Source organism: Lacerta agilis, chromosome 2, assembly GCF_009819535.1.
Source record: "Lacerta agilis isolate rLacAgi1 chromosome 2, rLacAgi1.pri, whole genome shotgun sequence".
In the NCBI taxonomy this organism is placed as follows: Eukaryota; Metazoa; Chordata; class Lepidosauria; order Squamata; family Lacertidae; genus Lacerta; species Lacerta agilis.
This window is the reverse complement of record NC_046313.1, coordinates 16,479,765-16,623,943: the sequence shown is the minus strand read 5'-3', so window position 1 is coordinate 16,623,943 and position 144,179 is coordinate 16,479,765. Positions and strand designations below refer to the sequence as shown.

At 44.5% G+C, this 144,179-nt stretch overlaps 2 protein-coding genes across 4 annotated transcripts; one reads left to right on the top strand and one right to left on the bottom strand.

Moving 5' to 3' along the window:
• Positions 1-11,835: 11,835 nt before the first annotated feature.
• On the top strand, positions 11,836-35,635 carry MMD (monocyte to macrophage differentiation associated). 2 transcript variants are annotated; one of them, XM_033138729.1, is made up of 7 exons: positions 11,836-11,930; positions 24,553-24,634; positions 27,901-28,061; positions 30,309-30,383; positions 31,460-31,561; positions 32,793-32,862; positions 35,398-35,635. In XM_033138729.1, exons 1-7 carry the CDS (start codon positions 11,851-11,853, stop codon positions 35,596-35,598), a joined length of 771 nt encoding a protein of 256 aa, XP_032994620.1. In that variant the 5' UTR covers positions 11,836-11,850; the 3' UTR covers positions 35,599-35,635. The 2 variants fall into 2 exon arrangements, with proteins under 2 accessions (XP_032994620.1, XP_032994621.1); XM_033138730.1 differs by lacking the exon at positions 11,836-11,930 and adding an exon at positions 16,694-16,886.
• A 29,631-nt stretch (positions 35,636-65,266) lies between these two features.
• On the bottom strand, positions 65,267-126,794 carry HLF (HLF transcription factor, PAR bZIP family member). 2 transcript variants are annotated; one of them, XM_033138727.1, is made up of 4 exons: positions 126,312-126,794; positions 121,636-121,971; positions 70,775-70,995; positions 65,267-66,220 (listed from the first exon to the last, which is right to left on the bottom strand). In XM_033138727.1, exons 1-4 carry the CDS (start codon positions 126,415-126,417, stop codon positions 66,002-66,004), a joined length of 882 nt encoding a protein of 293 aa, XP_032994618.1. In that variant the 5' UTR covers positions 126,418-126,794; the 3' UTR covers positions 65,267-66,001. The 2 variants fall into 2 exon arrangements, with proteins under 2 accessions (XP_032994618.1, XP_032994619.1); XM_033138728.1 differs by having other exon boundaries at positions 65,267-66,217; positions 126,312-126,791.
• Positions 126,795-144,179: the final 17,385 nt, after the last annotated feature.

Sequence of the window (144,179 nt, the reverse complement as noted above, 5' to 3'; positions counted from 1 at the left end):
CGTGGCGTAGGTGGCCACTGTGGACTTGCCCTGTTTCAACCGCCGAATTGCCCGATTGGCTTGACTCCCCTTCTGAGGGTTGGCGAACGTGGTTTCCAGATGATTGCAAAACCCCGTATAGTCTGTCAGCAAGGGGGAGTCTTGCCGGAGCAGCGGCAACGCCCACTTGGCCGCCTGGTCCTTCAGCAAGCTGATCAGGAAGTGCACCTTGGTGCGGTCGTCAGGGAAATCCCGAGCTCGCCCCTGAATATACAGCTTGGCCTGGGCGAGAAACATGGGAAAGCTGGCTGGGGACCCATCAAATTTCTCTGGCAGGGCCACTGGGTACTTGCCAGGAGCTGGGGCGGCGGCCCTAGGAGCCGGTAGGGCATCCAAACGCTGCTGAAGCGCCGTAACCGCATTGCTTAGCTGCTGCACGGTGTGGGTCAAGGCCTGGTTCTCCTGGGCCAATGCCACTAGCGCAGCCGCCTGGTCAGCCATGGCTACTAGTTCCTCCCGAACGCACCCCAGCGAAGGGGGAGTGCGGGTGTGGCGTGAGCAAACTGTGCTGGCCCCAAGGGTTTGTCCATGAAGCGAGGTCCAAGTCCAGTCCTGGGTCTAGGGGTCCAAAGGAGGTCAATCCGGCGGGGAGCAAGGCAGGGAGCAGGTCAAGGTCCAAGGCAGGTTCAGGCACAAGGTTGCAGGTTGAGCACACACTTGCAACTAAGTTGCTCACGCAACTTGGGCTGGGTCTGGCTGGCTTTTATCTGGCCCTATGCTTAGGGCGGTCCCGATCCTCCGGAGACTCGCCTCTCCTCCGGGCCTGGAGGCGAGCACTCCTCCTGCAGACACTTAACTCCCTTCGCCTCTCTGCCCTGAGCCTCTGTAGCTCAGGAGAGGCTGGTGGGTTACTGGACCCAGGGGATGCCTCAGCTTCCTCTGAAGAGGCTGGGAGTGGAGCACCTGCAGGCAATGGGTCCTCCCTCCCATCAGGAGCCAGAGCAGACTCTGCTGATGCCTGCACCTGGGGATCCAGCACAGGTGGGGATCCTTCAGGCTCAAGCCCTGGCCCCGGCTCAGCTGGTTCTGGAGGCGGGGAATCCTGTGCAGGCTGGGATCCCTCAGGTTCAGCATCAGAGTCTGACTCCCAGGCCATCACAGGTGCCCTAGGTGAGGAGCATTTTCAGCATCACCTTCTGAATGCCTTATTTTTACTGCATTTGTACCCTCTTTTATGACTTCGATGAACCATGTGTACGCAGGACTTACGCTTGTCATATTGGATAAAACATTTGCATGGTAGAACATGCCATATTTTTAATAGCAAAAAAGAGGATACATTTGCCAACTTCTCCTTTTAACTATGGATCACTATGATGACTCTCATTATAAACACCCCTACAATATGTAGGCTATAGAAGCTGTGAGATATATATGATTATGATACAAACAGGTACCTCGAAATCCAATAAGAGGGCAAGAAAGAGAAACTTGGCTGATTCATGTCCCCTCCCCAACCCACACAGAAAAAATTCTTCTTTTTCTCTCCCCCACCCCCACCCCAATCATATTGACAAAGGAGAAGGAGAAGGTGGCAGCCCGTCAGGAAGGGAGAAACAAAACCCAGACATTTTGGCAATTTTTTAAAATTCGTCTGGACAGAAATTATACCCCTGAAAAAGAGGACATGTCCGGAAAAAGAGGGCATATGGCAACTCTACATATGCACAGTTTGTACTCTGTTTCTGCAGCTGAGACTTAGGAAACCTGATTTTCCTACCCTTGGCATCCTGCTTCAGAGCAATGGGTGTTTAATTAGAGGGTGTCTATATGCTGTTGCGAAAGAAACAGAGAAGCAACTCCTTCACAGGAATCCTTCACTGACCTTTCTTCTTTGGCAGCTTTGCCACGGGAACTGGAATTTTGCCATTTGAACATCCGAGGGACGGTGAAGAGAAGGGGGAATTTCAAGACCAAATTAGGCTTGACTCTGGCTTCTCTCTCAGTTGACTCGGCAAAAGCATGTCTCTGGAGACACTGCCAACTTGCTTGAAGTGGCTTGTGTGCTCTTCCTCTCAGACAGCGGTGGCTGGGGTGGCCATGTGCCCTGTTTTATAGAAGGCAGTTCTCTATTTGAAGGCTGTCCAAGGACAATTCTCTATTTGAAGGTGTCCTCTGTTCAGACCCAATCTGGTTTAAAGATTCTTTTAAAAAAACAGCCTAAAGAAGGTATTACAGTAAATTATAGTAATTGTTTCTACACTTGCATCTATACAAATAAATGAGCATGCACATCTCCCCCCCCCCAGATCTGTTTCCAGTCCACCCTAATAGGTGGCTCCAGTCCCTGAGTCTAGAGAGAGCTGTATCTCTCTTGCTCTGTCCCAATCATATGTATGAGCCACAAGACACCGCCCCTCCTCCCATTCTGCTTCTTTCTTTCCAGTTGGCTTCATATTTGAGTCAGGGATGCATCAGATTTTGGCTCCAGAAACTGGTTTCAATATTGAGGAGTCACACCGAAATACATGAAGGAAAAAGTAAGGACAGGAAGTGCTCCTATGTGCCAAGTGCATTTCCCACATCACTGAGCAACCTTTCCTACATATCTAAGATTAGGAGGCAGGGCTTTCAGTCAAAAGGTGGTGAATAAACTTAAGTTCAATCCAGGGAAGACAGACAAATCAGTGGTGGGAGATTCAGTAGACCAGCTGATTGGGGGAAATGCCTGGAATTTCACTCCTTCCCCTCTTAAGAACCAGATTTGGAAGTTCTCCCAGACCCAGGTTGAATTCCAAATAGCATCTGTGGACATGGTGCCTTTTACCAACTATGGCTGACACACCACCAAAATCTGCTACTGGAAAAATACTTAGCCAGTATCATCCATGTCATGCTTGCATTTACTAGCATTGACTAGCCAGCATTCCTGGTTCTCGTAAGTTGCATTTGTATCCTCTGTGGCTGCAGGATTCTTGTCCTGCAAGCTCAGAACTCCTGTCCCAATCTCCTAACTCCGTGAACCCCTAGGAGCCCTGACCTCCAGCCACTTAAAATGGCACTTCATCAACTATAAGCAGTATGAGCAACACAAATCAAATGTGGAAGATGGAAGTAAATGTGTGCAAAGGTGTACCATTTGCATAATATAGTATGATATACGGTCCACGTCCCAGTAATTGTATGATGCCCCTCTTTACATCAATAATGTTATGAAAGGGGCTACTCTGATAAGTGAGCTTGGATTTCAGAATTGCAAAACTTTGAGTGTTTATCCTCCCCCCCCCCTTGGGGGTGCTGAAATGTAGAGCTTGTTATCCTATTTGATCTATCATATATTAAAGGTACTGAAAATCCTTTCTCCCAGAGTTTGGGATTACACAGAGGTTTTGGACAATCTTTAATTGCAGATGGCAGTGAGGTGGCCATAAGTACAAGTTGTTTTATAAACTTTGTAACTTTGCTCCTTAGCAGAAAGAACATGTTCTCAAGACTCCCCCACCTGAAGTTCCATTCATGTGCAACAAAAGACTCGATAATTAAATATAATTTGGCTTTCATTACAGGATTTCTGCTCCTCCCTCTGTGCCAGAAAATCACTTGCCTTCCTTACTGTAAAAGCAGTGGAGCGTAAGTTCCATTTGTTTGCTATTCTTGTGTGTTTCCCTGTGCAAAATCGCCTTTATTTATTTTTACTTTAAAACATTCTGTGAGAAAACCACTCCTCTTACTATAAAGTGCTGCCCACTGAAACTTAACCCTTTGAAGAATACAAGATGGCAGCTATCATGCCAATTAGCAAGAAAAAGCTAATGCTATTCTAGGCTGAATCAACAGTGGTATCAAGGGAAGTCATAGAGCCACTCTATTCTGGCTTAGTCAGACCACATCTGGAATACTGTGTCCAATTCTGGGCACCACAATTTAAGAAGGAAGTTGACAAACTGGAACATGTACAGAGGAGGGCAACCAAAATGATCAGGGGTCTGGAAACCAAGCCTTTTGAGGAACAGTTGAAGGATCTGGGTATGTTCAGCCTGGAAAAGAGGACACTGAGAGGAGATATGGTAGCCATCTTCAAATATCTTAAGGGCTGTTACATGGAAGAGGGAGCAAGCTTGTTTTCTCCAGCTCCAGAGAGTAGGACTCAAACCAATGGCTTCAAGTTACAGGAAAGGAGATTCCGACTAAACATCAGGAAAAACTTCCTGACAGAAAGAGCTGTTCATCGGTGGAATAGTCCCCCTCTGGAGGTTGTGGACTCTCCTTCCTTGGAGCTTTTAAAACAGAGGTTGGCTGGCCATCTGTCATGGATGCTTTAGCTGAGATTCCTGCATTGCAGGGGGTTGGACTAGATGACCCTTGGGTCCCTTCCAACTCTACAGGTCTATGATTCTTGGCAGAGGGGCATTCAAGGTTTTGAGCAGCACAAAGCCCTTCATTAGACGAAGTGGGAGAATACTAATTCCTGGTTCCAAGTAACAACTCATGTAATGCATGGATCAATGGTTAAAGGCTGATGTTAATGGCCCAAAGGAATTGATCAACAACAAATTTTAGGCTCAGTTTGTTTTGTATCTGAAATACCAGAGGTTTAGTAACTATCAGGTCACAGCTGAGTAAAGCACTGCAGCCAAATTGTCAGTTATGATGTATGAAAAAGCAAGATGAAGAGTCACCAAGACTGCAAATCTCTCTCTCTCTCTCTCTCTCTCTCTCTCTCTCTCTCTCTCTCTGCCTCTCATATTCCAGCTTCTTCCCTGAAACCTCTTGACTTAGCTCTCATAAGAGGCTCTCCGCTCTGCCTTTCTGCCTCTTAGAAATATGGGTTCCTGGAATAAGTGTAGCCAGACTGCCCGGAATCACGCTGCTTTCCACTGTTATGACTCAAGTCACTGACCACAACCCAACCAAGAATTCAATGTGCTTAAGTCCTGTGCACCTGACTGTGGACAGCGAATATACATACAGGTGAAACTCAAAAATTAGAATATCGTGGAAACATTCATTTCTTTCAGTAATTCAACTTAAAAGGTGAAACTAATATATGAGATAGACTCATGACATGCAAAGCGAGATGTGTCAAGCCTGTATTTGTTATAACTGTGATGATTATGGCGTACAGCTGATGAGAACCCCAAATTAACAATTTCAACTTTGGGGTTTTCATCAGCTGTGCGCTATAATCATCACAATTATAACAAGCAAAGGCTCGACATATCTCACTTTGCATGTCATGAGTCTATCTCATATATTAAACTCCAGTAGCTAATGAAAACAATTGCTTACATAAATGGACTTTTCCACGATATTCTAATTTTTCGAGTTCCACCTGTACACTCCTGCTGCTGCTACTGTGGTTAGTTAATTCCTTGTCATCCTTCAACTTCCATTTCTAGTGAGGTTTACAAACTGGTATCATGTGATTTGAGGCCAACATCAATTTCAGTTTCTTCTTCCTTTTCCTGATCTGTTTTTGGGCATCATCTTGCTTCATTCACTTTGCTGGGAACAGCCTATGAAAGATCGTCCTTGAGGAGCAGGAGACCTTTTTCGAGAATTGTTTCCTTGTGCTTAGGTTTGCAGCAACCCACCCACCCCCCTTTTGAACACTTGTTACACATTTCTAGCATTCTAATTGTGATCTAAAGTAAAACTGACAAACCACTTTTTGAGGTTATATTACACCATTGCAAAGTGTTGTTGTTTTTTGTTGGGCAGTAGAGTTTCAAGAGCACTTTGACTCGAGGAAATGTGCAAAATCACTGACAATGGCTCTTTTCTTTTTTTAAAGCAGAGGTAAGCTGGAGATTTAAGAGGATCAGCATCCTTAAATAGCTCTGTCTTGGTGGCAAAGAGCAGCTTTGCCTCCTCAGGACCAAATACACCTGAGGAAATTTCTTTCTGCTTTCAAGCAGAAGTGCTGGGACCAAATTTGCCAACGGCATCATTTTGTACTTCCGTGAAACTGCCTAGATCACATCAGAGTAGAGATGTGAAGGCCCAGAAAAAATTCGGGAAAATTCGGGGGGGGGGGAAACCATTTTTTTCCTGAAGCCTTTTTTGTTTTTTTCCGAAAAATTGGAAAAATTGAAAAAAAAAAAAAGATTATAGAATGTTTTATTTTAACATGATGAATAAAATATTTTAAGATAAGGGGTTCAAATATTTTATAAATCATTTCTAAAAAAATATGTATGGTATCAGATTCTTCTAATATATGTGAGGACAAGCAAGTCCTAGGTTACAAACTGAACTCTCCAATGCAAGAACAAGATACATTTCTTCCTTTAGGAGGTGCAGTTGTCACCAGAAAAGAAAAAGGTTTCAGTTTTGTTTTTGCATGTGTGTGGTATGCATTGGTTCTGTTCCTCTTCACTAGGCCTCAAAGCACTGGAAGAAAGTATAGAGCAACAAAAAGGGCCTGAAAGTATATACTTAATTACAGCTCAGAAAATGTTTCTGATTAAATTTCATGCCCTTTCATTGAAACTTAGTCCCACTTCCTTCTTCAGTTCTTTTTATGAGAATGGTTTTTTTTTTAATACTGTGGAGAGGAAATATGAATAATTGTAACTTCTGGATTTTTAAAAATTGTTTTGTGGAGTTTTTTTTTGTTCCACATAAACTAGTAAACAGTTCAGGAGATTGTTGCTCCATTTGTTACAAATAGAGATAAATATTATTTTAAAAGTAAATTCTGTTTGTAATAATTGTTTGGTTACACTATATTTTTAATATGCTAGTTGTGATAATTTTATGCCCATTAAAATTGTCCATAGTTATATTTTATGTTTCTAAAGTAACAGAATGACTTTCAATCTGGAAAAGAAAAAAGAAGTGCTAATGTAGCATTTTTTTTCAATTTTCCCGAAAATTTCCGTTTCCCCCCCCCCAAAAAACCCAGAAAAAATGGTGTTTTTTCCGAGCTTCAAAATTTCTGGAAATTTTACATCTCTACATCAGAGTAGAAGGAACGTGACATGCTTTGCACATAACTGGACTCAATACCTGGAAGCCTATAAGCTTGGCCACATAGGAGCTTCCTACGGCCCCTAGTACAATTAAAGAGTGCAGCCAGGAGGCAGTTTGGTCTAACTAACTTGAGTAGCAACTTGAGTCTAATAATAGTGTTTGACAAGTGGCTCAAGTAACTAGATGCCATGTACAGTATCTGACCTGCGTTGCGCCCTGGATCTGCAAGGGGCAATGGTATCATAAACAGTAGCATTGACTCTGAAGGATTCAGACATGTTTAGAGAAGAATAAGCTGCAGTAAGTTCAACGGACGTTACTTCCCTTTGTGTGTATACAAATATTTCTGTAAAGCTTTTCCATGCCAAGTGTCTACAAATTATGGTGGTAAAATAGTTAAAGGGACTGTTTACTCTGACTAATTTCTCCTGGGATCATAGCAGCACTAGGAATTGACCTAAAAGGATTGGCTGGTTAATTCAAATCTGCACGTGAAATGCAACACATATTTCACATCTCCTTTGGTCAATGTATCCCCTTTGGATTCTCAGTTGCAGTTCATCACCCCAACCATATATACAACCCCTTTTTGCAAATGCACAACCCCACTTAGAAGCAGATGTGTGCTCTACCACTACAGTCCAAAAAGACAATTAGTGTGGGATCTCCCACCCCCCCCACCCCCGCTCTTTGAATCCTTCCTACAAAAGCCAGGCTAAAATAATCTCTTAGGAAGAAATTGCCTTGGTAAATAAGATAACCAAATGGACAGCTGTGGAAAGCTGAGGAGCAAGTGAGCTATGTCTAACAACCCTTTCTAACAGGCTCCTAAAATGGAAACAAAGTCAAATACATTATTGATGGGGGCTTGCATAAGCAAACAGATACAGTGACACACACCAGGACCTTCTCAACCATTCCTGATAAAGGGGCCCATAAGTTTAGAAGAGGGGAAAATATCATTGGAAGAGAGCTTTTACATCTTAGAAGCCAAACAGCTTATCTTGGAGTCATTCTGAACATTCTTAAAAGAAAGAAAGAAATGGAAATAAGTTCATATCACAGAAGACATGACGGTGATATTCTAAATGCACTTGCAGAGTCTCCCTTGTTTTTAAAGCTAGAGTGATCTGACTGCATACACCAGACGATTCCCAGTGCTTTGTAGACAGGCAGAGGATGGACACAGCTGTAATTCTAAGAACTGTTATGCTTTCCTCAGTTTCTTGAGCAGTGAGGGGTTCATAAAATCATAGAATCGTAGAGTGGGAAGAGACACCAAGGGTCATCCGGTGCTTCCCAAACTTGGGTCTCCAACTGCTTTTGGACTACAATTCCCATCACCTCTGACCACTGGTCTTGCTAACTAGGGATGATGGGAGTTGTAGTCCAAAACAGCTGGAGACCCAACACTGGGAAACACTGTTCTAGTTCAATGCAGGAATATGGGGTACTGCTGTAAGATTAAGTCTGGTTTAGATTATTATTATTATTTATTGACTTTATATACTGCCTTATACTCGGAGGTCTCAGGGCGGTTCACAGAATAAAATCAAAATATAAAACCACAAAATATATTATCAATTTTATAATATTTTATTTGTAAATACAGAAACTGGGGAACAAGGAAAGCAGCATACAAATAACTAGATAATTATAATAATTTATGAAGAGTTACAATACTTAACTCCCTAGCATTATCTACAGCCTGTTCTATACAAACAGACAAATGAGGGGGGTCATGTATGATGTAGTTGAATGGACCATTTTACCCTACACATAAGTGAATCACATTTATAAATGTCCCATACATTAAACACACACACCCCTCTGCAAATAGAAAACCATCACAGTAAGGAATGGGTTGTCCTGAAGAGGCTAGTTCTGCATCATCATGAGATTTTATTGATCCATTCACTCTATTAAATTATTCATTGCCTCAATTTATCTTTCATGTGTAGAACACAGGTCTGCTCTGGTCAGACCTCACCTGGAATACTGTGTCCAGTTCTGGGCACCACAGTTCAAGAAGGATACTGACAAGCTGGAACGTGTCCAGAAGAGGGCAACCAAAATGGTCAAAGGCCTGGAAACAATGCCTTATGAGGAACGGCTTAGGGAGCTGGGTATGTTTAGCCTGGAGAAGAGAAGGTTAAGGGGTGATATGATAGCCATGTTCAAATATATAAAAGGATGTCATATAGAGGAGGGTGAAAGGTTGTTTTCTGCTGCTCCAGAGAAGCGGACACAGAGCAATGGATTCAAACTACAAGAAAGAAGATTCCACCTAAACATTAGGAAGAACTTCCTGACAGTGAGAGCTGTTCGGCAGTGGAATTTGCTACCAAGGAGTGTGGTGGAGTCTCCTTCTTTGGAGGTCTTTAAGCAGAGGCTTGACAGCCATCTGTCAGGAATGCTTTGATGGTGTTTCCTGCTTGGCAGGGGGTTGGACTGGATGGCCCTTGGGGTCTCTTCCAACTCTATGATTCTATGATTCTATAGAATCACAGAATTGTAGAGTTGGAAGGGATGCCAAAGGTCATCTAGTCCAACCCCCTGCAACGCAGGAATCTCAGCTAAAGCATACATGACAGATGGCCAGCCAACCTCTGTTTTAAAAGCTCCAAGGAAGGAGAGTCCACAACCTCCAAAGGGAGACCGTTCCACTGATGAACAGTTCTCACTGTCAGGAAGTTCAAAATAAAACATAAACCTATAAACTCAAAAGCAACATAAATATAGGAAAACAAAACTCATTGCAACCCCAAAGTTAAAACGCAGATTTAAGAACTGGGAGGACAAGTTATTTAAAAGCTTTGGGTGAAGAGGAATCTGGAAAGGCCATAAGGAAAATATATCAAACAGCATTGATCCTCAAGAAACCACAGGATAGATATGGATTGTGTGCATGGCTTCAAATGGCAGCAGTGGGAGCGCACTGGAGCCAGAGTAAATGTTCATGTGTACACAGCCCTAGGTGGTATCCATGGTGGTGGTTGTTCACCTGTGTATGTTCAAATGTATTGTTGACTCTTTGCTTCTACTCCTGCTAAGCCTGGCAAAAGACAATTATTTCACTTAGTTTTGTGTCAGGCCCCGGGATAGATTACTCAATGTCAGTGTCAAACCTTGTGAATTAATCATGAAATGTAAAGCATGTCCCGAAATTGTGACAAGCATTTAAACAATAAATAAACCTGACACATTTTAAAGCTTGATCATTTCAGACAAGCCAAGTCTCTGATACATCTTGTCTTTCCCAGAAACAAATTGGTAATATTACATTAGTCAATGAATTCTGCAATGTCATTGAAATTCAAGCTGACAACAAGCAATACAACAGAAGGTGCCTGAAAAAATTGCTTCCATAGCCAAGCTGTTGTCCTCCCTTCAGTACATCTGTTAGTCTGGAAAAATTGCCAGGAGTTGAGTTTATCAGAACTTGGGCAAGCCAATCAAAAGCCTCTGTAAATCTACTTTAATGCAACAACAGCAAAGAGTAATGTGGCACCTTAAAAATTAACAGATTTAATGCAATGACCTTTCCTTACAAGTTGGCAGAGAGGGGAAGATTTGCTTGTTAAGATGCACAGCATAAAGTATGCAATGGAAACCTTCTCCGGTAATTTTGTTCTGCACAGACTCTGGATGAAGCGTTAAATCATTCTTGATTACTTTGCAATAGGAAAAGAAAAGCAGGATTTGTATGCCTTGGCTTTCTATGGTCATAGCTCTGTAAATTGCTGGCATGTGTAAAAGCAGGGGTGCCAACTCAAATAAAATATGGGGGGCAGGTAAGCCCTACCCCACTTAATCGATCACATGATGTGGTGCATGCACACCATTTGAATGGCAATGCTCATCAGCTTTGGGGGGGCCTGGCCCCCTCAAATATTTTATTGGGGCCCCCAAAGACCCCTTTGCCCCTAGGAGTTGGCTCCTATGTGTAAAAGCATCTAAGGCTGTGTATACAGGTGAAACTCGAAAAATTAGAATATCATGGAAAGGTTCATTTCTTTCAGTAATTCAACTTAAAAGGTGAAACTAATATATGAGATAGACTCATGACATGCAAAGCGAGATGTGTCAAGCCTGTATTTGTTATAATTGTGATGATTATGGCGTACAGCTGATGAGAACCCCAAATTAACAATTTCAACTTTGGGGTTTTCATCAGCTGTGCACTATAATCATCACAATTATAACAAGCAAAGGCTTGACATATCTCACTTTGCATGTCATGAGTCTATCTCGTATATTAAACTCCAGTAGCTAATGAAAACAATTGCTTACATAAATGGACATTTCCATAATATTCTTATTTTTCAAGTTTCACCTGTACACCATACATTTAAAGCACATTTAGAGTAAATATCTCCCAAAATCCTGTAGCTTGTTAAGGGTGCTGGGAATTATAGCGCTGTGAGAGGAAAACTACAGTTTCCAAGATTCTTGGGGGCAGAGTGCTTTAAATGTATGGCTTGTACACAGCCTAATACTTAAAGCAATTCCACTGGCTTCACCTGAAATAAACAACACATTTGTGTGCTTCATTTTGGCAGGTATTTGGGCTTCACATTATTTGGTTGGGGGGAATGGTCAAACTTTGCTCTCTAGGTCATTCTCCATCATACTTTGTAAAGCAAAAGCTCTGTTCTGAAATTCTTCAAGACTACTACTTGCCAAAAGAGTTGCATGAGTAAGACTTGCTATTCTCTTACTCCATACCCATGTGGTGGGCGGACTAGTTTTTAAGTATGCCAATCCCCAAGGTTTGTTTTTTTCATTCTCACTCTTCAAGAGGACTGAACAAACTAAATCAACATACACCAGGAGGAAGCCAGGATTCCTGTCTGATTAATCTTCTGTTACTTAGGAGGGCTTTGGTGTTAAAGAATGTCCAACAGCTCATGGGGCAAAAAAAGGAAATCTTTGACCAACAAGGATTCATTTGAGACTACAAAAAACCCAGAAAAGTGAGTATTCTCTGGGCAACAAGTCAGAACTAGCAGGTAACATCTGCCTCTGAACTTAGCAGCAGCAGTTCCATGCTGTGCTCACTGAAACTAGCGCTCAACATCTGCTACATCAAAAGTTGACTGATCTTGCTTCCATTCTCCACCCCTATCCCAATGTTTGCTCCGAGACTTGTAAATTCCTTATGCATAATTTTATGTCTGACTGATTTCAGTTGAGCCATGTTTCGGTTGAGCCATGAAATGTGTGTGGTCATTATAACAGCATCACTGGGGCTTCTGCATGAACTTGCAGATCTATATTGTTATCAAATGTTTCTGTGCAGGGACTTACTCACTGCTAGTATTAACCTTAAGACTTACCATGTAGTGTTGACTTGCAGCACTGGAAACTTTCAAGTATGTCCTTTTTCGTCTTGGTTGAGATTCTTGTCATTTGGCTTGAGCAATCTGTGGTATGAAGGATTTGATTTGGTTATAAAATGAAGATTGAAAAGGCAGCTGTTAGAAGAACTGCAAGCACCTTGTTTCTGACCTGTCACTCTGCTAGGTTTCTGTCTCTCAAAATGAACGATATGCACATATAATTCAAAGTGACTGTGGTAGGGGGCTGTTGCAAAGGAAACCTTTGTATATCAGAGATTAAAATGACAACTCTGGTGCCTTCTACTTCTTCTAAGAAAATAATCTGTGCTTGTTAAATTCACCCGGGTGAGTTGCTGCTGGGACACATATTGGCAATGATGAGAAGTTGCATTTTGTAATTTGAGTCTCTACCAGGAATGATGCAAGTTTAGTTTTTAATGGCAGTTGCCTAAATTTACTAAGTAGCCTTCAGAAGGCGCCACCTATGATTATAAATACACTATGTTACCACACTATTCAGAAGAAAAATGGCAATCCAACGAGTATATGGGTCTGTTATTCAGTTTGTGCTTTTTGATTTTTGGTGTAATCCAAATATTTAAATACCTAGAAAAGAAATAGTAAAGCCAGGAAGAGATAGCATGGGTTATATTCAACAGACAATTCAAACTGGCATTTCTTGCACTTAAAGCTTCCCATTTACAGTATCTACTATAACCTCCCCTTAGAAGGAAAAGCTGGAACATAATATCAGCAGCCGGATTAGAAGAGATTGCCATAAACACATTCAAGAGTTATTTATATATTGTAATTTTTGAAGATATTTTGTTGTAAGCCACTGATATAAATATAGGTTAGATATAATGAACAACCCACTGATTTCTATGAGTCTACTTTGAGTATGACTTCATTGTTTGTTTGTTATGGGTTGACTCCAGAGATCGACCCTTTATGTTCCTGCAGCAGAAAAGTAGTGAGGATGGCATGCTAGTACTTCACCCATACCAGTGATGATGATGATGTTCTATGCTTTATTTGGCAGCAGGTCCACTGAATGGTAGGTAGAACCCAGGTTACAGTCAAAAGTGGCATACCTATACCTTGTCCCCAAACATCTGTTCCAGCTTTCTGCACAATGCGACATCATGATGTGAGTTTCCTTGCCCCTGCTAGTGGGAGCCAGTGAAATGGAATAGGGCAGGCTTCCTCAAACTCGGCCCTCCAGATGTTTTTGGCCTATAACTCCCATGATCCCTAGCTAGCAGGACCAGTGGTTAGGGATGATGTGAATTGTAGTCTCAAAACATCTGGAGGGCTGAGTTTGAGGAAGCCTGCAATAGGGTCTCGGTGAACTCCACAATTTAATGGGATCTCATTACACAGGGAATTTTTCTTTTTTCTTTAGGTGAACAAGAACTAGGCACAGATATAGCTATCCTCCTGGTGTCTAGTTCTACCCCGAGAAAGGGATCTGCAGCCAATCCTGCCTCACTTACACATGGCCATGATTTGTGTTTCCCAAATACATTTGTCTCATTTGTACTATATTTTTAGGTACACACTTAAAGCTTAGGCGTGTATCTAAAAGTGTAACGTTTGAATCAGTGTTAGTTTGCACTGCTTCAGTGCCTGGCACAGCATTACTCCATTGCAAGTCTCATATTCATAGGATCAAGCTGTCAGTCCGAGTCAAAATAATGAGACAAGATGAACTGTGGCTTTGGGAATGTGGCGCAAGCTGGCTTGAATACATCTAAGTGCTCCTATTTGTTTTTTAAACTGCAGACTTAAAGGATGTTATTCTGATCTATACTTTTGGGGTGCTTGGCAACAATGCGGATTGACAACAATCATTCATGATACTTTCCTAATCAATCATTTCCCTCTTTGCTATCATTTTGCTATTGCTAGCCTTTTTCAACGCAATCCATTTTTGTTCTTGCATTCTTCTTCCCCATAACACCTCTTTGATAACAAAACTTCCCCATCTTTGTTACTTCTTTATGTCCAGCTGCAATTGATGTGTTTTGAATACAGTCTTTGTTTTTAAGCCTGAGTTACACACAAAGGGCCAAGCAGGGGGTGCTGTCTTTCCGCTGTCATATGATGGAAATTCAGTTTTCTTGCCAGCCTGGTAATTCTTTTTCTTTAAAAGGACACTTCTGCTTGGTTTCAACTGCAAGGCTATGTACTTCGTAGGACAAAGTGAACTGTATTTAGCTGTGCCTCACATGGAAAAGAAATTATGAGCATTAAGAGGAAAAGAGAAATAAATGTGTTTCGAAACATTAGTAGTGACGCATAAAACATGATTAGAAGTTGCTACTTTGGCTAACAATTGCAGAGCAGCTCCCTCACAACTGAATGTTTAAATGACTCAGCTAAGAGGGCAGTGTTTGATTCCATGGGTCTTTCAGACATAATGAAAACCGTGAAGGATGCCAGTTATATGATAAAGGTAAAGGGACCCCTGACAATTAAGTCCAGTCGCGAAAGACTCTGGGGTTGCGGTGCTCATCTCACTTTACAGGGAGCCAGCGTTTGTCCGCTTCTGCAGACAGTTTTTCTGGGTCATGTGGCCAGCAAAACCAGAGCAGCGAACAGAAACACCGTTTACCTTCCTGCTGGAGCAGTACCTATATAACTGCTTGCACTTTTTGGGTGTGCTTTCAAACTGCTAGGTTGGCAGGAGCTGGGACCGAACAACGGGCGCTCACCCTGTCACGGGGATTCGAACCGCCGACCTTTCGATCAACAAGCCCAAGCGGCACAGTGGTTTAACCCACAGCGCCACCAACATCCCAGTTATATGACAAAGATCCGTGCAACTGGGTTCTCCTCCTCATGCTGTCAGTTCTTTCAAACATTCTTTCAACTGTTTGCAGATCACTGACTCTCATGCAACTGGAAGAACATCTATTAGTCTTCTGGCTGGTGGTAGAGACCACAGCTTCTGCAGCACCTGACCTGCCAGTTGACCAACATCCTAAACCCCTACCGCTTTCTCCCTCACCGCCTGCAATTCTAGGCTGCAATTCTGTGACCCCTTCTTCAGTAGAGGCTCAAAATAATTTCTATGGTCAGTTTACCAACACACCTATTTCACAAGTCGGGGCAGCTCAGCCATTGTAAATTGTTACAGATAGGCAGAGAAAGGTGTTCAGCAATGCATAACACCGTGTTTCCCATGTTAGTGACAGCTGTGGGTGTCTAAGCTTGAATCCTGATGGAAAAGAGGCAAGTCCAGGTCGGCGACTCATGCAGAGATGCAATACTGAAGCAAGTTTGTGGTCCTGCTTCATCTTCAATTCAAACAACCCAATAGCATGCCAAAACCAGCAAAGTTTGAAGGTCCAGAACAGCAGCTCATGCAGAGCAGCACAGGGCAGCCTCTTCTGTGGAGAAGCGCAAGTGTCTTGCATCACACTGTTCCCTTTTTCTTCAAGCACCCGATGTCAGAATTACCAGTGGAGGATCTCTCTTGAGGGAGAAGCGCTCAGCGGGACGAGAACAGAATTGGCACAGAAAGGCCCTCGAGAGACCGCTTTTGGACTTAATAGTTCTTTCTTTTGGGGGGTCGTTAGAGGTGCTTCTTTGTGTTTGGGGTCAACAAGACTTGAGGCGGCCCTCAAGAACCATCTCCATTTTCAACCATGGAAGGTCAGAAGAGAACAGCTCCCTCCAAGAAGACCCTCTTTTCCAGGGCCAGTCCCAAATTAAGAGAAGCTGTATGTAATGTCTGTTTAATAAATAAACAAAAAAAGATTCTTCTGATTCTGATGTTGAGGCCGATTGCCTAAAAAAAAAGAAGCAACTGACTGAACGACTTTAGAGTTTCCTTTAAAAAAGAAAGAGCTCAACAACTTTGGAGTCCTGAGTTTTACTTCTAGAAAGATGGATGAAAATAAACTCAGGCAGGCAGCCAGAGGACTCCTTCGGCATCTTCCCTTTCTGAGGAGGATTCCCCTTTGAGAGGAGAGGCAGCCGCTGCCTTGACTCATCCTCGCCCCCCCCCCTCTTCTAAACCGCGTTCAAATCGAACCAACCTCCTTTTTTACCTCACCGCCCGCCGCCTCCCTTTTCCCGCCCACCGTGCGCGAGCTCCCCGCCAACCGCCCATTGTTCTCCCGCCGCTTCCCTCCCTCTCCCCCCCACCCTCTTCTTCCTTCCCAACCAATCAGCGTCTCCGGAGGTCGGGCGTGGGCGGGGCTTCCCGACACGGCCTCGGCACCCGACTGAACTGACACCGGCGCGCGCGGGGGGCGGGTCCGAGCCGAGGGCCGGAGCGAGCGGCGAGAGAGTCGACGGCGCCGCTTTAAAAAGCGGGAGCTCCGCGGCCGGCCGGCTTCCTCTGTCGACTCTGCGCGCGACCCCAAGGCAACAGCAGCAGCCCCGGGCCTGGCTTCGCCTCGCCTCACCTCGCCTCGCCACCTCCAGCTACCTCCGCTCGGGGCTGACAAGCCAATGAGGGCCCGGACTCCGGCCCTCGCCGCCTCAGGAGCCGCCAGGAGCCCCCCGTGCCGACCCCCAGCTCGAAGTGAGGCGGCTGCGCTGGACCCCCATGCGGCGACTCCAGGAGAAATTCAGGAGGTGAGGCGCACGCGCGCCTGGGTGTATGTGTGCGAGCGACAGATTTTAGTTCTTGGGATCTATTCAGGGTTCTCTCCCGGGATGATATTTTTCTCCGTTTAGGAACGAGGCGGATTCTTCTAGTGGATTTTCCTCTGAAGCCTTTGATCTCGCCCGGGGACCCCCCCCCCCCCGGGAGATCTTGCACGGGCATCCAGATCACTTAGTGCAGATATGATAACCCCACCACCACCACCTTCCTTGCCTCTAGTGCCAAACATGACCAAACTTGGCCCTCCAGATGTTTCGGAACTACAACTCCCATCCCTAGCTAACAGGACCAGTGGTCAGGGATGATGGGAATTGTACTCCCAAAACATCTGGAGGGCTAAGTTTGGCCATGCCTGCAAGTCTAGTCTATTGAACCCTGTTCTCCTCCCCCCCCCCACACACACCACAGTTTCTCATGTTTTCCCTGCATGCATTTGGGGAGGCTGCCCTGGTGCTTTTGCAGAACCCCAAGATGCTGTCACCTAGGTTAGTTTATCCCTTAGCAAGGGTGCAAACCTGAATAAAATATTGGGGCTGGGGAGGGAGGGGCAGGTAAGACCCGCATCACATAATTGCATGGTACACCATTTGAATGGCAATGCTTAATGGCATTGAATGGCAATGGCAACTTTTTTGGGGGAGTGGCCCCCTCAAATATTTTAGGGGGGGGCGGGCAAAGGGACCTTGGCCTCTAGGAGTTGGCTCCTATGTCCCTTAGCCTGTTGTTATAATGTCACAGGTCTTAATTCCACACAGACCTTGCCTAAACAAAGCAAAGTGTGGTTGTGCGGGTGGTGGAGAGATTGTGACAACAGAATTGAGTGGTGGTAAATATTATGAATGAGTTAAAGCTGAGGGAGTGCTGTGAATGAAGTAATGTGTGTATGTGGCACCAGGGGAGGTGCTGGAAGTAGTTTCCTTTGGTTGATGTGAAGTAAAAGGGTGTAGCATGCAATCCTTTGTTTCCTATTTCTTTGACTCATTTGCTTGGACACCTGGGCCTTGGCTTAATCTCAAGAAATCAGTAGGAAATTCTGTAGTTGATACAGAATTGATAATTGCTTGTCTTGGAAAGTGCTTTGGTCTCCATCTATATAACATTCTCATAACAGTGTTTGTGCAAAAGAGCAGGTGAATAGGACTGTCTGAGTACAAACAGATTTGGGAATACGTGTGCTGTGTGAAAATAGAGATAGAGAGCAGTGGAATTGGGTAATTCAAATACTACTTCTCCAAGATGGTGTAGAAAGGGTTGCATGTTTTGCAGGAACTGTAGAGCTGTTCTTTGGAAAATGAGCTGCTTTTCAGCTAAATTTTCCTTAAGGGAGATCTTATTGTAGTTTATAATGTAGTGGATTTTCTGCTTCATTTTGCATCTCCTTCATGTTCCTGTTGTACCTTCATTGATGGGGTACAGATCCTTTTAACTCTCCCAGGGCTTCTCCCATATTGCACTGTTCAGAAAGTCACACTTAAAATCACATTCTTAATGTGGGGATGCTCTGACATAATTCTTTTATTTTCTAGAGAGGGAAAAACACCTCATACTTACTTGCAAAAGCCAGTGGAATTTGATTGTGCATTCCTGCACTGTAGTAACATGCATTGTTCTTGTATGAGCAAAGCAGGAAGGTTGTTTTCATGCATCTGACCAGAAAGAAGTCAGCTCCAGTATTAACCCCTTGAAGCAACAACACATTTACCCCAGATATAACACTTGCCTTGACCTATTGGGTCATATTCAACTAATATTTGCTCAGAGTAGTCTTATAGTACCTCCTTTACTGCCATTCTTCCTGAGAATGTTAGCACTGATCTTAGGGAGGCAAGTGTTCCTGGCCCAAGGCTGGGTATGAAAGGCATCTGAAATTTAACCCACTGCACTAATTTCACGCTCTTGCTTCTTTCCAATTCTTCCTGTGATTCTGTATGTTCCTGTTCATCTGTGGTTTTCATGACACCCCTTACCGCTTTAGCATAAGTGTAAAGCAAACAGAGTTACGATAAACTTTTTGAGAAGAAGTGCTGGGGTTCTGGGATTTTCAGAGAATGTGGGTATTCAGTACTGCACATTGCTATTGTTTTCTGCGCTCTTAAAACTTTATATGCAAGTACTGTAGAAGTCTTGTTTGCACATTTTTTTCTCTCCGAAAGGTGGGTAGGTATCTGATGACTGAGAGAAGAGGTGAGTACAGTATACTGCTCTGCTTTTAGAAAGGAAATAGATCACAGTGAAAGATGAGGTTTTTCCATCTTCTGGAAGTGGGTGAAAGTTCATATATCCGGTGTTTGTCATACTCATGTTGGTTGAACTAAGCTTCTCTTTCACGTACAGTATGGCTGTTAGAGAGGATTTTCAGCATTTTTCTCCTCTTTTGAATGACTGACTCTGCAGTGAGACAGGATTCATCTGTTTGTTTTGGCTATGTTACATTCTAGAACTGGGAAAGAGGGGCAGCAAAGAATGTAAAAACAATTTGGAAATCATTAAAAAGGGGCAGAAATAGATTGTTGCTCAAATTAGGTCATTTCTGTCCAGCAATGTGTTGGTTCAGAAATGGAATTAAGATGTTAGTAGGAATGTTTGTATTGCATAAAGAGGCTAATATGTGGAATTAAGATGTTTATGATATCTATCTTTTCCATTTGTACAGTATTGCTACTTCAGTGCTTACGAAATACATTTATTTATTTATTAAAAGGAATCAAAAGGAATAATAGAAGCATGGGGAAGGAGGGAGGTGTAGTTTAATGATTGAGCCAGTTTTGTACAAGGTTCATCCCCATATTGATAAGCTTGCCTCCATCTGACCCCAGAGTCGTCCGTGACTGGACCTAACAGTCAAGGGTCCCTTTACCTTTACCTTTAAAGAGGTATGGCAGTGTTGTATTTGATCTATTTCATTTCGCTTTTTGATACAGCCAAATAAGTTCTACTCAAGGGTAGATTCATTGAAATCAATGGAGTTAAGTTAGTCATGCCCATTGAATTCAACTGATACTCTCATGTATAAGTAACAGTGAATTTGACTCTTTGTCAGAATGTTTTTGGCTAAAGCCAGAATCATCTTCCAGGTACAGGCAACAACCATTTTGCACGGGGGTTATTTTCCTGACCCCCACACATGTTGGTGGATCATGCATAAGTCTGCTTTGCCACCACCTCACCCCCTTTTCCAAACACTTCTGGGTTGCAGTGATGTGTGTGTGTGTGTGTGTGTGTGTGTGCAGTTGCGCACATATTGGACAAGCATAAAATGGTCATTGCCTGTATTTATGCTCCAGCACCCAAATTCTTGGGGCCAACATTAATTTTCTTTGTACCAGCCTTGGAGAAAACTAAGTGGTTCTTTAATGTCATTGGCTGCGGTACCTGCTAGAAGCTTTTTACCAACACGACTGCACACTCTAGTCATAATACCTCAAAAAGCTCACAACACAACTTGGGCACCAAGTTATGACTCTACGACCTCTCCAATCTTTTTCAGTTATCCATACAGCTGGACACGAGGGCAACTGAGATTTGTACTTGAAATTGCAAGGCAGTGCAACTGTCAGAAGTTAACTAATCTAACTTCTGAACATTGACCTAGAAAAATAAAAATAAAAATACTATATTTCTATCTAGTAATTATTGGCCATTTTAAAGATAGGCAGGCACTTATCCATACATATTTATAGGTTTAAAGACATGTTTGAATCTGTAAGGAGAAAGATGCAAAGCTGTGCCTTCTGGCAGAAGGATGTTGCCAGGCTGCAATATTGAGTTATTCAGTCCGCACAGCCAAAGACGTCTGTGAACAGCTGTACCTTTGTGGATTGTCAGGCAGCAAAAATCTTGGTGGTGGTGTGGCAATGGTAAAACATTGGCATTCTTCTAATGTTTTGACCCCCACAAAGAATATTAATCACAATGGAGGGAAATGGAAGATAAAGTAGCTTAGAGTGGGGAATATTTTTCTACCTGAGGGCCACATTCGCCAGTGCTGGGTGTGGCCAGATGCATAAGTGAACAAAGTAGTGAATGTAAATTTACCATTGCACAGTCGGCTCGGTTTCTACACACACTTGCATAGCCTGTTGTATCCCCCATCGAAGCAAAAAAGAGGCGTTGCCAAGGACACTTCCAGTCAGGCATGAGTACTCAAGGAGAGGGTGAAACATAGGGTGTGTGGCTGGGGCAGGGGTGTGGCCTGGGTGTGGTGTGGTCTTGAGAGCCACTTCAAAGTCGGGAGTAAGGCTGATCACTCGTCACACTTGCCATTGACAGAACCGTAGAAGCCTGAACATGTGTAATTTAATACAGTACCTGTATCTGGAGCCATATTTGCAGAATGAAGACCCCTTAGTATGGGCTCATCCAGACTTCCACTTTCTCCTGAGAAAACTAGATTTTTACTTCCAAATTGAAGCATACACCAATCGGGTCTTCTCCAGATTGACAATTGCCCAGATTTATCACTAAAGGGAATGTTTTCCAGGGCAAAAACCTCTCAGACCTGTGCACGGGACAAGTGCAAGTCTGAATGAGCCCCTCTATATCCTCAGATGAGGCTTTCAGCATCTGGGTGTAGCCTGGAGAATAAATTCCTGATATATAAGATGCTATGTATTTAGGCCATCAGATTCTTTTTTCCCCCCTCATCAGCTTTCCAAATTAAGAAATAGCAGGCTAAGTGTGTAGCACTGTTGATATTGCCCTCACAACCTGAGGCTGTTACAAAAAGCAATTTAGCAAAACCAGATCTTCCTCTTGCTTCCAAGGCTATTTAAAAATTGACTCCGTTCTTTTTAGCATGTACACTGAGCAATGTGTTATATAAACTCCTGTATGTGACTTTACTGGCGGAACATAAAAAACTTGTATGAATACCCATTTTCCCATCTCTTTTGTGTGTTACTTCTAGATTTTTTTATTTTTTATTTTTGTGTGTCTCTCTTAGATGGTGAGCCTGTGGGCAGAGACTGTCTTTCAAAAAATAAAGTGTGCATAGTTCTTCAAAACAAACTATTGTTATGAGTGGAAATAGGATATTGTCTGTCTCCACAAAGTTCAAAGAGTTTCTTTAAACAAATTAAACAAATTATTTGTTAAGGCTGTAAACACATTAGCTGAATGCAGTGGGACTTAAAGCACAATCCTATACATGTTTATTTGGAGGTAAGATGATAGGCTTTTGATAATTGTTGGTTGTTTGCAGCCATATTAGTTTTGTTTTGATTGATTCTGTAGTCCTCTGCTGAGATAATTGCAGATTTCAGATGGACTAAAACAGTCTGGTGTGTATTATCTACACTGTGACAATATAACTTTTGAAAGCAAACAACTTTAGTGCAAACAGCTATCCATTTACTATTTTAAAATCATCACTTCAGTTATGTGGTTTCTTGCATGAAATTTACCAAGTGGCACTGGCACTATAGTTGTTTATAGAGATTAGCACAAAATTTTATGCATGTTTTGGGAGTAAATAAAAATATATAGACTTTGGCTCATTAGTACGGTATATGCAACTAGTATGTATTATGAAGCTTGTAATTATTTGGTCACCCAGTAAGGTAGGAAAATAGTATTTTCATATTATGCAGACGGGGGCACCGAGAAACAGAAACAAGATAACCTAGAAACAATGGAGAGATCTGCATAAAATTTTATATTCAGATGCAGAGTTATTCCTGTTCATAGCAAATGGTATTTGCATAGCCACAGTAGGACAGGCAACAATACTGAAGTCTGTAGTTAGAAACATTTGTACGAGGCTCATCTAGAAGGTTTGTAGACTGAAATCGTACAAATGTTTCTAACTACATTGCAAATAAGCAAACAGACTTGTTAAACCCCAAATCCTCACTTTGCTTGGAATACTGGGAAATACATCTTGCTTAAGTAGTAGTCCAGGAGAGTGAGGCTTTGGGATTTAACCCTTGTATGGGTTTTGAAGGGCACCATACTGAATGTTCAATGTGGCATCTCCCTTGAAGATTGAGACATCAGGATGGAAGCTGGTGTGCTTTCTACATTTTGTGTCATAGTTTTATCCTATGTCTATTTTTGAAAGGAACAATGACTAAAACAAAATAGATTGTAAGATCATAACGTAATATATGTACTGGGGAGTGAGATAATAGAATTAAAGTTGGTGTGTATGTTCAGGAGATAGTTATAAATTACATGTTAACGTATGAACTTGCCCCCTACCCCCATTTTGAAAAAAGGGGGCAGGAGCAAGCAGGGTGGATTTGATTTAAATCACAGTTTTCTACATAAAGACTAATTCTTGCTGGTATAACTTTAATATGCAAGTAGATGAAGATTTTTAGAGTAACAACTTTTCATATTAGTTTTTTTTAATCCCCAGTTTAATAGGTTAATCATTCATATTTGGACAACTTTTCTGTTGTACTTAGGAAGGAGAAAAATAATCATTACCTTAATAATAGCAATTTAAATAGATTTATTAGATCCATTCCACTCCAAACAATCAGAAAAATATTGTTTCTATTCTATTCACTGAACTTCTTGAAACTTAACACTGAAGGGGTTGGTTCTGTATTCATAGGTTTGTAGAACAATAGGATTAAGGTCTTTTTATCAACTCTGTTCATGTTATAACATTTTTGCTGTGAAGAAGAGGCATGTGAGCTCTGCTGAGTCAAATTCAGTTTTGAGAATGCAAAAGTAAACCAAGCATCTGTGATAATATCTTGTAGGCAGAGAAACTGCCCAATAATCATACAAAAACCTCTGGAAGAGCATAAATGACATTGTGAATGGATTAAAGGAATTTGTTTACCAAAAAAATAAACATATACAGCCTTATTCTACATAATTAAAAAACTAATCTTTATTTCATGATTGAATAACCTTTGGATGGTAATATATTTTCCTCTACTTGCATATTAAAGTTATACCAGCAAGAATTACCGGTAGTCTTTATGTAAAAAACTCTGATTTAAATCAAGCCTTACTGACTAGTGATTTAAATTGTGATTTAAATCAGTTTGATTTAAATCAAATCCATCCTGGTTACTGGTAACTGTAAAAGCTTGTGTTGGTGGTGTGATACCAAGACAACAGATGAAACCAGTTTCTCATATGCTTGTCACAAGGACACCTCTGTATGTGTATCTCTCCCTCCCCATTTGTGGAAACTAAGACAAAGTATCTGCACCTGCATTTAGTCATTGTTCTCTTTCATCCCTTCCAGTTTTGTAAACTCAAATAAGTCCATGGTGGTATATGAATAAATAAAAGCCTCGTGGCAGTCTGTTGAAGTCCTGGGGCTTACAAAAACTTTTTTTTAAAAAAGATGCCTGGGGTTGGAGGATGTGATGTGTATTTTGAGATTTTTATTTTATTTGTAATTCACGTAGGCAGCTAATTGAGAAGTAGGCCCCTTGACGACAAAATCTGACTTACTTTTCTTGTCACGAGTAAAGAAAATACTGCTGCCTTTTGTACTGTAGGAAAAAATGTGGAACACAGTGCTTCCAAAAGATGCATTACATTTCTTCACCTCCAAATTAACCTTGGTCTAGGTCACAAACTGCTATTGCTGAGCATTGTGAGCTTGTTCCTCTACATCCTTTTAAGTTATTGGTTTGCATCAGCGGTATGCCTTGCTTGTCTCAACAGATTCATGAACCACCCAGCTCCAGCGAATAGCCGTTACAAACCTACCTGCTATGAGCATGCTGCTAACTGTTACACTCATGCGGTAAGTAAATTGATTTATTGGCAGCACAATCAAAAGTAATTCTAATTTCCATCTTTGTGAGATTTTGTTTTATTCATAGTTTGAATACAGGCTAGTACTGCTGAACTGTCATTAATACAGGTGAGACTGCTGCAATAAGTAAATGTTCTGGTACAACAGCAGAGTCCACACATTCCATTGATTGCTCATTCATTCATTCATTCACTCGTACATAACACATACAATCTTTTTCCATTGTGCTCCATGTTTAGGAATCAACAGTTCGCTAAAGCCTCATGAGGATCTACTTTCCCTAAACTAATAACTGCTTAAAGATTTTTCTCCCACTTTGGAGGATCTAGAGAGATTTATTTCAAAAATGTTTTGACACTCTTTTTTAAAAATAAGATAGCAGTGTTTTAAATTGAAGCATATGTTCCATCTCAAAGTGGCTTCTAAGGCTGCCTAAGGTATTGTCCAGCAAACAAAATATTTACTAGTTTTGCAGCCCATGCATACTGTTAGTAATCCGTGGCCTAAAAAAGAAAAAGCACACATTTTATAAAGCTTTCCTATCCAGTTCCTAAAATGGAATTATTTATTTCTCTCCAGGCTTTCTGCTGAACAAAACTCTGATTAATCTTTCAAACTCGGCTGCCTTAACTGTTGCGCACAACATATTATACCAGAGATTTTTGCTTATGTTTTGTGGTATGCTATTTAAAAGTTCTAGTTAGTTCTGCTTTCAGGATAATGGTATTGATTAAATTATTGCCAGAAATAACTCTGTCTTTTGATTGTTGTTTCTACTTTGTCTGAGTTTTATGGGGGGGGTTTGGGGGGGTTGTTTCATTTAGTAGCATTGATTCATTCTTTGCCAGCTCATGGTGAAATGTATGGTTTATTCATAATACAGCCTTGATTATGTTTGTCAATAGTTTCCAGTGGAGCCACAGACATCAGTAAAATGCAAATACAGTGGTACCTTAGTTTAAGAACAGCTTAGTTTATGAACAACTTGGATTATGAACGCTGCAAACCCGGAAGTAGGTGTTTTGGTTTGTGAACTGTGCCTTGGAAGCAGAACATGTTCTGATTCCTGTTGAGTGTAAATTGAGTCCCCCGCTACTATGGGAAAGCACGCCTTGGTTTAAGAACGGACCTCCGGGACAGATTAAGTTTGTAAACCAAGGTACCTCTGTACATTTGTATGTTTAAATGTCAGGTTTCATAGAGGCACTACAGCAGAAGTCATTCCATGTGGTATCATAATGTACTCCCAGTATTCACTCTCACAGGAAGTGGGGCTGCTCTGAACCAGCTAATTCTTTTAAACTAGTATCAAGCAGATAATATTTCAATAGCATAATGCATAGCAGCTTTTCTTAAAATTTAAAGGCCTGGGACATTAAGAGATGAATTACTCTTACCCTGCTGTAGAATGGATTGCTTTCCTGCTATGAAGCTGATAGTTTACAACATCTGCAATGTTTGTATATTGGCATTAAGAAGGCATCTGAAATCACCTCCTGGCATCACAGTGTGCAGAAAGTTTTACCTTGGGCGTGTACCATGGATCATTAATTTCTGCAGCTCTTCCTCAGTTTTAGAGTATTTAATAAACTGTTATATTGGTGATGTCAAAAAGCAAAATGATTCATCGGGCTGGAAAACCATCAAGCAGGTACATATTGGGCAAGCTCTCACTTCATAGTTTGAAATCAATGAAACAGTTGCAACAAATGATCATAACGATAGCAATAGTAATACCAATACTTTAGACTTTCAAGTAGTCACACTTCACAGGCAATATCTAGTTGTGATCCTCACAAAAACCCTTTAAGGTAAGCCAATGTTATTGTGCTTAATGCAGGGTGTGAGGGGCTGGATGAGACTGAGAAAGAGGGGCTAGATCAGGCATCGGCAACCTCTGGCCCATGGGCTGGATGCGGCCCACGAAGGCCGTTTAACCAGCCCACGAGCCGCCCAGTCACCAAGCTGCTCGCTTGGCAAGTCCCCCGCACACTGCGCTAAACTGACGCGGCGCGGGGACTCGCCGAGTGGTGCCAGAAATTGCATCTGTGCATTTGCAGACGCCAAAAATTGCATCTGGGCATGCGCAGAAGCAATTTCCGGCACTGGGGACATGTGCAGACGCGATTTCTGGCATCAGACTGCGCATGTCCGGTCCATGGACAATCTCCGTGGTATGGATTCGGCCCATGGCTGGATAACCTTGCCGACGCCTAGGCTAGATGGTCTCAACTAGTGAGCTCACAATAGAGGAGAAATCCAGACAAGGGCTTCCTGATTTATAGCTCAGATTTTTAACACCATATCCATCATTACTTTCCAAGCTCCCGCTTAAACTGAAAACTTGGTGGTCTTTCTGAGGGTCAAGCCTTGGTTCATAATTTTCCTTAAAAGAAATTCCTAGCTGTAATTTTAAAAAGTAGGAACAATTTAAGTACCTAATGAGTGAGTAGGTTTGTCTGGAGAACTTGTAAAAATTCCAGCCTTGAGTAATAAGGCTAGAAAATACTCTTTGATTATTGAAAAGGCTTCTGATTAAAATGAGGCACAAAGAGGTAGCAGAAGAGGAACCCTGATTTCATAATAAAAATATCTTCTGTAAAATCTGCAACTTGAAAGGCACTGGCCTTCCTTATCCCAGTCATGCAGTTTCTCCATTTCCACTTCCTATTTTAGTAGCTTTCATTATTTTGAAATTCAAATTGCTGCAGCTGCTGTTAACCTTGGAAGTAGCATTGAGGTTGACTTGTATAACAAGTTGTTGTTTGAATGTTTTAAAAGGCGGGGGGTAAATCAGGACATTATTTATACATCAGTGTGTCTGCATTTGTGTTAGTCCATCTCTAAGCACTTTGCAGTTTTTGCTTGCACAGTTAACTTTAACAAAGTGTTACTTCCAGCATATTTTAATCCTAGATACAATATACCATCTGACATTTTGGCACAGTGTTGGGATGGGCTGGGTGGGTGACACAGCAGTTCTGTGATCTTCAGCCTAAGCAAATTCTTAAAAGTCTTACTGATGTCTCTGATGCAGAGATGTCTCTCTTTTCCATGATAAAGACAGAAATAACAATGTCTTTTCAACTGTAACAAATTTGGGTATAATGGACGACTTCTAAAACCACTGGTTCTTTTTATTCCTCTTTGAAGCAAAGGGTAGATAGTAGGTGATTGAGGCCTAGGCATAGCAAGTAGAATGTTAAATGAGGATTGGTACACTAGCAAATAAACATGTTCTGTTGTTTCCCTAGTTCCTCATTGTTCCTGCCATTGTGGGTAGTGCCCTGCTCCATAGGCTCTCTGATGACCGATGGGAAAAGATAACAGCGTGGATGTATGGGATTGGTCTCTGTGCACTGTTCATCGTTTCCACAGTGTTTCATATAATTTCCTGGAAAAAGAGTCATTTAAGGTATAAATCAAGTATTCATTTGGGGTTAATTTGTGCTGCTGTGCACACAACTTGCTGCTTCTAAATTAGGTTGTGGTTTATCCGTGTTGCACCCATCACTGTTATTCTGCTCATGCAACAGACATCTGCTTGGGCAGCAGAACTTCCTCTCCCATCCCTTGCAACCCTGCATGCACCCTCAGAAACCACTCCAGAGAGTTGGAGCAGAGGTGAAGGGCACGCAGGGAGAACTCTTGTTGCAGAAATGGAATGCCGCCTCTGTGCCATTGAATACAACCCTCCTTGCCCGAAGGAGGTTGGAATGATTTACCGTAGTCACTCTGGGTAACAAGAGTTTTCCTGCTTGAGGATTCCACTGAATTTTGTCCATTATTGGTCTTAAAAATGTTATGTGTTTAAAGTTTCAGAGTAGAATAGTGAAATACACAAGATGCAAAAGATTTGTCATTGTGCTGCTATAGTGGACCCTCCGGATACGGACTTAATTCATTCCGGGGGTCCGTTCACACCCCCAAAAGTATGTAAATAGAGGCACACTTCAGTGCACGCGTGGCGAAACCCAGAAGCGCATACTTGTTTTCCGTGGCCGTAACCCGAAGATCCCGTATCCAGAGGGATACATAAATAGAGGTACGACTGTGGAAAGGCTTCAGAGCCAGACAGGACGCTTCGGAGCCAGACAGCCAATAACCCTGGTTAACTCCACATTCCAGCGGGCCACCACGGAATCAGCTGAAAGGCCATCAACATGGGATAATATATCCCCTACCACTCTCTGGAAGCCAATTGGATCCATTAAGTAGCGGGGGCGGACCATCCGAATTGGTCCCGCCTCCCTGCAGAGGGGAAGGGTCGCGGAGAAGTCCAGTTGCACCAGGAAGTGATCTGACCATGGCACTTCTTTTGTTTTGCTTTTACTTAGTGTCAGATCACCAACATCCATAGAGGTAAACACCACGTCTAAGGCATGTCCGTGGCTATGAGTTGGACCAGACTTATTCAGGGACAGCCCCATGGAGGCCATGCTTTCCACGAAGTCCCGAGCGGCCCCTTGTAAGGTCGTGTCGGCATGGATGTCTCACCAGAGTGGTACATGCTCTAGTTATCACCCGCTTGGACTACTGCAATGCGCTCTACGTGGGGCTACCCTTGAAAGTGACCCAGAAACTGCAATTAATCCAGAATGAGGCAACTAGACTGGTGGCTGGGAGTGGCCACCGGGACCACATAACACCGGTCCTGAGAGATCTGCATTGGCTCCCAGTACGTTTCTGAGCACAATTCAAAGTGTTGGTGTTGACCTTTAAAGCCCTGAATGGCCTCGGTCCTGTATACCTGAAGGAGCGTCTCCACCCCCACCGTTCAGCCCGGACACAGATCCACACTGAGGGCCTTCTGGTGGTTCCCTCACTGGGAGAAGCAAAGCTACAGGGAACCAGGCAGAGGGCCTTCTCGGTAGTGGCGCACGTCCTGTGGAACACCCTCCCATCAGGGGTCAGAGAGATAAACAACTACCTGTCATTTAGAAAATACCTGAAGGCAGCCCTGTTTAGGGAAGTTTTTAATCTGTGACTTTGTATTGTATTTTAATATTTGTTGGAAGCCGCCCAGAGTGGCTGGGGAGACCCAGCCAGATGAGCTGGGTATAAATAAATTATTATTATTATTATTATTATTATTATTATTATTATTATTATTATTATTATTTTATTACTTTTACAGTATAGCCACAGACCATAAAACATTTATTTAAGGCATCTGTATCCAATTTGCTGCACAGGTACAGGAGAGGAAGGAAGGAAGGGATGTACTACCTGTGCTGCTTCAGCACAGATAATGCAGCAGCAGGTAGTGCATCCCTTCCTTCCTGTCCCACACACTGTTTCTGTACTTCTTCACAAGGTGTAGCTGAACACAAACTGTATCTGACTTTCTAAGTGTCTGTCTGTCTGTCTGTCTGTCTGTTTGTTTGTTTGTTTGTCTGTCTATCTGACTTATCTATCCACATACATATCTATCATGTGATATGTTAGAATTGTGATTGGCTTCGTTAGCCTTAGGTGAACAGCAAAATACCTTCAGTAAAACTAAGATTTAGGGCTACCTGTTCCTGAGGAAAGGAACTCTATGGCGTGCCTACCATCCTGCTTTTAGATTTTTTAGAATAATGTTTCATAATGGGTAATGTTTCTAGTAACATACCGATTTTTTAAAAGTGATTGTTCCCTTGTTTGCCTTTCCATTTAGGACGATGGAGCACTGCTTTCATATGTGTGACAGAGTGATGATCTATATCTTCATTGCAGCATCATATGCACCATGGTAAGGATTAAAAAATGTATACTTACTGATAGGACAAAATGGCGATGGCATATTATCAGTGACAGCTTCCACTTAATGGATTGGTTGACTAATTGCTCATGGCCTAATCTGCTAAGAGTTAGAAGCAGGGCAGTGAAATCCTTTTTCCATTTAATAAATAAGGGCTTTGCATTTTTGACAAAGCTGTTCTGATCCATCAAGGACAACGTGCATACATAAGGAGGCTTCTCCTTAGTCATCAACCGCATTCTTGGTAACTGCATGGAAGACAGTGTGTTGCATATGTACAGGAGCCAGGATGTTTCATATATGACTATAATAACTGATACTGCTTTTCAGTTCTGCTCTCCCAAAACACCAGTGATCTTAATAGGATTTATAGCATGTGGGGAGTTACTCATTTGTATTGCTTACAATAGGGGGCCCCAGCCTTTTGGGGCCTGGGACACATTTGTAAATCAAAGGAATTGTTGTGGGCACCACAAATTACCTCTTTCACACAAGAAAAACTGGCAATACTCAGGACCCAACCCCACTACCATACAAACAAAAAGCCTTTGCACACTCCACAGCAAATCAAGCAAAAAATAAAAAAACAGGCAGTACCCCCCCCCCCAAAAGAGCAACCCAGCTAACAACCCCAAAAGGGACAAAAACACCTAGAAACGGGGGTGCAGGGGAGACACCAGTGGGATATCCGAGGGCAGCATGGTTGCAGTAAATAAAGTTGTTGTAAATTCTTTAATTAGTAAATTCTTTAAAGTTGTTGTAAGTCATCTCAAGTGTAAAATAAGTGTAAAAAATAAAAAATATTGTTTGCTGTCAATCTGATTGTTAAAACGAAATATTTGCTGTAAAATGTAAAAACTCCATAGGTATCATCTTTGCACACATCAATATTTTAAATTTACTGAACTAATTTGGAAAAAAACTTCATAAATTGAATGGTGTAGAAATGAATCTCTGCCTGAGTAGTTTTAATCCTTTTGTTATATCTGCACATGGAATACAGATTGTCTTCAATTTGATCTGCCATCAGTTCTGCATTTCATTTGTCACCTTAATATTTTTTTTAGGTTAAATCTTCGTGAGCTTGGACCTCTGGCCTCCCATATGCGATGGTTTATCTGGTTGATGGCTGCTGGTGGAGCCATTTATGTGTTTCTCTACCATGAGAAGTAAGACAACATTGTGATTCGTATTTGAATTGGTGTTTCATAGACTTGGAGTCTGTGCAGATGTAAATATTAGTCCTGGTTTTTGGAACTGGGACCAGTTCAAGTTAAGGCCAAGGTTGTGAGCTGCAAATCCAGCATTCCCATAAGTGGAGTTAGGATATGTTTAACTGAGTTTAGCAATGATCAGGCATAATGTTGAAGCAGGATAGAAGAGAGTAGGACTTGAACCCTTATCCCCATAAGCCTGCTTCTGATTTCTGATCCATGGTTAAAATGTTGTCTGCACAGAACTCTAATATGTGTACTTAACTTACGATTTTGAAAATAGCAAAAATACATAAATGGAAGGGTATCGTGACTTGTGAAGGAGCATTCTACATTTAGAGTGACACCTCTTCATCGTGTGTATTTATTTTATACGTGGTGTTTCCGTGTAAGAAAAATTGGAACAGATCGTCATCTTGCTTATTTTTATTTAATGAAAAACAAAACAATTTTAACATAAATGTATTCTCTTATCTCTTTTGAGAAACACAGACTGAAAAGGCTGAATTAATAGCCAGGCAGTCTTATTACATGTTGGCACCAGGCACATCACCAGAGTGTAGAAAATTACTCTCTTTCACTTGTGAGATTTCTTTTTGATAAATAATTCAATATGAGTGGGTGAAAAAAGCCTGGATTTCTATCAAAGAAATAGAAGCTCTAGGTGCAATCCATCTTCTATTCCACCGAGTGGAGACAGACTGTCTGCTTCTGATACTTGATATTTATCATTTTCTAGCAAGATTAATAGGTGTAAAAAATCTAGCCACATCAACAAGAGGAAGCCAGATTCTCTTAACACATGTCCCTGCTCCTTTCCACGTCACCCAAATTTCCTTGTCCCACACCCAGCTTTTTTTCTTTCGGCTGCACGAAAGATCTGTGTTTTCTCTGGAGGATATCTTTCCAATGCAGGGACACACTGGGCCGTCAAAAGATAAAGCCTTCCTTTTTGATATCTGTTGTACATTTGTTTTTCCAGATAATGGAATGCTGAACCAAAAGAATTATTTCCATTCTGTGGAAGCCCAATGTAGTAGAGGGTATAACAAAAGATGTGCCACTAAAATTGGCAATGTATTGCTGAGGGAGATAAATGTATGCAAGTGAAAACTGCGGTCTTGTTGATGTGGGAATGCATGTTTCTTTTGCTTGGTTGTAGGCTTACTTTACTTTATTTTTGTAGGTATAAAATTGTGGAGCTCTTCTTCTATCTAGCAATGGGCTTTTCTCCTGCCCTAGTTGTGACCTCCATGGTAAGTATGCTTGCTAAATTTTAAAATCTAAACCTTAGGAGCTATTATTAATACCTATTATAAGTTTGTTTTTAAAAAGACTACTGTAGTCATTTGGATCTTTGCTGTTTTCTGTTGCTTAACCTTTTCTTTCCTCCTCCATTTTTTAAAATCTCTAAAAACAACACCAGTAGCAGCACCCACTGTGGTGGAAGTGGAACTGCCATCCCAACCCCATATCTCGACAACTTACCTGGATGGAGCCAACTAGCAGCAGTGAGGTTGGGGTTGCATGGATGCCCTGGCAGAACCAATCAGATGCTGATGCGTTCGTGCAGCCCCAACCTTGCCCCAGACCCTCCTAGGTAAGCTTCAGCAACATTGGTGTAGGGAGGATAACACCATGGCTCCATCCCACCGCTGCTGGCAAATATATACTCCAGTGAAGCAGGCACCAACTTAAAGCATCCTGTTTAACATAGCAGAATGATTACCGGTATATATGGCACCATCCAAATGTCTATAGATTAACAGTGTTGGCCCGCATATGCAGTATTGTCAGTAAAGTCAATGGAATTTGGGATATACAGTCGTACCTTAGAAGTCAAACGAAATCCGCTCTGGAATTCCGTTCAGCTTCCAAAGTGTTTGAAAACCAGAGCGTGACTTCTGATTGGCTGCAGCAAGCTCCTGCAGCCAATTGGAAACTGCAGAAGCCCCGTCGGACGTTCGGCTTCTAAAAGAATGTTCGAAAACTGGAACACTCACTTCTGGGTTTGCGGCGTTCAGGAGCCAAAACGTACGAGTTCCAGGGCGTTCGACAACCAAGGTACGACTGTACTGCTAGAGCATAGATAAACCAGCAAAGCCACGCTTGTGCTCTTAGCAGATTGAAATGGTTTCTTGTTTGATGGAGCAGCATGCAATGTTTTTTTCATTGGCTTTTAAGCAGTATATTGATAAATTACTCTTAGTTGGTCAGATAAGTAAAGTGGATGCAATTAATTTCACTTTTGCATATCCATTCAATTAAACTGCCATTACATTTGCGTACGGAATATTATTTGGACTAACGCAGCTACCCTTTTGGAAATGGTTTCAGTTTGGCTCGGCTTATAAGCCTTGAGATAAAAAGGATGTGATTAAGAATAGATGTTGCTGGAACTGCAGCCAAGAAGGGTAGCAAACTGGTGCAATATATATAAATTGTAGACATGAAAAAGGGTTGGAATATTCCATCCCCACCCCCAGCCTGTGGCTTCACACCAAAGATGTTTGCATGTGAAGAGTTGGCACTTGGTCTCTTCAACCTGAGTGAATGGTCAACCAATTGGCAGATGAGATTTGATATAACTAAACGTAAAAAGGTACGCACTAGAACAATATATTCCAACTTCACATATGCACTGATACGATCTGACTTTTTTCTGTGATTTCCCAGAAAAAGAGTCTTGGTACAGTGGTAGATAGTTTAATGATGAGAACAACTGAGTCTATGCTGACAGGGGAAAAGGCCAATTATGTGTCAAGTGGGATTAGTAAGAAAATAGGAAATGAAATTGCCAATATTGCAATGCCTTCCTGTACAGTTGTGATGTAGGTGCTCTGATTGCCCTATATAAAGATGGATATCCAGGTTGGAAAAGATGCGTAAAAGCAAGCAACACTGTCAAAATGTTGGCGCACCTTCTTTTAGAGAAAATGTTAAAGCAATAGAATCTTATTATCTTGACGTGGTGTGGGGGAAGGAAGAGAGAACAAAGACAGGGAACAACATAATAGTTTTTATTAGCCTCAATTAATACAATGGAGACTGGATAAAGTGGTGCTTCTGTCTCCATTGCATTATGACTTTGAGTCACCCAGCAAAATTTGCAATAGATTTAGGAGAGACAAACAAAATTACTTTACACAGTGCAGGATTCATTTGTGGAATTTTCTACTGCTAGGTGAGATGATGGATCCTGGATTAGATGGGTTTTTAAAGTGGGTAAGACCAGTTCTTCTGGAATTTTTCTAAAGGCTATGATAGCTAAATGGAACCTGCATGTTCAGAGCCCGCATGCCAGCAAATACCAGTTTTCTGGTATAGCGGGATAAGCTGTTGTATTCAAGCCCTGCTTGTAGCCTTTCTAGAAGTCTTTTGCCGGCTGCTGTGGGAATGGGATGCAGGACTACATGGCAGCTCCACCTGAACCTGCAGGAACAGCTCTGTGCTAACACTCCTTAATAGTTTGACAGCTAATGTTTAGATTTAATTTTAAATTGTATTTTAATCTGTATTTTAATGAACTGTTTTATGTTTTTGTTGTGATTTTATTGGTGTTAGCCGCCCTGAGCCCGGTTTGGCGGGGAAGGGCGGGGAATAAATAAAAAATTATTATTATTATTATTATTATTATTATTATTATTATTATTATTATTATTACTATGAATACAGTCTCATCAGGCGTGATACTGCTGTACCACTCAGTAGCGGGAGTAGAATGTTATGACCAGCCTCATTCTCTCACAGAGAGTGCTTACAAAATATAAAAAAACTTTATTAATCCACAGAACAACACCGATGGACTTCAAGAACTTGCCTGGGGAGGCTTAATTTACTGTATGGGAGTGATTTTCTTCAAGAGCGATGGGATCATTCCATTTGCCCACGCCATCTGGCATCTGTTTGTCGCCACGGCTGCTGCGGTTCATTACTACGCTATCTGGAAGTACCTTTACAAAAGTCCTGCAGAAATGATCCGTCACTTATGATATTAAATACACAAGACACGCACACCTTCGAGCTGCACTATGCCTCCGACTCAGTATTACGTGGGTAAAAAAAGAAATTCTGGGGAATGGGGGAAATATTGCACGGGGGGGGGGGATGCACTGACTTTGATAGTTTTTCAAACACATTTACTGTGAACTGAAGTGACAAAAATGTGTCCTTGAATCGATGTTCATATATCAAGTGCTGGCACAGTCCCCACAAACATTTTTTCCTGTGGAAGCCCCTACTGGAATGAATGGGAATAGCGCAAAATCACTGTACAAGGCCCATTCGTTTCAGCTGGGGTTTCCACAGAAGCATTTCCCTTTCGCATTGCATCTGCTGTTGGTAAGCAGAAGCTGCACTCCAGCACACAAAGTTTAGTGCACTTAAGCCAATTGGGTGTAAGCATGCCTAACTTTGGTTTGTGGTTTAAAACACCATGCTGCATTATTAATAGTCCATTCTACATTAACAGGGAAAACAGTGTAAAAATGGTTGGTGGCCTGATGTTTACAAAAAAATATTTTTTTAAAAAAGATGTATTTAATGGGTTTAATTTCTTCGGTTTTCAAACTGCATAAACTTTTTGAAATGACTGTTTTGAATTGAAGTAGATGCAACAGCAAATACTTAATTCTTTTTTTTTTCAGTTGCTTTCTACCACTTTTTCACAAACAATTTAATAAAATGCAAATCATAGAGAAATAATTTTAAGCTTTCTCCCCCCCACCACCACCACCACTTGTACTGATACAACTTTTTATATAAAAATGTTTTTTTAAAAATAATTTTAAAAGTATATGCAGCTGCTGTTGTGCAGTTGCAGCTGCAGTGAAACTTTGCAAGGAAACAACTACATTCCACATACTGTCCTGACCTTATATACCTCTTCCAAAGCTTTTTATTAAAAGTGTGTGAATGATCATTATGAAATTTCAAAATTGGCTCTGCCAAGCTTTTACCTAAAAACCTGCTACCGTCCACGGTTAATTTAATTATTTGATTTGGATTTATTTAAAAAAAAATTAGTGCTAACTAATACACAAAACCCATCCCACAGTGCCATTTTTAGACATAGATGCATGTGTTTATGTGAAAGCACTCTGGAAATAATTTGCTCTTGTAATACAGGTGGTTAGCAATTAACAGTAAAAAAAAATGAAATTACTCATAAAGCGTTGGTTATTTTGGGAGGTGCCTAAGAGACTGGTGCTGAAATAATGAGGCAATCCGTGTGCATATTAACCTGGGAGTAAATCTCATTGTGTTCAGTGGGGCTTTCTCCCTAACAAGTGTGTTCGGGATTGCACTCCCAGTGGAAGACTGTGGGAAGCAGATACCTTGCTCTTTCTCTCATTTTCTAAAACATCCTATTAACAGTTGTTTATAAACTTTTGAGTATAAATAGTTAGTGGTCCATCACACACCCAAATGGCCTTTTCAGGGAGGGAAGCTTGAAGAACTAGATAGGTCTCATCGGTCAGGGACTTGGTAGCGAAACTGGGCTTTAAATGTGCTGCTCTTTAGCATCTGGATCAATGAACTGTGGTAGCAATTTGATTGTAGAGCTTGTGTATTAAGTAACAAGATGTTAGAATCTCAGTTGTGATGATTGCTGTCCAGTTACTGTAGCATGTCCCACTGTATTATGAATGTCTTATATTAAGATTGAATTTATTCTTTTTCTAACTTGCTCTTTTTCATATCAGTGTTTTAAAAACTAAAACGGAACATGTTGCCTTTTTCAGATTTTATCTGGATATTTTGTCTGTCGGACCAGTAGATATGTACTCTGGGGACGGGAGTTTCCTCCCCAAGGTAATATGTAATTTCCTTCTAGATCTGCTGGTGCGTTGTTACATATATTAGAATTGGGTGCACTTGTATACAGTTTGCAAGAAGGGGTGAATGCTCAGATTAAAGTGGGGGCGTTGGAAGCTTGGCTTCCACACAGTATTAGTGGATGACTATAAAATTGTCCCACATCAGGGACACTTCCAAAATTCTTCAGGGCTCCAGGATTTGCATCTGGCTCTGGCAAAGTGGTTGTTGTGTGCTTCTCTTGTCAGTATTGTAAGGTTCTGCATCATTGCAAGAGAATGGAGAAGTTGACACAAAGATCTCATGTGAATATTGGAATCCCTGGATTGGAGTACAACACGCTTATCTTCTGAGCAGCATGCAAACGAAACAGCAAAACAGAAAATATTTTCTGTGACGGTCCTGGAACATCTGAATGCCTCAGTTGTCTTTGTTGTCGTCTTATTTTCTTGTTTCAACTGATGTGTCTGACTTTAATACATTCACTTTTTGTGAGTTCTCGTATTCTGTCCAAGTGCAGTACTGTTGAGACCACTGAAATATGTACAAGCTCTGGGTTTTTTTGTCACAAACTATGAAACTAGCTCCAATTAATTCCGCTATCTTCATGATGATTTCTTGCGGTCTTTTTAATGTGTTTGGTTTTTAAGAGTGAAAAGTGTTTTGGCTAAAAAAGAAGAAAAAGAACTGAACTCGCCAAAAAAAACTTTGAATCCAGTCTAGCTCCTACAAGTTTAAATGTAACTAGATGAATGCAAATAAACATTTTGTGCAATTTGGAAATTTGTATTGTCCTTGTTAAATTGGGTCACAAAAGACTTCACTGCTGCTCTTTCCTCATGTTGAATACATTCTGATCAGGATTGTGGCCAGTTTAAACAGCCATGCAACTTCATATACACAGTCTGACTTCAGTTTTGTGCTGAAGATCACAACCACTAGCCTAGCTCTAGAAAGTTCAGAAATATCTATGTAGGTGCAAAGTCTAAATTTTTTGAATGCACAGATAACCCCTCTAAAGGGAAGCAACCTGTTTTCACCAGTACTTCAGTACAATATGGCAAATTGCTGCTCCCCCCTGAAAACATCTTGCAGCTGATTCCCTAATTGCACCCCAAAAATTTCAAAACAGCCTTACCGTATGGTCATTAAGCTAGCCTACATACCCTCTAAATCCCTTCACTAAAAAGATTTATCCATTGTTTGTTCTGGGCCACATTCTTGCCATATTATCTTCAGATCGTGTCAGTTTCTTTTAAAAACCCATTTTCATAGATTTTTTAAGATCCTGGGTTGTGTTGTCTCTGTGTTTATGTTAACCAAAACAGTTCTTTGTTTAACCTGAGGAAAGGATGCTTGCTGCCTTCATTCGATTTAAGTCTCAAGTGCTTATTAAAAGTGTGTGTTTGAATGTCCCTCCTTATTAAACATTCAGCTGCTCCTGCATTAAGACACCCATCCCCTTGTTCTTAACAAAGGCATTATAATTAATCAGTAATTGTATGCTTCGCTTTTGTTCCCCTTTGCCTATATATCCTGTGTTAATAAAAGTGATGCACAGGTTTGGGTGGTGGTATGCAAAGCCCTTGACCTACTGTGACATTACAACCGATAACAATCTTTTTGTAATTTCCTTGGCGTTAGCTGAGTTACCTGGATGTCAATTGCCATCTCTTGAGTCCTACACTGCAGGAAGTTTCTACCAAATCTCAGTGGCAGCAGCAACTGACCGCTAAATCTGTTTGCTGCTATGTTTAACGTAAGCCAGCAGGAGAGGCAACTCTGCTACATTTGGAAATCTGCTTTTGCACTTTACATAGCGTCATGATTTTTTTGAATTGTGCAAGTGGGAGTATACTGTTGCTTGTTCACTTTAATCACTAAAACCTTTCTTTGGTGATGGAAGCAAATTATTTCTGAAATTGCATGCTTGGGAAAGTTGAGAACATTGAAGAAGTGCAATGCTACCACAAGACCGTTAAGAAGAAATGGTCTATTCTTAAATATAGCCTCCCTAATAAAGCTAGTCATTCCTGGTTACTATCATAGAATTTTAGAGTCATTTAAGCCAACCCTACAATGGAGGAATCTTTTGCCCAGTGTAGGACTCGAACCCTCAACTCTGAGATTAAGCGTCTCGTGCTCTAACAGCTCTATCTGATTCATCACACTGCCCCATTTGTAAGGGGTCTTGCATTTAATAGTGTGGAAATCAAAACAAGACAATCATTTGAAACATGCCAGCATCACTTACTTTTTTTCTGATACAGTACGCATATCAAGAGAATCATTTGTCGCATGGTGTTCTGAACATTGTGCAGAGTGCCAATCACACAGTAGTTGACGCAAAACAACCATGCAGCTCACCTCAAATACACTGGAAAGTTAACAAATGTTGCAAGAAGATTTCAGCAAGTTACTAAAATATATTTGCCCTTTTGATATCAGCAAGCCGGGCTGTTATTTTGCTTTACTGGCACTCTGGTTACATGGGTTAGAACAGTTTGGCACAACTTGTTTTTTGTGGCTAGAGCAGAATATGAACCAAACAAACAGCACCCTCGCAGTCACTCTAATGTGTAATCATTTGTTACATACACCAGAGGTTTTCAACCTTTTTGGGTCCACAGCTCCTTTGACCAACTACATTCTTTTTGCAGCACCCCTGTGGGGCTCAGGATCCCAGTTATATCACCCCTTGCCTGCAGAGCTGGCAGCCTCTCACCCTTTTTCAAACGCCCTCCCTTGTGGAGTGTTCCTTCAGCCTCCCCTCTTTCCTAGGGAGTCCCCTGGGCAGCTGCAGCTGCTGCCCCTGGTCCCTGAGCTGCCCCCCTACCCCAAATAGAGGTGCCTCCTCACACTGCCCCACAGGGCCCTGGGAAGCACCCCCTGGCCAGCCCCAGAGGCACCATTCACCCAGGGAGCTTGTAGCCAGGGCTGCTGCAACGAACAGCTGTGGAAGCCTTTGGGAGGAGAGATGCCAGAGGGCATCAAGAGGAAGAGAGGGGAGGGAAGAGGGACAGATGCCAGGGTTACCCCTGGCACCCCTGACCATCATTCAAGGTACCCCAGGGTGCCACAGCGCACTGGTTGAAAATAACTGACATACACACTTCAGCTGTTAACCAGAGCAAAGTTTGTTAGCTTTAATATTGAAGCCCAAGATTATTGATTTCTCTTGACAATAGGTCTCCCCCCTCCTTTTAAATGGCAAGAAATGGGTGCATAATTCTCAGGTGACAAATCAGGCTGCCTTTAAAAATCAAACTACTAGTGGTGTACAGAAGAAGGCTGAGAATTGTCATTACTTCCAGATGGCCCATTTCTTGACCAGAGCACTCATCCTGATTTTGCTTGCATAAAGTTTGCAGGGAGGTTATATGGCATTGGTGGAATGAGCATCCTTTCTGATTTGTTTGCTGGGAGGTTATAAAGTGACTTAGCAAGTGATAGCTATCCCACACTTTTCAGAACACTTTTCTGTCACTTTCCTTCCCACAAAATTGCTAGGGGTGGAAAGAATCCACTTTAGTTGGGAAATCTGATGCAACGATCTCTTATTCTGTGGGTGGGATTCTGTCTCGATGTAGCCTATGTATAAAAAAGGTAAAGGACCCCGGCAGTTAAGTCCAGTCGCAGATGACTCTGGGGTTGCAGCGCTCATCTCGCTTTACAGGCTGAGGGAGCCGGCGTTTGTCCGCAGACAGTTTTTCCGGGTCATGTGGCCAGCATGACTAAGCCACTTCTGGCAAAACCAGAGCAGCGCACGGAAACGCCATTTACCTTCCTGCCAGAGCGGTACCTATTTATCTACTTGCACATGACAAGCTTTCAAACTGCTAGGTTGGCAGGAGCTGGGACCGAGCAATGGGAGCTCACCCCGTCACAGGGATTCAAACCTCCGACCTTCTGATTGGCAAACCCAAGAGGCTAAGTGGTTTAGACCACAGCGCCACCCGCGTTCCTGTATACAGCCTATGTATAGCTGTATTCTAATTACACAGAAAATTTTTTTTTAAAAAAGATAAACTGGACTGGATAAGTACCATTGTACAGTGGTACCTTGGTTTACAACCATAATCTGTTCCAGAGGTCCATTTGTAAACCAAAACAGGTTGTAACCCAAGGTGCGTCTTTGTCAATGGGGCCTCCCAAAAAAATTTGTTCATTAAAAAAAATAAAATGGGTTGTAATCCCAAAAAAGGTTGCAAACCGGGACATGCACTTCCAGGTTTGACGTGTTTGTAATCCAAAATGTATGCAAACCAAGACGTATGCAAACCAAGGTCCCACTGTACTGGGGGTTGGGGGGTTGGGATGAGGCTCCATAGCAGTCTTTCTCAACCTTGAGTCCTCAGATGTTGGGACTACAACTCCCATCATCCCTAGTGAGAAGGGATGATGGGAGTTGTTGTCCCAACATCTCGGGACCCAAGGTTAAGAAAGGCTGCTCTAATCCCTATTAAAGCCATCAAAATCGTTCCATAACAGGAGGGGGCAACCTCTAGTCTTCCAGATGTTGGTGAACTACAACTCCCATCATCCTTGACCAGCAGCCATGTTTGCTGGGGCCTCTGCTTTACAGGTAGTTAGCTTGGGTGGAGGTTTTAAGAGTTGATCTTAATGTACAGTTCATTTTGAAATCATCATGCCACCCTCCAGCAAGGAATTCAGAAAGTGAGAATTCACACATTCCTGCCCTTTCACATCAGTGCTTTTTTCTCTCTCCATAGTATTTGCTTTCCTTCTCTCCCAACAATGAAATGTGCCCGAGACTGTGAATGAATTTGCCGGAGGGATTGAGATAGAGACGATAGATAAAAATGTAGCTCTTGAATGACCCCTTGTGTAGAGGGACAGGACTGCCTTCCTTGCTTAGACGAGGGGAAAGAGCTACGAAGAACATGCGCACAAGACACATCAATGATATGCTATGGTAATAAAGAAAGGGAATAATTATCAGATCGAACCGTTTTCCACAAGAGGGCACCAGCCACTGTAGAAATCTTGAAAAAGAAATACTGTACTGAACATGGACGGAGATCTCAGAAACTTGCCTTCCATACAGCACTTTCCCCATTCATTCTCTTCTTAAATTAGCCTGATACATACTTTTTACAAAGTAAATGCGGAGGTGGGGAACAAGACTGCACAGCGCCATGGCCTCATCCTGTGCCTGCATATGACACTAGGGTTATAACTTTTTTTTTACAACCTCATGTCCCTGTAGCTATGTTAGAAGAACTTTTGCTGAAAAACAAAGGAACAGACTGTCATTTCTAAATCTTGTGAAATAAGGGTCACCCCGAAATCAATAAATTGATTTTTGTATATGTACACGTAACTGTAATGTGCATAATTACGTAATGTGCATAGCATGTACATACAGGAAAAACAGCTTGCAATTTTCCTAATACTTGTACTTGTCGGCTCTACCCTGGAGTCCCGGTCTACTCCAAACGGACGCCGATCATTTTTGCTTCGGGGGCGGGGGGCGGGTAGCTTGCTTCTAGGGGGGGGGCATATGCCCCCCTGCCCCCCCTTGGGTACGCCCATGATTCCCAGTCACCAGTCTAGTTGCTGCATTCTGGATTAGTTGTAGTTTCCGGGTCAGCTTCAAAGGTAGCACCACATGGAGCACATTGCAGTAGTCCAAGTGGGAGATAACCAGAGCATGCACCACTCTGGCGAGACAGTCTGCGGGCAGGTAGGGTCTCAGCCTGCGTACCAGATAAAGTAGGAAAGCCTCAGCAGGGCTGCACCACATGATCGTTCTGGGCATGTATGTTCTCTCATTTTAGAAGGCAAGCAGTGGCATTCCGTTTTCACTCGCATTGGCCCCGAATAATGTGGCAAACACCAAATAAAACACACCTCTCTTAGCTGCACAGGAATCCACAGAATAATGTCACCTGAGCATGTAAATCGGGGAACGGGAAAGCTTTCCCAGCCCAAGGGCAACGTTCTGGGCGGCCTGCCAGTGCTGGGTGGAACCAGAAGAAAATGGAGCAACCATTGTATCTTTGTAGAGCAGACTAATTTCTGCACACACTGAAACATCCCTCTCCTCTATCCAGATAAGCAAAAGGCGTCACCACAATCCAAAAACACATCACAGCTTGGCATAAGCATGTATCCTCCAAGTGTCCCAGTTTTCTAGGGACAGTCCTGAAATTACAAAAGCCATCCCAGCTTCTGGTTTGATCCCAGAATGTCCCTATTTTCCCCGCCAGTGCTCAGGGAGGAGCAGGACGGATTTAGGTTTGGTGAGGCCCTAAGCTACCGAAGGTAATGGGGCCCTTTATATGTCCAGCTGTCCTTTGTCAACAACAAATTGCCGCTGGTTTTCATGTTGAATATATGCTAGATGGTCGTTTATGGACCTAATAGGTATACTAAAGCCATTTGCACATAACAAAGTATGTATTTTATCAAAGTAATTGCTGAACTGAAATACAATTTAGAATAAGCATATTAATAGTGAAATACTGTGTTTCATGAGTTGTTTTTAAAAGTCTGGAATGGATTAATCCGTTTTGCATTACTTTCTATGGCAAAGCGCGCCTTGGTTTTGGAACGCTTTGGCTTTGGAACGGACTTCTGGAAGTTTGAGAACCAAGGTACCACTGTATATAGAAATGAGCAAACCAGTGATATTTTAGGGAACAGGCTAACAGGTGGGGCCCATTATTTACATCACAGGAGCCTACACAACACACAAACACTTGCTGTATGTAGGTTTTATTTTATTTGCTTTTTATCTTATATTTTGGAAATGTACATCCAGGTTTTTTTTCTTTAGGTTTTTTTTGGGGGGGGCAAGAGAGTGGAGCCCTAAGCTATAGTTTGTTTAGCTTATATGTAAATCCAGCACTGGGGAGGAAGATGAGCCGGCGCTTGCCCCAAGCAGCAGTAGTGGTGGTGGAAGTGGGCACAAGGGAGCATCTCGTTGCATCCCCTGGGCCGCTGCAACTGGTCCCTTGTACGGCTCGTAGCAGCTGCTGGAGAGCAGGCAAGTAGGGGGAGAGGGCACCACCACCGCCAAGGCCCAGCCTCTCATAACACGCTGGCTCTGAAAGGCAGGCAAAGCTCAGGGCCACTCTGGGCAGGAAGAAGGGGGAGCAGAGCACAAGGAGTGAAGTCTTGATTTTTTTTTTCTTTTAAAAATATATCTAATCTTGCCCCTTTCTAAAATTCATTTATCGGTGTGTAACAAACCTACCAAAGAATGAAATCAAATCAAAGAGAACTACCTGAAAATGATTTACAGATGGTATTTAACTCCGAGTAGACGTGGGTGGTGCTGTGGGTTAAACCACAGAACCTAGGGCTTGCTGATCAGAAGGTCAGAGGTTCGAATCCCCACGACGGGGTGAGCTCCCGTTGCTCAGTCCCTGCTCCTGCCAACCTAGCAGTTCGAAAGCACGTCAAAGTGCAAATCGATAAATAGGTACCACTTTGGTAGGAAGGCAAACGGCGTTTCCGTGCTGCTCTGGTTCGCCAGAAGCGGCTTAGTAATGCTGGCCACATGACCCGGAAGCTGTACGCCGGCTCCCTCGGCCAATAAAGCGAGATGAGCGCCGCAACCCCAGAGTCGTCCGCAACTGGACCTAATGGTCAGGGGTCCCTTTACCTTTACCTTAAGACCTGTTAAAATGTATAAGGCTGAATCAGTTAAGTGCTGGAGATGCAATGAGGCTGCGGGTATCTTCTTTCATATGTGGTGGACTTGTAAAAGGGTAAAAGAGTATTGGGAAATAATTTATAATGAATTGAAAAAAAATGTTTAAAAGTACTTTTCAAAAACAAAAAACAAAAACTAGAGTCCTTTTTTGTTGGGGATAATTCAGATGGAAATTACCAGGTGCCAATAAAGGCTATTTATGTATGCCACTACTGTGGCCTGTGTTTCATTAGCCCAAAATGGAAAACGATTAAGGTCCCAACTAAAAAAGGGGGGGGGAGGCAACTGAAACTGATGGTATATGCATGGCTGGAAGACTTAGAGAACAAGAAGAATATTCCTTTAAAGAAGATTGGAATTTTTTAAATGAATATATGGGTGAAAATTGTGTACATTTGAAAACGTGGACAGCATTAAGATAAATTCAACAGTGTAAATAAGTTTTGATGGATGTAAAAATGGAATACTAAATGGCTTAGTTTATGTAAAACATGCAGGGGTCTATGGCATGCAAATTGAAGCATGGAAGGAGAAGAAGGGAAGTCATTGATGTTTTAAGGCTGTTCAAATGAATATTCTAAAATGCAAAATAGAAAAACCTAATAAAAATTATACCAAAACAAAAAATCTAATAAAATCATGATTAAGAGGTTTTCTCAGGATGGTGGAGGGCTTGTGTGCTGTGTCCCATTGGTGAAGTGCTGGAGACACTCACCCTTCTTCTGATAGGAAATGCTCTCCAGGAGCAGGAGGACACACAAAAAATGGCGGGTCGAGGAGGGTCAGTTGGGAGCATGGCCTGGGGGAAGCCAAGAGGGCCAGATAGTGAAGCCCAGAGAACCACATTGCCCCTCGCCCCCTGGATCTGAAGTTCCCACCCCCGGTGAAAAACCTCTGCTTCTCTCCCCCAGCCCTCCCTCTGCTTCTCTCTTTTTGCATTTCAAAATCAGTTAGGATTTATGAAACCATTTTACGATGCCAAAGGGAGGCAAACTTCACAAGCCTGGTAATAATCCAGTAGCTAGCTCGTATAAAATATTTTTAGGGGACATTTCCACATCAAAGAAATAACTTTTGTTTTGTCATTACAGTTAGGCTGAACAGTGTTCCAGTAATTAAAACAACAACAAACCCAAGACTAATAAAAATGCCTGAAGGTTATTTATCTCCTCACATGCTCCTAAAACAAGGTATGTTCAAGGTAATGACAAACCTAACGTTGTTCAACAGGCTGATGTTACCCAAGTTCCTTTTCCTTTGCTTATTAATTTCATGTGCTTTCCTTTCTTTCCCCCAGGGCAGGGAAGGATACAAGCATCCTTTGGGTCACAACATACGCATCATGAGTCAAATTTTGCGGGGTTCACATAACACAGGTTTCCTTCGTTCTGTTCCACCAGCACAGAAAGGTAGGAAAAATCCATTTGCTATGCTATTCCCATTCTTGCTATTCCAATGCCTTCTACGAAATTATGGGCTATGTGAGCTGGAGGGGGTGAGCAGAAGATCATGTTCTACACCTGTCTCGCCAAAGTCCTGGAAGTAAGTGTTTTTCGGTGTGCTCCGAATGGCAGGAGGCCAAAGTTCCCTTCTACCAAGCAAGCATTTCCAAAGAGCTTGTCTCCATGGTGATCCAACCTCGATATATTCATTCTATACGCTGAACTTTTCTCCCACTGTTCCTCTCTGGCTATATACCTAGACGCGAAGTACGTGCTCCAACTTATTCCACAAAAATTTCCATATCCTCGCCCAGAGACAACCCAAGACATTTCGCTCCCTAAGGCAAAGAACAAGATGGTTTGGTCATTTCCCACCCCCTGTGTCAGGCGGGTAGAGTCCTCGTCTCCCTTCGGCAACTTCGCAGATAAGAATTAACAAGCAGTTGATATATTTACGGTCCCTTTATTATAGCATCAAATTGCAAGCACAAATACACAGCTCTCCGCACGGAGGGCAGTTGGCTACCCTAAATCCGCCATCCGACTTCTGCAGCGTTTTAGGCACCCACGGGAAGTTCCTTCCTCCCTCCCTCCCTCTGATTCCTTTGCTCTCTGATACATTCGGACCTCCGAGTCCATGGAGAGGGGTAGGTCACCCACACTCTCAAGTGACGTCTCTGCTAGCTGCTCCCTCCCTCCTGCTTCCCTTGTCATTATCTTGAAACTGGGTAACTCCACCCTAAGCTGTTCAGCTTCTGGAGAGCCAGCATGGTGTAGTGGTTAAGAGCGGTAGACTCGTAATCTGGGGAACCGGGTTCGTGTCTCTGCTCCTCCACATGCAGCTGCTGGGTGACCTTGGACTAGTCACACTTCTCTGAAGTCTCTCAGCCCCACTCACCTCACAGAGTGTTTGTTGTGGGGGAGGAAGGGAAAGGGGAATGTTAGCCGCTTTGAGACTCCTTCAGGTAGTGATAAAGCGGGATATCAAATCCAAACTCTTCTTTTTCTTTTTCTTCTTCTCTCTCTCTCTCTGCTTCTGAACATACTGTGGACAAGGGGGGGGGGCGACTCTTCCCCCTCCAGCTTTCCATTGGAGAGAAGCTGGCCTGCCATAGAAGGCATTCCCCAGTCCTCGCCTTCAGACCATCCCCTGAAACCCTGACTCCACCTCCATTCCATTTACAAAATCTAGCTGGACTGGTGTTCGAGTCTTACCTCAATGCTGGCGGTGGAACAACATCCTCCACTGTCCTCAAAAGCAGCAGGCTAGCTTAGGAGGTGCAGAGCAGGCTGACTTAGGGGACTTGAGGGGGATGGTGGGAAGGGCTGCTGCTGCTGCATCCCACCATCTGCCGCCTGAGGTAGCCGCTTCACACTGCCTAATGGTCGGGCCGAGCCTACGCTCAGCTTCTTTCTTCTAAAGTGGGACTGGACAGACAAGCAAGGCAGATTTATTTGTAATTGTGAGTGAGCTCAAAGCAGCAGGCAAGGATCATCAGAATGACTCTACTGCAGAGGTTTCCAAAGCACGGTGGCAAAACGTGACCTCAAGCTGAGAAGGAAGATTTCATCCTTCTCGAAAGCAATGCAATTGTCTTCCTCCCTGGGGACAGATAGTTCTAGCTGACCTCCAGCAACCTGAATTTGGGTACAGCTGCCCATGGCTCCAGCTTGGCCCTGACACCCCGTATATAGAACTAAAGGGATTTCTGAGAATGAGGTTCCATTTTAATTAACGGTTCTTGGTTTGTGTGTTGAGTCCCTGCAACCACCCCCTCAAAGATGAATAAAGACACCAGGACACAGAATATATGGTTAATGTTATTTTGGCCACAACTTTATTGGTTACAGAATGTGAGCGGTAATTGGCTTAGGCATTAGATAGACCAGACTATATCTGACTCCGGCCCGCTGTGCAGGAAGTCTGGTAAGGGTAAAGTACCGGTAGGGGGAGCCCCGTCAATGCAAACCAACTCGAGCTCCCCCTGGGTTCCCGAAGGGGTCGTGGCATGGCCCTAGCCTCGCCCCGGGCTTCAGACAAGACCCACACCCCCGGATTCCTTTAACGGAATACCCTTAAGCTTGGAGGGGCAGGCGATGGTCAGCCTCCCCTCCCCCAACATGAGGTCACCCAGTGCCTAACCGCCACAAGAGCCCAAAGGCTCCCGCCAAATACCCTCACAACTGCAACCAATACCTCACGCCCTCTGTTATGTCGGCCAACCAGATATCATGTTCCCCAATCAGAAAGGGGCACGCCATCATCTCGAAACAATGCCATCTTGCTGTAAACTATAGTGGGATGTGGAATCACCCAGCCACCAAGCATGTGCACCTTCTGTGCCACTGAACGATGCAAGTGTTTTCGGGTATGATCCGTTGCAGCTGGGGAACTACTACCATGCCAAATGCGTCTCTCTAGAAGCTGCGACCAAATTGAGGAAGCGAGCCATGAGTAAGTCCCCTGGCTCGCACCCTCGTTTAAATGGGTCCCGGCCACGCCCCCAGCCAGCTGATGACATGGCCGGGATCCTCTGGGGAACACGGGACAACGTCCCCCACCCCCAGAGGAGAGTGGGTGGCCGCATGCCCGACCGCAACCCCGCCCCACGGTTAAGTGGAGCGGACTTCCCAGTCGAGGCCTGAAACCTCTGTGTCCCTCTTTGAATAAATAACAGTCAAATGTGTGTCTCTGTGTCCTCCTTTAAATCAATAGCAATAAAATTCAGGATCAGCTGGTGTTAATTGAAAACAGGAAGTGATGCAGGGCTTTTAAATATGAGATAAATGGTGTCCTGATTTGAATGACTGGAATCTGGAGAGAGATTGGTGGTGGTAGAGAGAATAGAGAGTGTTTAAGAAGATTATTGACCACATATTGAAGATTATGCGAGAACTGAGGCTTGCTAAGTGAAGGATGGGATGGGGTGAGATAAAATAAAATAAAAATTCACCCAACACACACCATGGCTTGTTAACAGGTGTGACGCTTCTTGCTTACTTCCAGGAAAGCAGCCAGCCAGGTTAATTTCCTCTCCTTTAGAAGATTATGTTCCCTCTTTCCACATTACAGCCAGACAAGAGTAAGCAATTATACACGGGGCTTCTGCATCAGGTGGATTGCCTGGTGTTTATACAGAAAATAAATTTCCAGCTAATAGCAAATGATGAGCAAATGGCAGGAACATTTGGTGTTTGCGATAGGCAGAACTCACCCAGGCTGCTGATCTGAGGTGTTATTCACACAAGGGGGACAGATGTCTCTCTCTCTCTATCTCAGCAAACATCCTCAGGGAAGGCTTCCAACCACTTCTAAACTACAAATGCCCTCGATCAGGGTCGGCCGAAGACATTTTGGCACCTGAGGCGAACCACAAAATGGCATCCACCTCCCTGCCACGGAAGGAGGGGTGAGAGAATGTCTGCATCAGGAACAAGGGGGGGGGGGAATCAAGTTCTACATCAAGATCTGCTACCCCTGTGAATTCTGCTGCATGAGGTGGCCGCCTCACCTTACCTCATGGTTAGGCCTGGGTGATGTATCAATACATAGCCTGAAACTGGTCTGAATTTAAAATTGTGAGAGTGCAGCAGCACCTGCCTGGCCCCGATGAAACTGTATTCACCGTGTTTCTTTGAAATGCATCCCTGTCAGTGCCGGATTTACGTATAAGGTAAACAAGCTATAGCTTAGGGCCCCACTCTCTTGGGGGCCCCCCCAAAAAAATTAAGGGAAAAACCCTGAATATAAGATAAAAAAACAAATAAAATAAAACCTACACACCTATTAGGTCCATAAATGACCATATAGCATATATTCAACACAAAAAACGGTGACAATTTGTTGTTGACAAAGGACAGTTGGACATATAATGGGCGCCATTACCTTCAGTACCTTAGGGCTTCACCAAACCTAAATCTGACCCTGGTCAGGGATTTTAATTTTTGAAATATGGCAACCCTATCTATCTATGAATCTATCTATCATCTATCTATCTAATTTCTTATATAAAAACAATTCAGACAATTCCAATCCAAAAAAATATCCCCTTAGAAGGTTTGTTCCAATGTCTCTCTTCTGCATTTCTAGTGGTTAGAAGGTCACACAAGCCACATGAGGAGGGCTGCAAGGCCATTTTCACGATGGCCACATTTTCACCGCTGAGTGGATTCTGGAACCTTTGTGGATTTATTTATCGTTAAGTGGTCACATGTACATTTCGCTGGGACCCCGGCAAGACCAAACTCAAGCAACAGCAGAATGAAGACTTCCCATGGTGCTTCCACATAGCCCTCTATCAGGCTCTATATGGGATTGGGTCAAGGTGTTTTGCCGAATCGACTTATTTCCGGAGATCCGTACACGCGCAAAGTTGCTGCCGCATAGATGCCACATTAAAGTTGCTCCCTCGGGTATTACGTTCGTTCAGTCATTTTGTTTGCATGTTGCTTTCCAATACACCAAAAAATAATGCTCGTCCAAAATTGCAACTAAGAAACAGGGATCAGGGCCGGGTTTAGGTTTGACGAGGCCATAAGCTACTGAAGGTAATGGGGCCCTTTATATGTCCAGCTGTCCTTTGTCAACAACTAATTGTCACTGGTTTTTGTGTTGAATATATGCTACATGCTAATTTATGGACCTAATAGGTATCTAAAGCCATAATGGGATCAAAATAAACAAATTATGTATTACATGAAATCAGTCAGTAGGCATAAGACTCATACCCTTGGTCTATGCTGCCTGATCATCAGTTTACAAGCACTCTTTAATATTATATAACAGGTACAACAGCTTGACCTACATTCAACTGTGCGGCACTGCAGTCCGCAGCTGCATGCTACATGTTGCCATGCAACCGGTCCATGCAGAATGTAGGAACCCTATATATAGAAATGAGCAAACCAGTGATATTTTAGGGAGCAGGCTAGCAGGCAGGGCCCATTACTTACATCATAGGAGCCTACACAACACAACACACTGTTGCTGTAGGTAGGTTTTATTTTATTTGCTTTTTATCTTATATTTTCGAAATGTACATTCAGGTTTTTTCCCTTCATTTTTTTTTGGGGGGGGCAAGAGAATGGGGCCCTAAGCTATAACTTGTTTAGCTTATACAGTCATACCTCTAGATATGATCGCTGCGGGTTGTGTTCGTCATGGGATACGAATGCACCAAACCCGGAAGTACCAGAATGGGTTACTTCCGGGTTCGGCGGTTCGCGCATCCAGGTTTTTCCCCTTCAATTTTTTGGGGGCCCCCAAGAAAGTGGGGCCCTAAGCTATAGCTTGTTTAGCTTATACGTAAATCCGGCACTGTCCCTGACACCCGTAAAGTTGTTGAGCTATTTTAAGGAAACCACCCAAATTGTTGATCTTCTCTGGTGAAACCTAACCCAAAAATAGGTCGATGGATGGATGCACAAACACACACACATGATTTATTGTGGATGTTTTTAAATGCCCTTGTTCTTTATTGTGAAATACTTGAAGATGCATCATAGGAAGTGATTCATAGGTAATAAAATCATCGGCATCATTATCAATGCAATAAATAAATAATGTTTGCAAATAAGCACCTCTCGTGCATGAAACCGCTCCATTCCCCAGGAGGGGTCAGTGTTCAGATGCAACTCCAGCAACGCTTTCTTTAGCTAACTCAGGATTTTCCCGAGACAACTCCTTGGGATTGCCCTTCATCCTTGGGGCAGCCTTCCGTGTGGAAATGAGTTGTACCTATGCTGTCCCTACGACAGCAAAAGCAGACAACCACTAATGACCTTTGCTTCGGATTATGTCATCTTGCACTTATGATGATGCACGGTCCTTTGCACACCTGCAGATAGTCATGGTTTTAATTCCCCATTCCCGGTTCAGCAACATTCCAGGGCAGAAACAAAAAATCACCTAATCTAATTTGAAGGTGGTGAACAGGAAAACCTGGGACATTTGTAGCTCAGTTACTTGTAGCTCGGCTTTATGTGTTACTTTAAGACTGTGCGTGCAGCATACATTTAAAGCACACCCACCCACCCCGCAAATAACCCTGAGGACTGTAGTTTACCCCTCTATTGAGCCACAATGCTCATCACCAATAACAAACCACAGTTCCCAGGATCCCTTGTCCAGCTGTTGAGAGCCAGTGTGGTGTAGTGGTTAAGAGTGGTGGACTTGTAATCTGGTGAACCGGGTTCACGTCTCCGCTCCTCCACATGCAGCTGCTGGGTGACCTTGGGCTAGTCACACTTCTTTGAAGTCTCTCGGCCCCACTCACCTCGCAGAGTGTTTGTTGTGGGGGGAGGAAGGGAAAGGAGAATGTTAGCCGCTTTGAGACTCCATTGGGTAATGATAAAGCGGGATATCAAATCCAAACTCCTCCTCCTCCTCCTCCTCCTCCTCCTCCTCCTCCTCCTCCTCTTCTTCTTCTTCTTCTTCTTCTTCTTCTTCTTCTTCTTCTTCTTCTTCTTCTGCTATTGGGCTGATGGAACCTGGGCTTGCTCTAAACACATTTCACCATGGTTATGCCCACTATCCACAGAACCTAGGAGACGCTTTCTAAATCCCTTATTTGTCCAGGAAAGCCGTCCTTCTCCGGTGGAGAGGGTTCGATGGCTGCTCAGTGATGTTAATGTCCCAGTGACCCACAATGTGGCCCTCTTTGGATTGGTGGCAAGAAAGATTAGGATGAAGAATCTGGATGAAATTACAGTAAACTGTAAGGGAGATTCAGAGGTTTAAGCAGGAAAATACTGCATGCTGTGTGGAGACCCCCAAATTATGCATGCCCCTGTATTTTATGATTCTGATAGTTTACACAGAGGTTCTGTTTTGATATCTAGATTTTTCTTTCTTTGATAGTGTCTGTATGGTTTTGTCCTGGCCCCTGGCTAGTACAATGGAGCTTATTTACATGCTATGTCCTGGCTATTGTAATCAAGTGCAAGAAAGGGCACATTTCTTCAGAGAGGGAGACAGAATGCAACATCTTCTTCTTTGAACTGCATACCAGATGGGGCTCAGACTGTTCTTAAGGGCATGCCATGGTAGAGATGATCCTTCTGTGACAACATCACTCAGGTCAAGAGGACAAAGATCCAGAGATCACGTTAAAGGTGGCCAAATTCTGTGTGATTGCCATAAAACTTAGGGAACAAGCTGTGATATCATCATGATTAAGGTTTTAAATGACGACTTCAGGTTATATTTTAGTGAGTAAGATCTAACTTATATATTTTAATTGCTGCTATATCTGTACTGTCCCTGTTATACCGAACTGAAAATTTAAATGTATCCCTATTGTGTTATATGACTTCCCTGATTTTGTATGTGAGCTGGAACTGGTCTGTGACTGAAATAATAAATTCATTCATTCACATACCACCTGGGGCTCAGACTGTTCTTAAGGGCATGCCATGATAGAGGCGGTCCTTTTGTGGCAACACCACTCAGGTCAAGACTATTTTTATGTGACATCTAGATGTTTAGTGGAATTGAGATGGCCGCTTTAATCAATGGGAGGTGATTCTTGTTCCTCCTCTTCAAGATGTCATGGCCAACCCTAATGGGGTGAGCATCAGGATAGGCATTGAGGCAAGAGCAACGAGGACAGAAGTTCAGGTCACAAACTGTGGTTAGAAGCAGTCATCCAGTCTGAGTGTCAAATGGACTGTCCCATATTAACCAGTTGACCTCAACCAGTACGCACCAAGTTCCTAATCCTGCTTAATGGCAGTGCTTGTGCTAATTAGAGCAGGCATAGGCAAACTTGGCCCTCCAAATGTTTTAGGACTACAATTCTCATAATCCCTGACCATTGGTCCTGTTAGCTAGGGATCATGGGAGTTGTAGTTCCAAAACATCTGGAGGGCCAAGTTTGCCTGTGCCTGAGTTAGAGGCATATTGATTTGAACAATCACACTCTCTTTTTCTGGAAGATACTAAAGGCAGCTAGTTCACATCTATAATGTGATAGGAATAATCATGGGTGAAGACAGTGCTTTTTTCTGGGGGGACGCAGGGGTATACATACCCCTAACAATTTTGTGAATCTTTGTACTTTTGTCCATTTACAGTGGTACCTCAGGTTACAGACGCTTCAAGTTACAGACGCTTCAGGTTACAGACTCCGCTAACCCAGAAATAGTACCTCTGGTTAAGAACTTTACCTCAGGATGAGAACAGAAATCACGCAGTGGCGGCAGAGGGAGGCCCCATTAGCTATAGTGGTACCTCAGGTTAAGAACAGTTTCAGGTTAAGAACGGACCTCCAGAACAAATTAGGTTCTTAACCCGAGGTACCACTGTACTGTATTTATTTCCCTCGATTTGAACTATAAAATGGTGATTTTCTTGAATCAAAATGAGAGTACCCCTAAATATTTTTTTTAAAGAAAAAAAAGCACTGGGTGAAGGTAGGATTTATGTTATTGGGGGGGGGGCAGGACACTCACCTGTCATCATCCTCTGTCTGGCTCTGTCTATCAGACTCGGAATGAAACGTCTCAACAACAGTTGTTTTACTTTCTTCCCCCCCCCCCTCCCATGTGCTCAGAAAAATTGGTCAATATCTTCAGTCAATTGAAAACCAGGAAGTTAAATAATAAAAAAATAACACCAGGGAGTACCTTACATGCAGTATATTTTGCAAAATTACAAAGGAAACACCTTTTTCGTCTTTTTTTATATATAAAAATCTAAACTAAAACAAGTTTCCTTGGATTTGGCAAAAACCTTTTCAGCACATCTTTCTCAAGTTCCTCCTTTTTCCCCAATGCAGTTTTTTTTTCTGCTCACACAGAAAGCATAGCCCATTTCTGCTTTTAGTTGAGTATTTTTATTTATCGACTTGATGTAGGGGGGGGGGCATCTGTCCCCCTGCCTCCTCAGGGTATTCCCATGGGTACAATATTTTGCAACGTGAGCATATCTTACCAAGAACACTGAGTGCACAGCGAAACGTATGAGTCAATGTCAAGGGCAAAACTGCTATTTCAGGTGCGCTGAGCAAGTGCTTAGACGGTTGGTACTTGAATATGGAAGTGTTGGAGGGAGAGGGGAGGAATTACGGGGATGACGGCAAAAATTAAGGCAAAGAGCTATTTTGGATCTCTGCACAAAATCACCTTCAAAGACAAAGACGGGGGGGGGGGGAGGAAGATGTGCTGTGGTTTGATCAGTTGGGCTTTGTTTCAGTGTTATCACCAGACTTGAGAGCACTTTGTGGAGACACTTTCCATAAGCAGCGCAAAGGTAAAGGGACCCCTGACCATTAGGTCCAGTCCTGTCCGACTCTGGGGTTGCGGTGCTCATCTCACGTTACTGGCCGAGGGAGCCAGCACACAGCATGACTAAGCCGCTTCTGGTGAGCCAGAGCAGTGCACGGAAATGCTGTTTACCTTCCCGCTGGAGCGGTACCTATCTATCTACTTGCACTTTGACGTGCTTTCAAACTGCTAGGTGGGCAGGAGCTGGGACTGAGCAACGGGAGCTCACCCCGTCGCAGGGATTCGAACCGCCGACCTTCTGATCAGCAAGCCCTAGGCTCTGTGGTTTAACCCACAGCACCACCCGCGTCCCTTTTTTCTTCTTCTGGGGGGCGGGGCGGGGAGAGAACAGAGAAGAACACACCTGGAAAAAGTATTGGGCAAGCAACGGAGAATGTCAACAAGTCGAGAATGGGGAAAAAATTGATCACCAAGAAAGATAAAGAAATTAAGTAGCTAGCAGGTTTTATCTGATCCCCAGTGATGACATGTGAAGGTCAAACAAGGTGAGGATGACTTAGAAGTTGTGATTGCTCCCTACCTTGATCCTCTTGTTTGTCATGACTACACAGCTCCCATTTCCACTCCCTAAATTACCGTATTTTCCCGTTTATTAGATGCTATTTTTTCCTTTAGAATTAATAAGCAAAAATTGAGGGTCGTCTTATACACAGATAGGGGGGGTGCATTGGTGGCAGCAGCCAGCAGGAGATTGGCAGCAGCGATTGGTTGCTGTGGCAATGGCTGCTGCTGATTGGCTGCGGCTGTGGCAATTGGGAGGTCGATCTACGGCAACGGTGTGGCGTATGTGCAATCAGCTGTTGTTGCATCTAGTGGGCAGGTGGGCTTTTGGTGGCGAGCGTGCAGACGATTGTTGGCTGTGGCGATGAGTGCGATTTGCTGTGGTGGGCAGTCTGTAGAATGATTGATGGCTGTGCCCCCTCCCCAAAAGTGGAACAACTCTGGGCAATCTCCCCTCCCAAAAAGTGGAAAAACTCTGGGCAATTCCCCCCCAAAAGCTCCACAACTTGCGGCAATTCCCCCCCCCCCTTTGTTTTGTTGCGGTCCCCAAAAACAGGGGTCATCTTATACATGGGGGCATATTATACACGGAAAAATACGGTATACTCCCTCTATGTTGCTCCATAGATAAGCTGTTTTACATATTGCAGGATCCACCTCCTATCTGATTTTGCCATTTCGCTGGTATCACTGTGCTCCTGCCTTGCCTAATGAGTAAGCTTTACCTCAAAGCTTTACCTAAATAAATTCCTCCTTAAGGATTCATTTATTGTTGTAAGGTTAAAGCTCACTGGGAAATGATATACAGTAGTATTTTGGTAGTTGAATGGCTCCCGAACAAATCGGCTCCTGAATGCTGCAAACCCTGAAGCGAGTGTTCCGGTTTGCAAACGTTTTTTGGAAGCCAAACGTCCGACGTGGCTTCCGCTTCCTGCAGCCAATCGGAAGCTGCACCTTGGTTTCCGAACAGTTTCGGGAGTCGAACGGACTCCCAGAACAGATTAAATTCAAGAACCAAGGTGCCACTGTATAATGAATTGAAAAAGATGTTTAAAATAATGTTTGTAAAAAACAACAACTCAGAAGCTTTCCTTTTGGGAATTATAGGGACAGAACTACCCAAACTCTATAGAAATTTATTCACGTATGCAACTAAGGCGGCAAGAATGTTACTTGTCCCAAAATGGAAAGAAGTCCCAGCGAAAGAAGAATGGAAACAAAAACTTATGGAATATGCAGAAATGGCAAAACTTACCGGAAAAATAAGAAATCAAGATCACAAACTTTTTATGAAAGAACGGACATGGTTTATTGAATATTTACAAATAAATGGTAAACAGATAAGAACATTGGCAGGATTATTGTAATAACCTGCAGTTTTATAAGAGTATATATTTAAAGTACAGTCGTACCTCGGAAGTCAAACGGAATCTGTTCCGGAAGTCCGTTTGACTTCCAAAACGTCCAACTTCCAAAGTGCAACTTCAGATTGGCTGCAGGAAGCTCCTGCAGCCAATCAGAAGCCGCGAATGCCCTGTCAGAAATTCAGGTTCCAAAAGAACATTCGAAAACTGGAACATTCACTTTCGGTTTTTGATCGTTCACGAGCTGAAACGTACGAGTTCTGGGGTGTTCGAGAACCAACGTACGACTGTAGATGAATAAATGAGTAAATTAAGTTAATTTGGAATATGCAGAAAATATAAAAAATGAATTTAAGGAACTGCAGAAAGAGGGGGGAAGGAAGTCGAGTTTTGAAATGTTAAAATGATTGTAAAATTATTGAAATGTATAAAATTGAAAATCATAAATAAAATAAAATAAAAAGGATTCATTTCTCTGTGGGGCCTGTTCGCCAGACTGAATGTTGGAAGATTTAGGCCAGATAAAAGAAAGTACGTCGTCACACAATGCTTTGTTAAACTATGAAACAGGCTCTGTAACCACCTGTTGATGGGTAAGTGGAGAGCTGGGCAGGGGATGGTTTGGGAATCCTCATGCTTTGCTGCCCCTATGAATGTCTAGTGAGGCAGAATCCCAGAGTGCTAACACTTCTTTTACTTCAACCATGCAGAAATGTGCCTCAAGCTACATTACAGTGTCAAAACCCTACTGAGGTCAACATTTACACATGACCCAAATAGGAACAGAAAGTCGAGTGCTTTCTCTCTCCTGGTTGCGTAGTAGGAACGGATGAGAAAGGTCACACTTTGGTGGTTGTTTCTTTAAAATAAAAAGTAGATAAAACTTGCAGGTCGTGCGCCTCTGTTTTATCACTGGGACAAGCTGGGTGGTGACAAGTCAGGAATGGGGTGTAACGGGCCCTAAATGGTTACAAGCTTTTGATCACACACTTTTGTTGTACCACGGAGTCTCTAGTGGAATAAACGGGGCAAATATCTAAATCCCCCAAATGCAAAATTCTTACCAAAGTTCAAAACTCATTACACAGTACCCAAGGTTACAAGATCCAGTTCCCAAGTGCAATTGAAGTGATGCATGTGATCAGTTTGGGCTACAGATTTACTAGGTGAGGGGAATTAAAATGCAGCTTGCTAGCTTCGCTGCCAACTCAGCTATGATTAAATAGTTACAGCTCCTATTGCCTGTTGTGTACAGAAGTTGTACCTATTAGTATTAAATACTTGGTGAGATGCCAGAATCAATCCCAGCTGACCTTCCCACATGACGAACTTTCGGGGTGGCAATTTAACTTGCTGCTGTCATCATGAAGGCACCTAACCTTCCCAGTACATACCTGTTCTAGAGTAGTAGGGCTTACTTGAGAGATGTTTTTATTTGTCATATCTTGTATCATAGGAACATCGCCTTGTACCAAGTCAGATCAATGGTCCATTTATATGGTCTACACCAGGCATGTCCAACCAGTCGATTGCGATCTACCGGCTGATCGCGGGGCATCCTTGGTCGACCGCGGGATCCTGATTGATCGCCCCAAAAGGAAAAAAACCTCAACAACTCTGGTCTGTCGTCCCCCCAAAAAGCTCAACAACTTTGGTCAATCCAATGGGTAGATCACTGCCAGTTTTTTAAATAGTAGGATGAGATCACAATCTCTTGGGAGTTTGACGTCACTGGTCTACACTGATTAGCAGCTCTTCAGGGTTTCAGACGGGTTTATTTCCTGGCCCAACCTAGTGATGCCAGGGATTGAACCTGGAACATTTTATATACAATTTCAGCATTCTAGATCTTGGGATATTGCACATGAAATCACCCTATTTTAAGAATCTGCTAGTTTGCCAAGGAGTTGATGAGCTTCATTACTGAGTTATTTGTAGTTTGACAGATCACTCTCCTTCCCAGGCTGAGAGGGGAAATGGCGAAGACAGATTATTTATTGGGACAGAGTGATTTTGCAGCTGTTGTTAAAGTTGCAAAACAACAAAGCACAGCACGGGGCAATGGAGAATTTCTGAAACAACAATGGAACATTAGCTCCGCCCAAGGCATGATGGAGAACAGCAACAACCGGGAAAAGATAAGCATAATACTGTATTTGACAAGGACAGGAAGAAACATCACCGACAGAAAGACTGTCACACACAGGAAGAACAAGGATACAGTTTGAGGGCCTCACTTGTAGATTTATATATTATTTAATGTGTCCATACGACTGGAAGTTGTCTATATTGCAGTTGTTGTATAAGGGATTGTTATTTTGACTGGAGTGTAATTGAAATTTAAAAGATTCTAGAACGCAGAAATGAAGTAAACCATCAAACCATCAATTCTAGCACATGGGTATATATAATTTGGTATTTGAATGATTGGTATTAGTAATTGTATAATAATTTGGCACTGTTATAATGAGGCTATTATTGGAATGTAACTGAAAACTAATAAAAATTATTATATATATTTAAAAAACCCTGCTCTGCAAGGTAGAATAAGTGGAGATAGAAGATGCTCCAAGGACACCCATTGGGCTTCATGGATGGGTGAGAATTTTGATATTGGTCTCGTTGCTCCAAATCTATCACTTTCCAGTACATTACACAGGCTCTTTATAAAGAAACACTGTTACTAACGACTGTGCCAAAATTAAGAATCCCACCAAAACTTTGGGTGCAGGCCACCTCCCCATCCAGATGCATGAAAAGAAATTTGACACCCAAGAGAAGGGAAAAAATTAAATGATTTTATTAAACATTAAAGAATAACAGACAGAAAGATCTGGGGCTGAAAAGCATACAGAACACAATCCATTTCATGACGTACATTAAATTTGATCTTGTTTGTTAAAATCCTGTTAACAAAGGTGGTCTTGTGGTGTTGCCAGAAATACAGTGGTCGATCATGGGAGAGAGCCAGGGGGTGGGGGGAGAACTGGTATTGAATTAATTTCACTGTATTTTGGACACAAATAAATCAGTGGGACACAAGGCCTGTCATGACTTAACTTCTCGCACTGATTTAAGCGGGAAGTTTAACATAGTCCGGATCCAGTATTTTGTTTTATATCCTTTTCCAAGTTAAAAGAATAATAATGCAAACTCACTATTCCTTTTTTCAAAGTACATGCAACCTCACAATCTCTCTCTCTCTCTCTCTCTCTCTCTCTCTCTCTCACACACACACACACACACACACACACACATACACACACACACTCCCGAGTAAAAATAAAGGTCGGTATCGCCGGAGAAGAAACATCAGTTCAAAAGGTAAGGCTAAGTTTTGCTCCTCACTCTCATGGAATGATGTGTGATCTCAAATCCTATGCAGCAGTGGCAGACAGTTCATGGTACCAGGCCAAACTTTGGTTATTGGCTACCGTCAGGTATAGAGAGCCTTTTAGCCATAGCCAGACTTCCATTTACATACTGGTTTCAGGAGAAACCACCAGGAGTGCAGTTTCCCAGCAAATGTGCCAGTCTGGAGATTTTAGAAGGGATCTCTCTTCTTATCCCCACACGGCCATCTATCTTAGATTGGCCCTCCGGCCCGTCGAATTGCTGACCACCAACCAGAACAAAACCCAGCTCTGCCATGGGATCGGGTCAGGGAACTTTTGCCAGCGGGTTCTGTGCCACGGTGCAGTCCAATATAAGCCAGCCGATCTTTGAGATCGTGAATGTTATTTTCCTGACGCCTGGCTTGTCGCTTTCACTCGCTTCGTCCTTCCAAATAAGTTGGCCACCTGTGTGCTTTGGTTGGTCAGCCATGAAGCAGGCCGGCCGGCCAAAGTGGGGATCCTCTCAGAAGCAGAAGGAAATGCGCCTTGAGGGTTTGCAGACCAACAGGGTTAAGAGGTGAAGTGATTGCTTCACCACATGATGTGTAATATGTGAAAGGGCCCCAACTTCCTCTGAATTATTCCACAAGGGTGGTGCACGCAGCTTACAGTGCTGCTCTGAAGAATTGGTGCCCTGTCTCCTTGTTCAATAGAGATGTTCATCAGGAAGTCATAAAGGAGACTCCGCAGCTTGACCTTCTTTACAACTAATCCAGAATGCGGAAGGAGACTGGGAGTAGCCACCGAGACCACATAACACAGGTCCTGAAAGACCTACATTGGCTCCCAGTACGTTTCCGAGCACAATTCAAAGTGTTGGTGCTGACCTTTAAAGCCCTAAACGGCCTCAGCCCCGTATACCTGAAGGAGCATCTTCACCCCCATCGTTCAGCCCAGACACTGAGGTCCAGCTCCGAGAGCCTTCTGACGGTTCCCTCCCTGCGAGAAGTGAAGCTACAGGGAACAAGGCAGAGGGCCTTCTCGGTAGTGGCACCCGCCCTGTGGAACGCCCTCCCATCAGATGTCAAGGAAACAAACAACTATCTGACTTGTAGGAGACATCTGAAGGCTGCCCTGTTTAGGGAAGTTTTTCATGTTTGGAGTTTTATTCTGTTTTTGTCCTCTGCTGGGAGCCACCCACAGTGGATGGGGCAATTAGATGGTGTGTGTGTGTGTGTGTGTGTTTACAAATAAAATAATTGTCGTATTTTTCCGTGTATAAGATGCCCCCATGTACAGTATAAGACGACCCCTATTTTTAAAAAAAACCCAAAATTAAGAAAATGCACTATGCATGATCCGTGTATAAGATGACCCCTTATTTTAAACTTCAGAAATTTAGGAAAAAATATAGTCTTATGCATGGAAAAATATGGTATTATTATTTGGGAAGTCTGCCTCACTCTTAAAGAACCATTGGGTTTGTGAAGTGTATACATGAACAAAAGAAGAAGTCACACAAACAGGATGCTTCTCAGGCCGGTGGCAACACCTTGCCACAGCAGCAAATGTGAAATGTGAAAGAAGGCAGGGAATGTGCAAGCTTTATTACTGCTTTGGGCTAGGTGCTGCTTAACTTAAGCCCTGTGATGAGAGCATCACAGAGTATTTTTTGCTTTTTTCCTTGGCAAATGGGATTCACTGCATTGTTGTTGGGGTGGGAAAAAAACCATCCTCATTACATGAATGGGAAAACAGTTATTTATTTATTTATTAGAAATACAAAGGACCCTGGAGAACCGTTTGTTTTTTGTTTGTTTGTTTTTAAACTTTCATAAAATGTTTAGGGCACAATCCATCCGAATATGGGCAAGGCCAGCTATGCATGGAGAGGTTCCGCAAAGACCCAGTGAGGTACGTTCCCTTTAGTGGCGTTCACACACTGTAGTGCCCTGAACCAAGAAATGGAGGTATTGCACGACTCCCTGTCTCAATCCGGCCCACGGTCGCCCACGTGCGCAGTGTTCGTCCTCCAAACATGTGCCAAGGTGGGCGCATGCTGAGGAGTGCAAGGAACAGCAGTGTCCAATTCAACCCAATGCGATCTCTTCACATGCAAGCAGATGCACCCACATGGCGATGGATAGCGCCCCAACTTAAAGCACAAAACCCTTCCAATATCTCAGTGGTAAGCAAAAAAATAAGATAGATCTCAAGGGGGAAGGGGAAAACAACAATCTAGAAGCGTCTCCTCTCTGTACAATCCTAACAAATATATAGAGATATATATCTTTGCTCTGCCTTTAAACGTGGAATATTTTCTTTTTATTTCTCCTCGCTGCTTAGCCTGTGATATATGCAGTTTCTCTCAAAATACACAATCAGCATTCGTCCTTGAAAAATACTGTACAAAAAAAGCACACTCTAATGATTCTGTAGAAACTTTATACATATTGTAATAATCGTGTTCTTTTGGTCTTCAGAAAACATTTGTATAGATTGGATTCGCCACAGTATGACAACACCATCACCTTTCAATACAGACTTGCATCTCCTACATTCACTTTTTTTTTTTAAATCTCCTGCAGAAAGTCCACTATAATATAACACAAGTTTAGAAAGCAAAATGAGAACAAAAAAAAAAAGAGCGGAAAACAACAGGAGAAAGTTTGAGAACCATCGGTTTTATGATACAACCAGAAACAAAACATCTCAAGGAAAAGTAGGATTTGCAAAAAGTGACTTCTCGCCGAGTCAAAAGAATCTGGAGAAACAGCAAGGAAGAAGTCCACAGAAAGTATTTTACAGAAAAGTTGACTATAGAGCTGAATTTAAAGTCTTTAATCACATAAACAGGACGTTAAGAAATGCAAATGGCAAAGGAAATAACGATCGTAACAGCAATAATAACAATAAACCCTCCAAACTCCAAAAGCGGTGAATATTTGAAAGTTTTCGTTTTTGTTCTCTTGCCAAGGAATTGCCATGTGTCTTTTGCACCCCAATCCAGCAAGGGCAATCACTGCCCTCCTATACCCTATTAACACCAGTGGACTGTTTGAGGAGTGGGGCAGGTAGGACTGTGTGGGGCAGAGTCCAAACACAATCTCATCATCTCCCCATTAATAGGGCATCAAGGTTGCCATAGGTGTCTGGACCAGTTAGTTATACTTTCATTTGGGGGGGGGAGCGGTGGACATCTGCAAGCACAGCAGTATATGTGCAGCAGGCTGGCCCATCTGAGGAGGTAAAACTACACAACCTCTTGTGGTGCCACAATCCGAGAGCTGCCTGCTTCTGCTGTCGCCGCCTTAAGGAACTGTCACAGCAGCCTGCAATTTCGGAGCAGGTCCATAGGGGGCAGCAGAGCAGCTCGACGGCTGGGTTTAACACCCCACGCAGCAGCAATGGAAAAGTTGTAGCCCTCCAGTTGCTACCGGACTCCAACTCCCATGAGCCACAGCAAGTGTGGCCAATGGCCAAGGATGATGGGAGTCGTAGTCCGGCAACATCCAGAGAGCCAAAGGCCTCTCCCCGTTCCTGCAGCCAACAGCCTTTTGATTTCTGCACAGGCACACCCCTCGCCAGTGGGCAGACATAGCTGTATGGAAGTGTAAAAGAAGTTAACGGGCAATTTTTAACAGAACAGTATCCTAAGTCTGCACTTGATAATGTTAACGTTGTGCTTAGCGTATGGCACCAGCAGGGGGAGCAAGACTTTGATTTGTCATAAGGTGGCAAAATGCCTAGACTGGCCCTCTTAAGTGCCGCCTCTGCCGTCACCATCGCTTGACTGCTTTAGAAAACTTATCCCCCACTTTTCTGTTTGAGCATTTGCATCGCTCAGTGGGGACGGCTTCCAGCAATTAAAAACCAAAAACCATGTTTGAGAGGTTCTTGTAGCAGCCTATCAATAAGGTTTTTTTGTTTTTGTTTTTTACAAATTACAAAGAAAAACCCAGTGGAAAATTATCTTATTAGGTAGGGAAGGTGATCCTATGTCCACCTGGAACATTGCAAGTAACATACCAGAGTGCACAAGAGGATTATTGCTTAGGTTCAGGCTGTGCAAAACAAAAATAAAAAAATAAAAAATAACACTCCCTGTGATTTATTTGCAGTTTTTGGGTTTTAGAGCCATGAAAGGAAACTTCAGCTGTTTCTTACGAGATCTACCGAGAAAACTATCAGCAGCGGTGCGAGCCTGAAGATATCTTTTAAAAAAAAAAAAAAATCACCAAAGCTTAAGAACACAACAAAACAAAAGAAGGAGAAAAATCTATAAATTAAATATTTCTGCAGTGTAGCATTAAAATGTCATTTGTGCATTTGCAGTAGCAAGTTAAAAATGTCTGATTAGGCATATTTAAACAATAGATTCGGGGAGGGTAGGGTGGAGAGATTGGCCTCCTTTATTTTCTTCCCTCCTCCATTTATAGCGCGATTCATTCTTTCCGTTCTCGTTTTCGAAATTAAATCAAGAGAATGGCAAAAGGGTAAAATAATAACAATAGTAATAATAATAATATAATAATAATAATAAAACCTAGTTCAAAGCAGCACTGGAAAATATTTAATTATTTAATGAAAAGCTTAACTATGGCAGGTTTAAGCAGTCCCAGTGAAAACGGGTCACCCTTCCATTTCCATAAAAATGGGGAGTGCTGAGGTGAACATGCACACACGCCCACACATACACAGACCCGCGCATGCGTGTACGCACATAGAAAAAAAAAGTTGTACGCTGTTTTTTTTGTTTGTTTGTTTCTGTTTTCCTGGTAAAGTGCTGATGGTGAAAGGTTGGGGGCGTTTGGGTGTGGTGCTATCAAGCAAGAAACACACTGTCCATCGATTCAAATGCCAACCCACCGAAAAGAAAAAAGAAAGAAAGAAAAGGAAAGGAAAAAAGAAAGAAAGAAGAGGGAGGGGGGAAAGAGAGGGCAGAAAGAGGTGGGTGGGAATGCCATTTACAGAGGACCATGCCGGGCTTCATACTTGGCAAGGACATTCTTGCATTTGCCCAGCTCTTTCCGTAGATCGGCCACCTCCTGGCGCAGAGCGGAGTTTTCCTTCTCCAGGAACGAGGCGCGAATGGCAATCTGGTTCTCCTTCAGCCTCCGAGCATCTCTGGACCGCTTGGCAGCCATGTTGTTCTTTCTGCGTCTTGCCCAGTATTTGTCATCCTGCTCATTAATCACAGAGAGGGGGAAAGGCAGCTTTAGACTTCAGCGGATTAACAGAGCTTCTGCTACAAGGCACCAGGGCAGGGTCGGCAGAGCACACTTCTACCGGCAGGGCTACATAAATTCTGCTCAGCCTTGGCTGCATACATGTCATACTGGTGACTGGGAGCGGCCGTCGGTACCATGTAACACCAGTCCCGAAAGACCTACATTGGCTCCCAGTACGTTTCTGAGCACAATTCAAAGTGTTGGTGCTGACATTTAAAGCCCTAAACGACCTCAGCCCAGTATACCTGAAGGAGCATCTCCATCCCCATCATTCAGCCCGGACACTAAGGTCCAGCTCCGAGGGCCTTCTGGCAGTTCCCTCTCTGTGGGAAGTGAAGCTACAGGGAACCAGGCAGAGGGCCTTCTCGGTGGTGGCGCCCTCCCATCAGATGTCAAGGAAGTAAACAACTATCTGACTTTTAGAAGACATTTGAAGGCAGCCCTGTTTAGGGAAGTTTTTGATGTTTTATCGAATTTTTAATATTCTGCTGGGAGCTGTCCAGAGCGGGGTATAAATAATAAATTGTTGTTGTTGTTCTTGTTGTTAACACATAAAGGATCTTCAGCGCTATTGTTAAGGGTGCTGTGGGGGTAAAACTACAGTTCCAATGATTTCTGGTGGGGTTTCTTTAAATGTATGGTCTGTATACAGTCCAAGTCTGAACATCCCAAGTAGTATGGGCTTCTGTTCTTCTTGTTTTAAGTCTCTAACTCTCATGTTTATGCATACTTTTTCTGAACTTTTCATTTCATTTCTGAATGTTTCATTTCTGAAACACACTTTTCTGAATATTTCATTTCATTTCTGAATGTTTCATTTCTGAAGCACACATTTCTGAATGTTTCATTTCTGAAACACACTTTTCTGAATGTTTCATTTCACTTTCAATTAGTATACCGCCTTTCTGTATTATTATACACAGAAGGTAGTTTGCAAGCTGAAGAAACAACAAAATAGCAACGGTCACACACTTAATATCAATCTGATCCAATACAAAAAAAATATCACCATAATTTTTAAATAGACAACTTATATCAAATAAAACCATTTCTAATAATCTGTTGGAATGTATTAAATATTAAATAACAGCAAATAATAATTAAACAATTTACACTTCTCAATTGCAACAAAGAATCACTAAACTGTAATCCGTAAAAATAACAGCAAGTCACATAAAGCGTACAAAACCGTGTAAAGGGATCAAATTGAGAAACAAGGACACACAACTAATAACATTAGTTAAAAAAAAAAATCCCTCAACTCCCTGTTGCCTAGAGAGGAAGACTGGAATAAAATGCAAGCAATTTAGGCTACCCAAAAAGTAACATTTGCATGCTCTGAAACCATCCTTACAATGCAACCCTACACAAGGCTACTCAGAACTAAGTTCCACTGAGTTCAGTGGAGCTTGCTTCCAGGTAAGTGGGTACAAGACTGTAGTATATCTCAGGAGCCTGGCTCCAGAGATATGCCAAAACCCTCTTTCCCCTCCCAGTTTTTCTACACCCCGTAGGCTACATCTTGGCTTCATAATACCCATCTCCGTCATCATCTCTGCAAAAAAACACAAAAACCAGCTTTAACTTCAGTTCATTCCTGGGCTTATCCAGGCCACGTACAACTCTATTTTAACAAATTACAAAGGCAAATCCTTTAATCCGGTCCTGAAAGAAGCAGGGCTGGCATCTAGAATCACATGCAGCCGAGAGACGATTGGCTGGCCTAATCTGCTTACCCCTTTCCAGAACTACTCTTCTGCACCATGGGAAACAGGAGAAAGATGTGACCAAACATCCTGGGAAGAGCCGAGGCCAGCTCTCGCTGCTATCTTAGAAGAAACTAGGACGACGGCCATGAACTCCTCTGAGAAAGCAAGGGGCAAGACAGCACTTTCCTGCTCTTAGTTTTTCCCAGGTTCCATCCTCTAACGGTTCCAATGTTTTCAAAGGTTTATGTTTCTTGAGCCAAGCCAGTAAATGAACACGGTGAATATGCACGCACTGGTTGCACCAGGATGTTATCTGGACTTAATAAGCTGAGATATGAATTAGCCATGTTCTCCTGATACACAGCTACTTCGTTCCTCCCTTGGTGCAACTGGGGAAAGCAGGTCAGGAAGACATAGTTGGCTACAGTTTCTAATATATGCCCAAACTGGGAAACTATGGTTAAGGGCTCCCGAGCAAACTACAGTACTGTCGTACCTTGGAAGTCGAACAGAATCCATTCCGGAAGTTCGTTCGACTTCCAAAATGTTCGAAAACCAAATTGTGGCTTCTGATTGGCTGCAGGAAGCTCCTGTAGTCAATCAGAAACTGTGGAAGCCCTGTTGGATGTTCGGCTTCCAAAAGAATGTTCGCAAACCGGAACACTAACTTCCGGGTTTGGGGCATTCGGGAGCCAAAACGTCCAAGTTCCAGGGCATTCGGGATCCAAGGTACGACTGTACTGAACTTTCAGCTGCAGCTTAACATATCAATATTAAGAATACGTATGATTTGTTAGACATACCCCTCTATCCCTGTTTTACAAACAACAAATCCCATACAGAAGCATTTTAGGCAATTTCCCAAGGACACAATGGTGCAGCTGGGAACTAAATTATCCTGACTATTTATTTTTAGTGTTAGAATTATATCTTTTACTGTTAATTTTATTTATTTTTAAATGTGTTTCTTGATCATTTCAATATTCCTTGCAACTCAAAGGTTTTACATTTGTACCTTGGAAGTTGAACGGACTTGCAGAATAGATTCCAAAATGTTCGAAAACCAAAGCACGGCTTCTGATTGGCTGCAGGAAGCCCCATCGGACGTTCGGCTTCCAAAAGAACATTCGAAAACCGGAACAATCACTTCCAGGTTTCGATCATTCGGGAGCCGATCTGTTCGGGAGCCAAGGCATTCGAGATCCAAATACGACTGCACTACAATTGAGCAATTTATATAGTTTTCTTTGAATAAATACAATAAATAAATTTATATTTATAATTACTGTATATTTATGTCCTGTCTTCCTTCCCAAAGGAACTCAAACCTTTATCTCACGTGGGAACTCAAGGATACCTGCTTGATTTTATTACAGATATTTTATACCACTGCCAGGTCCCTTCCCATATTCATGGTTGCTGACCCAAACATTGACCACACCTAAACCCGCTTAACTTCAGCAAAGTTGCTACATCCTGTGCCTTCAGATCATGCCATGTTACGTTACGGGCAACCATTAAGATGTTTCAACCGCAGACCCATTCTACCCCTTGCTCTGTGAGTTTCGCCATTCATTAACTTTTAATCCACTTGGCTCTCAAAATCTTATGTGCCAACATTATTTTTGGATGATTAAATAGCAGCTTCTTTCATTCCAGAGAATGAGGCAGCCAAGGAAGCACTTGTCTAGGGATAAAAACCTGCCACACACAATTTTTTTTGAAGCAGATTAGACTGGTCAAATGAAAGCAACACAGCTCAGATTTTTTTTTTAAAAAAAAAGGAAGGAAGGAATAGAATAGAATAGAATAGAATAGAATAGAATAATAGAGACCCAAGGTGTGTATTTTCAGGGCCGTCTTAAGGAGATCGGCCGCCGTGGCACAGTGATCCCTCTGGCGCCCCCGGCGTACCGCCTCTCCGCTGCCTCCCTCTCGTGCTTCCCGCCCCTCGGGAGGGGGGGGGTGGGTGAGCAGGGGATGAGGGGCGTGGCACTGGAGCGGTGTGGGGCTCTGCGCGCCCTTCCAGTGCTCCCGGGACGGGAGGCAAGGGCGGCCGGCTCGCAGCCCGCCCGGGACCGTCATGGGCAGCAGTGGTTGCGCCGCTGGCGTGCGAGCGCCCAGCCGACAGCCCGCTCTTGGGGGTGGAGGCGGGTTGGGGAGGGGGGCGGCCGGTATGCCAGTGGGCTTGATCCTTCCGGCGCCCCCATGAGTCCAGGGCGTCCAGGGGAGAGCGCTGGCGGTGCAAGCACCTGGCCGTCCGTGGGGGCAGAAGGGAGGCCGCCAGCAGGGCCGCGCTACTCTAAGATGGGGCTGTGCCACCAGCATGCAAGCGCCTGCCCGCCCACCCGCCCGTGGGGTCAGGTTGGGGAGGGGCGCCCGGTATTCCGGCGGGCTTGCGGGGGCGCCCCTGGGGGCCCGGCGTCCTGGTGCGCCGCGCCACCAGCCCAAATGGACGAGACGGCCCTGTGTATTTTTTATTTTAATGATATTTTAATGTTCCACTTTTAATTGCATTTGACCTATTAGATAGAATGCAGGAAAGGAAAGTTTTGATTTCTGTGTAAGGTTCGTGTGCGCCTGCATTTTACAACCTTGTTGCTCTCTGGGCCATAAACAAGAGACCCAATCTAACCCTGAAAGTGGTACAACTGACCATTCAGGATGTTATTCTACGTTCTAATCCCAGAACATTATAATCCATCTAGAAATCAGCAGAATGGCTATAGGACCATGCCTTAGCCTACTCTCTGGACCTCCAGAACAGTTTCCAGCTGGTTGGACACCAGTCCCAATTTACCTTCAGATCCTCTGGGATGAAGACTTTGCGAGCTTTCTTAATCATTGGCTGCGGCTTAAGTTCCTCCTCGGAGAACTTGCGCTTGCGGGGGTCAAACATCTCCTGGCCAGGAATGCTGGAAAGAGCGAGGTCGGCCGGGTCAGGTTCATACCCCACCGGAACCTGAATGGTCTCTGGATCGATGGGGCTTGGCGTGTTGCGATTTGCAGGCACGATTTGACCTGCAGAAAGCAGAGACACCATGGTAAGGAAACCAAAAGGGAGAGAAGGTTGCAAATTTGTGGTATAACACACACACACACAAACTGCTCCATGACCCACGTAAAAAATGGAGAGACCAAGGACCTCCAAAACTTTTCTGAACCTTGCAATCATGGCAAAACACATCTCAAAAATGAAAACGCTTTATAAAAAAAACCAGAGCATATATGAGTTATAAAGTACAAATAATCCTGGGAAATATATGACATCAATTACAGAGGAATAGTCCATCCTAGAACGATGAGACTTAACTTTAATTATCTTTCCCTGTTCATAAAACCTGCAAGTGGATAAATGAATCAAGTAGAGGCCACTCATGTTCCTCTACGTTTGTAAAAACAATGAAATCATTCCATATTGTGTCCAAACAAATCTACATTGGTCCTCCAGACTGGACTCCAACTCCCATCATGCTTCACCACTGGCTAGCATGGCTGGGGATGATGGGAGTTGGAGTCCAATACATTTCCCAAGCCCTCTGCTCTATGGTCTCGTGCTCCTTGTTCCATGGAACTGCCAATGTTTGCGCCCAAACTGAAACACACACACACACACACACACACACACACACACACCAAAGTGTCATTTCTCTCATCTGAAATTGGTTCTCAGCCTTCCATGTCCAAATTTCCAGAATAACAGGACATTATAAAAAGGTGGCGGTGGGGAATAGTGTGAAGTTAGAGGTGCCACAAAGGACACGAGCCAAGCTGATTGTGTAACACGTTCTACGGATGGTACCAATAACATTTGCTTCCAGGAAGGGCTGGGAAGCACTTGGGAGATGAGAGAGGTGGATCAAAGGGATATTTCTTCCCCAGAATACACAAAAAAAAATTGAAAAAGGGCAGCAAGGAATTCAATTGTTATCCCTCGTACCCACAGCAGAAAGTTTCCTTCTCACACTGTGCGCCATGTCACTCAATGCCAAGATCTGAAGTGCTGAAAACTGGGCATATCCTGCCTGGTTTCATAAACATCATTCCATTGATTAAACAGTCTTGTCGCAGAGAATCAAAAGTTGATGTTGGATGATAAATCGGGCAGTTTTAATATAATTCCATTTGTAGGAAGGGTGGCTAAGGAGCAGTCTCAGAAAATCAGCTGTGAGCCAGAAAGTGCCTGGTGGTCGCCAGATTGTCTCACACATTTTCCTGTTTTCAGAGCACTTTTGAACATGTCCAAAATGTTCTTTCTAGATACCTGGATTCGAGACACCGGAGCCCCTTGGTTCACTTTGCCCACTCTGGGCTGGATTTGGGTCATTTTCATCACCCACCAAGCAATGTATACATTTCTGTTCCATTTAAGCATTCCTATCTTGTGCTGCTATGTGTGACTGACAGTGCTGTCATCTGCATGTTTACTTCGAACCAGTGTTTCCCAAACTTGGCTCTCCAGCTGTTTTTGGACTACAATTCCCATCATGCCTAGCTAGCAAGACCAATGGTCAGGGATGATAGGAATTGTAGTCCCATAACACTGATCACTGATGGAATGGGACACAGTGACAGAAACCAGAGTGCAAGGAAATGCCGTTTACCTTCCCACTGCAGTGGTACCTATTTATCTACTTGCACTGGTGTGCTTTCGAACTGCTAGGTTGGCAGGACCTCAGTATGGATACTTTCCCACAGAACAGGGGCGGCCATACTAAAAGCCCTGCTCTGAGTTACTAAAGAGTGGGTTTCTGATATTGGGGGGGGGGCTTTAAGGGGGGGGGAAACAACTATGATGCAAAATGCAGTGACCTGCTGAGTCTACATATATGAGAAAAGACAGACTCTTCCTATTTTGCTACATAGGAAGAAATAATCCACATGTGAATGAGAGAGATCAATGAGAGAGAGAGAGAGAGAGAGAGAGAGAGAGAGAGAGAAATCAATTCCTCTTTGAAACAAAAGCATTCCAGAACTTTGTGCCGATTCACTCAAACGCTATCAGGTATACTAACCCGGAACATTATCTTTGAGGGACATTCACTGTCTACATGCAATCCTGCCAGGGCCCACTCAACCTAACACAATTCTTATATGTGCACAGGTACTCCTTTTTCACCAGCAGACAATAGCTGACTGCACTTTCCATCCCGTTCCACAGCGGTTCCACAGGTATTTCTGTAGAACCACCCACCAAATCCCGCCTGGGCCTGGTGTGCTATTTTTAGAACGCTTGGGTTCATCCTAATACAAGGTGGGTCAAATGAGGACAGTGTACAAAAGGTCACATGTCTAGCAGAGAGAGCTGGGGACTAATCCTGCCTCAGCAAACTCCGCAGCTGTGACAACATCCAGTACAAGAGGTGGTCAGCAAACCGCAGTCAGCTGAAAGGGAAACCTGCAAGCAAAGGGGAACACTTGGTTCCCTCTTAAAATTGCCCTGCAGTGTTCGTGCTCACCCTTCATCCAAAATAGAGTAAGGAAGAATTCAGTTCCACTGACAAAGGAACACAGGATATCAAGCCAGACCACGGGTTCATCTACAGTAGCTTTCGTTTAGAAAGAAAACACAAGCAGTTCCTGCTGAGGCTGAACACCTTCGCGTAGATGGTGTTCAAAAGCTCGCTTCCAGTTGGTTCATTTATTTTATTTTCTGCAAAAAAGAAAAAAGAAAAAGAAAAAAGAAAAGAGTTCTGCTCGTTCCATGGCACCAACCTGATTTCGACAGGGAACTTTAGAAAGTCCTGTGGAAAACAAAATTGGTGCGTATATGAGTCAGTGCCCAGGTGCCTTTTCTGTTCCCTACAGAACAACCTTCGCAATGTCTCTTCTGCGTTTTGTGCACCACACCCGTGTGGCATAACTCTGCAAGAATCACTGGGCTGCTTGCTGACCTTCCCACTTAACTATGAAGCAACAGTGGTGGTTGTGATACTTAAACTCTGTACACAACCCCAAGCTGAGGTGCATGCCTTCAGTGTAAGCGATGTTGTTGTTGTTCAGTCGTTCAGTCGTGTCCGACTCTTCGTGACCCCATGGACCAGAGCACGCCAGGCACGTCTATCCTTCACTGCCTCTCGCAGTTTGGCCAAACTCATGTTAGTAGCTTCGAGAACACTGTCCAACCATCTCATCCTCTGTCGTCCCCTTCTCCTTGTGCCCTCCATCTTTCCCAACATCAGGGGCTTTTCTAGGGAGTCTTCTCTTCTCATGAGGTAAGCAATGAATACCCTCAAATGAAACCAAGAGGTTTAAGTAAAACATGCCGTGTAATGGGAAACAATTTACAGGTAGGTAGCTGTGTTGGTCTGCCATAGTCAAAACAAAATAAAAAAAAATTCCTTCCAGTAGCACCTTAGAGACAAACTGAGTTTGTTCTTGGTATGAGCTTTTGTGTGCATGCACACTTCTTCAGATAAAGAAATAAGCAGGGGAGACCAGTTCAAAACCCTGCTCAGGCATGAAGCTGGGTAGATGTGCCGAGACAAGTGGTCTCTATCAGCCAACCTGCCTTGCAGGGTTGTTGTGAAGATTAACCAGTGAGGAAGGACGGGATTTGAATGTGATAAAATCAAATGCAAAGCCTTCTTACTGCAGATGAGTAATGGCAGCGTAATTAAGTACAGAAGTGATTTTTATTTTTTGAGCGCCTATTCGTTTCATTGTCCTGTAGGGCGTTTTGTTTTGCTGTCCCTGTTTCTCAGCGTGAACGTAGAGAAGAAACACAAGCTGCGGCGCCTCACCATTTGCAAGTTACCGAGAAATTTGAGAAACATGTATTCTCCAGGAGGGGAACACTTTCCATGCCACATTTCCCCTTCACACCTGAGATATATCATGAAATGAATAGGATTTTTAAAATAACCTTTGTAAAGCAACAACACCAGAAGCTTTTCTTTTGGGAATTATAGGGACAGAACTACCTAAATTGTATAGAAACTTATTCATGTATGCTACTACAGCATACTTGCCCAAAAATGGGAAGGAGGAGGAAGAGGAGGAGGAGTTCCAGCAAAGGAAGAATGGATACAAAAACTTATGGAATAGCAGAAATGGCGAAAACTCACCGGAAGAATAAGAAATCAACTTTTTAAAAAGGAATGGAAATGGTTTATTGAATATTTACAGATCAATTGTAAACAGATAAGAACACTGGCATTGTACTAACCTGCAGTTTCATAAGAGTATATATTTAAAGAGAAGATGAATAAATGAACAAATGAGGTTAATTTGGATATGCAGAAGATATTAAAAAATAAATTTAAGGAACCGCAGAAAGGGGGGGGGGGAAGGAAGTCAAGTTTTGAAATGTCAAAATGATTGTGAAATTAATGAAATGCATAAAATCAGTGAAATGTATAAACTTGAAAAGTACAAATAAAAATTCAATGGAGGCTCTTTACAGCAGAGAAAATCATCCCGGGGCCTTTCATGTGGCGCTGCGCTATAATTCCCACTGCCTCTTACCAGCAGCCATGCTAGCTGGGGCTAATGGCATTGGTTGCCCCTCCTCTACAGTGTTTCCAGGTATCCCCCCCCCCAGCGGTTTGCAAGGCCTGGTGCTTAAAAGGATTGTCAAACACACAGGTGCGTTGAAGGAGCACTCAGCTGTCTCTTCAGTCAAAACGCCTGAAAATCTGGCTTGCAATACAGTGATACCTCGGTTTACGAACTTAATCCATTCCTGAAGTCCATTCTTAAACCAAATCCGTTCTTAAACAGAGGCGCGCTTTCCCTAATGAGACCTCCTGCTGCTGGTGCCCTTCCACCGTTAAATTTCTGTTCGTAGACCGAGGTAAAGTTCGCAACCCGGGACACTACTTCCGGTTTTGCGGAGTTCGTAAACCGAATAGTTTGTAAAAAGGACTGTTCGTAAACCGAGGTACCACTGTACTTAGGAAAGGCCTAGATGTTATGTAGCTGCATATGCAGTGCTATTTTTCTAGAAGAAAATGGCACTGGAACGGCCCGCTCCTCCCTCGCCTCCCTTCCCCCTTGCCCTGGTCCCCCTCGCACCCTGCGAGCTCTTTTGTGGCGGGCTGTGGCTGCACTCGAAGTGACCCATTTCTGATTGCGGCACCAGTGGGTTTCTCAATAGGAGGGAGAGGCGGGCAGGGGACCACCGGGTCGGAGCCAGCCGGCTTCTGAGTGGGGCAGAAAGGGAGCAGGGAGTGAGAGGAAACCAAAAAAGGCAAGGAAAGAAAAGGGGATGGAGAGAAGGGTAAGGGGGTGATAGAACCTAGAGTAGAACATCTCACACACACCTCTCAGGTAGAAACAGTGTTAGAAACTCAGGTCTGTAAGCTAGGTGCCAAATGGCTTCTTAAACCAGGGTGACAGTTGCCTTGTCGCCAGTCGAAAGTTGCATTTTTGATTACGACTTTTGGGTTCCTGAAATTCACACTGATTGTGCGGATAAATTGTTTGGGGTCCACATATAGCTCACGGGCCGGTCGCCTGTGCAACAGATGATCCAGTCTGAAGACCCTTGAAGTAGGCAGCGTTTAGACCTTTTCAGAACAAACCAAATGTCTGCTGTCCCTCATCGGAGGCACCAGGAAGGCCTCACAATTGCTTTGGCAGCGAGGCCAACCCTAATTCATCGGCTCGGGAAATTCTGTGTGATCTACTGTCGTGAAGTCCCATCTCTGTCCTATTTTTACAGAGTCGGCGGTGTTGCCGTGGCAACTGTCATGTCATCTCACTCCTGCTGGATTTGACATACAGATCCATCACCTTCATGGGAGGGGGGGGGACAAGTGTTTTTTTTTAAAATAATAATAATAATAATAATAATAATAATAATAATAATAATAATAATTACTTCACAACCCCCACCCAGGTATATAAAAATACCAATTTCAGAAAAGCCCTTCCATTTATATTTGGCTTTTCTGAAATTTTATTATACACCAGCCCTATGTACACGCCACACGTCTCATCATTAGAAGGTTCCTGTCCCGCCCACCCCCTGCCTGCGTTGCTGAGGGAACAGTGAAGTCAGCACTTCTAGGAAAATGCTGTTTAATATATTCCCCCCAAATAATATCATTCCCATGCACTGGTGGTAATTCTTTTTTTCTTTTTCCTTTTAGGTATTTTTTATTAAAGATTTTCTTGATTTACAAAGGTAGTGCAATGTCTCTCTCGTATTTTTTCCATGTAACATTTTTACAAATCAGTTTTGGTTGTTGAGACATTAGGAAGAAAAGGGGGAAAGAGGTGGGTGGGATGGGGAGATAGGTGGGGTGGGGTGATGATGTTTCTATTTTACTTAATATATGTAGGGTTTGGTGTCAGCATTGTTTGTGCAGGTTCTCTGTTGTTTGCTTGTGCTCCTTTGGTGGTGAGAGAGGTCGGGGTTGGCGTAGGGTGCGATTGTTCATTTGTGGTTGGCTGTGGTGGTCTTCGGTTTCCTGTGTGAGTGGGGTGGGTGAGTGTTTTTGATCAGGTTAGCCATATTGATTTGTATGTTGTGGGTAGATTTTTGTCATTGTCTTGTTGGGCTGTGTGTGTGATGAAGGGGAGCCATACTGGGGTGAAGGCGTCTTCTTCTGTTTGTCCCCATGTCAGTTTCAGCTTACTGGTTAGTTTTTCTAGCAGGGCTGTTTCCCATACTATTTTGTACTATTGGTCCATGCTTACTCCTGACAGTTACAGGTGGGTAGCCATGTTGGTCTGCCATAGTCGAAACAAAATAGAAAATTCTTTCCAGTAGCACCTTAGAGACCAACTGAGTTTGTTCTTGGTATGAGCTTTCGTGTGCATGCACACAGGTATCTGAAGAAGTGTGCATGCACACGAAAGCTCATACCAAGAACAAACTCAGTTGGTCTCTAAGGTGCTACTGGAAAGAATTTTCTACTCCTGACAGGTCTCTCCAGTGTCTGGTTATGATGTTTCTGGCTGCCGAGAGTAAGTGGGTTATGAGTTCTTTGTGGTGTGAGTGGGCATTGTTGTCTTGGAAGATGTTTAGTAAGACCAATTCTGGGGTGATTTCTAGCACTTGCTTGGTTATCTTACATATTTCTCGTATGGTTGTTGTCCAGAATAGGTGGGAATTCTAAGAGGAATTGCTGGTTCAAGTTGTGGAAGAATAAAAAATAAAAGCAGAAAAGAAAAGAAAGATCCAGAGAGACATCGAGAGAAATGTGCTTGGTCTCTCTTCATATGCATTCATTCCACATTCACCACACCCTATCAAGACAGTATTTACATACCCCCACACAAAAGCAACAAGATCAATTCTGCCCGTGTCAATTTTGCATCCAAGGCAGCTGTCTACCAGCTCCATCTTGTATGCTGGCTGAGACCCTACCTGCCCGCAGACCGTCTCGCCAGAGTGGTGCATGCTCTGGTTATCTCCTGCTTGGACTACTGCAATGCGCTCTACGTGGGGCTACCTTTGAAGGTGACCCGGAAACTACAATAAATCCAGAATGCGGCAGCTAGGCTGGTGACTGGGAGCAGCCGCCGAGACCACATAACACCGGTCCTGAAAGACCTACATTGGCTCCCAGTATGTTGCCGAGCACAATTCAAAGTGTTGGTGCTGACCTTTAAAGCCCTAAACGGCTTCGGCCCAGTATACTTGAAGGAGCATCTCCACTCCCGCCGTTCAGCCCGGAGACTGAAGTCCAGCTCCGAGGGCCTTCTGACCGTTCCCTCACTGCGAGAAGTGAGGCTACAGGGAACCAGGTAGAGGGCCTTCTTGGTAGTGGCGCCCGCCCTGTGGAATGCCCCCTCCCATCAGATGTCAAGGAGATAAAGAATTACACAACTTTTAGAAGACATCTTATATCAGGAAGTTTTTAATGCTTGATGTTTTACTATGTTTTTATATATGCTGTATGCTGCTCAGATTAGCTGGGGAAACCCAGCCAAATGGGCGGGGTATAACAACAACAACAACAACAACAACAACAACAACTCACAATACACAGGACACACACAAAAGCACGGATGCTTTAGCTGAGTTTCCTGCATTGCCTGGGGTTGGACTAGATGACTCTTGGGGTCCCTTCCAACTCCACAAATCTATGAACTCTCCCAATGAGACTGTTATTCACATGGCTACACTGGTCACAAATGAAGCACTGAATGGGGTGGGTGGGGGGTTCAGGGTGTTGAGACTATGTGTTGTTTCTTTCAGGGGAATGGTTTGGGAGCGACACAGGGAGAGGTCCCACCGAACAGTACACAAATGTTTTTGGTTTTTTTCCTTTCACCCTTTTCTTAACTGTTTATAAAAAGTGGGGTTTAGCTTGCTGTCAGAAAAACTTGTCAGTTAATAAAAGAGCTGATCTGGTAAAATGGAACAAATAGAGAATCAATACCTTGGAACTGAACTGATCAACCATCCTTCTTTTGCAAAGCATCAGAAACAGGTTCATTTCAACCGTGGGTAAAAGTGGGCTTCTACAAGCTAAAAGATTTCCCCCCCCCCCTTTACTAATAGAAAACTTCTTTCGAGTCCAGAATTAATCTTTGGACTAAGAGACATTGCCTATAGCTGGTTAGAAATTCATCGACTCACATATTTCTCAACGAACCAAAAACAATCACTCAAGCTACATGACACCAGAAGCCCCAAAACAAAAAGGAATAATTTCCCAAACTCAAGGAATAATTTCCCAAACTCATGGTGTTGTTGTTTTTACCTTGCTACACAAACCTCTTTGCCATTTTTTAAATGGTAAATCATTATTCACATTATTATTGGGTAGGTCAAGTATTGAATGCAACCTGATGACTCTTTGAGACTCATCTGATTCAGTGAGGCCCCCACAAAAACCGAATTGCAGCACCAGAATGTAAAGTACCGAGTAAATGAAGCTGTCCTATAATTAGTTTGCCCGAGGAAGTAAATTGGACTCTGGAACGCCCATCTCTTCGTATTTGCTATTTAGCTTTGAACCACAACAAGTTGGGACTGATTCACACACACATGCACACACGCCTACATCCCTCGGCATGTCTCATTCGATGACTAATCGGAGGATTACTTGCGGCTCAAACCCGCAAACTGGCTTCCTTGAAGGCTGGTCTACACATGCAAGAGAATGAAGCGATGTACCACTCCGTTGGAAGAATGGACAGCATCACTTCAGCCTGTATGTAGTGGGGGGGCGCTCCAGTTTGGAGTGCCTGTCAACATGAAAAACAACTTGCAAATGAAAATATGCTATGATATTATTATCATTAATATTATTAATATTTTGTCCCATGCCATTGACCCAAGTATTCTAGTTTTCTATCTCGACTGAGGTTTTAGCACATCCATCTTTCTTTCTTTCTTTCTTTCTTTCTTTCTTTCTTTCTTTCTTTCTTTCTTTCTTTCTTTTAAAAAAGTGTCCATCCATCACCCACCATTGCTTATGGCACTGCACAGCCAATAGGGAAGCTCCACCTGTCGCATTCTGATCTGGGATGCCTGTAAGGCTGGGCGACATCTGCTTTTTAACATTTCAGTCTATCGCCAGCTAAACATCACAATATACCGACATATCACAACATCTGAAATAAGGATGGAGCTGGTTTTTTCAACTTTGTGATACATCGCCAGCTAAACATTGTGCTATACTGATATAACTTCTTCTTCTTCTTCTTCTTTGGCGATCATTCGCAGCCGAGTAAGATTGTCTTCTATAAGTTTTTAAAAGTTTTAAAAATGAGTCCGTAAGTGACTGTGGAGGCCAATTCTGGATCCACACATCCTTCCACAGTGGAGACATAGGTTTCTGGGTGGGAGTTGATCACAGTGAGGGTTTGCCAAACGTGCCTTCCTCTTAGCACATTTCTCCCTTTCATCCTGAGTTCGAACATCTTCAAAGCCCATGACATCTTTGGTAAAGGCTGTTCTCCAATTGGAGCGCTCACAGATCAGTGTTTCCCAGTTGTTGGTGTTTATACTACATTTTAAAAAAAATTGTCTTGAGAGTTTTTGAACCTCTTTTGTTGACCACCAGCATTACGCTTTCCATTTTTAAGTTTGGCATAGAGTAGTTGCTTTGGAAGACGATAATCAGGCATCCGCATAACATGACCAGTTCAACGAAGTTGATGTTGAAGAATCAATGCTTTGACACTGGTGATCTTTGCTTCTTCCAGTACACTGGCATTAGTTTGCCTGTTTTCCCACGTGATGTGTAAAAATTTTCGGAGACACTGTTGATGGAATCTTCCGAAGAGTTGGAGATGGCGTTTATAAAGTGGTCCATGTTTTGCAAGCATACAGTGATATATCACAATGTATATATCACAATGTTTGAAATAAGGATGGAGCTGGTTTTCAACTCTACGATACATCAGCAGCTAAACATACTGTGTGATATGTTGGCTAGCTTCATGGTTTTCCCCACATTGTGCATTTTGCACCACACACACATAAACATACCCTAATACATCGCGATTCGCAATATATTGCCAGGTCAGAATTTTTAAAACCAATATCATGATATGGACTTCAAACTGGTTTTGGATGATACATCATCCAGCCCTAACAAACATCATGATTTGCAATATATTGCCAGGTCAAAAACTATGAAATCACGATATGAACTTAAAATCGGTTTTGGAAGATATATTGATGCATCACCAAGCCCTAGATGACTGTTTCTCACAAGTATACCATGATGCTGCGTTGGTCATCAAAAATTGAATAAGCATGTGTGTGTGAACTCTTCCTCAGTTCAGCTCTGAATAAACACAAGCAGTGCCATTTGTCAATTCATATAAAGCATTTACAGTCCCCACACCCACAGATTATTTTTCTTCCCAAAACTATGATTAATACCTAGAAAGCCAAGGCTTCTTCAGGGATTTCAAGGCAATACGCTGCTTTGGCTAATCTCAGAGTCAAGCTTATCTCAAGGCACGGTTCAAGTTTGCAGCAAGTTTGGCACGTCCACCGCCTGTGACAAAACATATTTATATCTCTTTCCTTTGAACTGCTTCCAGCCCCAATCCTAAAAGGAGGGGACCCTGACATCTGAGACCCTCCGATCCCACTTTCAAGTGAATGGGCCTCTGGCAAAGGCCGGACGCCACAGTTTCACATCCCAAAGAAGACACTGTGTCACAGACATGGGCCCTGTTCCGATTTATTCAAGCACGAACCGGGCTTCAAAATGATCTGATCATTACAAATCACGATAGCCTTGGCAGGAAGAGAGGGAGACGGAAACAGTGGCCCCCAATCCCTTGCAACCATCTCTGCACCAAACCCTTCTAAATTCTCTGAACAGCTCTTCCGTTGAACAAAACAACGAAACAAAACGTGGGATCCACCCTTTTCTGCAGCCAAAGCCAAGCTGTCATTCTGGAGCCAAGCGGAACGTCCCCTACGGGCCGATTCCAAGGACCGCGAAACGATCATTTTCAGATGCAGGTGCAAATCTTATGTGAACTCTGCTGAACTTGAAACAGACGCACAGCCTGTGGCTGTTAGCCTTAAAAGAAAAAGGAAAGGGGCTTGCATGGGGATGGCTTTGAAAAACAGAATTAGAAGATTTCAAATGCTCGCCTGGTGCATTTTGCATTGTTGCTTAGGGCTGGGCCTGATCTCTGCCCATGAGACCAAGCATGGCACTTTCCTGTGCAGCATCAGGAAAAATCTCTTGGTTTTGCTCCATATTGTTCCTGACTCCTCAGTTCCTGAGAATCACGGGATTTAATAATAATAATAATAATAATAATAATAATAATAATAATAATAATAATTTTATTTATTTATACTCTGCCCATCTGGCTGGGTTTCCCCAGCCACTCTGGGCGGCTCCCAACAGAATATTAAAAACACGACAAAACATCAAACATTAAAAACTTCCCTAAACAGGGCTGCCTTCAGGTGTCTTCTAAAAGTCAGATAGTTGTTTATTTCCTTGACATCTGATGGGAGGGTGTTCCGCAGGGCAGGCGCCACCACTGAGAAGTCCTTCTGCCTGGTCCCCTCACTTCTTGCAGGGAGGGAATCACCAGAAGGCCCTCAGAGCTGGACCTCAGGGTCTGGGTTGAATGGTGGGGGGTGGAGACACTCCTTCAGGTAAACAGGGCCGAGGCCATTTAGGGAAGGCAAAGGACAACAGCCCTGTTCTGGATCAGGACCTCACATCGTGCTGTTGTGACTCAAAGTGCCAACTCTTGCCCAATACTGTCCATGCTGGCCTGCCTTTTGAGTGAGGGAATTCCTCCCAAACACTGCATTGATTCATAGGTAGCCTAACCATAGTAACAGAAGGGGGCCTTGCAGGTCAACTAGTCCAGCCCTCGTTCAATGCAAGAACTGTTTGGCCTCTGAACTCTCTCTGCTTCTCACTCAAACACATGGAAGCTGGGTGGTGAAAACGTCCCTGTCTCTAGCATTCACACATTCAGTGGGGATGCCCAGCTGCATTTGGTTGCTTTTAAATAAAGATCAGACAAATTCACAAAGGAGTTGAGGTTACATCAACGGCTATTAGCCACGATAGCTAAAGCAGGGTTTCTCAAACTTGGGTCTCCAGCTGTTTTTGGACTACAACTCCCATCATCCATGACCTGCTAGTTTGGGATGGTGGGAGTTGTAGTCCAACAACAGCCGGAGACCCAAGTTTGGGAAACCCCGAGCTAAAGGGTTGCTAAATGGGACATGTTCAGCAGGATGTCTGCAAAGGGGCACTGGCTCAACGCCACAGTTTCCCCTCCTGATATGTTTTCCTTTAATTAAAAACTAGCAAACAATTCCCCCTTAAAACCGTATCTAAGCAGAACACAGCCAGAGTCATCCATAGAATTCAGGGCCTTTTATCATCATCATCATCATCATCACCATCACATTATTATTATTATTATTATCTTTGTAGATAGCTCTCTTCTTGCCTCTCTCCAAATGAAATAAAACAGGAGGAGAAGGAAGAATGAAGGAAGAGGTTAAACTTCTTGTGTGTGGTTTGAAGAGAGAATTAATCTTTGGGAGAAGCACCATTCCTCTTTCTGCTCAGCTGGTTAATTGCTTAACAGGAACCTGTCTGATTAGTTTTAGCGCTAAAAAGAATCATCTGAGGACATCGAGGAGGAAGGGCTGTGGTTGCGAGATACAAGATGAACTCTCTTGAACCATGAGGACCAGAAGGCTTGCTTTTAAAAACAAACAAAAGAAAGCTGAAACTAACAGGTACACAGCAGAGAGCATTTCTTGCAAGATTTTCAAAGGCAGGCACCGTAGTAAAAAGAGAGAGCCATTTAATAGGATGAGGTGTGTGGTAAGTCTCCTCTGTAATATCTATATTTCTGGCCAACTCCCTGGCTCAAACAGCTGGGTGACAATGCTATTAAACAACTAAATGAAGCCATGTCAAGGAAATAAACAACTATCTGACTTTTAGAAGACATCTGAGGGCAGCCCTGTTTCAGGAAGTTTTTAATGTTTGATGTTTTATCGTGTTTTTAATATTCTGTTGAGAGCCGTCCAGAGTGGCTGGGGGAAACCCAGCCAGATGGGCGGGGTATAAGTAATAAATTATTGTCATAATAAATTATGATGATGATGCGGTAAGTGTGCACACTCAAGGAACATGTCCGTTTTGCTAAAAAGAGTGAATCTGGGTTGGCAATGCTGCTATACTATAAGATGCAGAACAAAAACAGTATAACGTCATAGAATCATAGAGTTGGAAGAGACCACAAGGGCCATCCAGTCCAACCCCCTGCCAAGCAGGAAACACCATCAAAGCATTCCAGACAGATGGCTGTCAAGCCTCCACTTAAAGACCTCCAAAGAAGGAGACTCCACCACACTCCTTGGCAGCAAATTCCACTGTCGAACAGCTCTTACTGTCAGGAAGTTCTTCCTAATGTTTAGGTGGAATCTTCTTTCTTGTAGTTTGAATCCATTGCTCCGTGTCCGCTTCTCTGGAGCAGCAGAAAACAACCTTTCTCCCTCCTCTATATGACATCCTTTTATATATTTGAACATGGCTATCAGATCACCCCTTAACCTTCTCTTCTCCAGGCTAAACATACCCAGCTCCCTAAGCCGTTCCTCATAAGGCATTGTTTCCAGGCCTTTGACCATTTTGGTTGCCCTCCTCTGATTAGTTTTAGCGCTAAAAACAAAGTCAACAAAGTCTCATAAAATATATAGCTTTTTTCATATTTAAAATTTGCCGAGAGCCCTGAATTCTTAAAAAGTGTCCCTGCTGTCACAGAAAGCCACCTCAATTGTGGCAGCAAGCAAACGTATACAATGTGCCAGCTATTTTCACAGACGTTGTCAAGCGGTGTCTTTGACCTACCAAGATGGACATGAAAAGTTGGAAGGAGAGGGGAGGTCTTATTTGGGACTACAAAATGGGTGTGTGTACACAAACACACACACGTACACACTCATTTGTGTGGGTGGTTATCAAGCACCTAGCAGGTTACATTACATGGTGGGCACCCAGTGTTCAGCACAAAGGGCTGCAATTTGCGTAGACCTGAGTGAACAAGCCCCAATAAATGTGGCGAAACTTACTTCCAAGGAAACCTGCATAGGGTTGCGCTGCATGGGCATTTTTGTACAGTGATACCTTGGTTCTCGGGAGGCTGGTGGTGCTGTGGGTTAAACCACACAGCCTAGGGCTTGCCGATCGGAAGGTTGGCGGTTCGAATCCCCATGACGGAGTGAGCTCCCGTTGCACAGTCCCAGCTCCCGCCAACCTAGCAGTTTGAAAGCACGTCAAAGTGCAATTAGATAAATAGGTACCGCTCTGGCGGGAAGGTAAACAGCGTTTCTGTGCACTGCTCTGGTTCGCCAGAAGCGGCTTAGTCATGCTGGCCACATGACCCGGAAGCTGTACGCTGGCTCCCTCAGCCAGTAAAGCGAGATGGACGCCGCAACCCCAGAGTCATCCGTGACTGGACATAACGGTCAGGGGTCCCTTTACCTTTACCTTTACCTTGGTTCTCAAACTTAATCCGTTCCGGAAGTCCGTTCCAAAACCAAAGCGTTCCAAAACCAAGGCGCGCTTTCCCATAGAAAGTAATGCAAAATGGATTAATCTGTTCCAAACTTTTGAAAACAGCCCCCGAAGCAGCAATTTAACATGAATTTTGCTATCTAACAAGATCATTGATCCATAAAATGAAAGCAATAAACAATGTACTGCAGTCACGCAATCAATCGGTAGCTGAACTGGGTTCCACACAGTCACAAAAACAAAAGAAAAATGCCGCAAAAAGAAAAAATGCAAGATAAATAGCAAAAATAGAGAGACCTCGGAGTAACACTCAAGACGGAAGTGTGACACTTAAAACGGAAGTGTGGCACTCACATCGGAAGCGTAACACTCAGAACAGAGCATGTTCGGCTTCCAAAAAATGTTCGCAGTTTGGAGTGTTTGGGTTCCAAGTTCTTTGAGCACCAAGGCGTTTGAGAACCAAGGTACCACTGTATTTACATCTTTGGCGGACAGGTCATTATCTCTGGTTTAAAGAGTAGATTTGGGACATAACATACAGCTAGAAATGTGGGGAAAGCTGTGGAATCACCACATAAAATTTACGGCATGTACAAGTCTGAAGGAGAACATAATGAAAATGATGTACCGTTGGTACTTGACACTGGTGAAATTAGCCAAAATGTACAGGAAAAGCAGTAAAAAATGTTGGAAATGTGATCTAAAAGATGGTGATTTCTATCACATGTGGTGGCTGTGTGATAAAGTTAGAGTTTACTGGGAGACAATATATAATGAGTTAAAGAAGATACTTCAATATACATTCCCAAAGAAACCTGAGGCGTTTTTGCTTGGTTTGGTAGGTGAGGAGATTAAAGGGAAAGATAAAAAAAAAAATTTATATGCCACCACAGCGGCCAGAATTCTACTGGCTCAGAATTGGAAATTGAAAGGTATAGGTCAGGGGTCTGCAACCTTTAAGACACAAAGAGCCACTTGGACCCGTTTCCAAAGGGGAAAAAAACAACTGGGAGCCGCAAAACCATTGCGACATTTAAAACAAATATAACGCTGCATATATTGTTTCTTACCTTAATGCAATAATAATAAATAACGTATAGGAGCCATTGCAAAGTATAATTAGTAAAAACAACAAGAATAAGTTATTACTTTTTTGCATTGACTCAGGGGCGTACCCAGGATCAAAACTAGGGGGGGGGCAAGCCATGGTCGTTCAGGTTGTGACATTTCAGCACAGAAAGGCGAATGAAACCAAAATTTTAGGGAAATTATATATAATTATAGCAGTGCTTTATTACAGTAGTTATACCAGGGGTGGCCAACTCCCAAGAAACTGTGATCTACTTTCAGCAGTGATCTACCCCCGTTTTTTTGGGTTCAGCTCAAAGTTGTTTTTGGGGGGTTGTGGTGGGTGGGAGAGAGGGCTTCCCCCTCTAAGATAGGTTGGCAAGCGAACTAATAAAGAAAGAAAAAGGGGGGGTGGGAATGGAAAAGTGGGGTGGAAAAATATAAATTGGGGGTGGGGTGGGGTGGGGAGAATATCTATTAAAAATATGTAGTAGTTAAAAAATAAAAATAAAGGGAAATCTTTTTCTTCTTTTTCCTTTTTTTGAAAACAAAAACAAAAGGGGAAGAGAAAAGAAAAAGGGGGGATAGAGGGAGGAAAGGGTAATAAAAAAAATTCAAATAGAGTGGCTGCAGCAGCTGTGGGGGGTGTTTGTTTGTTTTTCGTTTGTTTGTTTGTTTTAAAAATGGGATTTCTCCCCTTGGATTAAAAAAGGAGGGGAGGAAGAAAAAGAGAGGGGGGTGGGAGAGCAAGGCAAAAAGCCAAAAAGCAAAAAACAGGTTTTGGGGGGGAAATCACGCCAGGCACTGCAGCGCGCCGGCCTCCGGGCCTCCGGGCCCCCGATCCGCCCTTGGGGCCGTCTTGAGCATGTACACCGCCCGCAGTGAGCGCTGGCGAAGCACCGGTTGGCGGAGGTTTCAGAAGCAGCCCGGACATTTTCGCCGCCGCCGCCCCAAAGCAGGTCTACTTCATCCTGTCGGCGACCATCACCGCCCTCCCGTCACGGCGACGCCTGGCCCGCCTGCTCCGCCCTCCGCGCGGCCGCTTTGAAAAGGATTCCGCCCGACAGGGGCCGCTCAGAACAGGGGCCACTACAATCGCCGCCGCCACCTCCCGCCGCCTTTATTATCCCGACTCTTTTTCTCTCTCTCTTGATAACTCGCAAAGCCCAGCTCCTTCTTCTCCCCGCCCTAACGCCACCCTCATTGGCATGTTCCCCTCAAACAGGAACAGGCATCCCGGCGGCTCATTGGCCGGACGAAGCATCGCTCTCCCGTGCCCGCCTCCCACCTTCATCCTTAGTGGCTACCTCGGCGGTAAGGCCCCGGCTCCGAGCCTATGCGCCAAGGCGGGCGATCTGTCCTGCCAATCGGCACGCCGAGGTGGTAAAAGCTCAGCCCTCCCCACACGCTTATTGGTGTGAAGAAGTCGCTTCCTCTCTCTAGGAGTGGTCAAGGTGGACATCAATCTTGGGTCTGTCCTCGGGAACCCCGAGAGGGCTGAGAAAGACTGCCCAGCTGTTCAACGTTGATACGGATTATTCCTGGTTTTTTTGGCCCTTTTATTGCCGATAACCATTTAATTATTATTGAAAGGGCATTGAAAGGGGGCATGCCGGAGCCGCGGGAGACCTGTCAGAGAGCCGCATGCGGCTCCGGAGCCGCAGGTTGCTGACCCCCGGTATAGGTATACCAACGGTAGATGATTGGAGAATGAAATTAATGGAGTATTCGGAACTAGCGAGACTGACTGTGAGGATAAGAGACCAGAGAGATCAACAGGTTCAAGCTGACTGGAGTAAATTTCTGAAATATTTAGAAGTCTATAATTATGTAAATCACTAACAGGTGTGATAAAATACTTGCAACCTAGTAGAAAGTATGACTAAAGATGACGGTATTGTAATATGGAAAATAGAATTTGGGATTTAAGGGAAAGCGGATGAATGATGGAACTTAAGAAAACTAAAGTAGAGAAGGAAGGAAGTCAGAAAACTCGGCAGAGTTTATGTATTATTGTAAAAATTGTATCTGACAAATGTGTGTTAAGTTTTGTTTATTCTTGGAAAATAAAAAATATATCTGCAAAAAAAAAAGAAAGGGTAGATTTTTTTCTTAACTAACTAAAATTGGGGGGGGGACATAATTAACATGTTATGTTCAGCTCTCCCCCCCCCCCCCCGATTCGCGGAGATCCTTCTGCGTGCTTGTGACTCGAAGATCTCAGCCACAGCGAAAATTCAGCACGTAATCTTGCAAGTTGCTGCAGATCATGCATTGCGCCGCCCAGGCGAATGGAACAAACTTCGTGGGTTAAAACAAGGGTGGAGGGAACCAAGCAAGCAACTTGAAAGTATCATGTGAGCCAGCTCCAACACTTCTGGCACTGAAATATGCTATTTCTGAATAATCAGACACATAAGGCGATACGAAGCCTAGGTGAGATAAACAGAAAGGTACATAGAAGGAGGAGAAAACAGGAAGCCCAGTTTTAAAACTTCGAAGTCCCAGTGATATCAGCTGGAGAGATTTAGCCTTAACCCATTTTGGGGGGGGGGTGGACTTTGGATAAGCCACATTCAAGGTTTAGAAAGAAATTTAAACCTACATTTGAGAGAGAGAGAGAGAGAGAGAGAGAGAGAGCACACATTCTATATAATTCAGTGCAAATAGAGGGAACAATTATTTCAGGGTTTCCCAAACTTAGTTCTCCAGCTGTTTTTGGACTACTGTTCCCATCATCCCTGACCACTGGTCCTGCTAGCTAGGGATGATGGGAGTCGTGGTCCAAAAGCAGCTGGAGACCAATGTTTGGGAAACCCTGATAAAATTTCCCTCTATTTGCCATGTACAGAAGTGTGTGCCATTGATTATGTAGCCGAAACAGCACCCCACACATACTAGATGAACCCAAAGGTTTGCAGAAGTGCAAAACGATTTAAAAATATCATTTGGGGGGGGGGGTGAAAAACTCCCCTTAGCCCAATGAAAACATTCACCTTAAAACATTAGTGAGAGCTTGCATTGCAAAAAACTTCCTCTTCCACCTCCCATCTCAAGGTTTAGGTCTTCCAGTGTGCTAAAATCAAATCTGTTACTTGGTTCAGTTATGGGCTATAGTCTGATTGAACGCAAGCAACTAGACGGAGCAAAGTAGGTGCTAGAAAGTCAACCGGAAAGGAGTTTGCAGAAGATAGAATACTCTCTCTGACCACATACTGCTATTTTCCCTTCGCAGTGACTGGTCTGCCTATGAGCAATTTAGTTCCACTTTGCCTCAGGGCAAAAACAACCATTTCAAAAACCAGGAACATTAAAACACGCAGGAAGGGGAAGAGAGATGCTCTTGATTTGCTATTTTGGATGCCCAGCCAAAGCTGCTTCCTTTCCTATTTAAACTTTGATTTTAGGTTTTTGATCTGAGAGAGGTTAACAACAATATCATCAGAAGCTGAGCCAGAAAAAACACATTAAACTAACAAACAAATCTTAGCATAACCTTCCCCAACCTGGTGCTCTCCAGATGTTTGTAGTGAACTCCCACCATCCCACGCTGGCCAGGGGAGAGGAGAATTATCATAGAATTGTAGAGTTGGATGGGACCCAAGGGTCATCTAGTCCAACCCCCTGTAATGCAGGAATCTCGGCTAAAGCATACATGACAGTTGGCCAGCCAACCTCTGTTTTAAAAGCTCCAAGGAAGGCGAGTCCACAACCTCCAGAGGGGGACCATTCCACCGATGAACAGCTCTTACTGTCAGAATTTTTTTCCTGATGCTTAGTCGGACTCTCCTTTCTTGGAGCTTGAAGCCACTGGTTCGAGTCCTACCTTCCAGAGCAAGAGAAAACAAGGTCCTAAACATGTGAAGGAGAACAGGCTGGGTGTGGGGGTCAGCAAACTTTTTCAGCAGGGGTCCAGTCCACTGTCCCTTAGACCTTGTGGTGGGCCGGACTATATATTTTTTTGGGGGGGGGAATGAACGAATTCTTATGCCCCACAAATAACCCAGAGACGCATTTTAAATAAAAGGACACATTCTACTCATGTAAAAACACGCTGATTCCTGGACCGTCTGCGGGCCGGATTGAGAAGGCAATTGGGCCGGATCCGGCCCCCGTGCCTTAGTTTGCCTACCCATGGTTTAAGGCTTTCAGTCATCCCAGTGAGAAATCTCAGCGCTACGGTTTGCCACGCAAGCCCCAAACACATGTGTTTAAACTAGATCTATGTGCAGGACGACAGCCACACAGGTGCTATTAGCCCAGAGATGAAAAGAAGACAAAGTCCCAATCAGAGAAGAATGGCATATTAAGCTGATGGACTACGCCAAAATGGCAAAACTGACTGGAAAGCTCAGGAACCAAGAAGACCAAAACTTTGTCAAAGAATGGGGGGAATTTATAATTTATCTTGGCTACCATTGTAAGCAGATGAAAACATTAGCGGGATTGCAATAACACTCGTAATGTAGCCAGTACCATGGAGATAATGGACTACAGTGGTAGCTCTGGTTACGTACTTAATTCATTCCGGAGGTCGGTTCTTAACCTGAAACTGTTCTTAACCTGAAGCACCACTTTAGCTAATGGGGCCTCCCACTGCCGCTGCGCCAACCAGAGCACAATTTCTGTTCTTATCCTTAAGCAAAGTTCTTAACCTGAAGCGTTATTTCTGGGTTTGTGACCTGAAGCGTATGTAACCTGAAGCGTATGTAACCTGAGGTACCACTGTATTGGAGAAGATGCAGTAGAAAAGGTTTCATAACAGGACCCATGGAAAGGAAGGTGGAAAGTCCAGAGATTCGGAGGAATCTTCAAATGTGTATGTGTATGGTTGTATTTTGAAAATTTATTTCAAAATAAATAAATAGATTCCAGTACTTTGGCCACCTCATGAGAAGAGAAAACTCCCTGGAAAAGACCCTGATGTTGGGAAAGATGGAGGGCACAAGGAGAAGGGGACGACAGAGGATGAGATGGTTGGACAGTGTTCTCGAGTTTGGCCAAACTGCGAGAGGCAGTGAAGGATAGGGGTGCCTGGCGTGCTCTGGTCCATGGGGTCACGAAGAGTCAGACACGACTGAACGACTGAACAACAACAACAACAACAATGTTCAAATGGACGCTGGAAATTTTCTATACCCTATTTGTGGGCAGAGAAATTGCATGGGCAGGTGACATTTGCCAAGAGAAGGAAAGTATCTCCATCAGGGATGAGGCTCACCATTAGCAAAACAGCTTCTTCTCTGCTGCCACCCCTAAAATCCCCCAGTGCTGGATGTGTTGACAGCCTGGCCGCCATTTTGAACCCTCCACACTGCCCAGGATATAACTGTGGGGAAGAAATGGCACCTCTCCCACCCCCCAAAAAAGAGTTGGAAAATATTTGTAAAGAAAATTCTTCAAAGTAGTGGTGCCCCCCGGGGGGGGGGGTGTCATGATGTCCCTCTCAGCCATAGTTTTAACACCAGCATGTTGAGGGAAAGGCACAGCAGAACCCAGGATCCCATTACAGCCCTTCGTAAGATGTCGCGTCATCCTACCAAAATGCACAATACAGATGGCCAGGTTTTTAAAGTGTTTATTCACAGTCTGAGTTAACTTTGCTGTACTGTAGTTGCCGTCCCATGACAAGCTTAGCACTTGATTGAAAAACGGAGCAGAGGTTCGATTCGGTTCTCATCCGAAGGCGGATCTACCCAATTCCCACTTCGCAAAACGAGCTGCGAATTGAAACAACCGTGTTTTGTGGTCTTGAACCAAACGTGTAGAAAAGTGCACATACTCAGTGCTTCCCCCCCCCCCCAGCTGGAGCACGGTGGAGCGCGGTTCTGGCACGTCTCTGGTGGGTGCCATTGCGGGCCGGCACTCCCCCTGCCCACTTCTTGCTTTTATGCATGGGCGGCACTGTGGTCTCAACCACCAAGCCTCTTGGGCTTGCCGATCGGAAGGTCGGCAGTTCGAATCCCTGTGACGGAGTGAGTGCCTATTGCTCTGTCCTAGCTCCTGCCAACCTAGCAGTTCGAAAGTAGATAAATAGGTACCACTGCGGTGGGAAGGTAAATGGCATTTCCGTGCGCTCTGGTTTCCGTCACGGTGTTCCGTTGCGCCAGAAGTGGTTTCATAGTAGTAGTAGTAGTAATTTATTTATACACCACCCATCTGGCTGGGTTTCCCCAGCCACTCTGGGCGGCTTCCAACAGAATATTAAAATGCAATATTCTATTAAACATGAAAAGCTTCCCTAAACAGGGCTGGCCACATGACCCGGAAAGCTGTCTGTGGACAAACGCTGGCTCCCTTGGCCTGAAAGTGGAGATGAGCGCCGCAACCCCATAGTCGCCTTTGACTGGACTTAACCATCCAGGGATCCTTTACCTTTACCTTTACTCCTCCAAAACGAACCTTTCAAGTCAAAAGGAAAGCTGGTGAGTGTGTGCGAATCTACACGTTTTCCAGATCTATGATGCCTCCTAGTTCCGAGCCGCTCCTAGCCACGATTGGTCAAGCTACAGGGCAGGGCCAATTCATATTTCCTTTTCTTCGATCCATCTCCCAGGCAGCAGTGGCAGGCTTTAAGCTTTCCAGCCAGGCTTCTAATGTTGAACACATGTGCGTTTGTGCAAGACCCTAGCAGCCACCTGCCTGAATCCACTAGAATGAAGGAGGTGGGAATGCATTTATTTGACCTGCACCAGAACCAGGGGTGACCCCCCCCCCAACCAGCTAGGGCAGGGGTAGGCAAACTAAGGCCCAGGGGCTGGATGCGGCCCAATCGCCTTCTCAATCTGGCCCGAGGACGGTGCAGGAATCAGTGTGTTTTTACATGAGTAGAATGTGTGCTTTTATTTAAAATGCATCTCTGGGTTGTTTGTGGGGCATAGGAATTTGTTCATTCCCCCCCCCCCCCCCCCCCGAAAAATAATATATAGTCCGTCCCACCACATGGTCTGTGGGATGGTGGACCGGCTCACGGCTGAAAAGGTTTGCTGACCCCTGAGCTAGGGAGACAGCTTGCAATTGCTTTTAGCACCTCCACGAGTGTTGGATGTGGCTGATGTCAAACTGGCATCTGTTCACAGCTGCCTTGAGTCACCAGGCGACTCTCTGTAATGACTTCATGGTGAGTTCCAGTGCCTGTTTTTCTTGAAAAAAAGGACTTCATATACTAAACGAAGGAGCTCATCAATGTACCTATTGGTGAACACAGCACCTCCAAAATTAAAAACTCCCTGCAAATTAAAAGCAACAACAGCATAGCTGCTAAAATGCTGAGCTAGAACCTCTTGCCCTGATGTGCTAGGTTTCTAGTTGCAGGGAGTGGGTGGTTTGTTTTGCTAATAGGGGAGCTTCCACCAATGGAAACCTCCACCTATCATTCAAAATAGTACAGCCCACCCATTCTGCTGCACCTCCGGCTTCTTGGCGGTATCGATGGGGGTTATCCCGTTTCCCCCGTCACAACAACCCTGTGGAGTCGGTTAGGGCGAGAGACAGACAGAAGCCAGCCCAGAGGTCTCTCAGTGTTCCCCGCAGCCCATGGGCTCTCCACTGAGGTGCATGTCAGCCCTGCGTGTGCTTTCCCGAAAGGGGTCTGAGAAAGAAAGAAAGAAAAGAAAAGGAGAAGGAAGATGAACTGTGCTAGATTACTATCCAAACAAACCCTGGCATGGATGTCCTGCCAAATAGCAAATGTGTGACTGCGTGCTCCAAGCTGGAAGGAGAGCTTGGCCGGCAGCCCAGGGCTTCACTGTATTTTGCTCAGCGAGCCCCAGTCTGGCAGAACACAGTGAGCACACTCTGGGACACGTGACGGAAGGGTAGCTCAGGCCAAGCTGATTTCCTTGTGGCGGTTCAATGTAATCTTCGCACTGCATAGACACCAGCAGCTCCGGGGAAATGTGAGAAAGCAAGAGGAGGAGAGGAGGAGGAGGAGAAGAACACAAGACGCAGACAAGTACTCTGAGAAAGTGCCTGTACCTTGAAGGAGGTGTATTAACGGCCTCGGTCCTGTATACCTGAAGGAGCGTCTCCACCCCCATCATTCAGCCCGGACACTGAGATCCAGCGCCAAGGGCCTTCTGGCGGTTCCCTCACTGCGAGAAGCAAAGCTACAGGGAACCAGGCAGAGGGCCTTCTCGGTAGTGGCGCCCGCCCTGTGGAACGCCCTCCCATCACAGGTCAAGGAGATAAACAACTACCTGACATTCAGAAAATACCTGAAGGCAGCCCTTTTTAGGGAAGTTTTTAATGTGTGATGTTTTTGCATCTGGTTTTTGTTGGAAGCCGCCCAGAGTGGCTGGGGAAATCTGGCCAGATGGGCGGGGTACAAATAATAAATATTATTATTATTATTAATAACAATTAATTCTAGTTACAGGTAGGTAGCCGTGTTGGTCTGCCGTACTCAAAACAAATTTTTTTTTAAAAAAATCCTTCCAGTAGCACCTTAGAGACCAACTAATTTTGTTACTGGTATGAGCTTTCGTGTGCATGCACTCGTGTGCATGTTATCTGAAGAAGTGTGCATGCACACGAAAGCTCATACCAAGTATAACAAACTTAGTTGGTCTCTAAGGTGCTACTGGAAATAACATTAATAATATCATCTTGGCAACCCATTTACAATATTCTGGAAGGACCTAAAGCCTGCTGAAATCTAGCTGGCTTTAAATGGATCTAAACAGCCAGAGTGCAGGATTTTCCCCAAGGCCTGTCATTCCCACCATTCTCAAGTTGTTTTTTTCCCAGGTTTAGCTTGTACCTGAGGATAACTCAGAAGTGGAGGTGCAGCGCCAACAAGCCCTTCTAGAAGGAAATATCCTGCTAGGACTTCACTCTGTGTGTGTGTGTGTTTTCCTTTTCAAACAGTGGCAAAGAAATAACGACGGAACCTAAAAGGCATGTTATTTATCTTATCGTTTCATATTGACAATTTGCGTTTGTGCAAACAACTGAGGTGCTTGTAGAAGCAAGCTCAGGCCCATTCCTTAGGAAAGAGAAGAAAAGCAAGGTCTGTTGTTGAGACAATGTTTTGTTTTTTTTTAGCCCCGGGATGGATGCCATGAATGGCATCTTGGGGTGTGAGACTCAGGTGCGAGAGACTATTTAGCCGCACCGCTCTAGTCAATATTTCTCAGCCCTGCGCCGACCTCACAGGGGTGTTGTGAGACTAAATGCACATAAACCCGGACAACACCATTACTGGCCCCAACAACATCAAACCTACCATCTCAGGACTATTTAATTGCTCATCTTCCAACATTGTGTATGCAATCGAATGCCAACAGTGCCCTACAGCTCTCTATATTGGACAAACAGGCCAAACCCTACGCCAAAGGATAAATGGACATAAATCTGATATCAGGAATCACAAGACAGAGAAACCAGTAGGAGAACATTTCAATCTCCCAGGACATTCTATAAAAGATCTTAAAGTAGCTGTCTTAATACAAAGAAATTTCAGAAATAGACTGGAAAGAGAAGTGGCTGAATTGCAACTTATCACCAAACTTAAAACCATGGAGAAACCTGGTCTGAACAAAGACATTGGATTCTCATCTCATTATACATGACAAAGCTATCTTAAGCTATCTCACCCCTTGCCTTTCCCTGCAAGACTAATTACAGCAGTTAAGAGTAATCAACAGGTTTTCCACACCCATCAGCTGATCACCCATTCCCACCACCCTTCTGAGTAATACCCCTCCCCACTCCCTCACTATATTTAAGGATCTGGTGACTTCTGTTTCAGTGTATCTGAAGAAGTGTGCATGCACACGAAAGCTCATACCAAGAACAAACTTAGTTGGTCTCTAAGGTGCTACTGGAAGGAATTTTTTATTTTATTTTGTTTTAAGTGTGTTGCTATAATGTCCTTGTGGGTGATCCATCGCAAACTAAGTAACCGTGTTTTGAGCCGCTTTCAGTTTGTTTGTTTCTTTTCTTTCCAAGCAGTATAGAAAAGCAAATTAGCGACACCAGAGCCTTTTCCCTGCTAGGAAGTGGGGTGGTGGAATGGCCCCACGCATCCACTGCAGTTTGCCAGAATTGCCAAGACAACAATCTTCACCATCAAGCACAAAGTTTCCTGGACTTCAGCGTGGATACAATAATTTTAAAAAATCACATGATGGCATCTCAGAAACATTCACCTATAAAAGTGGCTCGGTCTTCCCTACGTAATTAAGCCTCAGGGTGGGGGTGTTTTCATTTCACTCCGTGTCAAAGCCTTGACTTGAGATCCTACACAGGGACAAAAGTCCCAAGGCAGTATTCCATTACAGTTCTGCAGTAAAATAAAAAAATTGCCGGCATGGTGTACTCAGCACTGCATTGCTTTGGGTAAGTTTTTGGAAAAGCATAGCTGCCACTGTAAGCAAAATCAGCCGCCGTTTTTGAGATCATTTCTTTCCACATGTTACCATAAAAGCAAATTCTTAAGGCCCAACATTCAGCTGTGCGTGGAAATGTTTAATTTGAGCAGTTCCCCGGGGGCAAACTTGCTGCTCCTGACAACTGCCCCTGAAATCATCTATGTCTCACTAGGGAATTTTGGAGCAGGTGTTCGGAACTGGGAGCCTCAAACTGGGAAACTGGTACCAACCAGCTCCTTGCTTGCTGGACCCCCCCTCCCATGGGTGAGGGGACCCACAGGCTCACCAAGCCAACTAGTAAGATCCTCTGGCCAGCATCTTCCCAGCCAGGAAATCACGTGGTAAAGAGGAACAATTCGCCTACTGAAGCCACAGGATCCCCTCTTGGACCTCAGCCTGAGCAACAAGATGAGATGCTCTGGCCCACCCCCTTGATACCCCAGGACTGGACACCAAAGGTGGAATCTGAATGGCTGATCCCACTGCCACTCTGGAATGAGATATTATTATTAATAAAATGGCAGAAAGCTGGAGCCTTCAAAGAGCTGGCCAGCACCGCAGGTTGCTTCGCGGTGTGCACTGGCAAGTGACCTAATAATAATAATAATAATAATAATAATAAATTATTTCTACCCTGCCCATCTGGCTGTGTTTCACCAGCCACTCTGGGCAGCTTTCAACAGAACATTAAAAACCGAATAAAACTTCAAACATTAAAAATTTCCCTAAACAGGGCTGCCTTCGGATGTCTTCTAAAAGTCAGGTAGTGTTTTTCCCCCTTGACATCTGATGGGAGGGCGTTCCACAGGGTGGGCGCCACTACCGAGAAGGCCCTCTGCCTGGTTCCCTGTAACCTCACTTCTCGCAGGGAGGGAACCGTCAGAAGGCCCTCGGAGCTGGACCTTAGTGTCCAGGCTGAACGATGGGGGTGGAGATGTTCCATCAGGTATACTGGGCCAAGGCCTTTTAGGGCTTTAAAGGTCAGCACCAACACTTTGAATTGTGCTCGGAAACGTACCTTGCCCTCTCCGTGCCACACAGCCTACAAGCAAGAGGGAAGAGCGGTGGCAATGCACTGCCACGGACAACGAAAGGTTAAATAAACAAGGCGGGGGGGCAGGTTGAGGGGGGGGATTGGAGCAGCCAGAGTAGGGTGAGTAAGGGCTGGGGCAGCTCAAAGCTGGCAGGAGCTCTGGGTGCAATGCCCTGAGTTTGCAGCCTTGCTGCCAAGAAAGCACGTTTAGTTTGCTGGGGAGAAACGGGGTGGGTGGGGAATCCCCAGTAAATCACAACTGGGAAAGATTCCCATGCAAATGCCGCCCCCCCTTGCCCCCAAGTTTGCATGTCAGATTGCTCTCTTTTTTCTGAAAACAAGCGTCTTGGGTGGATTCAAGTGCTGCCAAGGGAGAACATAAAACTCACCGCAGTGCACCCAAACAACACATTTAACTACCTTGGCAAAAGCTGAAGGAAGTCTCCCCTGCGCGGCACAGCTGTGCGATATTCTCCTCGCGCAATACTTCTGTGGCATTCAAGCTCGAGGCCGACACACCCATATTTACAGCACACTGTGTACTGTACCCTTGTGCCCCTTGCCAAGAAACTCAACCTATCTAACTGGCGGAAAAACGGAGTCATACCAGGTTAATCCGATTCTTAAAATTGCACAACTTCTATAAAACTGGAGGGGGAAACTCTCTCCCCCCTTCCCTCCTATTTTCATTTCCCTCCCTCCTTCTTTTTGATCCTGTCTCTCCTCTCCTAGCATCCCTCTCCCCCCCCCCCCCCCGCTTCACAGTCAAGTAGCTTATGTGCTTGTATCTCACTTCCAAAATAGTAATAATAGAAATAAAAAAGGTCTCCTGTTCCTTCTCTTTTAGTAATCCATGGGGGGGGGGGGTGCAGGGGAGAGGGAGCAGCTGCGGGCAGCGGGGGGCGGGGCGGCGGTTGATGCATAGGAACGACGCCCAAGGTCATTTGGACGCATTTCTGCACTTGTGATACGGGAACTGCTTTGATAAGATGAAAGGCTCACGATAATAAATCCCCAAATTTAAACTCCGGAGAGCCGAGTGCATAATTGTTTCCAGGAGGCACCATCTACTAGCAGAAGGTTCCCAAAACTCTCTTCCCACCCTTTGTGTGTGTGTGTGTGCGCGCGCGCGCGCGCGGCCGTGTTGCAGCCTCTCCCATTTAGAAATGTGCGCGCAGACCTCTCCATCACCTCCAATCATAGCTGTCAACTTTTCCCTTTTTTAAAAAAGGGAAATTCCTTTATTCCGAATAGGATTCCTCGCAAGAAAAGGGGAAAGTTGACAGCTATGCCTCCAATGGGGAGGAACATCTCCAATTGTGATCTTTTAAAAAAAAACCATGCCACCCTTTTCCTACCGTGGCATCTGCTCGCTCATCTCTCTCCCCCCCAGGACTCAAGTGGTTTAATGCCATCCCTCCACTGCCAACAGCATGAGCTCGCCTCAAGCCAGGGATTACTTTGACGCAAACTGGGAAGGAGCGTTCGCTTAAACAGCTGCAGGCAGCCTGCACCATTTCCAGCAAGCCATGGATGCTCCCTCCTGTAATTAACTTTGCATGGGGCCACATGGCTAACTTCTGACCAGCTTGTCTGGGGTCGTTGTCTGCTACTAGCAGCATGCTTTCCAAGACCCCACCCCACCCCACCACGAAGCATATTACTAAGTAACCCACCAAGACCTTCCTTTATGAAAAACATCACCACCACCAAAATTTTGCATCGCTTCTTAAAGTCTGGGCTTGGGGGGAGACTTTGAAGAGCACATTCTACAACCACTGAAAAGGTAAAGGTAAAGGGACCCCTGACCATTAGGTCCAGTCATGTCCGACTCTGGGGTTGCGGCGCTCATCTCGCGTTACTGGCCGAGGGAGCCATCATGTCCGACTCTGGGGTTGCGGCGCTCATCTCGCGTTACTGGCCGAGGGAGCCAGCGTACAGCTTCCGGGTCATGTGGCCAGCATGACAAAGCCGCTTCTGGTGAACCAGAGCTGCGCACGGAAACGTCGTTTACCTTCCCACCGGAGCGGTACCTATTTATCTACTTGCACTTTGACGTGCTTGCGAACTGCTAGGTGGGCAGGAGCTGGGACCGAGCAACGGGAGCTCACCCCATCGCGGGGATTCGAACCGCCAACCTTCTGATCAGCAAGCCCTAGGCTCTGTGGTTTAACCCACAGCGCCACCTGGTTCCATGAAGACCTTCTGATAGATCAGTTGGTTAGAGCGTGGTGCTGATAACGCCCAGGTTGCAGTTTCAATCCCCGTAAGGGACAGCTGCATATTCCTGCATTGCAGTGGGGTGGAGTAGCTGATCTGCGGGGTCCCTTCCAATTCTGATCGTATGATTTCTCGCCTGCCACTGCTGTTTCCACTAGCTGAAAAAAGGCCACTTTTAGTAGCAAGAAGCCACCAATGGCTGATTACAGAGCTTACAGGAAAACAGTAAGAAGAGCACTGAGGTGCCTGAAGGTGTTTTGCTGGCTGTTGGGCACAGTGATGGTGGACTTGAATGGTTCAGAGTCAACAGAGGCTGCCTCCTTCCCCATACCCTCCAACATTTCTCCCATGAAAATAGAGACGTCCCAATCCGCAATGATAATTGTACTATTGATACCCCACACATCTTACTGGGCAGCTTCCGACATATATAAAAATCTAATAAAACATTAAACAATAAAAATACAGGATTGCCTTCAAACAGCTTGGGGGTCAGATAACTCCAAACCCTCCAACATTTCTCCAGTGAAAATAGAGACATCCTAAGGGAAAGCGGGACATTCCGGGATCAAACCAGAAACCGGGGCGGCTTCTCTAAATCAGGGACGTCCCTGGAAAAATAGGGACACTTGGAGGGTCTGCTTCCCTTTTCCTGATCTTCGCAATCCACCATTTATGGAGGTAAGGAAAAAAGGAAGGAGGCAGACTCTGTTAAGCATCATCACAGTGCTCAACAACCAGGAAAAAATAATATACTGCATTCTTCTTCTTCTTCTTCTTCTTCTTCTTCTTCTTCTTCTTCTTCTTCTTCTTCTTCTTCTTCTTCTTCTCCTCCTCCTCCTCCTCCTCCTCCTCCTCAAGCTCTCCTATTGTAGGCCATGCACATTTCTTAGGTATTGATTCTAATTTTAGGACATGCCTCTTTCACCAAAAATAGTGATCTAAAACTACCCCCCTTGCAAATGTTTGGCTTTGTAGAACCAGCCGGACCAAAGCTAAGACCTCTTGGGACACCCCCCCCCCAACCGACCTTCTGAAAGCAGCTCCCATTTCGCACAGAGATTGTGTGAACGCGGCCACGAGGAGTCTCTGGTTGAAACCAGCGCAGGTGGGGTTCGCTGCCTTGTGTCAAGCCCTACCCATAGCCATATGCCAGGCTTGGCCCACAATGCTTTTGCAGACTTGCCTGCCCCTTGAAAGAGGCATGCGGCTGAATTGCCAGTGGGATGTTTTCCCTCACCCCTCTAGCTTGGGCCACAAAAAATATCCAGGAAAGAAAAGTGTAGGTTCAAATCTACTCCCCCCCCCCACCGGTGGTTATTTGCAGAGCTTGAGCTTCTCAACATTTCCCTCTTAACGTGTCGAGTTAATAGGCTACCTGAAACACAGCCATTGTCACTTCCAGGTTCTGAAGGCCACAGAGAAGCCTTTAAGTGGTTTGTCAAGCATGACGTCCAATCTGTGCCATAACAAGAAAATGGATTTCTCTCCCCTCTTATTTTTCCTCCAACTGCGCACTACAGAATCGGCAGCTGTATTCAACAGTTTGTTTATTAAATTAAGTGGCACTGGGCAGGGTTGGGATTGTGTGTGTGTGTGTGTGTGTGTGTGTTTCCCTCTCTCTCTTTTGCAGTGCTTAATCTCTGACCTATTGTCCCCAGCCATGTTCCAGGCAAGAACAACACATTTCAGGCTGTGCTCCCGAAGGATAATTGGGCAAGAAGTTTGTTACGGCCGCCGCCTCACCCCCCCTCCCGCCTCACCCCCCCCAGCTGGACATAGTCAATGAGAGAACCCCTGCCAAAAACAACGCATGCGAGCCGCCTATTTATGCGGCTGCACATTAGCGGAGGACATTTTGTCACAACTGATTTATCGCCGGAGCTAGTTTCTGACATCTGCCAGTGACAAGTGTGCGCTAATCGAAGGGACACATTGATTTGGAGGCACCTGGCAAGGTTCGCTTCCCTAATTATCAGCCTGTTCTCTCGCCAGCTACTAAGCCCTGCGGGGTTATCCGAGGCACTGCTCCTCTCTCGAACCCTCCCCGCCAACACAAACACAGCCCCTTCAACCAGTCCGCAGGAAGGGGCATAGTACCTTCTGCATACTTGTGAAGAACAAGCTGGATTTTACCCAACAAGTTGCAGCAGGGGCTCATGTGCCACACCAGGGCGTGCGCATGGATGCGCATCAGCCTGGACCCCGACGTCGAGCTCCGAGGGCCTTCTGGCAGCTCCCTCACTGTGAGAGGTGAGGTTGCAGGGAACCAGGCAGAGGGCCTTCTCGGTAGTGGCACCCTCCCATCAGATAAAGAACTACACAACTTTTAGAAGACATCTGAAGGCAGTATTGGGAAGTTTTAAAATGTTTAATTGTTTTTGTATATGCTGGAATGTGCCCAGAGTGGCTCGGGCAACCCAGTCAGACGGGCAGCGTACTACTACTGCTAATATTAGTTTCCTTCCACTGCTCTTTCCTGGAATTTAGGGCAGGAAGAAGACATGGGTGAATGCACGCCTGTGTTTTGAGGGCCAAACCAGGCAAAATGGAGAGAGTTCCGTGATCTGGGTTCTATGGGGTGGGGGAAGGATTGACTTCAGAAGAGTGCCTGGGTTAGAGGTCAGAATCCGATGGTGTGGGGGGCAGTATTTAACCCTTTCCACCTGCAGCATTTTCCCGATCTAAATTGCCCCGGCCTTACTGCTTTTTCTGTCTCACAGTAGAAGGCACGCCGGGTTTCTTTTTTCAGACACATTTTATTCTTACTATTAAAACACATTTCTTCCAAAGTTACAATACAGCTTTGTCCACTGCCATAATATCACAGAACGATCACGCCGATCCTCAATCACTGTCATGTTGGCTTGCCTAACAGCCCCAATAGGAAACCAACTACTGTTGTGGTTTACTAGACATTGCAAGGTAACCACACTAATTAACCCTAGAGATTGAGGGATGGATCATCGGAGTAAGAGAAGAAGAGTTTGGATTTGGATTTGATATCCTGCTTTTCACTACCCGAAGGTGTCTCAAAGCGGCTAACATTCTCCTTTCCCTTCCTCCCCCACAACAAACACTCTATGAGGTGAGTGGGGCTGAGAGACTTCAAAGAAGTGTGACTAGCCCAAGGTCACCCAGCAGCTGCATGTGGAGGAGAGGAGACACAAACCCGGTTCCCCAGATTACGAGTCTACCGCTCTTAACCACTACACCACACTGGCTGCCTTATACTGAACCATCCCCATATATCACCCAAAACAATTTCAAAGTACATATCGTGATATCGGTTTTTTATATTTTGACCTGGCAATATATTGCGCATCATGACGTGTGCCAAGACTGGGCGATATATTGTCCAAAACTGGTTTTGGCTCCATATCATGATATTGGTTTCATTTCTGACCTGGCAATCTATTGTAAATCATGACGTGTGTGTGTGTGTGTGTGTGTGTGCACGCTACGCAAAAAAATCACAATGTGGGGGAAACCGTGAAGCCAGCCAGTGCATCTATGTGGCTCCGTCCTCATTTCAGACATTGTGATATATCAGTATACCAAGATGTTTAGCTGGTAATATATTGCGATGTTGAAAACCAGTTACAGTCGTACTTCGGAAGTCGAACACCCTGCGACTCAAATGTTTTGGCTCCCAAACGCCGCAAAGTGAGTGTTCCAGTTTCCAAATGTTCTTTGGAACCCGAACGTCCGACATGGCTTCCGTGGCTTCCGATTGGCTGCAGGAGCTTCCTGCAGCCAATTGGAAGCTGCGCCTCGGTTTCTATCTAACGTTTTGGAAGTCAAATGGACTTCCGGAATGGATTCCGTTCGACTTCCGAGGTACAACTGTATTTCCCAGCCCTACTGTATAGTTTCCATGATTCTCTGGGGGGAAGCCATGGTGGTTTAAAGTGGTTTCATATTGTTTTCAATGTATGTCGCGAATGTGGCCATTATTAATTCAGCACAATCACCCTATATGCTAATAGCAGGTATCACATCTCTAAACGCTCATCCTCACAAAGCCAAAATGGCACCATCTACACACAGGAGAAGAGGTATCAGAAGACCTGGGGGAACCTCGGAGTTAGAAGAAGTACCCAAAAAAAGCTCCGGGGGTGCACAGGGAGCAGAACCGCCCCCCCAAAAAACACTCCATGGGGGATTGATGCATGCTCAGTTGCCATTGCAAGCTGACACCTATGCATGCCTCTCTGAAATGAACAGTTCTTGCATATTTCCTATTCATTTCTCTCTGTGTGTGTGTGTTGTTTTTTTGCAGGGGGGGTGTGTGTTGTTGTTTCGCACCAGCCAATTCCAGCGACTTGTGCCAAAAAGGTGCCTCACACGGGTCTACTCTGGAGCAAGCAGACTGAGGGGGCCATGCACATGTTTATAAATGAACAAACAAACAAACAAACACAGTGACTGTTACCATTTCCCCTTACCCCCAAAAAAACATTTAAGGCCAAATATGATTAATTGCAGTTTTACGGCAAATATTATGCCTCAACCTTCTAAGTCAAAAAAGATGTCTTTCTTTCTTTCTTTCTTTCTTTCTTTCTTTCTTTCTTTCTTTCTTTCTTTCTTTCTTTCTTTCCCTCCTCTCTCTCTCCTCCAGTCTTTCTGAGCTTGTGCATTCAGCAATTTTCCTTCCTTTGCCCCAGGAGAATCTATTTTTAAATTTGCCTAAATGTATTCTACATCTCCTTTTGATCTAAACTGCAGCTTCTCGCAAACCAGAGAGGGAGGAAGGGAAGCAAGGAGCAAGGAAATCTTTATTCTTTTCTCCCCCCCCCCCCAAAAAAAAACCTCGATCTGCACGGCATATACCACCCGGACTACGGCTGAACTTTCCCATTTTGCTCTGCATTTCACTCCAAGGCCGGTCGCGGCAGGGACGCGGGCAAAGGGATATGCCTTGCTCTGCGCTGTTCCAGATAAAGTCATGCTCCGCACAACATTTTGCCATGTGCCTCCAGCACATGGTGGTTCAGGCTACAAACCAACGTTGCTGTTGTTTTTCTCCTCCTTCCTCTGATGCGAAAAGGCAGAACTCTAGAAAAGACCTGCTTGGCAGATTAGCCGCCTCTCCTCCTGCACGACCCATGTGCGGAGGCCAAGGATAAGGGAGTTTGCAGCAAAACAACACTCTCCAACCTGCACACTCGTGAAAGCAGCACGCAAGGGTTGTTTATAAATCATGCAACTCTGGATCAGTGTTAGAAACTCAGAGATACAGTGGTACCTCCGGTTACATACGCTTCAGGCTACATGCGCTTCAGGTTACATACTCCGCTAACCCAGAAATAACGCTTCAGGTTAAGAACTTTGCTTCAGGATAAGAACAGAAATCGTGCTCTGGCGGCACAGCAGCAGCAGGAGACCCAGTGTGGTGTAGTGGTTAAGAGCGGTAGACTTGTAATCTGGTGAACCGGGTTCTCTTCCCCGCTCCTCCATATGCAGCTGCTGGGTGACCTTGGGCTAGTCACACTTCTCTGAAGTCTCTCAGCCCCACTCACCTCGCAGAGTGTTTGTTGTGGGTGAGGAAGGGAAAGGAGAATGTTAGCCGCTTTGAGACTCCTTCGGGTAGTGATAAAGCGGGATATCAAATCCCAACTCTTCTTCTTCTTCTTCTTCTTCTTCTTCTTCTTCTTCTTCTTCTTCTTCTTCTTCTTCTTCCTATTAGCTAAAGTGGTGCTTCAGGTTAAGAACAGTTTCAGGTTAAGAACGGACCTCCGGAACGAATTAAGTACATAACCAGAGGTACCACTGCCAAACAGCTCCTTAAACCATGGTTACAGTCACCAAAAAGGAATGTCTACTTGCCATTTTTGGACAAGACGGCTCTCAAGTCTTATTTTTCAAAGGATGGATGGCTAGTTCACATGACAACCTTGAGCTAGGTTAAGAACTTTGAGAACTTAAGGAAGAAAAGTCACGTAATCCAAGGACAGTCCACACAGATAATGGCCACTTCCGATGGTGACTGCTCCTGCTCAGGCTCCACACAAAAATGGAATTTGGTTCCAGAAATGCAGCGTGCCCAGTTCAGATAGTGTAACACATGTGGCACTGTGGTCTAAACCACTGAGCATCTTGGGCTTGCCGATTGGAAGGTCAGCGGTTTGAATCCCCAAGACGGAGTGTGCTCCTGTTGCTCTGTCCCAGCTCCTGCCAACCTAGCAGTTTGAAAGCGCACCAGTGCAAGTAGATAAATAGGTACCGCTGCGGCGGGAAGGTAAATGGCATTTCCGTGCGCTCTGGTACTCATCACGGTATTCCATGTGCCAGAAGTGGTTTAGTCCTGCTGGCCACATGACCCAGAAAGCTGCGGACAAACGCTGGCTCCCTCGGCCTGAAAGCGAGATGAGCGCCGCAACACCATAGTTGCCTTTCACTGGACTTAACCATCCGGGGGTCCTTTACCTTTTGTTTTTTACCATGCTGTAGCTTTACATGGTAATCCTGCCATTGGACACAGGGCACTAAAGGACTCTGAAGAAGGCAGGGTGATCATAGAGGGCTCTGTGGGCCTATGTGATCATCCTTGAACAGAATGAGTAAGGCCAGACTGAGCTCTTGGAGAACAGCTGTGGGAAACCGACTCTGTCAGAGTAGACAGTACTGGCCTACATGGAGAAACAGTCTGACCATGATACTCATGGCCATGATACTCATGGGAGTTGAGTCCAGCAACATCTCTGGAGGGCCCCACAAGTCCCCCATCCCTGCTGTACGGCTAACAAGTTTTAAGCTGGGTATTCAGAATAACTCTTCTATCTTTTCAGTGAAGTCACATAGGACAGTAGGGGGGAGGCTACCCTAATACCAGGTCAATCTGTTTCTCCATGTTCTGTCTACTCTGACTGGAAGCTGCACTCCAAGGTGTTTTCACCTGCCGGGGACTGAACCTGGGATCCTTTGGCATTTAAGGAACTGCTCTACCAGTGAACTATTGTCCTTCCTTAACCAGAGTAAGGTATTCAACATAGCACTAAGCAGGTCTCTCGAACAGCACAAGCATTTCTGCTTGCCGGATGAAACCATCATTACAAGCAAGAGTAACAAACCATTATCCTTTGTTGATATTTTTTAAAAAATGTATACAGTGGTACCTCAGGTTACATACGCTTCAGGTTACATACGCTTCAGGTTACATACTCCGCTAACCCAGAAATAACGCTTCAGGTTAAGAACTTTGCTTCAGGATAAGAACAGAAATCGTGCTCCTGCGGCGCAGCGGCAGCGGGAGGCCCCATTATCCAAAGTGGTGCTTCAGGTTAAGAACAGTTTCAGGTTAAGAACGGACGAATTAAGTACGTAACCAGAGGTACCACTGTACTCTGCTTTTTGAGGAACTTCCTCCACAAACGCAGCTTACAATCCTTGGCTTAGCGTTGCATCTGAAAGCGGACAGTGGCTTGTTTCATTCAAACAGACCACAAACAGAGTAAACCTTTGTTTCAAATTGCAATTGTGGTTGTGGGGATTTGAACCACTGACCTTCTGATCAGCAAGACCTAGGCTCAGTGGTTTAACCCACAGCGCCACCCACGTCCCACCACCCACGTCCTGCCACTTCTCATCCCTAGGAAGGAACAAAACAGGAGTCATTTGCGCATTCACAATAAACCACTTGCCACGGTTTACTGTGGTAAGTGACCATAGTCAATGATATTTTTTAAAGTCTTCAGCTAGCTAGAAGCTAATTACATCGTTCAAACAATGATCACCTTCAACAGCTGCTCTTGTACAATGTATCCATAGAGCTTCAATTAAAGCCATCATCCAGCGGAAAATTTAAATAATAACCCCCACTTTTTAAAGTAACTTTCTTCTGTGTAAGACAGGGGTAGGCAAACTAAGGTCCCTGGCTGCTTACCCATCTGGGAAGCAATGTGAAAATTACTTTTTCTACAAGGTTCCCATTGCAGCTATTACATGTTATTTTTGCTGCTTCTTTGGGGGGGGGGTGCTTTTTAAGGAATTGCTCATGTTTTTCTGCCATTACGTTCTCTTTGGATTTTTTTTTAAAAAGTATAATGTAGTTTTACTTATGCTCTTAAATATGCTACTTGGCAATGTATGAAATTCACCAGGCACTTTTTGCACAGTGCGGTTGGCGCTGTGGGTTAAACCACAGAGCCTAGGGCTTGCTGATCAGAAGGTCAGCGGCTTGAATCCCCACGACGGGGTGAGCTCCCGTTGCTCGGTCCCAGCTCCTGCCCACCTAGCAGTTCGAAAGCACGTCAAAGTGCAAATAGATAAATAGGTACCGCTCCGGCGGGAAGGTAAACGGCGTTTCCGTGCACTGCTCTGGTTCACCAGAAGTGGCTTAGTCATGCTGGCCACTTGACCCGGAAGCTGTACACCAGCTCCCTCGGCCAGCAACCCCAGAGTCAGCCACAACTGGACCTAATGGTCAGGGGTCCCTTTACCTTTACCTATCTGCCACTTGTGACCAAGTGAAGGATAGCGCCTGATGTCTCCACTATCTGGAGGTGCATGCCTGGGGAACTTTGGATCCTGACTGTTTTCCCACACCAGCAACACATCCTGTAGAATTCTGTTATATTTTATCTGCACAATCAGAATGAATTTCAGGAACCAAAAGGTCATATTGAAAAATACGACTTTTGAGCCATCTGGCCCCAAAATGGCAACGAGGCATTCCATTTTGGGGACTGTAACCCTGGTTTAAAGAGCCATTTTGTACCTAGCTTATATATCTGAGTTTCTAACACTTGGAGCCTTAACAAGGGACTAACAAGTTCAATTGATAATGGCACTAAGGATAAACGCTGAAGATCTGCAGAGAAGCCGCTGCTGTTGAATCTCCTGCCACAGGAAGCATCTTCCATAGGGGTGAAGGTCTTTTCTGCCACAGCCCTACACACCAAGGAACAACCTCACCAAGGAAGCCCATGTATGGAAGCTAACTTATGAAACCTTTTGTTTTCAGAAAAGCTTTTCCTTGTGGCCACTAAGGTGGTACAGTGGACCGCACCACTTCAGAAGGTAGGTGAGAGGAACACCATTTTGAAGTCTCTCCTGTTCTTTTTGCTCTGTACCAATTCACATGACTGGTGAGGATTTATGGTGTGACAACCATGATTCCCCCACTCCATTCTACCACACGCCCTGCCTGGTCTGGTCTGGACTCCATATTTACCATCACCTGTGGTAGTTCTACTGTGGCCTTATACTGAAAGCTCAAATACATTGTTCCAAAAGCAGAGAGTCCCACATGCCCTGAGTGGTCATGAGAATTGGTCCTCGGGAGATTTAGTGAGGCAGAAAAGTCACAAATCTAAACTTGCTTCTGTGGGGCTTGTCAGTTCTCAACCTCTAGCATGACTCGCCATCATGTCTTCAAAACATATTTCTTGAGGACTAGAAAGAATTTTCTTTATAAAAAAGGAAACACACTACACAAAAGCAACTACACAAAAAGTGCCTCATGGGCACTATGTTTTCTAGCCCTGGAGTACAGTTTTTGGCATGTTTCTATCCAAAAACCATTAAGGTTGCCTGAGGGCTTGGCTTACAGAGTTTCCTCTGAGAGCGATATGAACAGCAATTCACAATATTCTGAAAAAAATCAGTGTTTGTTTGTTTGACTGTGCACAAAGCTTGATTTCCAGAATTAATGTGCTGGAGGTTCAGTTCTGTCAGGAAACCAAGGCACCCCTGAATTTGGAAGCTCCCCCCGCCTTCCCGCAAGTTGAAGGACTCTCCCTCCCTCTCTAGTTAACTTAGTGATAGAAGAAATGAATTCTGCGCCTGCTCTGGAACACTTCGATTTCGTTTTACTTCATTTGTTCCAGGGTGGAGGCCTCCTATTAAAAACAGATGCCAAGGCCCAGAGGTACAGTAAGCCCTGGCTGTAGATCTATGCCATCCGTGCTGCATACATTTCAAGGGAAGTTTTGAGTCGGCGATCTTTGCCTTTAGCCCACATGCACAATGTGCTAATTCCGCCCCAGTGTTTTGCGCATGACTGGCCTAATTCTGCCAAGAAAACTCCCCCAAAGCTCACTGAGCTCGGCAGAGGCATTCCGTTCAAATCTGCCGAGCTTTGATCACACGGGCCCCGGGGTTTTAAGGTGCTACAGGCGTAGCGGGTTTCATCGCCTGCACCTTAAAGTTCAAGGGACGCAGCAGCGGCGGCAGCACACAAGCCGAGTTCCCAAAGCGACCCCCTAAGACGACACGACAGAATGCATGTGCTTCAGGGTACATCAAGGGTATAATTATCAAAGTGACATCACAGCTTTGCCAACAACACAGGCTGGGGAACGGCACGTTCCCAAGTCCAATAATAACTTCTGAGTTTTGCAGTAAAATAATGCAAAATATATTAGAAAGCCAGCCACGGGGCAAATTTAAAAAGCACAGCCAAATGCTGGGTTAGATCTGCTTGCAGACCCCAAACTGATTTCTATACTCCCCTCTAAAGGAAGCGCTCACATCCGAAGGCTTCCTTTTATCATTTTTTTTCTCCAAATCCGGCTTTTCAGAACCTTGTGTTCACTTTCAGGAGCCAGATTTAGGAAGCAACCCTATACAAACTTAAACTGGGGTTAAGTCCTTCTTCTTCTTTTATACTTTATTTACAACATAGTCCACAACAACTCATACATACAAACAAACCCACTACCATTGACAATTTAATTATCAAAATTAAACTCCTATCCCCTTACACAAAGAAAACATAACGTAAAAATAAGAGACACCCTTTATCCTTATTTACTTCTTGTGTACTGTTCTTTTTATATGTGATTATTACAGTTTTTCCTAATTATGACTTTAAAAACCGCAAAATGTCTCCTGTAGAAATTAATCAAAACAAGTCCAGGTGTATATTTTGGGGCACTGTTTAGCAAAATATTGTCTGTATTTCCCCCGTTCTTTTTGAAATTCTTGTCTAGGTTGTCCCCTAATTGTCTCTGTTAATCTGGCCAATGCAGTATAATCTAATAATTTATCCTGCCATTCCTTTTTTTATTTGTTGGCACAAATTCTTTTTTCCAATTTCTGGCAATTAAGGTCCTCGCCGCGCCTGAGGCATAGAATCATAGAATCACAGAGCTGGAAGAGACCACAAGGGCCATCCAGTCCAACCCCCTGCCAAGCAGGAAACACCATCAAAGCATTCCTGACAGATGGCTGTCAAGCCTTCGCTTAAAGTCCTCCAAAGAAGGAGACTCCACCACACATTCCTTGGCAGCAAATTCCACTGTCGACCAGCTCTTACTGTCAGGAAGTTCTTCCTAATGTTTAGGTGGAATCTCCTTTCTTGTAGTTTGAATCCATTGCTCCGCGTCTGCTTCTCTGCAGCAGCAGAAAACAACCTTTCTCCCTCCTGTATATGACATCCTTTGATATATTTGAACATGGCTATCATATCACCCCTTAACCTTCTGTTCTCCAGGCTAAACATACCCAGCTCCCTAAGCCGTTCCTCATAAGGCATCGTTTCCAGGCCTTTGACCATTTTGGTTGCCCTCCTTTGAAGGAATATTTTCCTATCCTCTTTTGCTATACCTGTGTTTGCTGTTCCTAATAGGAAAGATTCTGTATTTTTCACAAAATTAAATTTAAACTTTTTTTTAAAGTTCGTCATATACTATATCCCAGAAGCTTTTGATTTTTTCACAGGTCCACCAGATATGTATAAGTGTCCCTTCTGTTTTACCGCACCTCCAACACAGCTTTGCTTTTGTTTTATTCAGCTATTTTGGCAGGTGTTAAGTACCACCTATAAAACTATTGACGTGCTTCTGTTCCTAACTGCAAGGTAACCCTATGCCTGCCTAAACAGCTCATTTCTTTTGCACACCTTAAATACATTTTATGGGGTCTGTTAGGACACTGTTCTGGACAGCAGATGAACAGTAAACAACTTCCCAGTTGGAATTTCTGGCCTTCCTTCAAAATGGGAAACAGAGGTTGCAAAACGTCCATTCTGTTTATTTAGATACACTCAAATTGTTTTATTTAGGAAGAGGGGTGGAATGGGGAGTCAAGAAGCACACTCCTGGTTTTATTTCGCTGCCCAGCACAATTCCCTGTGATGGAGGAGCAGCTCTGGGAGTGATGAATTTGAATTAAGACTCCTCACCGCAGACGCACAACAGTATTATCCATGCTTAATGAGGTGGCTGATCACGCCATCGACTGTTTTTGTTACAGAGTACACTCTGCCTTGCCTGCTGGAAGACAGACTCGGCTACAAAGGTGAAGCTGGATTTCTTACTTGAAAACAGCAGCCATTATTCGTTAACGGGAGAAGTGAGGAGGGAAGGGGACGGAGAAACGTAACTCACAACTCCAGAAGGCCACTGAGCTCACCACTGCTTTAGTGGCTTTCCGGCTCTCAGTAAGGGGGTCTTAATTAAAGTCTGTTGCTTATTCGAACAGTTTTGGACAGCAGTAGTTCTCCAGAACCCTCAACACAGGTCTTTCCTGTTTTTGGTGCTGTTTTTGGTGCTGAATATATGCTATATGGTAATTTATGGACCTAACAGGTATCTAAATCCATTTGCACATAACAAAATATGCATTTTATCAAAGTAATTGTTGAACTAATCTTATATTTTGGAAATGTACATCCAGTTTTTCCCCCTTTAATTTTTTTGGGGGCCCCCAAGAGAGTGGGGCCCTAAGCTATAGCTTTTTTAAAGGCAAAGGGACCCCTGGCCATTAGGTCCAGTCGTGGACTCCTCTGGGGTTGCGCTGCTCATCTCCCTTTATTGGCCAAGGGAGCCGGCGTACAGCTTCCGGGTCATGTGGCCAGCATGACTAAGCCGCTTCTGGCGAACCAGAGCAGCGCACGGAAACGGCGTTTACCTTCCCACCGGAGCAGTGCCTATTTATCTACTTGCACTTTGACATGCTTTCGAACTGCTAGGTGGGCAGGAGCAGGGACCGAGCAACGGGAGCTCACCCCGTCATGGGGATTTGAACCGCCAACCTTCTGATCGGCAAGCACTAGGCTCTGTGGTTTAACCCACAACTCCACCTGCGTCCCTATAGCTTGTTTAGCTTATACATAAATCCAGCACTGCCCCAGACAACATGGCCAGTGGTCAGAGATGATGGGAACTGCTATCCAACAATGTCCAAAGGACACCACACACTGGCTACCCCTGCGTGCGATTGAACCTCAGGTGCTCTCAACAGAAATTCAGCACTCTGCCACTGCACTAGTTTCTACAGAAGAAGAGAAGAAGAGAAGAAGAAGAATTTGGATTTGATATCCTGCTTTATCACTACCCGAAGGAGTCTCAAAGCGGCTAACATTCTCCTTTCCCTTCCTCCCCCACAACAAACACTCTGTGAGGTGAGTGGAGCTGAGAGACTTCAGGGAAGTGTGACTAGCCCAAGGTCACCCAGCAGCTGCATGTGGAGGAGCGGAGACGCGAACCCGGTTCCCCAGATTACGAGTCTGCTGCTCTTAACCACTACACCAAACTGGCTCTCCAGTGAGCAGAGCTGAGATTTCCTGAGAATCAACGTCCAGAATCCCAAACCCCGCAAAAATCCCAAAGTTCATAAGTGCTACTTAGGTCACTGAGCGGTGAAGAATATGCACTCTCCATATGCCCCAAAGCCCCTTTTCCTTTTTATGAGTCTCGTCTGTTGCAGAGCTAAACTGAAAACAACTTTCCTGGATTTAAGCCCTGGTGAGTCCAAGTCAGCCTTGGGCATTGTTCTTCTAGTATGAGTGGAATCCATGAATATTAAAAAAAAGAAAACCTGCAACCAGAACAACTTTGCCGAAGGAAAGGTTTATCAGCATGCTTTGAGATTCCTAACGGTGCTGCATGCAGACAACTTCAGGGGGGTGAAGGGAACTGCGACCGGGGGGGGGGGGGTTGGATGGATGGGCTTCAAATGACCAACCGAGAGCACAAATCATGCGAATGACTGACCCGTAACAGAGGTTGCAAATTAACTCTGACAGGTGATCATTAAAAAGTTGGCAGTCTCCCGAAACAGTGGAAGATTGCCGTTCTAATCATTTGCCCTCCCCTGCGACACGTCTTAGTGCATGTGGCTTGTGTTAGAGAGCTGGTTCAAATGTCCAGCAAGGCAACTGGTACAGTCCTCCCAACTCGTTGAGTGGTGTGGAAGTTGCTTATCTGCATGTTTTTCTCTGTACCTTGAAAGAACAGACATCCCAAAAGGGCCTGGCCGGGCCTTTTTGAAAACACCTTCTCTCCCCTTATGTTCGAGGCTCGATTTTACCTAGACAGCCTTATGCTGCTCAGGACCCCAATACAGTGGTACCTTGGTTCTCAAACTTAATCCGTTCCGGAAGTCCGTTCCAAAACCAAAGCGTTCCAAAACCAAGGCGAGCTTTCCCACAGAAAGTAATGCAAAGCGGATTAATCCGTTCCATACTTTTAAAAACAACCCCGAAAACAGCAATTTAACATGGATTTCACTATCTAACGAGACCATTGATCCATAAGATGAAAGCAATAAACAATGTACTGCAGTCACGCAATCAATCAATCAATCAATCAATCAGTAGCTGAACTGGGTTCCACACAGTCACAAAAACAAAACAAAAAGAGCCGCAAAAACAAAAACGCAAAATAAATAGCAAAAACAGACAGGCCTCAGTGTAACACTCAAAACAGAAGGGTGGCACTCGAAATGGAAGTGTGGCTCTCAAATCGGAAGCGTAACACTCAAAACAGAAGTGCAGCACTCAAATCAGAAGCATAACACTCAAAACGGATCACGTTCGGCTTCCGAAAAAGTTACTTCCTTCCAGGTTTGCAGTGTTTGGGTTCCAAGTTGTTTGAGTAACAAGGTGTTTGAGAACCAAGGTACCACTGTACCTCAAGGACGACTTCTCCCCACATAAACCAAACCACGCCTTGCAATAATCACCTGAAGCCCTTCTGTGTGTGCCCCCTATGATGAGATGCAGAGGGTGGGCCTTCCCAGTGGTGGCTCCCCGCTTAGGGACTGCTCTCCCCAGGAAGGCTCGTCTGGCACCATCATTATGTATCTTTCGGTACCAGACAAAAGCGTTTCTTTTCAGCCAGGCCTTAGGTTTTTAATTATCTGTGGCTTCATTCAGTGTGTGATATATATATATATATATATATATACACACACACACACACACACACACACACACATATGAAAGTTCTATTTTAGTTTTTGCTCTGTTTTAGTTCTATATGAGCTTTGATGCATGTTCTGTTATTTGTAAGTCGCTCTGAGTTACCTTTTGCACACACGCACAAAAAGCTGGGGGCTAAGCCACGTGCCTTTCCAAACATTTTAATCGGCTCTCGGAAACAAAGTGTCAAAGTTTTGTGGCCTTTTCAAATATGCATGCAGATTGAACACACCTTTGAAACAAAGAAGCAATGAGACTTTTCTCCTTCTCTCAGGGCTGACCTACATAGCACAAGAGGTGAACTTCTGCTGGAGGTTGTGGCAGGCATTTACAAGGAGCAATCAACAGGTTGCTCAGCCATTCCTATGCCCACTTATGATCCATTGAAAAGGGTCCTTTTGGTCCAAGGACTGTAGTAGAATCTTCGAGTTGAAAGGAACTCCAAGGGTGATCTAGTCCACCCCCTGCAATGCAGGGATCTCAGCTAAAGCATCCATGACAGATGGCCATCCAACCTCTGCTTAAGAACCTCCAAGGAAAGAGAGTCCACCACCTCTCGTGAGGGTCTGTTCCACTGCCGAACAGCTCTTAACTGTCAGAAAGTATCTCCTGAGGTTAGTTGGAATCTCCTTTCTCGTAACTTGAAGCCACTGGTTTGAATCCTACCCTCCAGAGCAGTTTGCTCCATCTTCCATGTGGCAGCCCTTGAGATATCTGAAGATGGCTATCATATCTCCTCTCAGTCTCCTCTTTTCCAATCTGGACATACCCAGATCCTTCAACCACTTCTCATAAGGCTTGGTTTCCAGACCCCTGATCATCTCGGTTGCCCTCCTCTGCACACGTTCCAACTTGTCAACATCCTTCTTAAATTATGGAGCCCAGAATTGGACACAGTATTCCAAGTGTCGTCTGACCAAGCCAGAATAGAGTGGTTCTATGACTTCCCTTGATCTAGACACTACACTACTGTTGATGCTGCCTAGACTAGCATTAGCTTTTTTTTTTTTTTTTTTTTTTTGCTGCTGCATCACACTGTTGACTCCTGTTAAGCTTGTGGTCCACCAGGACCCCTAGATCCCTTCCACATGTGCTGCTAGTAAGCCCAGCTGGAGGAAACCTGGCAATGGAGGTTGAGAATCAGCAAGACCCAGGAACACTTAAGCACATCTGTCTCATTCAGCGATTTCTTCCCAAGCAAATTTGAACTTGGGGGGCATGTAGCTCAGGAACTCTTAATAACGTTTTCTATCAACACTGCTTCACACACACAAACTTTTTTTATTTATGCACCTAAAAGAGCAACAATGTGACCCATTCACACTTGTGGTTCACGTAACTGTGTCAGTAAGTCCAGATTGGCCGTGGTCCTCTGCCATTTGCACGTGTGGTACAAAACACACATTTTTATTCCAGCTGTGGGGTTGCCACTGCATGACACTGCAAGCGGCCTTTGGAGCCCAAGCGAAACTACATAAACCACAAAGAGCAGCCTTTTCAACTCAAGGTAGACCAGGGGTAGGCAACCTAAAGCCCAAGGGCCAGATGCGGCCCAATCACCTTCTCAATCTGGCCCACAGATGGTCCGGGAATCAGCGTGTTTTTACATGAGTAGAATGTGTCCTTTTATTTAAAATGCATCTCTGGGTTATTTGTGGAACATAGGAATTCGTTCATTCCCCCCCCCCTTCAAAATATAGTCCGGCCCACCGCATGGTCTGAGGGACGGTGGACTGGCCCACGGCTGAAAAAGGTTGCTGACCCCTGAGGTAGCCACTTGGGAGCCATTTCACACATGCGTTCAGATCACTGGTTTACTCAACACTTGACGACACATAAGGGAAAGTCCTCCATTAGAGTCAACTTCATTCAAAATACAAGTTTTATCTGTGATGGCACACAAGTCATCAAGCAATGATATGACATTAGGCCCTATTTTCAGAAGAACAAAACTAACCACAGGATAAAAACAATGCCAAGTTAGCGCAGAAGAAGCAAGCGCAGTTCCGGCTTTTCACGGACAAGAAACACGGTTTCATAGGTTCCTCAGGAGGTTTGCACCATGTTCCACTCCCAATGTTTATTTATCTGGACTTCTTATCTCATGCTTTTGAAAACAGTCTCGGATTTGAAGTCTGTCCCAGGACAGGGGAGAGAGGAAACTGCGTCTGGCCCCAAATAAACACATTTGCGTGCGCAATTTTTCCCATTTTTGCAACGTGATTTCCCCAAAGATAATGCTTCAATAACATTACTTGCCTGGAGAAACACGACACATTACTTGCCTGGAGAAACACGCCACAAAATTCGGGAAAGCGTGCATTTCGAAGGACGGCTAAATTTCAGTCAGCGTATCGTTTCAGAAAGTGAATCCTTACTTCCGAGTAAGCATTCCTAGGATCGTGCTAGAAGGCCCACTATATTCAGTGAAGCTTACTCCCTACGAAGCGCATTTTTGGACTCCCCCTTAATTTGAAACCACTTCCAGATTGCTTCTCTGTTATAAATGCTCCGAGCCGTTTTGCAATTTTTCTTTCAGAACTCAGCAGCCCCGGGAGCCGTTTGCAACATGATGTTCCGAGCTCACTAAGAAGCTTTTTCGAAGCTGTCATGTGACCACTTCCAGAAGGAAACTAGGTGGGGAGGACAACCTTTCCAGGATGAGCCCACTGCCAGGGGAAATCCTGCTCACCGACGCCACTCAAGGCAGGCCCTATAGATAACTAATCCTTTGACAACAGTTCCATGCAAATGATCTCATCATGCTGCCTGTGCAAATGAGCGCTTGCCAAGAGAACATAAATGCAAGGCTGCTTTTCCAAGGGAGAATCAGCAGGTGGGAGGCAGGCCGGTGCAACCCTCTCCTTCTAATACCCACCAATTTCCCCATTGCACATCCTTCCCCAGCACTTTTTAACTCACAGCAGGGCTTGCTTCCAGTTCCGCAGCCCAGCTGCAGGGCAGGGAGCTGCAGAAGGAGAGAATCAGAAGCAACCTGACGGAGCATTTGTGGCGTTTGCTCCTGCAAAATCGACCAATCTATCCCTGCTCCTATTAACTGAATCAGGAAAACGCTAGTTAGGAAGGCTCGCTTTTCTCCCTCCCAAATGAGGCCCCTTGTTTTGGAAATCCAGACTCGTGGCTCTCTCCTCGCGAGCCAGGTCCTTTGGCATAATCACAGCAAAGAACAACAACACCTCACTAATATAAGCCCTTGCTGGCACACGTTGCTGCTGGAGCAGCTAGATGCTGGTTTGCAAGTTGCAAAAGGAAAAAAAAAGGTGCGGGGGGGGGGGGGGGCAAATCCAAGCCAGAAATTTCATATCCTTATCAAGATCCATTAAATCTCAAACCGTTTTTTTTTTTTTTTCCATTTTCAAAGCTAATGTGAAATAGGAAACTGAACAGCTAGTTGACTTTCTCCTACGGAAAGCAAATGAGGACTTGGTTGCTAAAAATACAAGCAAGTTCCGCTTGCTCGCAAAAAAAGCCTTACATGGAAAATGCAGGTTTCATGATGTTTTCTGCGTCTGACAGTAGCTACTTTTAGGAGTTCTTTCCCACTGATGGAGAACCCATCGTTCAAAAGCCCCGGAGGGGAAATCTAGGATTTCATCCATTTTAAGTTGTGACCCACAGGCCAGTCTCTACGCAAAAGAACAAATGGATACAAACCTGGCGCCAGGAATGGCAAAACAAATAAGTAAATAATAGCGGGGTGGGGGGGAGCATTTCCGCCTCCCTTGTCACTCCAGAACTGACTTTAGCAGCCATCTTTTCAACAAAGAAACTTCAAATGGGAAAATGCAGCTTGAAACCGCAGAGTTGCAACTCATCAAGAGATTCGGTGCCATCCCACTTGCAGACCGGACCAAAGGGTTTTTATCACACTGTATGTGTCGATTGGCTTACCAATGCTGGGGTTTCTGTGTTACAAACAACAACTGGGTCTGGGTTTTGTTTTTGAAGGAACACAATTCTCACAGCCTGTACTTTTCTGCATTTCATTTCCTGCTCACTTCAGTTGCCTTTCTCTCCCCAACCCCAGAAACAACCATGAATGCATATGTATGTATTTGCAGCTCAGGATAACACTTCATTAACATTTGATGAAGGGGACTGCGGGCCACAAAAGTTCGCGCAGTAATAAAAACTACAAACTGTCTGTTGCAGCAAAAACAGCAGTTTTTAAATCTGGAGGGCCATGTCTGAATTGTGAGCTTCCTGGACTAAAGCACAGTACATTTCTGAGCACAATTCAAAGTGTTGGTGCTGACCTTTAAAGCCCTAAACGGCCTCGTCCCAGTATACCTGAAGGAGTGTCTCCACCCCCATCGCTCAGCCCAGACACTGAGGTCCAGCTCCGAGGGCCTTCTGGCGGTTCCCTCACTGTGAGAAGTGAAGTTACAGGGAACCAGGCAGAGGGCCTTCTCGGTAGTGGCGCCCTCCCGTCAGATGTCAAGGAAATAAACAGCTACCTGGCTTTTAGAAGACATCTGAAGGCAGCCCTGTACAGGGAAACTTTTTAATGTGTGCTGCCAGGGCTTGTTTTCAGCTGGAACTCACTGGAACTCAGTTCCGGCACCTCTCAGGTGAGTGCCACTGCCATTATAGAAGAATACAGGTGGCGTTCATAGTGAGTTCCAGCACCTCTTTTTCTAGAAAAATAGCACTGTGTGATGTTTTACAGTCAAGCCTCAGTTGTCAAACGTAATCCATTGCGGCAGACCATTCGACTTCCGAAACCCGACTTCTGATTGGCTGCAAGAGCTTCTTGCACTCAAGAGGAAGCCGCGTAGGATGTTCGGGTTCAGAAAAACGTTCAAAAACTGGAGCGTTTAGTTCTGGGTTTTCGGCGTCCAGGAGCCAAAATGCACGATAACGGAGGTGTTCAGGAACTGAGGTTTGGCTGTATTGTGTTTTTATATATGTCGGAAGCCTCTCAGTGTGGCTGGGGCAACTCAGTCAAATGGGCAGCCTATTGCTATTGTTATTATTTTATAAAGGTTACTGAGACGGCACGGGAAGGAGCTGGTGTAAAAGCAAACTTTGTTGCTAGCAACATACAAACTGGCCACAGAAATAAACCTCCTTGAATAAGCTGGAACTTCATTCCAAAATAAGTAAGGGTATGTGGATGGTTGTGTGCAAGGCGTTTTTTCCCCTGCCAGAACTTGCCGGAACTCTTTTTCTAGAAAAACAGCACTGGTTGTGTGGAATTCATGATCAATGGGTGCGGTTTGGGGATGTATGACACTTGCATGGGATGGGAAGAAGAAGCTCTATGAGGGGGTTGGTTGTTGAGGCACAAAAGCCCCTAGTGCAGGGGTAGGCAACCTAAGGGCCGTGGGCCGGATGCAGCCCAATCACCTTCTAAATCCGGCCCGCGGACGGTCCAGGAATCAGTGTGTTTTTACATGAGTGGAATGTGTGCTTTTATTTAAAATGTATTTCTGGGTTATTTGTGGGGCCTGCCTGGTGTTTTTACACGAGTGGAATGTGTGCTTTTATTTAAAATGCATCTCTGGGTTATTTGTGGGGCCTGCCTGGTGTTTTTACATGAGTGGAATGTGTGCTTTTATTTAAAATGCATCTCTGGGTTATTTGTGGGGCCTGCCTGGTGTTTTTACATGAGTGGAATGTGTGCTTTTATTTAAAATGCATCTCTGGGTTATTTGTGGAGCATAGGAATTCGTTCATTCCCCCCCCCTCAAAATATAGCCTGGCCCACCACATGGTCTGAGGGACAGTGGACCGGCCCACGGCTGAAAAAGGTTGCTGACCCCTGCCCTAGTATGTATATATGCCCGCACACGCACACAATCATTCTGTTTGTTTGCACTCAAGTCTCCCCAACAAAGCTCCTTACGCCTGATTTACCTGGCCTGACTGGACTCTGCATGCAGTTCTGAGAAACCATGGAAGGGTGGGCCGACGTGGATGCTCTGCTGCTGAGGTCCATGACGGAAGGTGATGCTGAGGTAGATTGCTGAAGAGCTGGTTGGTGAGGGCTGTGGTCATGTTGGGCCGGGCTGGGCGGAATGCCGTTCTCCGAGAGAAACTCTTCCAGGTCCATGTATTCCAATTGGAAAGTGTCGCCATCGTAGGGAAGTGTCTTGTCCCATAATGTAGGACCCAGGAAAGCGGACTGTGGGACCATGGCATTGGTATTGTCCTCATCCAGCTTTTTCTCTTTGTCTTTTTCTTTATAAAACGCTAAAAGGGAGAGAGAGAGAGAAGACAGGGAGGGTACAAAAAGTCAGTACGTCCACAAAGGAGTTTGGTTGTTGTTGTTTTTTTGCTTTATAGGAAAAACCCTAAGAGTCAGTCCTCCTGCAATTACGACTCTCTCCATATGGCAAGCTCTACGTTTTGGTATAGGGTTGTGAAGGGCCTGGGATAAATTATTTTCGACTCATTAAATATATGCAAGGTTTCCGCCTCTGTTTCTAATTAGCAATTCATCTGTACACTTGGCTTCGAGCAAACGTTAAGACCCAAACACTCCGAGGTTTCATCAGAGCGTTCGTAGCAGAAGACAGAGTTGGAGTCGGGGAAAGGGGGAAGCGGGAGAGAGAGATGATAGAATCATAGAATCGTAGAGTTGGAAGGGGCACCAAGGATCATCTAGTCCAACCCCCTGCAGTGCAGGAAACTCAGGAGGGAGGGAGGGAGGGAGGGAGGGAGGGAGGGAGGGAGGGAGGTATTCAAACAAGTGTTGCCTAAAAGGACATGCCCCACAAGTTGAGAGTGTCATTTTAGAGGATGAAATTTAATTTTTGCCAATTTATTCAATGAGGGGTGGTCTTAAAATGTTGTGTGTGTGTGTGTGTGTGTGAGAGAGAGAGAGAGAGAGAGAGAGAGAGAGAGAGGAAGTCAAACTTGCTGTTATTTTTGTGATTGGGCAACACTTCGCTTTGCAACTCTACATCTAATTAAAAAACACATAAACCGCTCTCGGGAAAACCAAAGAGTTTTAATTTTACCTTCTGGAAATGCCAGGTAGCGCTAAATGATATAATAATAATAACAACAACAACAACAACAACAACAACTGCAAGTGCGGGACAATCCTTTTTAGTGATTTCCGTGCAATTTTACACACATTTTCCTTCCCAAGCAAAACTAAACTGCATTCATTTCACCAAAACATCTTCTGAATTCCCAAGTCATGTTAAAACTTCTTTTTAACACCCCTCGTTTGGGGAATCTGAAAGTTGAAAAATCCAAAACGCCCTTACTCTGCCAGCAGGTTCTCTTGCACAAAGCCCACTGAGATGAATCAGAGCAGTACGAGAGCTGTTCTCGCAGGGTTCCCGTTCATCCCAATAGGGCTTTAACAGGAGAACTTCCCGAGAGCTGAACTTTCAAAGGAAAAGTTTGATCCCTACCCCACCCCTCTCAAAAACCTAATTGCCTGGTCCTTAAGCAGAAGAAGGGACGCGGGTGGTGCTGTGGGTTAAACCACAGAGCCTAGGGCTTGCTGATCAGAAGGTCGGCGGTTCGAATCCCTGCAACGGGGTGAGCTCCCGTTGCTCGGTCCGAGCTCCTGCCAACCTAGCAGTTTGAAAGCACGTCAAAGTGCATGTAGATAAATAGGTACTGCTCCGGTGGGAAGGTAAACGCCGTTTCCGTGCGCTGCTCTGGTTCACCAGAAGCGGCTTTGTCATGCTGGCCACATGACCTGGAAGCTGTACACCGGCTTCCTCGGCCGGTAACGCGAGATGAGCGCCGCAACCCCAGAGTCGGACACGACTGGACCTAATGGCCAGGGGTCCCTTTACTTTACCTTTAAGCAGAAGAACGACCTGAATTCTTTTCTGTTCTACAAAGTTGCAGAGCCTATAGCTCACAAGACAAAGAGCCGTACCATGGTCCCATTGATCGAGACAAATAAATATAATAGCCTTTATCGTCCACAAGAAAGCAGAGTTAACAATATACTACAATGACCTGGTGATTAAAAGCATGCAGCACACGAGCAGAAGTGGTCTTTGGTTGCAAAGATCTAAATGAGCCAACAAAAGGTCATTAAATGTGGAAGTAAATCGTGTGATTTAAATGAATCTTTCCCAACAAAAAAAACGGTGGTCACTGTACTGCATAGGATGTTCCCACAAACTACACATTGATCTCTCTTGGTTTTTAACTAAACTGCTTTAGCCGCAAGAACAGAGAGCTGGAAAGGCAAGGTTGAATTCCCCCACTTCTGTATGTACCATTGTCCTGATCTATTCTGCCCCATACCCCCAAAACATTTGGGTGTTTGTTGGAGGGGGGCGATTGTTGTTGCGTTTTGTTCTCCTCCGCTCACATTTGCTTGAAGCCAAGAATGCATATGAACTGTTTGTCCCTTAGGACTGAGGAATACTGGTACTTTAGGACTAACAGCTGCCATAATTTAGGTTTTCACTGGGAAAGTGGCTGTGGGGAAAGGGAGACGGTCAACACACCCATTCTTCCCACTACTCAGTGTAAAGCCACTGGAGCCAGTGTAGCATAGTGGTTAGAGTATCAGACTAGGACCTGGGAGACCAGGGTTCAAGTCCCCGCTTGGCCATCAAGTTCATTGGGTAAGCTTGGGCCAGTAACCGCCTCTCAACCTAATCTACCTCACAGGGTTGTTGTGGGGAATAATTCGGGGGGGGGGCGGACCATGTACACCACCTCGAGCTTTCCCAGAGGAATATATATATTAAAAACAAATAAATTCATGGAGTCCTACAGCTGTGATTCAGTATAGAAAGAAGAGAGACCTAATCAAGGATTTCCAACGCATCTTGTAGCTCAGTCTTGACTTCCACATAAACTGGGTTTAAGATTGAGGTGCATAAAAGGAGATTTCCTGTCATTATGCTGGATAAAAAAGCACTATAACGGCCCAAAGATTCAAATAAACAGAGTTACACATCTACTCAGACATACGCTCTGTTGTGTTCAATGGGGCTTACTCCCTGGTGGGTAGAGGATCCTATAGACAGACTAGACTGCAGCCTAAATTTCTAAGGAAGTTTCTCAAAAGACAAAGTGGTCGACATATTGATCAATATATCTTTTTTTAAAAAAAAATGTTTCTAGGATTTAGGGAAAGAGATCAGCTGTCCACAATTGACCGCTTATGATTTGCCATGATTTTGGATTAATTCTGAACCTTCCTTCCAGATAGGCTTCCTCTGGAAAAATCATCATAATCTCTGTGTCCTTTTCTTATTTGTGGATTTCGTGGATTGCTGCGTGTCACTCACAAGACTGAATGCTACAAGTCCATGCACACTTACTTGGGAGTAAGTCCCGCTGAACAAAGTGTGACTTGCTCTAAAGGAAGCCTGCCTTGGATCAGCCTGCGCAGGCAATACTCAAATTTCACAGGCGGCATATGAAGCTGTCTAGAAAACTACAGGGAAATGCTGAGCGCTGTGCAGTCCATAACAGCTAACAAGCCCCACTGCTGCGGATTTTAATGGAGTGTGCATTGCACCCTCTATATGTCACAAACACCACAAACACTCACCCTCTTAGAACCTACAAAAGATGTAGAATAAGTCATTGCTAAAATATTTACAAAAACCTTTTGCAGCTTTTGGGTGCAAAGAGGTATTTGGTAAGGGCTGTTTTGCTTGCGTGCAAATCCAGAAACATAGCTGAAACACATTTTGCGTGCCTTCCTCTCTCTAAACTTCAAAAATAATAATAATCTAACACACAAATCCATTCTCCCGTATGAGAGAAAGACTGAATTTTTAATAGCTGTAATTCTAGGCATGCACTTCCTTGGAACTCGGGTCCACAGAAATCAAAGATTAAGACTTCCAAGAAAACGGAGGCCAGGAGATGATTGATATCTAAAACCATTAAGATGCCAGCGCCTTAACTTCCCATTTAAATCACCTTCAGAAGCAGTGTTCCAAGTGTGCTTTACAGACAAGCAACGAGAATAATAAAAAAGCAATCAAAATAATAATCAGTTGGCTTACTATTTAACTACACATGCCATAGTAAACAAATTAAAGTCCAACCCTATGCATGTTTCTATTACAGTAACCCCGCGGTTACAGCACAAGCGTAACGCATAGGCTCCGGCTGCGCAATTCTAAATAATACTCCTTGGGAGTAAGCGCCCATAGACCCCAGTAGAAGCATGCTTAGGTTCCAGCTGAGCAAAACTCAGCAGTATTTCCCTGAGAGTAAGCACGGCGCCTTTCAACAAGAGCTCACTCCCAAGCAACGGAGTTGTAGTAGGATCCGCGACTTAAAGGAAAGCGCTCCGGCTCCTGCCCGGGGCGCACGGAGGACGCACCGCGCTCTGCATTGATGCGCAAACTTAATGTGGGCTTTTGCGCGCTTGCACGAAATGCGCTTTTGCGCGCTGCTGCTGCTTAGCCAGAAGGCTGTCTTTTAAATATCTTTGCGCGCTGTACCGCGCGCGCGGGTGTGTGTGTTTAAATATTGGTCCACAGGAGAGGAGAGGAAGAAGCAAGCGGGATAAAGCGGGGGGACACCCCAAAACCACTACCCCAGACTTTATTTCCCTTGCCCCCGCTCCCCATTTCTCTCACCGTCTTCATGCTGCAGCGGTAGCTTGAGCGGGTTTTCCAGCAGAGATTTCAGCACCCCGTAGGTTGGAGGTAGGAAAGTTGGATTCAGAGGCAGAGGTCGAGCCATGGTCCTGATCTCTCTCTCGCTCGCTGGCCCAAAATTATTATTTTTCAAACCAAGAATAAGAAAAAGGAGGGAGGACAGGAGGGCGGGCGTGGGTGGGAAATCCCAAATTAGGAGGTAAAAGGAAGAGAATGGGAGGGTGGGGGGAGAAGAAGAAAAAACCCCACTGCTAATAATTTTTCTGAAAAATAAAAATAAAAATCATCAAGGGCTCCTCCTTTTGGCGAAGTTCTAGCCGGCTCCAGACGCTCCGAGGGAATGGGGACGTCCTTTTGCTCGCTTGATCCCCTTTTGCATCAACAACAACAGAGGCAGCAGGAGGAGGGGAGTAAAGGGGGGTGGGGGAGAGAAAGAGGAAAGAAGAGAAAGAAAAGGAGAGAGGCAACCCTGACAGCCAGCCAGGCAGCCAACCAACCAAGCCGCCCTTTCTGGCTCGCTCGCTCCGCCCAGACCGAGGAGTTGCCGGGGGCCGCCTGCGCCGCGCTAGTCAGAGCAGTTGGCTGTCCATGTGCGGACGCCGACGAGCGTGACGCCCAAGGGCGGCCCTGCGCCCAGGGAGGCGGGGTCCGGGAGGGGCCGGCCAGATCTCCGCCCCCGGCCCGCGATCGGATCCTCCTGCCTATCCGCCGTCGCCACCCCGGTTGCTCTTCTCGGGCGCTTTTCTCCTCTTGCACCGGAAAAGCGGCAGGAGAAAGGATGGGCGAGAAAGGACTTTTAAAGGCGATTGGAAGGGGGGGGGCACCGGGGAGAAGCTGCAGCTGCAGCTGCATCCAGAGGAAGGGACAGGATGGGGAAGGGAAAGGTTAAATTCGTTCCGGAGCGCCTGTTTTGCAAGATGCACTTATGGAAACATAGAGTTGGAAGGGAAGCCTGAGCAGTGCTTCCCAAACGTGGGTCTCCAGCTGTTTTTTTGGACTACAATTCCCATCACCCCTGAACACTGGTCCTGCTAGCTAGGGATGCTGGGAGTTGAAGTCTAAAAACAGCTGGAGATTTGGGAAAGGCAATGCAGGAATATGCAGGGATCGAACCTGGAGCCTTGGTGTTATAATCAGCACCATGCTCTAACCAACTGAGCTACTCAAGCTTTTTTCTTGGTTGCCCTGTTACAGCTCCATTAAAAAAAATTAAAAAATAAAAATCGTGTGAGAACAAAATAGTTTGCCACATGAGCATGAATATATACCGCAGATACAACTGCAGTTTAAAAGAAGCGACGTCAGGAAGGCTGTTCAAAAGTTGTCGTCCTCAGGCCAAGTTCTTCCCCACAGGGAAAGAATGGTTAGCCATCATGGTATTTGTTTGCATGCTTCTTTGGTTGGCCTCAGGGTGATTCACAGAAAGAGTCTTAGGTAAAGGGACCCCTGACCATTAGGTCCAGTCGTGTCCGACTCTGGGGTTGCGGCGCTCATCTCGCGTTACTGGCCGAGGGAACTGGCATACAGCTTCTGGGTCATGTGTCTGGCATGACTAAGCCACTTGTGGTGAACCAGAGCAGCGCACGAAAACGGCGTTTACCTTCCCGCCGGAGCGGTACCTATTTATCTGTTTGCACTCTGATGTGCTTTCGAACTACTAGGTTGGCAGGTGCTGGGACCGAGCAATGGGAGCTCACCCCGTCGCAGGGATTCGAACCGCCGACCTTCTGATTGGCAAGCCCTAGGCTCTGTGGTTTAACCCACAGTGCCACCCGCACTCACAGAAAGAGTCTTGGGAAACTGCAATGGGCTATTCTTCCTTGCGCATGCACCCTCCCACAATTCGTTGGTTCGCTTGGTCAGTACAGTGATACCAATCCCACCAACATTTCTCCAATGAAAATTTTGTTTAGTCTTCTTAGTCGTGTTCAATTCTCCGTGACCCCATGAACCAGAGCATGCCTTGGACACTCTCACTTCCTTCTCAAAGCTTCTCCTTTTTTATGTCCATGGAGAGTTTTCTTGGCAAAATACTGGAGTGGTTTGCCAGTTCCTTCTCCAGGTGGATCACATTTAGTCTAAACTTTCGGCTATGACCTGTCTGTCTTGGGTGGTCCTGCACGGCATGGCTCATAGCTTCTTGGAGTTATTCAAGTCCCTTCGCCACAACAAGGCAGTGATCCATGAAGGGGCTGATGAAAATAGGGATGTCCTATTCAACAACAACAATTCTACTATTTATATCTCTCCCATCTGACTGGGTTGCTCCAGCCACTCTGGACAGCTTCCAACATATATGAAAACATAACAAAACATTAAGCATTTAAAAAAACAAAACACCTTCCCTATACAGGACTGCCTTCAGAGGTCTCCTAAAGGTTGTACTTATCTCCTTGGCTTGGGGTACGCATAACTCCATACCCTCCTACATTTTTTCCGTTGAAAATAGGGACGCCCTAAGGAAAAGGGAGACTTTCTGGGATCAAATCAGAAACCAGGACAGCTTCTGTAAATCCGAGACTGTCCCTGAAAAATAGGGGCACTCGGAGGGTCTGTGATACAAAAACATTGTGGGTTATGCAGATGGAGGTGTCATGGTCTTTTTCTAGCTGCCTGGTTGTGCCAGAAGGTGTCCCATCATGAAGTTGTTCAGCCATTGCTGCATCTTGATTGGCGCCTTCCACTCACGTACAACAAAGGGTCGATGTGCAAAATCGTGATTGATGGGTAACAGTTTCCAGGGACACCGTGGGAACATTTGTTGGTATTACCACATTAGCTTTGATTTCTGCAGCTGCTACTGAGCTGTGGGTTCTGCTGTTGGGCGTGCATCGATGGAATCGCACCTGTGTTGTACCAATGATAGCAGGGGCACAATATCATCCATTAGCATGGCAGGGCCACAGGATCAGTCTTAAGGATCATCTCTTAAGGATTTAGGGGGCCTTATTCAGCTGCAGATTTAACACAGCTACTGTGCTACAGTGTTTTTCCTGTGCATATCAGAAATCTCAAGATTTAAAAGTATGCAGCAGGTATTTTAGAGACAGAGGATGATTGCTGGTGCTAATGATACTCAGAGTAGAACTGCTGAATTAAATGAACTCAGCCTGGATAGCTCAGTTGGTTAGAGCTTCGTGCTTCCAACAACAAGGTTGCAGGTTCAATCCCCGTATGGAACAGCTGCATAGGTTGGACTAGAATTCTCAATGTCCCTTCCAACTCTATGAATCTAATTTTATTGAGCTCAATCGGTCTATTCTGACTATGACTTGATTGTATATCACCTGGAGAAAATGCCTCCTAATAATGCATAATATAATTACAGAGAGGCTGTTAGAGAGGCTTGATCTTGGATCCATCATGGATTTCTATGGAGAGTTTCAGAGCATAACATGACCACAGTGAGTTAAAAGCCATCCCACTCAGGAAGGACCACTAGATTAAAGATTTGGACACATCCATGCTATGCAAAAATTACTAGTTACTGGACAGATAAGTACATAAATACAGGGTGATTGACACCAGCAAGGGGAAATGGCTGGCACTGCTACATGGGGAGATATGGTACATAATGTATTCCTATTTGATATGCACATAAATAAAGACAGAAAGAAGCCTTTGAGAGGTTTAGGGTTAAGGGAGAAAGAAGGTAAACAGAAATGTAAGCTCCAGGAGGAAAAGAGAATATGAGAAGTACTGATAAACGATATTAATCTGAGATTAGTCTTAGAAAAAGGATCCCTTGAGAAGGGAGCGCAGGACAATCGAACTTTTAAACATATATTTTCAGCCCAAAGCAACAAACACACAGCACAATGTTGTTAGATGAAATGTGATATTCTGCTGGACAGGAAAACCAAACGGACCTGTCTTCTTGTTAGATTGTGATACAAACTGTTGGTTCCTGTGAACCAGAAGAATCTAATCACTAGCACAAAAGGGTAGAAAGTGACCTGTTTATAACCATATAGGTATTCAACAGGAGCCACTCAAAGTTCCACCTCCACCACATGCATCGCACCATAGCTGAGATGTTCTGATTGTCAGGGAATCACTGCCACAAAGCGAAGTGCTGTTGTGCAAATCACCCAAGCATTTTCTCTGTGTGGAGTCTGGAGCGTACACTCAGAGCATGGCCTGCAAGGGTTTGATGCAGCAACTCTGCTGAAGGTAAGGTGGATGGATCAGAGACAATCAGGGACCCCAAATAACAATGAATTACTACCATTTCTCTGGGCAGCTCCCAACAAAATATTCAAAACACTGCCCTGAGTTCCATGGAAGAAACGTAGAATATGAATGTAATAAACAACCATCCAAATCCACTGTGAATTCTGATTAGGGATGGTTGTGGGAAGGAGGAAAAAATGATTCAGCTTGCATTGAAAGACAAATCTACCCATTTCGGGGTTTCCAAAAGTTGCAGTTTCCAAAACAATTAAGTGAATTGGAACACGCCCATTTCTCCCAATTTGGCAATGCAATTTTCCAGCCCAAGCAATGTGCATATAGTTTTGCATATTGGTGAAACCAATATACAAATATGTGTTCTGTTGGGGAACACTGCTTTGCAAATGTGTGTAAACGAAGCAAAACTGCGCACAAAAAAATGTGTATATTAGGAGAACGTCCCACTAAAATTACGGTGAATTTTCGTGAGGAATTTTAAAAATAACAACCCCCAAAGTGATGTGAAAATTTGAAGAACTGAATTTAAGACTGGAAAAATGAGGAATCGAGAGGACCCAAAAATCACACTTTAACCCACCTCTCATTCTCTGACATATGAAAATTTGAGTCTGCACTTATAGAAGTTCTGTGTTGGGTGGTAAATTTGCCAGAGTCATGTTGATGTTGTTGTTGTTCAGTCATTCAGTTGTGTCCGACTCTTCGTGACCCCATGGACCAGAGCACGCTAGGCACACCTATCTTTCACTGCCTCCCGCAGTTTGGCCAAACTCATGTTAGTAGCTTCGAGAACACTGTCCAACCATCTCATCCTCTGTCGTCCCCTTCTCCTTGTGCCCTCCATCTTTCCCAACATCAGGGTCTTTTCCAGGGAGTCTTCTCTTCTCATGAGGTGGCCAAAGTACTGGAGCCTCAACTTCAGGATCTGTCCTTCCAGTGAGCACTCAGGGCTGATTTCTTTAAGGATGGATAGGTTTGATCTTTTTGCAGTCCATGGGACTCTCAAGAGTCTCCTCCAGCACCATAATTCAAAATGTTGATATTCAGCACCTAATTACACCACCCGTCATCGGCTCCTGAGGAAGTGGAGCAAAAATGACCTAGCAGCACCCATTCATGCAACGGGCTGTCATCATTCTGCATCTAAAGGACTGCACTTTGATTGGAGATGGCCAGGGGGAAAGACTACTGCAGACATGCATGATCATAGCAAAGGAATTGCTCAGCTGTACCGCTACATGGCAGAGAGATTATCAACTTCCTAGGTAAAAATCAACCAGTGTTGATGTACCTTTTACTGTTCTTACTTTCTTCAGAGGAACTCGGCGCGTTTGAAGGTCAGGTTCAAGGAGTTTGTTGGAGGAAGCTGTTACCCACTTTATTACTAACCAATTAACAATTATTGTGATGGATGATGAAGGGGTGGGAATGTGTGTGCTTGCAGCCCACCATGGAAATCCTTGCCAATGAAGCTGGGTCGCCCACTGGGGCCTGGGATAGCTCAGTCAGTAGAGCACGAGACTCTTAATTGCAGGGTTGTGGGTTCAAATCCCATGTTGGGCAAAAAGATTCCTGCATCGTAGGGGGTTGGACTAGAGTCCAGGGGTGCCCAAACTTTTTTTCAAAGAGGGCCAGATTTGATAAAGTGACGGCCAACCAAAGTTGTTGAGCTTTTTTAAGGATTGAAGTTGTTGAGCTTTTTTAGGATTTTTACCCCAGGATATATACTGCCACGGGAGCCAGATTAGGCCCGCAAAATACACTTTGGGCATGCCTGCACTAGACGACTCTCGTGGTCCCTTCCAACTCTCTACTGTGCACTGTAGCTTTAGCATCATTGCTAATTACATTTCCCAGGTCCCATTTTTGGAGCTTTCACTATGCAGTACATATCAGCCATTGTTACGGGTGTTCGCCACTGGAAGCATGACATTTAAAAATGGAAAAAGAAGAGCAGTGGTTAGATCAGCTTTTGCCAACCTGGTGCCGTCCAGGAGTTTTGGACTGCAACTTTCAGTCCAGCCCCGGGCAGCATGGACCATGGCCAAGGCAGCATAACAGTCAAGGAACTCTGCTGCTCTATCCTTTCTTAGTCTGCACAGGAAAAATTGCCATTTGCTCTTTTTCAAAAGCTCTCTCGGCGCATGCACTTCGCAGCTAAGTCACAAGCCGGCAACTTCTACTATTTTATTTCAAACCATGCTATTTTTAGAAAGCTACTTAAAGCCTAAAAACAGAGACTCATAGCAGAACCAAAGGAATTTCAGACTTCACGTTAAAAATCCGAGCGCGCTGTTTTTAGAGCTGAACACCTGGGCTGTCTCAAAATTACACTTGGAGGTTTGAAGCTGGCCCATCTGTTGACGTTCCTTGACCTCTAAACCATCCTCAGACCCGTCCTCCAAATTCTAAGCAAGCCGTACACAGTCGTGCTGTTACAGGATCACACATTGTGATCAACGCGGGGAGTGCTTTTGTTTTAATGGCGTGTTTTTGTTTATTTAAATGAGATGACTGGGATGTATCTGGGGAAGGCCCATGACTCAGTGTCACAGCATCTTGCTTTGCATATAGAAGGTTTTGGGTTCAACCACAGCATCTCCACGTAGGAAAATGGCTTGAAACCCTGCCAGTCAGTGTAGACAGTACTGAGCTGGATAGACCACTGGGTCTGACTGGGTCTGCTCCTTTGTGTGAAAAGCTGTACACACATCCAGCATTGTAGCATTGGCTGTCGGTGCCCGGGTGTCTAGGAGGTCAGAGTCAAGTATATACTTCCAGAGTTAATGCTAAACGCATTACTTCTGGTAAACGAGTGACCATAGCCACTAGAGGGCCGTGAAAATTTGTGTCCCGGGCTTTTTATACTCGTCTACCCATGGACGTGGGTGGCGCTGTGGTCTAAACCACTGAGCCTAGGGCTTGCCGATCAGAAGGTTGGCAGTTCGAATCCCCGTGACGGGGTGAGCTCCCATTGCTCAGTCCCAACTCCTGCCCACCTAGCAGTTCGAAAGAACGTCAAAGTGCAAGTAGATAAATAGGTACCACTTCAGCGGGAAGGTAAATGGCGTTTCCGTGCACTGCTCTGGTTCGCCAGAAGCGGCTTAGTCATGCTGGCCACATGCAGTGGCGGAGGAAACCTCTTTGCTGCCTGAGGTGGGGCACGATGCGTGCGTTGTGACATCACGACGCAAGTTGGATGCACTGTGCATCCCCTGGCCACATGACCCGGAAGCTGTTTGCGGACAAACTTCGGCTCCCTCGGCCTATAGAGCAAGATGAGCACCGCAACCCCTTTACCTTTACCTTTACCCATGTACTATCTCAGGGATGTCCAACCGGTCGACCGCGATCGACAGGTCGACCCCTGGTTGTTAGAAGTCGAACGTGGTCGATTGTGGGCCCAATTTCCTTTGCAGGGGGAAAGGAGCATCTGGCCTCATTCCCTCGCTCTCTCCTTTAATTGTGCACGTTTTCAAGAATGGAAGACGGAGCCAGGTGAGGCTATTTATAGCAAAAGTAACAAAAAGAAATTGTTATTTAGGGGAACTGAATTGAATTCTAAATTATATTCTGGAAAATTGGAAGATCTCAAGGGGCCAAAAAAAGTGGTTGTGTTGCGCTGTATTAGAAGCAAAACAAAACAAAAACAAATGCAAAACCTTGTTTTAATGAATTGGAAGAGTCGCAAAAAGATTCCACTGTGCATGTGGATTGATAATATGGACAGATTAGTTACATTGACCTGCTTGTCGACACAAAAATAAGAATGGATAAATATGAAGAAATTTGGAACAGATATCTAAGTGACAAGGCAGATAACAGTGGGAAATAGAGGGGGGGTGAGAGTGGTGATAAACAAGGAGTAGGCATACAGATATTACTGTAGCTAAATTTGTGTTGTCAATTTGTGTTATTGTTGTTATTATGGTTTTTTGTTGTACGTGTCTTTTTAGTTTGGCTTTTGTTCTGATTGAAAATATTAATAAAAAAGAAAAAGAACAGAAGACGGAGTTACTGCTGGCAGGATTACGGTACTTCTTGTTTAGCGATTTATGACGTGTCCCAAAGCGGCAGAACTCTTAGGTTTCCCTCCCCAAAAAATAGCTGAACAGATTTGGCTATCCCCCCCAAAAAAGATCCACAAACTTGACTCTCCCCCTAAAAAAAGCTCAACAACTACTTTGACTTGCCCCTCCTAAAAAAAGCTGAACAACTTTGGGTCGTCCCCCCCGCAATGGGTCAATCACTGCTAGTTTTGTTTCCCGGGAGAAGATTGAAGTCTCCTGGGAGTTGGACGTCCCTGTAATATCTGAAACCAAAAGTGTGCATGGATTGTCAGATGAGAAATACATTGGCATTATTTTCAACTTCCCTACCCCATTATGAGGTCGAGCAACCACCTCACATAATATACGTAAGGTTCCTATGTTCTTATGAGATTTCTTCCAAATGTTAAGATCATATACTGGATAGATACAAAATATAGACTATGGAATAATATGCAGTTGAAAATGTTGACAATAGGACCCATGGAGGGGAAGGGGGGAAGTCTCGAGATTCAGAGCAAAATAAAAAATTCTTTCCAGTATCACCTTAAGAGACCAACTAAGTTTGTTCTTGGTATGAGCTTTCGTGTGCATGCACACTTCTTCAGATACACTGAAACAGAAGTCACCAGATCCTTAAATATAGTGAGGGAGTGGGGAGGGGTATTACTCAGAAGGGTGGTGGGAATGGTTGATCAGCTGATAGTTGTGGAAAACCTGTTAATGACTCTTAACGGCTGCAATTAGTCTTGCAGGGAAAGGCAAGGGGTGAGATGGCTAACGATAGCTTTGTTATGTATAATGAGATAAGAATCCAATGTCTTTGTTCAGACCAGGTCTCTCCATGGTTTTAAGTTTGGTGATTAGTTGCAATTCAGCCACTTCTCTTTCCAGTCTATTTCTGAAATTTGTATTAATACAAACTTAAAACCATGGAGAGACCTGGTCTGAACAAAGACATTGGATTCTTATCTCATTAAGAGTCATTAACAGGTTTTCCACACCTATCAGCTGATCACCCATTCCCACCACCCTTTTGAGTAATACCCCTCCCCACTCCCTCACTATATTTAAGGATCTGGTGACTTCTGTTTCAGTGTATCTGAAGAAGTGTGCATGCACACGAAAGCTCATACCAAGAACAAACTTAGCTGGTCTTTAAGGTGCTACTGGAAATAATTTTTTATTTTGTTTTGACTATGGCAGACCAACACGGCTACCCACCTGTAACTCGAGATTCAGAGAAATCTCTTTATATGGATATGTATTTGGTATTGCTATGAATTCATATCTGTGAAACCAAATAAAAACGATTTCAAAAAGAAGAAGAAGGAAACACTGGCAGAGACCATTTGATTCAAAAACAAATAAGTTACATGACTCTAGGAAATGAAATTGGGAAGAAGAAGGTTTATGATGAGGACGAGGACGACATGAAAGCTGTTGGTCCTTTCATTATAACTGCAAAGCCTTTTTATTTTATTTACAGAACAGAGCAAATCAGGCAGGAGGAACCGTGTGCGGAACATGTGACGATTCACCGTGGAAGAGCAGCCAGTACTTTTACATGGTCATCTGAATCCCGTTGCTATGCAACGGGGATAACTTGCTCGACGTCAGGCCCCGTTCAGATACAGTAGATAAGCACAGGGTTCTGTGCCCACTGTACTCACGAAACCTCTTTTGCTAAGCAACATTTATTGGGGGGGGGGGGGAAGGATGTGCATATAAAGGGGCATGTTTGTGGAATCAAGGCTATCCTCCACTGCCAATAAAGCATGCTGTTTGCAAGTGCTAATTAAAAGTGGAAACCATTCCTGCTTCAGCTACTTAACCTTTATTTGGCTCGTTCGTATGACTGCAGGTAGAATTCAATTTGCAGCTCCTGCCGGCTTTCTCTGCATCCGGCATTAAGCATTCGTTTGGCCAACCGATCATACGAATGAGCGCAGATTGCAGACAGGCACACACCAACACCCGCCACCCCCCTCCCCTGCAATCCGGAGATGAGGAAAGTTCAGCTATTGATTTCTGCCTGTCATGTCACTATTCAAAATACAGGAGCTCATCCAGGGGAAAGAAAAAAAAAAGCTGGCATCCTAGTGACAAGCGGTGTGGCATTTCCTTGCGCTGGTGGCGATTGGTCATCTGTGCTTGAAACAAATCGAGTGACACTAAACACCGTTTTCAGTACATATCTGAAACATAACAACCCCCAAGAATGGCTTGAGTGGAAATAAACTCCGTTTGCCACGGTACGTGGCAAGCCATTCATGCACTCGGTCGGGGAATGTGCAATTTCGACACGTTCTCTAACAAGTAAAACAGATGGCCAGGGAATATGCTTATAATTACGAGCGGCTCTATAGAATCATAGAGTTGTAGAGTTGAAAGGGACCACAAGACAGGAATATTTTGCTCAATGTGGGGCAGCATCCTCTGCCTTGTGAACCGTGGTTTGTGTGTGGGCTGGTTCTGGCTACACACATAACCCAGAGAGGGCACTGTAAATGTGTTCCACATATATCTCATATCTGAGCTCTGGCATTAAAAATAAGTTTGGTGGGTCTAAGCCCCTGTGAGTTCTGATACAAGTTGAACTCTGGATGCTCTCTGTCTCTCTGTCTCTCTCTGTCTCTCTGTCTCTCTGTCTCTCCCCCTCCCCCCGCCATGTCTGTGCAGTGGGGAGTGCTTACCAGGAGCACAAGGCAGCCAGAATTGTGAATGACGAGTTGCTGCTCTTCTATACACCCTAAACCTGCATAGGTAGAAAGCTATGTGAGAACATGCTGGAGTTTGCTTTCCCCTCCTCCCTCCCATTCCTTTTCCCCTCTCAAGCCGTGTCTCCAGCTCAGTTCTTCAGTTTTCTATGTTTTTAGCAGTTCTTGTTCTTCTCTGTACGTTGCCTTGAGTACCATCAGGCTATGGTATGTATAAACAAACAAATATTATTTGTACCACACCCTAATGATATCAATATCAATATTAGTATCCTGTCCATCTAACTGGGTGGCATTTAGCATCTATAATACATACATACATACATACATACATACATACATACATGGTAAAGGGACCCCTGACCATCAGTTCCAGTCGTGTCCAACTCTGGGGTTGTGGTGTTCATCTCGCTCTATAGGCCGAGGGAGCCGGCGTTTGTCCACAGACAGCTTCTGGGCCATGTGGCCAGCATGACAAAGCCGCTTCTGGCGAACCAGAGCAGTGCACAGAAACGCCATTTACCTTCCCGCTGGAGCGGTCCCTATTTATTTACTTGCACTTTGACGTGCTTTCGAACTGCTAGGTGGGCAGGAGCTGGGACCGAGCAACGGGAGCTCACCCTGTGGCAGGGATTCGAACCGCCGACCTTCTGATCAGCAAGCCCTAGAGACTCTGTGGTTTAACCCACAGCGCTACCTGGGTCCCTGCGACATACGTAATAAAACATTATACAGTAAAAGGCTTTGCCTAAAGGTTATATAGTTACTCATCTCCTTGATATCTGTTGGGAGGGTGTTCCACAGGGAGGGGGCCACTACTGAGAAGGCCCCCTGCCTAGTTCACTGTAGCATCACTTCTTCCAGTGAAGGAACTTCCACATCAGTTTGTATTGATTAACAAGTAGATTCAAAAGTCATTTTTATACATTATTTCCTCACATTCTTGTTACGTTTTTTATTGATGGACTGATTTGCCAGCCAAGATTGTGAGGTAGCACGGGCCATGTTTCACCTATGGTGGTGGAGAGGGGCAGAATTTCCTGATGCTCACGCACAAAGAGACTTTCACACGCCAAACTGGCTCTGTTCTGACAATGTGCTGGCCAAACAGCATTCTTTTTCAGACACCCTGGCAGAAAGCTGATGGATGGGGAGACTGTTAATGGTGAAGTGCAATTTGAGAGACATACAGAATTCATATGAAAAGCTGGCATTGAATCAGATCTAGCAGTCCCCCTGTAACAGGGGGACTGCTAGATGCTCCTGGGAAGCTCAGAAGCAGAGCAAGATGAAATGGTTTCTTGCACCACCACCACCCCTCTGCTGAGGGATAAACTGCTGCTGAAGATGGAGGCTCCATTACTTGTCGCTGAAAAGAATCCTCCTCCCTACTTCATAGCACAGACTGAGGTCAAGACAGGAGCCAAAATAAGAGGTCCTCCTCCTCCACACATTCCAGTGTGGTGTAGTGGTTAAGAGTGGTATACTTGTAATCTGGTGAACCGGGTTCGATTCCCTGCTCCTCCACATGCAGCTGCTGGGTGACCTTGGGCTAGTCACACTTCTTTGAAGTCTCTCAGCCTCATTCACCTCACAGAGTGTTTGTTGTGGGGGAGAAAGGAAAAGGAGAATGTTAGCCGCTTTGAGACTCCTTCGGGTAGTGAAAAGCGGGATATCAAATCCAAACTCCTCCTCCTCCTCTTCTTCTTCTTCCTCTTCTTCATAACCCAATAAAAGTCTTAATTTGTTTCTTTAAAAGAAAAACTACAGGGGAAGCTTTTTGGCCACCAGTGGGTCCAGCACCTGTTAGGATATCCTCCAAGGTCAACCAGCATATGATTGCAGACTAAAAGAATTTTCTGCAGACAGTGCAATATTTTTTAGGAGGGTGCATCAGATTTGTTTAAAGTGGGGCTTGGAGGGTTTGTTTTTTTGCTTGTCGGAGGTGAAGCAGGATCTGTACAAAGTGGTTCTTCACTGATGTGGTTCTTCAGTGATGCAGACACCGAAACAAATTTTAAAATGCCTTGGACAAGCATCTTCTAAAAGCAAAAGAAATGTCTCTAAGGTTACCATGTGGGGCGATAAGGAAAAGAGAGCAAATACCACAGTGGAGAGAGGGTGAAGGGAGAGTTTTTATTGTGACTAACAGGTCAAGCTTGTAATCAAAAGGAATGATTTTGTCCAGAAAGGAAATCCCTTCCCAACCCCAAATCAGTTTTAAAAGTACCTAAAACTGTATGTTTGCAGTTTAAGAAGTATTTTGGGTTTTTTAATTTTTTTATTTTTACCTAGGGGCACCTCTTTCATGTCTGCAGTTTTCAGACTTGCAAAATGCTTGGGGAGATTAAGTCATTCGTTTCTACACACCTTAAAACTCTAACAGCTGCCCTCGTGGGAGATTACTGCAGCTCTTTCTCTTGAAATTTGGCAGGATTTGTGACCTCAGAAGACCAACCTTGCCTGAAAATTTCACCAATTCTGCAGCAAATTTTAAAAGGCTATGGACATCTCATTAAGAAAGTGTGCTTGCACGAAGCCCCTGAAACTATTTACCTGTAATTTGCCATGCTTTACTCACTCTGAGAATGCCTGCGAATTTCATCCACTTCTGCCGAAGGAAAAAACAGCAGCTGTTTTTCAAATTTCCCAGTAGTAAATTGTGGGAGCGGGGGAAATGAAGCAGACTCAGAAAGAACTCAAGCCAAACTAGGCAGCCTATAAAACACCTTGACATCAAGGTGTTTTCCAAGGCACTGGATCAGAGTCTGAACAAAATCTTGTGACTGGTGCACACACCCAGTTTTTAATTCTGCTGCTGAACAATTTGTGGTAATTTCACTCCTGCTTACTTTTAAAGGTTTGTTTGTTTTGTATTACAACTGTATGTACCCATTAAGGTTTTTATGCTGTTTTCTGTTGCTTTTATTTATTGAATGCTACTTCAACTGCCATTAGTCACCGACGCGTAAAAGTAATAATGCACAATATTTCCAAGGACGAATAATATTGTACGCAACATATCGTGATTTTGTTTAGCATGTACATTGTAAAAATAGCAAACTCTGGACTTGTGCCAGTGAGTCTAATTTACAAATGGACTGTGATACAGTGTCCTGAGCCCAGGCATACCCCAAGGTAAGTCCTAATAGCATACACAGCCCCATGGGCAATGCTAGAGAGGATACCAATGGTCAAATGCATGTTCAGGTCTAATGCAACAAGAAAGATTCCAAGTCAAACCGTAAGGCCAGGTACCCATCTCGGAAGAAGCTCCAGGGTTGGAATCCTAGGGTTGGAATCCTAAACAGCCTCAGCCCACTATACCTGAAGGAGCGTCTCCACCCCCATCGTTCAGCCCGGACACTGAGGTCCAGTTCTGAGGGTCTCCTGGCGGTTCCCTCACTGCGAGAAGTGAGGCTACAGGGGAAACCAGGCAGAGGGCCTTCTCAGTAGAGGCGCCCGCCCTGTGGAACGACCTCCCATCAGATGTCAAGGAAATAAACAACTACCTGACTTTTAGAAGACATCTGAAGGCAGCCCTGTTTGTTGTTGTTCAGTCGTTCAGTCGTGTTCGACTCTTCGTGACCCCATGGACCAGAGCACGCCAGGCATGCCTATCCTTCACTGCCTCTCGCAGTTTGGCCAAACTCATGTTAGTAGCTTCGAGAACACTGTCCAACCATCTCATCCTCTGTCGTCCCCTTCTCCTTGTGCCCTCCATCTTTCCCTGTTTAGGGAAGTTTTTAATGTTTGATTGTGTTTTTAATATTCTGTTGGGAGCCGCCCAGAGTGGCTGGGGAAACCCAGCCAGATGGGCAGGGTATAAGCAAACAAACAAACAAAATAAAATCACAGTCCAGTTGAGTTCATCATTATGCCCCATCAACAGTGAGAGTTGAGCAGAGTTTGACCATGTCGAGCCGATAGAAACACACAGCAGTCTTCCCCTATTACAGGCAGAAATCCTGGTGTTATTAGTCACAGTCTGACTTTGGCAGCAGACTTTGTCACTGGTGGCCTTGATTTGCTTTCAACACACTAAGCTACCTTCTACTGAGTCAGCTCATAGGAACATCTAGGTCAGGCTTGTTTACTGCAGCTGGCAGTGCCTCTCCAGGGTTTCAGGAAGGAGTCTCTCCCCGACTACCTGGAGATGCTGAAGACTGAACTGCGCACCTTTCTCCATGCCCTACCGCTGAGCTGCTCGAGAATTTTTAATTGTTGCTTTGTGTTCTCCACTTGGCTTGTGGCAAAGGAAACACACATAAAGCCTCACGAGAAGAGAACAAAATAACTGTTGAATGAACTGTCTCCTCCTCCTCCTCCTCTCTTCCTCCCTCCTTTACCCCTGCCCCGCCTGCGCTTAGAGGAGCAATTGAATGTGGGAGAGGCAAGTTCGGAGCTGTTCCCGGGCAAATAGCAAGAGTGGCTCCTGGCGTGCTTCCAAGCTGCATTCCTGTTCTCATAAAAATAGGTGTTGTTAATCATCACTTAAGTGCCCATGGACTGAAAGATTAATAGGGTCGTTGTCGTCCCCGTCCCCCCCCCCCATACCCTGCCTGCCTTGCCAAAGTTTACGGTTGGGCTTGAGGCAACAGCAACATGAGTGCATGTACTTTCATGGGCGAATGACCTTGTTTGAACTGTGCAAGAGTCATGATGCAGACAGTAGCTACCTTTTCAGAGCAGCGCTTCGGAGGTGGCCAGTGGCGGGCAGGGTGCCCAGCAGCCACACTGCGAGAGGAGTAGAAGTGGAGTAAGGACATGGATTATGTCAGCTTCTATTGCTCTCACTGTGCAGTCACAAGACTGTGTTTATACATTCCACACAGATTGTTGGAATCACGGGAGCGGATGTCTGTTGTACTCTGTTTCCGGTTGTTTGTTTGTTTGTTTGTTTGTTTTCTTCTTCTTCTTCTTCTTCTTCTTCTTCTTCTTCTTCTTCTTCTTCTTCTTCTTCTTCTTCTTCTTCTTCGGACTTCTCTCAGCGAGAGGAGACATGTTTTCTTTCATGCTCCCTTATACTTAGTAATAAACGTAGTTTGTAGCACACACCTCTGCCTCAGTCCGTCTGTGTTTTTACCCTGCAAGATATCTGGATATGTGCCCGGTGTCTCCAAGGCACGGGTCATAGTACGACGTCGGGAAGGCTGAATTCCCTGGAGAGCTGCACGCTCATTGCTGATGGGGGGAGACAGGTTGGAAACATTCCTGTGTTATGCCTGGGGGATCGTCCTTGCCCCCCCCTCCCTCCGACCCAACAGATTAATCCTCAGAGTCCTCACTATGGAAGCATTATGGAAGCATTAATTCCACAGGATGAAACCAGGAATGCAGAGCCACTGCTTTCATATCCAATGAAGGAGCTGTCAAGAGCAAAGGACCATTGGGTATACAATACAGTGGGAGGATAGCATCCACAACCTATGTTTAAAGTGTATGGCTTCCCCCGAAAAAGGTAAAGGCAAAGGACAATTAAGTCCAGTCAAAGGCAACTATGGGGTTGTGGTGCTCATCTCACTCTCAGGCTAAGGGAGTCAGCGTTTGTCCACAGACAGCTTTCCGGGTCATGTGGCCAGCATGAATAAATCGCTTCTGGTGCAACGGAACACCGTGACGGAAGCCAGAGCACACGGAAACGCCGTTTACCTTCCCGCAACAGTGGTGCCTATTTATCTACTTGCACTGGTGTGCTTTCGAACTGCTAGGTTGGCAGGAGCTGGGACAGGGCAAAGGGAGCTCAGCCCATTGATGGGATTTGAACCGCCGACCTTCTGATCAGCAAGCCCAAGAGGCTCCGTGGTTTAGACCGCAGCGCCACCCGCATCCCTTTCCCAGGAACTGTAGTTTACCCCTCACAGAGTTACGTTCCCCAGCACTCTGAGAAAACTACAGTTCCCAGGTTCCTTTGGGGAAAAGGCATGTGCTTCAATGTGGCATCAATTCTCATTTGGCATCTGCCAGCTACAACGGATGCATCGGATGTGTGTTGTGCAGCAGCATGGCATGGGTTGCCAGTGTCTGGGGTAGGCAAGCCACTGATGTTGCCAGAGCACTCCTCCCCCTGGAGCCAAGAAGGGCTATGCTGCCCCTTGCCTGCCTCCCTCTGTCTGTGGGCCTGAGCTGCTCTGCCGCCTTCGCCGGATTCAGCAGGATGAGCACAAGGTTCAAATCGGGGATTCTGTCTGCGGCAATGCTAAAACACCCCAGCTTTGGACTCTGCTAAGTCTAGGGACTTGGACATAAGCCCTTTGCAGCATACCTGATCTCCTCCTATGCTATTTTGATACAAGGATGGGGTATAATGATTTTCTTTTAGAGAGGAGCTGGCCTTGTTTGCCTCTCTGGGTGAGACGCTCTTCTGGGTTCGCCTCCTTCCAATCAGGATTTGCACTCAGAGCAGCGATACCAGCATTGAGCACGGCACAAAAATGTGCAACAGAGAAATGTGTTAAAGAACACGTTGTTTCGGTAGGCATAGGAAACCAAGCCGTATTCTCCCTCCTTCTCCATTTATGAAGGCTGTTCCTAAACCTTACCAAAGGCAGAAATAGAAGACTTTTTAACGTGGCCGCTTGCCAACATTACTAATCAGGTTTTTAATTAGGGTGTGTTTTTTTTTCAAATTAAAAAATGAGGCCTAATTTAAGTCCAATTAACCGTGTACAAAGCAAACATTCTATGCCACGAAGAGAAGTGATTATATTTTCTGCTAATTATATAGAATTTACATATGTATCTGTTTCCTAGAGGAAATGTCAGCTAGAAGCTTGATATGCTGACTTTTAATTTACTGTACTCAGACATCTTGCTTGATCTGCTCCAAAGAACGTTGCCTTTAGCAATGTGGATCTACATTGTTGTTTTGATTATATCTGTAAAGT

Coding starts and splice junctions, on each gene's coding strand:
- MMD (XM_033138729.1), top strand. CDS start 11,851: ATGTCCAACAGCTCATGGGGCAAAAAAAGGAAATCTTTGACCAACAAG. Junction 11,931..24,552: donor ACTACAAAAAACCCAGAAAA/GTGAGTATTCTC, acceptor TTGTCTCAACAG/ATTCATGAACCACCCAGCTC. Junction 28,062..30,308: donor TGGAAAAAGAGTCATTTAAG/GTATAAATCAAG, acceptor CTTTCCATTTAG/GACGATGGAGCACTGCTTTC.
- HLF (XM_033138727.1), bottom strand. CDS start 126,417: ATGGCTCGACCTCTGCCTCTGAATCCAACTTTCCTACCTCCAACCTAC. Junction 70,996..121,635: donor GCAGAGTCCAGTCAGGCCAG/GTAAATCAGGCG, acceptor TGCTTTCTGCAG/GTCAAATCGTGCCTGCAAAT. Junction 66,221..70,774: donor TCATCCCAGAGGATCTGAAG/GTAAATTGGGAC, acceptor GTGATTAATGAG/CAGGATGACAAATACTGGGC.